Source organism: Mus caroli, unplaced genomic scaffold, assembly GCF_978045245.1.
Source record: "Mus caroli unplaced genomic scaffold, Mus_caroli_1 scaffold_20, whole genome shotgun sequence".
In the NCBI taxonomy this organism is placed as follows: domain Eukaryota; kingdom Metazoa; phylum Chordata; class Mammalia; order Rodentia; family Muridae; genus Mus; species Mus caroli.
In genome coordinates, this window is record NW_028227275.1 from 21576634 (window position 1) to 21696365 (window position 119732).

The 119732-nt window shown below is 38.5% G+C and overlaps 1 protein-coding gene across 3 annotated transcripts; it reads left to right on the plus strand.

Annotated features, from left to right (window-relative positions):
• Nucleotides 1–45487: 45487 nt before the first annotated feature.
• LOC147000134 (cytochrome P450 2C40-like) lies at nt 45488–98900 on the plus strand. Of its 3 annotated transcripts, none has more exons than XM_085834147.1 (9): nt 45488–45701; nt 50551–50665; nt 50893–51042; nt 54528–54688; nt 55804–55980; nt 81559–81700; nt 90352–90539; nt 92080–92221; nt 98482–98900. In XM_085834147.1, exons 1-9 carry the CDS (start codon nt 45534–45536, stop codon nt 98664–98666), a joined length of 1428 nt encoding a protein of 475 aa, XP_085690273.1. In that variant the 5' UTR covers nt 45488–45533; the 3' UTR covers nt 98667–98900. The 3 variants fall into 3 exon arrangements, with proteins under 3 accessions (XP_085690273.1, XP_085690276.1, XP_085690275.1); XM_085834150.1 differs by having other exon boundaries at nt 45571–45701; nt 50503–50665; XM_085834149.1 differs by lacking the exons at nt 45488–45701; nt 50893–51042 and having other exon boundaries at nt 50567–50665.
• Nucleotides 98901–119732: the final 20832 nt, after the last annotated feature.

Below are 119732 nucleotides of genomic sequence, written 5' to 3' on the forward strand. Positions count from 1 at the left end.
TTAGTTACTATAATTCCTTCCCATAACACTGTAAATTTTTAAATGAGAAGACATTGGCAAAGAGAAATTCATTAGTAATGGCAAGAGTCAGGAATTCAGCATAGTTCCAGCAAAGCTGCACTGATGACTAAAATCTATCTTGAACTTTTGGGTTTTGATCCCAATGATGCATTCTTGGGAACTTTCGGTATTATGATTTTTGTGTCCTTTTCTGCAAAAATTATGTATGAGGCTTTTAGAAAAAGTCCAAATTTAACTTTATCTGGCCTCTATTTTGACATCTTTCTTATGCCCCGGAGATCATTACATACAGAATTGCACACAGCTAAATTATGCAATTACTCAAGGAATCTTCTTTGAGTATTTCCCCCTGAACAAATTCAAACAGTATAATTGGTAACATATAAACAGAGGCAATTGACAAACTCTGACTGTCCAGAGTAGGTTACAGATTGATGGTTCTCTCTCTTCTCCTTCTCCTCCTCCCCTCCTCCTCTCCCTCCCCCTCTCTTTTAATGTGCCGAGCTCTCTTAAGAGATAATTTAAAGTTAAGGGTTCATACAGCAAAGGAAAAAAGGAAGGAATAAAACTCAGTAAATAATATAGATTGAGTAAAAGAAAACTTTTTTTTTTTACTCTTAGAGTATATGATGTATCATTGAGTTAGATATTAGTATTAGAAGTTAGATATTATTATTTTCTAATCATAAACATACTGATTTAGATATAATCTGTTTGTTTGGAGTACATTAAAACTATAAACACACTGGGCAGTGGTGGTGCATTCCTTTAATCCCAGCAGTTGGGAGGCAGAGGCAGGCAAATTTCTGAATCCAAGGCTAGCCTGGTCTACAAAGTTAGTTCCAGTACAGCCAGGGCTATAGAGAGAAACCCTGTCTCAGAAAAAAACAAAAACAAAAACAAAATAAATAAACAAACAAACAAATAAATAACAACAAAAACCAACCAACCAAAACAAAACTATAAACACTTCTACCCAAGGAGAGTAGATGGTAGGAAACAGTTAAACTCAGGGCCAAAATCAACCAAGTAGAAAAAAAGGGAATGAATGGAACAATGGATCAACAAACCCATAAGCTGATTCTTTGAGAATATCAACAAAGTAAACCCCTATCCAAACTAACTAAAGGACACAGAGGTAGTATCAAAGTCAACAATATTACTAAGGAAAAGGGAGGCATAGCAACAGAAACTGAGTAATTTAAAAAAAAAAAAAAAACTAAATCATCAGATCCTACTACAAAAACCTATGCTCAATAAAACTGGAAAATTTAGGTGAAATGAGTGATTTTCTAAACAGATACCATATACCAAAGTTAAATCAAGAGCAGGTAAACTATCTAAACAGTCCTATATCTCCAAGGAAATAGAAATAGTAATTAAAAACCTCACAGCCATAATAAGCCGAGAACCAAATGACTTTAGGGCAGAATTGTACCAGACCTTCACAGAAAAGCTCTTACCAATATTTCTAAACTATTCTACAAAATAGAAACAGAAGGAACACTACCTAATTTATTCTACAAAGCCACAGTAACTGTGTTATCTAATTCACACAAAGACCCAAACAAGAAAGAGGACTTCATTCCATTTTCACTGATAAATATCAGGGAAAAATACTCAATAAAATTCTCGCAAACTGATCTGATAACTCGTCAAACCCACTATTCTCCATGATCAAGGAGTCCTCCTTGTAGGGATGGAGGGATGTGTCAATATAAGAACATCCATCAATTTAAGATAGTATATGAACAAACACCAGAAAAAGTCACATGACCATCTCAGTAGATGCACAAACACTTTTGAGAAAATACAATATCCCCTCAGGGTCACATGTTCTTTAGAGCTTGCACGTGTGCTAGAGCAGAACCAGGGTTCTGGCTCCCCACCCATTTCTGCAACACCAATAGAAAACTTGATTTCCAGGAGCTCTGAAACAATAGGATCTCAGGAGCTTGGTCATACCAGGTTTTCAGGATCACAGAGGCAGCTTGACGACTACCAGGAACTTTGACACACCCAAGGTCTTGGATCCCAGGATTCCAGGATCCCAGAATCCCAGAATCATAGTGACAGCTGGACTACAATGAGTTCTGATACAGCCAGGATCACAGGCGGGACAGGCTGAATTCAGAGACAGAAAGGGCAGTTAGTATTAGACATAACCATGTAGTGAGAGGCAAGAACAAGAACATAAGCAACAGAAGTCACTATATTTTGTCATCATCAGAACCCAGTTCTTCCACCACAGCAAGCCCTACATACACCAACACACCTGAATAGTAAGATTCTAATCTAAAATCACAGCTCATGATGATGATAAAAGACTTCAAGAAGGACATAAATAACTCCTTTAAAGAAATACAATATAATACAGGGAAAGAGATAGAAGCCTTTAAGGAGGGAACACCAAAATCCTTTCAAAATTTACAGGAAAATACAACCAAGAACATGGAGGAATTTAAGAAAAACCATCCAGGATCTAAAAATGGAAATAAAATAATAAAGAAATCACAATGGGAGATAACCCTGGAGATAGAAAACCTAGGAAAGAGATCAGGAACCATAGATGCAAGACTCACCAACAGAATTCATAAGATAGGATAGAGAATCTCAGATATAGAAGATACCATAGAAAACATTGATACAACAATCAAACAAAATGCAAAATGAAAAATTTCCTAACCCAAAACATCCAGGAAATCCAGGATACAATGAGAAGACAAAACCTAAAGATAAGTGGCATATAAGAAAGTGAAGATTCCCAACTTATAGGGCCAGTGAGTATCCTCAGTAAGATTATAGAAGAAAACTTACCTAATGCAATTTATATAACGTTATGGCAATTGTCAGTTATCAATTGCCTGCAGTCAACCATGTAATGGCATAGGGTTCAGGCAGTTATGCAAAGATTACAGTAAATTTTTACATCAAAACATTCAGCAGGACACCAGTCACCAGAACTCCAGGTAGGCTATCACTTGGCTGCAGACTACCCTCTCTTCCTCAGTACCTATCAACTCAAACAGAAATCATGCCTCTCACACTTCTCACCTTCTCCAACCTACTAACTGGAACAGAAATGTCCTGCTCAACCAGAGGCCACCTTATTCTGCAGAAATCCAGACTACAACTTGGGTGGAAACCTTCAACTCAACTACAAGCCACTCAGATCACATGATGAACACAAAACAGAAGTCAAGGTACAAAATACATATACTACTAAATTTAATTTATAGAGTTAGTACTATATGTCAAACTTCTGATACCATATTTACAGAGAGGACATCATATGGGACCATAACGGACCAAGAGTAGTAAAAGAATTCTTAAGGAGTAAAAATACTGCTCATGGTACAACACTATAACACATGAAATTATACTATAGAACTATAGTGATATAATACTCGCAGAAAATAGACAAGTAGACCAATGAAGTAGAAAAATGATGCAGAAATAGAGCAATAAAGCTTGGCTCACTTGATGTTTAAAGTGTAAAGTTTTAATCCACCACAAATTTTTCTATTGATCATTCCAGATTTGGTTTACTGCTACTACAAACACAGAAGTGGGAGCTCCAGAAGCTGTACCACACATATGCAGTATTTTCTGGAAAAACGGTCCCTTATCTCACAGCATTTTGAACTCCAGACTTAGGCTTGCATGAATTAAAAATAGATATGAATATCACCAGTTATGCTGAAAGTTTGGATTCTTTTTTGTTGTTGTTTTTGCATTTCTTGTATTACTATATGTCCACTGGTGTTTAGTTAAATTAGGCATCAACTTATTTCTCTAGAGTCCAGCATCAAATAGATGACTTCAGTAACAATTTATGTCTAAAAGTGTACTGCTCAACCTACCAAGTTTCCTGGCATGGCCCACTGCTACACAGGGAAGTACTTTTAAGTTTTATCCTTTATGTACTTAAAAACTGCCACGTTGCCAGTCTTCCTGTGGAAATTTAGAAAGAATCTCTCCCACCACTTTTAGTAATGTAATCTATGGGATTCTGGGATTCAGTTATAGGGCAGGCTTTTGATAACAGGGAGAGTTATTGAAACTCTATTTTCTACTGCTGAAGCAATTTTTTTGCTTTTTGAGCAGATAAGATAAATTACCATATAAATGTTTATTATAATACGATTAAATCACAATTTCTCTCAGAAAATTAGTAATTTAGTTAAAATAGGAAGGCTTATTAAAAACTGCAACTTATCTTTCTGAAATATAAATATCATAGATATAATAAGCATTACATATATTACAACCAATCATTTTAGCCCAGGTTAATAAACTGATAGAAGTGTTAATCAATAAAAGAAAACATGCCCAATTCATATATTAATATAAAATATTTATTCAAGTTTTTACATCCCTTCTACTCTTCCATTTTCTCTTCATTCTTAGTATGTTGGATTCAAATTTCTCTCCGGGTTAAAGCAAGCTAGATACTGTCAATGCAACTTTGCTTTTAATACTAGTTGTCGGGATTCGCCATAATATTTCCTGAAAGATAGGGATATGTGAAGGCAGACAGACTGATTAGGACATAATTGTTTCCAGAAAAATTATGAACCTTGCAGGAATTCATCCAGCCATACACTGTTATGTGAATGGAAGGTGTCCTCTGGCTATGCTATAGATGTCTTACCTATGTAACTCATAGGAAGTGAGCAGAAGCCTCTCTGGTCCCCACTAGTAAGACACAAACCCATTTGGCAAATTCCATTCTTCTCAGAGTGTGGGAACTCACCACATGACATCTTGGGTAAGAAGTGCCATGTGCTTGGGTTACCTCACTCAGGATGATGCCCTCCAGGGCCATCCATTTGCCTAGGAATTTCATAAATTCATTCTTTTAATAGCTAAGTAGTACTTCGTTGTATACATGTACCAAATTTTCTGTATCAATTCCTCTGTTGAGGTACATCTGGATTCTTTACAGCTTCTGGCTATTATACATAATGCTACTATGAACATAGTGGAGCATGTGTCCTTCTAATCAGTTGGAACATCTTCTGGGTATATGCCCAGGAGAGAGGTATTGCAAGATCCTCCAGTAGTACTATGTCCAATTTTCTGAGGAACCGCCAGACTGATTTCCAGAGTGATTATATGTGGTGAGGGGGTGTGGCGGCAGTCCCAAAGGCGCCAGGGACTGCAGCTAAGTCGTATGACTTGCACCTGACTTCCTCATATAAACCACAAACATCTTGAGAGCTGCGCAGGTGTACCAGGATACCGGTAAATCCATTTTGATGGAGATATGCCCCTGCTGCCCTGATTAGCTGAAGTTGTGCGCCTGGTGAGGCGTCGTGACCTGCTGTGTGTGAATGAGAACTGAGAGTATTTAAGAGTGAGAGGCCCAGGGCTGGGGGTGGGGGGAGATATAAACAAGAAGAAACAGGACTGAATAAACTGCTGTTAGAAGGACTGGTGGCCATGTCATTCTTGCTGGTTGAGAGCAGATGCGACAGTTGTACAAGCTTGCAATCCGACCAACAATGGAGGAGTGTTCCTCTTTCTCCACATCCTTGCCAGCATCTCCTGTCACCTGAATTTTCGATCTTAGCCAATCTGACTGGTGTGAGGTAGAAATATCAGGGTTGTTTTGATTTCCATTTCTTTGATGATTAAGAATGCTGAAAATTTTTTTCAGGTCCTTCTCAGCCATTCAGTATTCCTCTGGTGAGAATTCTTTGTTTAGCTCTGAGCCCCATTCACATGATATGTACTCACTGATAAGTGTATATTAGCCCAGAAACTTAGAATACCCAAGATACAAGATCTAATTTGCAAAACACATGAAACTCAAGAAGATCAAAGAGCAAAGTGTGGACACTTTGCCCTTTCATAGAACTGGGAACAAAACACGCATGGAAGGAGTTACAGAGACAAATTTTGGAACTGAGACGAAAGAATGGACCATCTAGAGACTGCCATACCAGGGATTCTACTCATAATCAACCTCCAAGTGCTGACACCATTGCATACACCAGCAAGGACCCATTGCTGAAAGGACCCAGATATAGCTGTCTCTTGTGAGATTATGCAGGGGCCTGGCAAACACAAAAGCAGATGTTCACAGTCACCTATTGGATAGAACACAGGGCCCCCAATGGAAGAGCTAGAGAAAGTACCCAAGGAGATAAAGGGGTCTGGAACCCTATAGGTGGAACAACAATATGAACTAACCAGTACTCCCGGAGCTCTTGTCTCTAGCTGCATATGTATCCGAAGATGGCCTAGTTGGCCATCATTGGGAAGAAAGGTCCCTTGGTCTTGCAAACTTTATATGCCTCAGTACGGGGGAATGCCAGGGCCAATAAGTGGGAGTGGTTGTGTAGGGGAGTAGTGGGGAGGGTCTGAGGGACTTTTGCGATAACATTTGAAATGTAAATGGTAGTTAGGGAAGCAGAAAACTGGCCTGAGTACGGCCACAGGCCTCTTCTGGCCGGACCAGCACCTGAGTAGCTAGAGCGCAGGGTCAGCTGACACCCACCAGCTACCCACGACCCCCGCCACAGGACTTTGAGACTGCTGGTGAGTGGAACACAGCTTCTGCTCCAGTCCAATCACGTGGGACCTGAGACTGCTTTGGTTGGGGAGGCAGAAATCCGGCCTGAATAGGGCCACAAGCCTCTCCAGTTAGAAAAGCGCAGGGGTAGCTATGGCTCAGGGTCGGCTGACACTCGCCAGCTACCCACAACACCCGCCACAGGATTTTAAGACTTCTGGTGAGTGGAACACAGCTTCTGCTCTAATCCAATTGCGCGCGGGACCTGAGACTGCATTAGTTAGGGAAGCAGAAAACCGGCCTGAGTAGGACCACAGGCCTCTTCCAGCCGGACCAGCACCAGGGTAGCTAGAGCGCAGGGTCGGCTGACACCCGCCAGCTACCCACGACCCCTGCCACAGGATTTTGAGACTGCTGGTGAGTGGAACACAGCTTCTGCTCCAATCTTTAAACAGTGACAACGACAACAACTAACCCCAGAGATTACCAGATGGCGAAAGGTAAACGTAATAATCTTACTAACAGAAACCAAGACCACTCACCATCATCAGAACCCAGCACTCCCACTTCGCCCAGTCCAGGGCACCCCAACACACCGGAAAAGCTAGACACGGATCTAAAAGCATATCTCATGATGATGGTAGAGGACTTCAAGAAGGACTTTAATAACACACTTAAAGAAATACAAAGGAACACTGGTAAACAGGTAGAAGACAGTAAAGAGGAAGCACAAATATCCCTTAAAGAATTGCAGGAGAACACGGCTAAAGAGTTACAAATCCTTAAAGAAAAACAGGATAACATAATCAAACAGGTAGAAGTCCTGAAAGAAAAACAGGAAAACACATCCAAACAGATGATGGAAATGAACAAAACCATACTAGACCTAAAAAGGGAAGTAGACACAATAAGAAAACCCAAAATGAGGCAACACTGGAGATAGAAACCCTAGGAAAGAAATCTGGAACCATAGATACGAGCATCAGCAACAGAATACAAGAGATAGAAGAGAGAATCTCAGGTGCAGAAGATTCCATAGAGAACATCAGCACAACAATCAAGGAAAATGTAAAACACAAAAAGATCCTAACTCAAAACATCCAAGAAATACAGGACACAATGAGAAGACCAAACCTACGGATAATAGGAGTGGATGAGAATGAAGATTTTCAACTCAAAGGACCAGCAAACATCTTCAACAAAATTATAGAAGAAAACTTCCCAAATCTAAAGAAAGAGATGCCCATGAACATACAAGAAGCCTACAGAACTCCAAATAGACTGGACCAGAAAAGAAATACCCACGACACATAATAATCAGAACAACAAATGCTCTAAATAAAGATAGAATACTAAAAGCAGTAAGAGAAAAAGACCAAGTAACATATAAAGGCAAGCCTATCAGAATTACACCAGATTTCTTACCAGAGACTATGAAAGCCAGAAGATCCTGGACGGATGTTATACAGACACTAAAAGAACACAAACTCCAGCCCAGGCTACTATACCCAGCCAAACTCTCAATTAACATAGATGGAGAAACCAAAGTATTCCATGACAAAACCAAATTCACAAATTTCTCTCCACGAATCCAACCCTTCAAAGGATAATAACAGAAAAAAACCAATACAAGGACAGGAACCACGCCCTAGAAACAAGAAGAAGGTAATCGCTCAACAAACCTAAAAGAAGACAGCCACAAGAACAGAATGCCAAATTTAACAACAAAAATAACAGGAAACAACAATTACTTTTCCTTAATATCTCTTAATATCAATGGACTCAACTCCCCAATAAAAAGACATAGACTAACAAACTGGCTACACAAACAAGACCCAACATTTTGCTGCTTACAGGAAACTCATCTCAGAGAAAAAGATAGACACTACCTCAGAATGAAAGGCTGGAAAACAATTTTCCAAGCAAATGGTATGAAGAAACAAGCTGGAGTAGCCTTTCTAGTATCTGATAAGATTGACTTCCAACCCAAAGTCATTAAAAAAAGACAGGGAGGGACACTTCATACTCATCAAAGGTAAAATCCTCCAAGAGGAACTATCAATACTGAATATCTATGCTCCAAATACAAAGGCAGCTACATTCATTAAAGAAACTTTAGTAAATCTCAAAGCACACATTGCACCTCATACAATAATAGTGGGAGACTTCAACACACCACTTTCACCAATGGACAGATCATGGAAACAGAAACTAAATAGGGACACAGTGAAACTAACAGAAATTATGAATCAAATGGATCTGGCAGATATCTACAGAACATTCTATCCTAAAACAAAAGGATATACCTTCTTTTCAGACCTCATGGTACCTCTCCAAAATTGACCACATAATTGGTCACAAAACAGGCCTCAACAGATACAAAATATTGAAATTGTACCATGCATCCTATCAGATCAACATGGACTAAGGCTGATCTTCAATAACAAAATAAATAATAGAAAGCCAACCTTCACGTGGAAACTGAACAACACTCTTCTCAATGATACCTTGGTCAAGGAAGGAATAAAGAAAGAAATTAAGGACTTTTTATAGTTCAATGAAAATGAAGCCACAACATACCCAAACTTATGGGACGCAATGAAAGCATTTCTAAGAGGAAAACTCATAGCTCTGAGTGCCTCCAAAAGGAAACTAGAGAGAGCACACATTAGCAGCTTGACAACACACCTAAAAGCACTAGAACAAAAGGAAGCAAATTCACCCAAGAGGAGTAGACGGCAGGAAATAATCAAACTCAGGGGCGAAATGAACCAAGTGGAAACAAGAAAAACTATTCAAAGAATCAACCAATCAAGGAGCTGGTTCTTTGAGAAAATCAACAAGATAGATAAACCCTTAGCCAGACTCACTAGAGGGCACAGGGAAAGCATCCTAATTAACAAAATCATAAATGAAAAAAGAGACATAACAACAGATCCTGAAGACATCCAAAACACCATCAGATCCTTCTACGAAAGGCTATACTCAACAAAACTGGAGAACCTGGATGAAATAGAGAAGTTCCTAGACAGATACCAGGTACCAAAGTTGAATCAAGATCAGGTTAATGATCTAAACAGCCCTATATCCCCCAAAGAAATAGAAGCAGTCATTAATAGTCTCCCAACTAAAAAAAGCCCAGGACCAGATGGGTTTAGTGCAGAGTTCTATCAGACCTTCAAAGAAGATCTAATCCCAGTTCTTCACAAACTATTCCACAAAATAGAAACAGAAGGTACTCTACCCAACTCATTCTATGAAGCCACAATTACTCTGATACCTAAACCACAAAAAGACCCAACAAAGATAGAAAACTTCAGACCAATATCCCTTATGAATATTGATGCAAAAATCCTCAATAAAGTTCTTGCTAACCGAATCCAAGAACACATCAAAACAATCATCTATCCTGACCAAGTAGGTTTCATCCCAGGGATGCAGGGATGGTTCAATATACGGAAATCCATCAACGTAATCCAGTATATAAACAAACTCAAAGACAAAAACCACATGGTCATCTCGTTAGATGCGGAAAAAGCATTTGACAAGATCCAACACCCATTCATGATAAAAGTCTTGGAAAGATCAGGAATTCAAGGCCCATACCTAAACATGATAAAAGCAATCTACAGAAAACGAGTAGCCAACATCAAAGTAAATGGTGAGAAGCTTGAAGCAATCCCTCTAAAATCAGGGACTAGACAAGGCTGTCCACTTTCTCCATACCTATTCAACATTGTACTTGAAGTCCTAGCCAGAGCAATTCGACAACAAAAGGAGATCAAAGGGATACAAATTGGAAAAGATGAAGTCAAAATATCACTCTTTGCAGATGATATGATAGTATATATAAGTGACCCTAAAAATTCCACCAGAGAACTCCTAAGCCTGATAAACAGCTTCGGTGAAGTAGCTGGATATAAAATTAACTCAAACAAATCAATGGCCTTTCTCTAAACAAAGAATAAACAGGCTGAGAAAGAAATTAGGGAAACAACACCCTTCTCAATAGTCACAAATAATATAAAATATCTTGGCGTGACTCTAACTAAGGAAGTGAAAGATCTGTATAATAAAAACTTCAAGTCTCTGAAGAAAGAAATTCTAGAAGATCTCAGCAGATGGAAAGATCTCCCATGCTCATGGATTGGCAGGATCAACATTGTAAAAATGGCTATCTTGCCAAAAGCAATCTACAGATTCAATGCAATCCCCATCAAAATTCCAAATCAATTCTTCAACGAATTAGAAAGTGCAATCTGCAAATTCATCTGGAATAACAAAAAACCTAGGATAGCAAAAACTCTTCTCAAGGATAAAAGAACCTCTGGTGGAATCACCATGCAGGACCTAAAGCTCTCCTACAGAGCAATTGTGATAAAAACTGCATGGTACTGGTATAGTGACAGACAAATAGACCAATGGAATAGAATTGAAGACCCAGAAATGAACCCACACACCTACGGTCACTTGATGTTCGACAAGGGAGCTAAAACCATCCAGTGGAAGAAAGACAGCATTTTCAACAAATGGTGCTGGCACAACTGGTTGTTAACATGTAGAAGAATGCGAATTGATCCATTCCTATCTCCTTGTACTAAGGTCAAGTCTAAGTGGATCAAGGAACTTCACATAAAACCAGAGACACTGAAACTTATAGAGGAGAAAGTGGGGAAAAGCCTTGAAGATATGGGCACAGGGGAAAAATTCCTGAACAGAACAGTAATGGCTTGTGCTGTAAGATCGAGAATTGACAAGTGGGACCTCATGAAACTACAAAGCTTCTGCAAGGCTAAAGACACCATCAATAAGACAAAAAAACCACCAACAGATTGGGAAAGGATCTTCACCTATCCTAAATCAGATAAGGGACTAATATCCAATATATATAAAGAACTCAAGAAGGTGGACTCCAGAAAGTCAAATAATCCCATTAAAAAATGGGGCTCAGAACTGAACAAAGAATTCTCACCTGAGGAATACCCAATGGCAGAGAAGCACCTGAAAAAATGTTCAACATCCTTAATCATCAGGGAAATGCAAATCAAAACAACCCTGAGATTCCACCTCACACCAGTCAGAATGGCTAAGATCAAAAATTCAGGTGACAGCAGATGGTGGCGAGGATGTGGAGAAAGAGGAACACTCCTCCATTGTTGGTGGGATTGCAAGCTTGTACAACCACTCTGGAAATCAGTCTGGCGGTTCCTCAGAAAACTGGACATAGTACTACCGGAGGATCCAGCAATACCTCTCCTGGGCATATATCCAGAAGATGTCCCAACCGGTAAAAAGGACACATGCTCCACTATGTTCATAGCAGCCCTATTTATAATAGCCAGAAGCTGGAAAGAACCCAGATGTCCCTCAACAGAGGAATGGATACAGAAATTATGGTACATTTACACAATGGAGTACTACTCAGCTATTAAAAAGAATGAATTTATGAAATTCCTAGCCAAATGGATGGACCTGGAGGGCATCAGCTTTAGTGAAGTAACACAATCACAAAAGAACTCACACAATATGTATTCACTGATAAGTGGATATTAGCCCCAAACTTAGGATACCCAAGATATAAGATACAATTTGCTAAACGCATGAAACTCAAGAAGAATGAAGACCAAAGTGTGGACACTGTGCCCCTTCTTAGAATTGGGAACAAAACACCCAGGGAAGGAGTTACAGAGACAAAGTTCGTAGCTGTGATGAAAGGATGGACCATTTAGAGACTGCCGTATCCAGGGATCCATCCCATAAGCAGCTTCTAAACGCTGACACCATTGCATACACTAGCAAGGTTTTGCTGAAAGGACCCAATTATAGCTGTCTCTTGTGAGACGATGCCGGGACCTAGCAAACACAGGAGTGGATGTTCACAGTCAGCTATTGGATGGATCACAGGGCTCCCAATGGAGAAGCTAGAGAAAGTACCCAAGGAGCTAAAGGGATCTGCAACCCTATTGTTGGAACAACATGATGTACTAACCAGAACCCCGGAGCTCTTGTCTCTAGCTGCATATGTATCGAAAGATGGCCTAGTCGGCCATCACTGGAAAGAGAGACCCATTGGACTTGCAAACTTTGTATGCCCCAATATAGGGGAATGCGAGGGCCAAAAGAATGGGAATGGGTGGGTAGGGAAGTGGGGGGGCGCTATGGGGGACTTTTGGGATAGCATTGGAAATGTAACTGAGGAAAATATGTAATAAAAATATTAAAAATTAAAAAAAAAGGAAAAAAAAGAAATGTAAATGAAGAAAATACCTAAGTAAAAAAATAAATTAAAAAGGAAAAAAAAAAAGAAGTGCCATGTGCACATTGCAGGTGGCCCCTCCCTCTCTGATGAGTATTTTCAGCCGGCCTGAATTTATCTTGTGGGTTGAAAACCCCCCCTTTTTTTCTTATTTACTAATTCACTTTTATAATAATAATAGTTTTGATTTATGTATATATTTGTTTGTTTTTTAGACAAAGGAAATATGAAATTACAGTTTCAATGAAAAATACCCCATTAATGGGATGTGCACACAGAAATGAAACCATACCTCCATGAAACTTGTGCCCATATATTTACAGATAAATAGCTCAGAAAATTCTAAGGTAGAAATAACGGAAAGATATATGAATGCCGAATAATTCACTACGGCTTCCATGCTTGTAAACTGAAGTTTGTTGAATCAGAGAAAGACAGTAAACAAATGAAGATGAACCTTAAGGAATACACAAAGTTTTATGTAAATGCAAGAACACAGAAAGTAAAGCCACATATGCTATAATCTGGTTTAGATGTGGGTATGCTCTGTCACAGAGATATAGGGAAGTACATAAAAAGTAAAATCACAGTTACAGTTATTAATAATGCTGTGGAGTTTATGGCTTGTTGATGGCTGTGTTTTATAGAATGATGTAGCATTTTTAAATTAGAGAGCTGGTAGTTACAGTATTTGTGAGTGACCGAGATCCTACTGCAGTGTGCCCCAAATATGGTGACTGACATCATATATTAATTTTATCTCTGTTTATAAATGGCCCAGTCCCCTTAAATGATTGGCAGATTAAGGGCAATCTGTATGAATCCTCACTGGCCTCCTTACAGAAACTGACAACATATCTTAAAATTTATATGGAAGTTTAAAGAATGCAGATTGATCAAGCAGTCTTGAAAAACAAGAAGCATAGTCTAGGGACACACAGTGCTGGAGTTTTACATAGTGTTAAATAGTTTCATTAGTGGGAAACTCTTACACTGCACCACTAATAAAGGATATAAAAAAAGGCAAAGTAACAGAAGTGACTCCTCACAACCAACCTGAATGTCATCAATTATTTTATAAATTAGAATGTCAAAGAAATTGTGGGAAAACTGTCTTTTTCCTAAATTACACAATGCCAATAGTTAATCTTGCATATCAATAGACACCTATCTTTAACCCCACTAGGGCAAATTTATCAAAAATTATTCTCAGAACTTTCATCAACCTACTCTTTCCAATGGTACCACACAATCATCCATTAACAGAGAAGTGGATGCTCACAGTCAGCTATTGAATGGAACGCAGTGCCCCCAATGGAGTAGCTAGAGAAAGTACCCAAGGAGCTAAAGAGATCTGCAACCCTATAGGTGGAACAACAATATGAACTAACTAGTACCCCTGGAGCTCGTGTCTCTAGCTGCATATGTATCAGAAGATGGCTTATTTGGCCATCAGTGGAAAGAGAGGCCCATGGGTCTTGTAACATTATATGCCTCAGTACAGGAGAACGCCAGGGCCAAGAAGTGGGAGTGGGTGGGTAGGGAGTGGGTGGGGGGCTATGGCGGACTTTTCGGATAGCATTGGAAATGTAAATGAAGAAAATGCCTAATTAAAAAAAATACCAAAAACCTCTGTAGGGTCTATCATTGCAAATACACCCATAACTTTTATAATACATATGATATACAAGAGATCCACATACTGGCTAAGGATGATGAAAATGTTCATGTTAATACAGAACTATTTATGATTTATAGCCAAGTTTGAATTTGTCTCATTGTATCTGCCATTTGTCTTATCATTCTATTCTGCTTGACTATTTTAAGTTTTCTTTTTGTTTTTAATTCAAAGAATAGTGTAATATTCTGAAATTAAGAAATTCACCCTATTTTTCCCAGCTATACCCACACATGTAATAAAAAATGGATTGTTTTAGAATTGATACTAGCATGATTTTGTTTTATTTTATTTTATTTTTTTTAACAATTCTTTATTAGATATTTTCTTCATCTACATTTCAAATGCTATCCCAAAAGTCCCGTATACCCTTCTCCTCCCTGCTCCCCAACCCACCCATTCCCACTTCCTGGCATTCCCCTGTACTGGGGCATATAAAGTTTGCAAGACCAAGGGGCCTCTCTTTCCAATAATGGCTGACTAGGCCATCTTCTTCTACATAACTTGCACGATTTTAAACATCACATATAAAGTAGTAAGTATTAAATGAACTATAAAATACTAGACCAGTTAACCAATTATATAATTATTTATTAACCCTTTACCTGATGCCTCTGAATTAGGAAGTAATCAATGAATTCCTAAGGATTTGTAACATCAATCAATTCTTCATTTTCTTTTATTTTCTCTAAAAGGTAACTCAATACATGTATAATTTAAAAAAATATGTTATGACTTCATGGACAAACCTAAAATGAAATGCAAGAATTTACTAAATGAATAGAGTCCCATGATGTAATTAAAATATATTTATAAAATAATACATGATTATTTTCACTGACACATCAAGATATGAATGTCAATATATGGTGGAGCAAACACTATGTATGGCAAAACAAATGAACATTTTTCTTTTCACATGATCATCTTTCAAAAAATGAATTTTGCTATGTATTTAATACATATGTTATGGTAATATCCAATGTGAATGTATAATAAAACAAAAATTGGATAGTAACTAGGAATAATAGAAGAAAGTGGAGGAGGAAAAAGATTATAAGGGCAAGTGTAGTGGCTATTCCTAGCTGTCAACTTGACTATATTTGGAATGAACTACAATCCAGAATTGGAAGGCTCACCAGTGACCCTAATCTGGAGGCTGGGAGGTAGAAGTTTCTGATCTGGATGTTGGTATGGAGATTTTGAGCGTCGTGGCTATGGATTCCAGAAAATTAATACAGGGAGATCTCTGAGTTCAAGATTATCTGGGATTAAAGGTTTGGTGGCACACACCTTTAATCTGAGATACACCTTCTGATGGAGACCATATAAGGACATTGGAAGAAGGGAGTCTCACTCTAACTCTTTCGCATACTTGCCTTGTGGGACTGAGAAACTGCTAGATCCTTGGACTTCTATTCATAGTACTACTGAAACATTGTTGGGAATTGGACTGCGGACTGTAAGTCATCAATAAATTCCTTTACTATATAGATACTACAAATTCTATGACCCTAGAGAACCCTGACTAATACAGGCAAGTAAAGCCAAAATGCCTAATTTACTAGTACAAAAATATCTTCATGATCTTGACACAACATGTATTATATTGCAGACAATAACATTTACTAAAAATAAAGTAAATATTCATCATGGCTAAACTTCACATTTAATATATCTAAGCAAGGCCTAAAATTGTGAATATTTTCCATTAAGTAAGTATCAAGATATTATATTACAAATGTGTTTACAATGTTTACAATATATTGGTCATGAGGTATATTTTTACATGTGAGGAATATAAATAATCAGCTTTTGTGCTGGTTAGTTTTAGTCAAGTTGACACAAACTACCGTCAACCCATAAGCAGGAACCTCAGTTGAGTAACTGCTCCTGGGAACTAATCTGGGGTCATGTCTCTGTTCTTTTTCTTCATTGCTGATGTTGGGGACATGAGCTAAATGCACTATGGGCAATGTCAGTCTTGAGCACATGGTTGGGCAGTAGGAAAAAAAAAAATAGAAAGACAAGTGGAATAGGTCACTGAGCAGCTATCCTTCATGTTTTCTGTTGAAGTTAATACCTCCAGGTTCCTTCTTTGAGGTCCTGCCTTGATTGCCTCAATGGTGGGCTGTAACCTGTAAACCAACTGAACCCAACACCAATTTAGTGTGGTCAGTGTTTTAGGACAGGATCAAAAACAATAACAATCTATGAGAACATGATTGTTTATATTACTTTCAGTAGTAGAAATTACTGTGATCTAAGCCTCAGAATTATGATGTGTTGAAGGTGATCTTAAACTATGTAGACACAAACAAAGGTCATATGAGATAACAAAGTTGGGCGTTTAAACATGTGGAGTTCCTTGAGATTAGTAATGTTTTACCAGGATTTTAACACCTTTTAATGTAATAAGATCATGTTCATTTAAGCAAAGAAGATGAAGTGAAATACTGGGATTACTTGTTTAGTGTGCATGCCATTCACATGGAAAATCTGATGTCAGTCTTTTACTGTATTTAGAAGAATAAATGTTCGTAACTATTCATGTAGAAATAAAATAAAACAGTATGAATCTTTCTTTGAACACAGTAGGTGAATAGCATCCAGCCTGCCAACAAAGGAACAGTCATCAGTTTTCTAATACAAAACTTATAAAGGTGAATATGACTTCCACTTCTGAAGATGCATAGGAAAACACTAGTCAAAGAGTGCTTCTAGTGTAGTTAAATGAATCATTTTATTAGTTTCTGTGAGTGCATACATTTTGAATATTTGTGTTGGAGTTTGTTTTAGTAAAGTTTATAAAGCAAAATATGAAATGCTATGTAAAAAATAATGAAAATATTTGAATTAAGGCTAAAATAGCATATACAATAATTGATGAATAGAGAATGTACCAGAGACCAGGGAAGATGAGAGACTGTCAAGACTCAAAATAAGGGACCTTGAATAAAATGTACTGTAGATTTCACCTCCAGTAGAATGACAGGGAATCAAGTGGAAGGATGGATTTGTCACCCCACAGTTAAAAATTCTGACCCAGAATTGCTCCAGTTTAAAAAAAAAAAACTGAAGCAACAAAAATGGAGAAGAGACTGAGGAAAAGGAGGTTCAGAGACAGGCTCAAACTGGGATACAGTTAAGGCAAGGCTCCAAGGCCTGATACTATTACTGATGCTATGGTGTGCTTACAGACAGGAGCCTATCATGGCTGCTCTCTGAGAGGCCCAACAAGCAGCTGAAAGAGTCAGATGCAGAAATTTACCCCCAACCAATGTACAGAAGTCAAAGACTCCTGGGGTTGAATTAGGAAAAAACTGGGAGCAGCTGAGGAGGAGGGTTGCCCTATAGGAAGACCATCAGTCTCAACTAACCTGGACTCCAGAGATCTCTAAGACACTGAGCTACCAATCAGACAAATACACTAGCTGTTATGAGGCCCCCAACACATGTTAAAACTAGAGAGCCCTGTGATGAAATGTAGTAATCATAAATATTCAATTACCACAAATGTTTGACTACAATTCTCATCCTAGAAATTATACCATAGTATATAGCACCTTAGAAAAAGCCATATTCTCACCAATCAGCATTCTAGGATCAAGTCTTTATATGTTGGCTGTACATATGTGTTTAAGACTGACAATTTGAAATTGAATAATCAATTGTTAAGTTCATTAGTGCCAACCTATTTCTCTTTGTGTCAGCATTCCTTAGTAATCTGTATTTTTTGTAGAGGTTTCAGACATCCTGAACTTTCTCTGCCCATGCAAGCCTTTCAATTAATGTTGTCCATCTAGGCTATTTTGAAGCAAACACATGAGTGCATTTTATGGGTAGATATGCTGACATTCCTAGGAGATACAATGTTTGAGTTAAGTTTTAGATGAATGAAAATTCCTCAAAGTCTTCATTTGCAGGTTAGAGTCCAGGAAGGGATTAATGTTTTATAGATATTTGTGTGTCCCATTGTATATCCTCATTTAATAATGTTTCACTGTGTACACATCACACTAGAATCAAACTCAGAACTCTTCTTGTGCCTTCTCCAGTTACTAGAAATATATGCACACAAGAACATCTGCATGTTTAACTGTATATTTAAAATGGTTCATGCAAAATTAAACATTTAGGTTTATGTTCTTACTAAGGGAAGACTTACAGTTTGACAATTTATGCTTAGATCAACATTGCTAATCAAAAATATAGTAGTCATATAATTTTTAGTAAGAGAATATATTAAATTGTTACCTAGAGAAAGATTTCTGTCCTTTACCACTGTGAAACAAAATCCTGGGAGCTCCAGGCCATTCTTTTTCTTTCTTTCTTTCTTTTTTTTTTTTTTTTTAATTTCAATTGGAAGCAATATGACAGAATGACTGCAAGTGTCTCATAGCTCATACCGGGAACAACTTAGAATTGAATGTCATTACTTTGTAGGTGGAGGTACTCCATCATGTCAGGATTAACAAATCATCTGCAACCACTAGGAAATCTAATCATTTAGAAGTAAGCATGGCTCAGCATAACTGAGCACAAAGATTAGGTCAAAAAGCATTTAAGGAAGAGTGTCCCTTCAACATTAAGTTCTGGGGGCCTGTATTTGGCTCCAGATTGGAGGGCACAAATTTCCACATGGTCTTTATATTACAAATGAAGACTTTTGAGGAATTTTTATTCATCTAAAAGTTAACTCACATGATTGTGTCCCCTATTAATACTAGCAGGACTACCCATAAAATCTCACTAAAATATCTGCCCAAAAATATCCAAGAGAAATAACATTAACAGAAAGACTTGCAGGGAGTAGAGGAAGCTCCATAGACCCCAAGCCTATGAAAAGAAATACATACTTACAATCAACATTACATAGATTTAGAAGATTGCATTTACATCTTTATGATATATAAATGTAAACTATATATACTATATATAAGTATTATATGTTTTTATGCACACACAAACATATATATATATATGTATAAACACACACACAGACACACATCTCAAACAAATGTAAAAGACCAAAACCCATGGTTTAAAAAGAGAATAATTGAGTATTTTAGGTGTTGGATTTAAAAAAAAAAAAGGAAAGTGAAATGATTTTGGTAAATAAATCACAGAGCTCCTGAGGCAGGCCTGTTTCAGGCACCAGACCTCCTGAGAAACCTTGTCTCAAAAAACCAAACAGCAAAACAAACAAAAACCTAAAAAACAAAAACAGAAACAAAAAATAGATAGACTAACAGACTGGCTACACAAACAGGACCCAACATTTCCCTGCTTACAGGAAACCCATCACAGGGAAGAAGACAGACACTACCTGAGAATGAAAGGCTGGAAAACAATTTTCCAGGAAAGTGGTCTGAAGAAAAAAGCTAATAAAATATAATAATAATAATAATAATAATAATAATATCTAATAAAATCAACTTCCAACCCAAATTTATCAAAAAAGACAAGGAATTGCACTTCATACTCATCAAAGGTAAAATTTTCCAAGAGGAAATCTCAATTCTGAATATCTATGCTCCAAATTCAAGGGCAGCCACATTCATTAAAGAATATTAGAAAAGCTCAAAGCACACATTATGTCTCACCCAATAATAGTGGTAGACTTCAACACACCAATGGATCATCAATGGATAGATCGTGGAAACAGAAACAAATAGCAACACAGTGAAACTAACAGAAGTTATGAAACAAATGCATTTAACAGATATATACAGAACATTTTATCCTAAAACAAAAGGATATACTTTTTTCTCAGCACCTCATGGTACCTTCTCCAAAATTGACCATATAATTGATCACAAACAGGCCTCAGCAGATACAAACATATTGAAATTGTCCCATGCATCCTATCAGATCAACATGGACTAAGGCTGATCTTCAATAACAATATAAATAATAGAAAGCCAACATTCATGTGGAAACTGAACAACACTCTTCTCAATGATACCTTGGTCAAGGAAGGAATAAAGAAAGAAATTAAGGACTTTTTGGAGTTTAATGATAATGAAGCCACAACATACCCAAACTTATGGGACACAATGAAAGCATTTCCAAGAGGAAAACTCATAGCTCTGAGTGCCTACAAAAAGAAACTCGAGAGAGCTTACATTAGCTGTCTGGCAGCACACCTAGAAGCTCTAGAAAAAAAGGAAGCAAATTCACCCAAGAGGAGTAGAAGGCAGGAAATAATCAAACTCAGGGGTGAAATCAATCAAGTGGAAACAAGAAATATTCAAAGAATCAACCGAACAAGGAGATGGTTCCCTGAGACAAACAACAAGATAAACCCTTAGCCAGACTCACTAGAGGACACAGGGACAGCATCCTAATTAACAAAATCAGAAATGAAAGGGAGACATAACAACAGACCCTGAAGAAATCCAAAACACCATCAGATCTTCTACAAAAGGCTGTACTCAAGAAAACTGGAAAACCTGGATGAAATGGACATATTTCTAGACAGATACCAGGTACCAAAGTTAAGTCAGGATCAGGTTAATGATCTAAAGAGTCCTATATGCCCTAAAGAAATAGAAGTCGTCATTAATAGTCTCCCAACCAAGAAAAAAAAAATCCAGGACCAGATGGGTTTAGTGCAGAGTTTTACCAGACCTTCAAAGAAGATCTAATTCCAGTTCTTCACAAACTATTCCGTAAAATAGAAGTAGAAGGTACTCTACCAAAATCATTCTATGAAGCCACAATTACTCTGATACCTAAACTACAGAAAGGTCCAACAAAGGTAGAGAACTTCAGACCAATTTCCTTTATGAATATCAATGCAAAAATGTTCAATAAAATTCTCACTAACCGAATCCAAGAACACATTAAAACAATCATCCAACCTGACCAAGTAGGTTTTATTCCAGCGATGCAGGGATGGATTAATATATGGAAATCCATCAATGTATTGCACTATATAAACAAACTCAAAGACAAAAACCACATGATCATCTTATTAGATGCAGAGAAAGCATTTCACAAAATCCAACACCCATTTACAATAAAAGTCTTGGAAAGATCAGGAATTTGAGGCCCATACCTAAACATGAGAAAAGCAAAATACAGCTAACCAGTAGCCAACATCAAAGTAAATGGTGAGAAGCTGGAAGCAATTCCACTAAAATCAGTGACTAGATAAGGCTGCCCACTTTTTCCCTACCTATTCAACATTGTGCTTGAAGTCCTAGCCAGAGCAATTTGACAACAAAAGGAGATCAAGGGGATACAAATTGGAAAAGATGAGATCAAAATATCACTTTTTGCAGATGATATGATACTATATATAAGTGACCCTAAAAACTCCCCGGGAGAACTCCTTAACCTGATAAAAAGCTTTAATAAAGTAGCTGGATATAAAATTAACTTAAACAAGTAAATGGCCTTTCTCTACACAAAGAATAAACAGGCTGAGAAAAAAATTGGGGAAACAACACCCTTCTCAATAGTCACAAATAATATAAAATACCTTTGTGTGACTCTAACTAAGGAAGTGAAAGATCTGTATGATAAGGACTTAAATTCCCTGAAGAGAGAAGTTAAAGAAGATCGGAGAAGATGGAAAGATCTCCCATGCTCATGGATTGGCAGGATCAACATTGTAAAAATGGCTATCTTGCCAAAAGCAATCTACAGATTCAATGCAATCCCCATCAAAATTCCAACTCAATTCTTCAACAAATTAGAAAGAGCAATCTGCAAATTCATCTGGAATAAAAAAATAAACCTAGGATAGCAAAAACTGTTCTCAAGGATAAAAGAACCACTTGTGGAATCACCATGCCTGACCTAAAGCTGTACTACAGAGCAATTGTGATAAAAACTGCATGGTACTGGTATAGTGACAGACAAGTAGACCAATAGAATAGAATTGAACACCCAGTAATGAACCCACACACCTATGGTCAGTTGAACTTCGACAGGGGAACTAAAACCATCCAGTGGAAAAAAAAGACACAATTTTCAACAAATGGTGCTAGCACAACTGGTAGTTATCATGTGGAAGAATGTGAATTGATCCATTCCTATCTCCTTGTACTAAGGTGAAATCTAAGTGGATCAAGGAACTCCACAAAAAATCAGAGACACTGAAACTTATAGAGGAGAAAGTGGGGAAAAGCCTAGAAGATATTGGCACAGGGGAAAAATTCCTGAATAGAACAGCAATGGCTTTTGCTGTAAGATTGAGTATTGACAAATGGGACCTCATGAAACTGCAAAGATTCTGCAAGGCAAAAGACACCGTCAATAAGACAAAATGGCCACCAAAAGATTGGGAAAGGATCGTTACCCATACTAAATCAGATAGGGGACTACTATACAATATATATAAAGAACTCAAGAAGGTGGACTCCAGAAAATCAAATTACCCCATTAAAAAATGGGGCTCAGAGCTAAACATAAAATTCTCACCTGAGGAATACTGAATGGCAGAGAAGCACCTGAAAAAAATGTTCAAAATCCTTAATCATCAGGGAAATGCAAATCAAAACAACACTGAGATTCCATCTCACACCAGTCAGAATGGCTAAGATCAAAAATTCTGGGGACAGCAGATGCTGGTGAGGATGTGGAGAAAGCAGAACACTCCTCTATTGTTGTTGGGATTGCAAGCTTATACAACCACTCTAGAAATGAGTCTGGCGGTTCCTCAGAAAATTGGACATAGTACTACTGGAGGATCCTGCAATACCTCTCCTGGGCATATATCCAGAAGGTGTTCCAACTAGTAAGAAAGACACATGCTCCACTATGTTCATAGCAGCCTTACTTATAATAGTCAGAAGCTGGAATGAACCCAGATGCCCCTCAACAGAGGAATGGATACAAAAAATGTGGTACATTTACACAATGGAGTACTACACAGCTATTAAAAACAATGAATTTATGAAATTCCTAGGCGAATGGTTGGACCTGGAGGGCATCCTCCTGAGTGAGGTAACCCAATCACAAAAGAACTCAAATGATATGTACTCACTGATAAGTGGATATTAGCCTAGAAACATAGAATACCCAAGATACAAGATACAATTTGCAAAACACATGAAACTCAAGAAGAACGAAGACCAAAGTGTGGACAGTTTGCCCCTTCTTAGAATTGGGAACAAAACACCCATGGAAGGAGTTACACAGAGAAAGTTTGGAGTGGAGACAAAAGGATGGAACATCTTGAGACTGCCATATCCAGTGATCCATCCCATAATCAGCCTCCAACTCTGAAACCATTGCATACACTAGCAAGATTTTGCTGAAAGGTCCCTGATATAGCTGTTTCTTGTGAGACTATGCTGGGGCCTAGCAAACACAGAAGTGGATACTTACAGTCAGCTATTGGATAGATCACAGGTTAATGGAGGAGCTAGAGAAATTACCCAAGGAGCTAAAGGGATCTGCAACCCTATAGGTGGAACAGCATTATTAACTTACCAGTACCTCAGAACTCTTGACTCTAGGTGCATATGTATCAAAAGATCGCCTAGTCTGCCATCACTGGAAAGATAGTCCCATTGGACATGCAAACTTTATATGCCCCAGTACAGGGGAATGACAGGGCCAAAAAGTGGGAGTCGGTGGGTAGTGGAGTGGGGGGAGGGTATGGGGGACTTTTGGGATAGCATTGGAAATGTAAATAAGGAAAATACCTAATAAAAAAATAAAACAAAGAAAAAACCATATTCTCACCAATCAGCATTCTAGGATCAAGTCTTTATATGTTGGCTGTACATATGTTTTAAGACTGACAATTTGTAATTGAATAATCAATTGTTAAGTTCATTAGTGCCAAGCTATTTCTCTCTGTGTCACCATTCCTTAGTAGTCTGTATTTTTTGTAGAGGGTTCAGACATCCTGAACTTTCTCTACCCATGCAAGCCTTTCTATTAATGTTGTCCATCTAGGCTATTTTGAAGCAAACACATGAGTGCATTTTATGGGTAGATATGTTGCCATTCCTAGGAGATACAATGTTTGAGTTAAGTTTTAGATAAATGAAAATTCCTCAAAGTTTTCATTTGAGGGTTAGAGTCCAGGAAGAAATTAATGTTTTATAGATATTTGTGTGTCCCAAGGTATGTCCTTATCTCATAAAGTCTCACTGTGTACACATCAGAGTAGAATCAAACTCAGAGCTCTTCTTGTGCCTTCTCCAATTACTAGAAATATATGCACACAAGAACATCTGCATGTTTAACTGTATATTTAAAATGGTTCATGCAAAATTAAACATTTAGATTTATGTTCTTACTAGTGGAAGACTTACAGTTTGACAATTTATGCTTAGACCAACATTACTAATCAAAAATATAATTTCTAGTAAGAGAATATATTAAATTGTTACCTAGAGAAAGATGTCTGTCTTTTACCACTGTGAAACAAAATCCTGGGAGCTCCAGGCCATTCTTTTTCTTTTTTTTCTATTTCAATTGGAAGCAATATGACAGAATGACTGCAAGTGTCTCATAGCTCATACTGGGAACAACTTAGAATTGAATGTCATTACCTTGTAGGTGGAGGAACTCCATCATGTCATGATTAACAAATCATCTGCAACCACTAGGAATTCTAATCATTTTAGAAGTAAGCATGGCTCAAGAAGAACGAAGACCAAAGATGGACACTTTGCCCCTTCTTAGAATTTGGAACAAAACACCCATGGAAGGAGTTACAGACACAAAGTTTGGAGCTGAGACGAAAAGATGGACCATCTAGAAACTGCCATATCCAGGGATCCATCCTATAATCAGCTTCCAAACGCTGACACCATTGCATACAGTAGCAAGGTTTTGCCAAAAGGACCTAGATATGGCTGTCTATTGTGAGACTATGCCCAGGCCTGGCAAACACAGAAATGGATGCTCACAGTCAGCTATTGGATGGATCACAGGGTCCCCAATGGAGGAGCTAGGGAAAGTACTCAAGGAGCTGAAGGGATCTGCAATCCTATAGGTGGAACAACAATATGAACTAACCAATACCCCCACTGGAACTACTGTCTCTAGCTGCATATGAATCAGAAGATGGCCATCAGTGGAAAGAGCGACCCATTAGTCGTGCAAACTTTATATGGCTCAGTACAGGGGAACTCCAGGGCCAAGAAGTGGGAGTGGTTGGGTAGGGGAGTGGGTGGGGGAGCCTGATGGGGGACTTTTGGGATAACCTTGGAAATGTAATTGAAATAAATACCCAATTAAAAATATGGAAAAAAAAAAAAGAAGTAAGCATGGCTCAGCATAACTGAGCACAAAGATTGTCAAAAAGCATTTAAGGAAGAGTGACTTGTTGACTTTGCAGCACCCCTACAGTCACTTTTTCTACCTTATACTCTCTCATTGTTAAGAATTACTGATCACTGTTGGTGCATACACAATACTGAAGCTTTTTGCCTTGTGTATGCAGAGCATGAGTGCTCTGCAAGTAAACATTACTATAAAAGGATCAAAGTGCAGAACTAAATGGGTAGAGACATCCTTTACAGAGACTTGTATATCAGATGAAGTAATGGCTTCTTCAAGCAAAGACTCATTCTGTAAAGATGTTAGCATGCTTGTTCTGATACTCATAAACTTCCTCAATACGGGAAATTGTCTTGCATACATCACATTGTATTGGTCATCCCTAATTCTCACTCTCTCATTTCTTTTTTTTTTTTACATTTTTTTCTGTGTTGTTACTGAGGTAAAATTCATCTAACTTTGTGATGAAAAGGTCAACTTTGGATATTCAGGATCTTGACAATACCAGAGTTTGCAGATGGTATAGTGGGGTTTTAGGCCAATATATTTGAGCATCACATCTTTCCCTATCTTGAATTATACCAATCTATGTTATCTTTTCAGTAGTTATTTACCTTAAGGTAAAACATTGTCCTTAATCAGTGGCAAGTAAACAAAGAATATTTCAATAATATTACCATTGGTTATAGAACATGGATTTCAAAATTATTTGTTCTTCTTGGTAATCCATTGATCTTTAATGACCCAAATTCTAGGGAAACTAAACTCTACAGTACAAACACTTTCTAAAAAAAGTACAACCTCAACATTCATTTCTACTCTAATCTTCATTTCTGCAAATAGTCAGGTACCCTTAGACAGTATTTTTTTTTATTACGTATTTTCCTCAATTACATTTCCAATGCTATCCCAAAAGTCCCCCATAACCCCCCCACACTTCCCTACCCACCCATTCCCATTCTTTTGGCCCTGGCATTCCCCTGTATTGGGGCATATATAGTTTGCAAGTCCAATGGGCCTCTCTTTCCAGTGATGGCCGACTAGGCCATCTTTTGATACATATGCAGCTAGAGACAAGAGCTCCGGGGTACTGGTTAGTTCATCATGTTGTTCCCCCTATAGGGTTGCAGATCCCTTTAACTCCTTGGGTACTTTCTCTAGCTTCTCCATTGGGAGCCCTGTGATCCATCCAATAGCTGACTGTGAGCATCCATTTCTGTGTTTGCTAGGCCCTGGCATAGTCTCACAAGAGACAGCTATATCTGAGTCCTTTCAGCAAAACCTTGCTAGTGTATGCAATGGTGTCAGCGTTTGGAAGCTGATTATGGGATGGATCCCTGGATATAGACAGTATTTTGAACTACTTTTCACTACTATTCATTTTGTATTTGCTCCATGCTCATTACCACCTCAGCAGATCTTGAGTCCTATCCTGTCAGAATGATGTACATGTCCATTCCTGACAAGTCTGGGTCCTTTGATATTATTCCCAGAATAGGCTATTGTAGTTTCTGATTGAACTTAATCTGAGGATTTGTTTAAATTAACAGATGACTTAAAAGATCACCTTAATTTCAGACATAAACATTTTTATTTCTGTCATAGAGAAGCAATCCAATTTTCCCAAGGAAATATGGCTCAATCACCCCTCATAACACTCCTATTCATTTCTTTTTTTTAATTTTTAATATTTTTTATTACATATTTTCCTCAATTACATTTCCAATGCTATCCCAAAAGTCCCCCATAGTGCCCCCCACTTCCCTACCCACCCATTCCCATTCTTTTGGCCCTGGCATTCCCCTATATTGGGGCATATAAAGTTTGCAAGTCCAATGGGCCTCTCTTTCCAATGATGGCCGACTAGGACATCTTTTGATACATATGCAGCTAGAGACAAGAGCTCCGGGGTTGCAGATCCCTTTAGCTCCTTGGATACTTTCTCTAGCATCTCCATTGGGAGCCCTGTGATACATCCAATAGTTGACTGTGAGCATCCACTCTGTGTTTGCTAGGCCCTGGCATCGTCTCACAAGAGACAGCTATATTTGGGTCCTTTCAGCAAAATCTTGCTAGTGTATGCAATGGTGTCAGTGTTTAGAAGCTGATTATGGGATGGATCCCTGGATACAGCAGTCTCTAGGTGGTCCATCCTTTCATCACAGCTCCAAACTTTGTCTCTGTAACTCCTTCCATGGGTGTTTTGTTCCCAATTCTAAGAAGGGGCACAGTGTCCACACTTTGGTCTTCATTCTTCTTGAGTTTCATGCATTTAGCAAATTGTATCTTATATCTTGGGTATCCTAAGTTTTGGGCTAATATCCACTTATCAGTGAATATATATTGTGTGAGTTCCTTTGTGATTGTGTTACCTCACAATCAACATTACATAGATTTAGAAGACTGCATTTAAATCTTTACAAATATATAAATGGAAACTATATGTACTACATATAAGTATTATATGTTATTATGCACACACATATACAAATATATGTATATGTATAACACACACACACACACACACACACACACACACACACCTCAAACAAGTGTAAAAGAACAAAAACCATGGTTTAGAAAGAGAATAATTGAGTATTTTAGGTCTTGAATTAAAAAAAAGAGGAAAGTGAAATTATTTTAGTACAATCTCATAAATTTATTTTTTAAAAATTTAAACAATATTTAAACATCTATCATGTTTTGAATATTCATATTTAATAGTATTACATGTTACAGCTCAATAAATTTAAGCCAAAATCTCTAACAAGCACTCTATAAAAATGACATCATTAAAGAGCTTTTTAAATTTTATCATTGAGACAAGGTGAACTTATAAGAGAAATAGTGTCCATTTCATTGTACAAAGATGTCCTAACAAAAATGTTGATTCTGCTGATGAATTATAAAATGTGTGAAGTTTTCTGATCACTCCTGTGTCAGTAAGACCATGAATCCAATTGTGGTCTTAGTGCTTAGGCTGTCCTTTCTGATTCTTCTCTCACTGTAGAGACAGAGATCTGGAAGAGGGAAGCTTCCTCCAGGCCTCACTCCTTGCCCAATTAATGGAAATTTCCTCCAGATAGATATGAAGGACACCCACCAATCATTAACCAATGTAAGTATGCCTTATGCTCCTCAGGTATATTGCAATTGGAAATACAAGTCATGTTTCTTTTAATAAAATTGTACTTCTGGAGAAAATATTGTGAACATGAATATAAAGTAAAAAAAGAAGTGTAGACTTCTATGCTTTTTCTAACTTATTCCTCTAGTTCTGGTCAGGAAATTAGTAATGATCAAGGTTTCAGGTTGAAGAAATGATACACAGGTCAATATATATGTGTATATGCAGAGTGCTATAGCATATGTGGTGTTTTCCCAACACCAACACATTTTATTCCATACATACCTTGTGACTTGAGACTAGAATGGTGATTAATGAGAATGTGATTTTTCTCAGATCCTGCAAGCTATGGTGCACTTTTAAGATGCCTTCTATCTACATTTGCAACAATAGGTGAGAATGGAAATCAAACATTTGTTGAAATCTAAATCTAAATAAATCACAGAGCTCCTGAGGCAGGCCTGTTTCAGGCACCAGACATCTGACACCTTCCCTGCCAGAGGAGAGGTGTCCGCTCCGCCCCGGAGGGCTTTTCTGTGGAACCCTGGGGAGCCACCTTGGTTCCCGGATCCTGCTGAGACTAGTCTGTGCAGGTGAGAGTGTGGAGTACAGAAGCAAACAGCTTCTGGGACAGGCAGAAGCCACAGAGCTACTGAGGCAGACAGCATTTTGGGTTCCAGACATCCAGGCACTTTTGCTGCCAGAGGAGAGGTGTTTGCCCTGCACCGGGAGGGCTTTGCTGTAGCACCTGGGGGAGCCAACTTGGTTACCAGATCCTGTAGAGACTAGTCTGCATAGGTGAGAGTGCAGACTACTGAAGCTAACAGCTTCTGGGACAGGCCCTGTTTCAGGCCTTCATCTTCTGCCGGGAGGCAGGTCAGAACACCAGATATCTGTGTACCTTCTCTGCAAGAGGAGTGCTTGCCTGCAGAGAGTCTCTAACCACTGAAACTCAGGAGAGAGCTAGTCTCCCAGGTGGGCTGATAGAGGCTAACAGAATCAGGAGAGGAACAAACTCTAACCAGAGACAACTATAAAAACTAACTCCAGAGATTACCAGATGGCAAAAGGCAAACCAAGAATCTTACTAACAGAAAACAAGACCACTCACCATCATCAGAACCCTGCACTCCCACCTTAGCCTGTCCTGGGTACCCCGGCACACCTGAAAACTAGACCCGGATTTAAAAGTATATCTCATGATGATGGTAGAGAACATCAAGAAGGACTTTAATAACTTACTTAAAGAAATACAGGATAACACTGCTGAAGAGTTACAAGTCCTTAAAGAAAAAGAGGCAAACACAACCAAACAGGTAGAAGTCCTTAATGAAAAACAGAAAAATGCATCCAAACAGGTGATGGAAATGGACAAAACCATACAAGACCTAAAAATGGAAGTAGACACAATAAAGAAAACCCAAAGTGAGGCAACGCTGGAGATAGAAACACTAAGAAAGAAATATGAAACCATAGATGGGAGCATCAGCAACAGAATACAAGAGATGAAAGAGATAATCTGAGGTTCAGAAGGCTCCATAGAGAACATTGGCACAACAAAGAAAATGCAAAATGTAAAAAGATCTTAACTCAAAACATCCAGGAGAAAATGAGAAGACAAAACCTATGGATAATAGGAGTAGATGAGAATGAAGATTTTCAAATTAAAGGGCCAGCTAATATCTTCAACAAAATTATAGAAGAAAATTTCCCAAACCTAAAGAAAGGGATGCACATGAACATACAAGAAGCCTACAGAACTCCAAATAGACTGGACCAGAAAAGAAATTCCTCCTGACACATAATAATCAGAACAACAAATGCACTAAATAAAGATAGAATATTAAAAGCAGAAAGGGAAAAAGGTCAAGTAACATATAAAGGCAAAGCCAATCAGAATTACACCAGATTTTTCACCAGAGACTATGAAAGCCAGAAGATCCTGGAGAGATGTTATACAGACACTAAGAGAACACAAATGCTAGCCCAGGATACTATACCCAGCCAAATTTTCAATTAAGGTAGACGAAGAAACCAAAGTATTCCATGACAAAACCACATTGCCATGAATCCATACCTTCAAAGGATAATAACAGAAAAAAAAAAAAAAAACAATATGGAAATCACATCCTAGAAAAAGCAGGAAAGTAATCTTTCAACAAACCTAAAAGAAGAGAGCTACAAGAACAGAATGCCAACTCTAACAACAAAAATAATAGGAAGCAACAATTACTTTTCCTTAATATCTCTTAATATCAATGGATTCAATTCCCCAATAAAAAGACTTAGACTGCCAGGCATGGTGGCAGATGACTTTAATCCTAGCACTTGGGAGGTAGAAGCAGGCAGATTTCTGAGTTTGAAGCCAGCCTGGTGTACAAAGTGAGTTCCAGGACAGCCAGGGCTATACAGAGAAACCCTGTCCCGAAAAACCAAAAACCAAAACAAAGAAAAAACAAAAAACAAAAAAACAAAACAAAAACAAAAACAAAACATAGAGTAACAGACTGGCTACAGAAACAGGACCCAACATTTCCCTGCTTACAGGAAACCCATCACAGGGAAACAGACAGACACTACCTCAGAATGAAAACTGGAAAACAATTTTCCAGGAAAATGGTCTGAAGAAAGAAGCTGGAGTAACCATTCTAATATCTAATAAAATTGACTTCCAAGACAAAGTTATCAAAAAAGACAAGGATGGGCATTTCATACTCATCAAAGATAAAATTTTCCAAGAGGAAATCTCAATTCTGAATATCTATGCTTCAAATGCAAGGGCCGCCACATTCATTAAAGAAACTTTAGTTAAGCTCAAAGCACAAATTGCGTCTCACGCAATAATCGTGGGAGACTTCAATACATCACTTTTATCAATGGATAGATTGTGGAAACAAACTAAACAGGGAAACAGTGAAACTAACAAAAGTTATGAAACAAACGGGTTTAACAGATATCTACCTAACATTTTATCCTAAAAGAATAGGATATACCTTCTTCTCAAACTCAAAGACAAAAACCACATGATCATCTCATTAGATGCAGAGAAAGGATTTGACAAAATCCAACACCCATTCATCATAAAAGTCTTGGAAAGATCAGGAATTCTAGGTTCATACCTAAACATGATAAAAGCAATCTATAGCAAACCAGTAGCCAACATCAAAGTAAATGGTGAGAAGCTGGAAGCAATCCCACTAAAATCAGGGATTAGACAAGGCTGCACACTCTCTCCCTACCTCTTCAACAGAGTACTTGAAGTCCTAGCCAGAGCAATTAGACAACAAAAGGAGATCAAGTGGATACAAATTGGAAAAGATGTAGTCAAAATATCAGTTTCTGCAGATTATATGATAGTATATATAAGTGACCCTAAAAATTACACCAGAGAACTCCTAAACCTGATAAACAGCTTTGGTGAAGTAGCTGGATATAAAAATTAACTCAAACAAATTTTCTACACAAAGAATAAACAGGCTGAGAAAGAAATTAGGGAAACAACACCTTTCTCAATAGTCACAAATAATATAAAATATCTAGGCATGATTCTAAGGAAGTGAAAGATCTGTATAATAAGAACTTCATGACTCTGAAGAATGAAATTAAAGAAGATCTCAGAAGATGGAAAGACCTCACATGCTCATGGCAGGGTCAACATTGTAAAAATGGCTATCTTGCCAAAAGCAATCTACAGATTCAATGCAATCCCCATCAAAATTCCAACTCAATTCTTTAACAAATTAAAAAGAGCAATCTGCAAATTCATCTGGAATAACAAAAAGCCTAGGATAGCAAAAACTGTTCTCAAGGATAAAAGAACCTCTGGTGGTATCACCATGCCTGACCTAAAAGCTTTACTACAGAGCAGTTGCGATAAAAACTGCATGGTACTGGTATAGTGACAGACAAGTAGACAAATGGAATAGAATTGAAGACCCAGAAATGAACCCACACACCTATGGTCACTTGATCTTCAACAAGGGAGCTAAAACCATCCAGTGGAAGAAAGATAGCATTTTCAACAAATGGTGCTGGGACAACTGGTGGTTATCATGTAGAAGAATGCGAATTGATCCATTCCTATCTCCTTGTACTAAGGTCAAATCTAAGTGGATCAAGGAACTCCACATAAAACCAGAGATACTCAAACTTATAGAGGAGAAAGTGGGGAAAAGCCTTGAAGATATGGGCACAGGGGAAAAATTCCTGAACAGAACAGTAATGGCTTGTGCTGTAAGATTGAGAATTGACAAATGGGACCTCATGAAACTGCAAAGCTTCTGCAAGGTAAAAGACACTGTCAATAAGACAAAAAGGCCACCAATAGACTGGAAAAGGATCTTTACCTATCCTAAATCAGATAGGGGACTAATATCCAATATATATAAAGAACTCAAGAAGGTGGACTCCAGAAAATCAAATAACCTCATTAAAAAATGGGGCTGATAGCTAAACAAAGAATTCTCAACTGAGGAATACCAAATGGCTGAGAAGCACCTGAAAAAATGTTCAGCATCCTTAATCATCAGGGAAATGCAAACCAAAACAACCCTGAGATGCCACCTACACCAGTCAGAATAGCTAAGATCAAAAATTCAGTTAAAAGCAGATACTGGCAAGGATGTGGAGAAAGAGGATCACTCCTTCATTTTTGGAGGGATTGCAAGCTTGTACAACCACTGTGGAAATCATTCTGGCGGTTCTTCAGAAAACTGGACAGAGTACTACCTGAGGATCCCACAATATCTCTCCTGGGCATATATCCAGAAGATGTTCTAATCAGTAGGTAGGACACATGCTCTACTATGTTCATAGCAGCCTTATTTATAATAGACAGAAGCTGGAAAGAATCCAGATGCCCCTCAAGATAGGAATGGATACAGAAATTGTATCCAATGTACAGAAAATGTACACAATGGAGTACTACTCAGCTATTAAAAGGAATGAATTTATGAAAATCTTAGGCAAATGGATGGACCTGGAGGGCATCATCCTGAGTGAGTTAACCCAAATCCAAAAGAATTCACATGATATGTACTCACTGATAAGTGGATATTAGTCCAGAAACGTAGAATACCCAAGGTACAAGATAAAATTTGCAAAACACATGAAACTCAAGAAGAATAAAGACCAAATTGTGGAAAATTTTCCCCTTCTTAGAATTGGGACCAAACCACCCATGGAAGGAGTTACTTAGAGAAAGCTTGGAGGTGAGACAAAAGGATGGACAATCTAAAGATTGCCATACCCGAGGATCCATCCCATAATCAGCCTCCAAACGCTGACACCATTGCATACACTAGCAAGATTTTGTGAAAGGACCCTGATATAGCTGTGTCTTGTGAGGCTAAGCCGGGGCCTAGCAAACACAGAAGTGGATGCTCACAGTCAGCTATTGGATGGAACACAGGGCCCCCAATGGAAGACCTAGAGAAGATACCCAAAGAGCTAAAGGGATCTGCAACCCTATAGGTGGAACAACAATATGAACTAACCAGTACCCCATGGAATTTGTGTCTTTAGCTGCATATATATCAGAAATTGGTCCAGTAGGCCATCAGTGGAAAGAGAGGCCCATTGGTCTTGCAAGCTTTATATGCTCAGTACAGGGGAACGCCAGAGCCAAGAAGTGGGAGTGTGTGGGTTAGGGGTGTGGGGGGTTGGCTAAGGTGGACTTCTGGGATAGCATTGTGTTGTATGATGGCCTGTGGCTTACAAGGCCGAGTACACCAGGGAGGCAGGCTGGGGCTGAAAGAGACTTCGATGGCGAGAGGTTAATGGAGCCAAGACATGATTCTGTTCAAGGCCCTCTGTTTACTAAGAGAGTGTGCTTATAAAATGTGGGAAGGCCCATCCCTTGCCAGTCCATTCTTGGAGTCTGGAGCCAGCCTGTAGGTGATGTGCAGAATAGGATGTTCCTCTAGAGTGTATCAGGTGCTTCTCACCAGGTAGCAGTGTCTTGGAGGGAGCAGTGGCAGGTGGCAGAACAAAAGAGCCATCTAGGTCGGAAGGCTCCACCTTAGGCAATTTCCTTCACAGTGGCAGCAAAGTCTGGTTCAGCCTACTTCAGGGCTGAGGGAGGCTATAGCATTGGAAATGTAAATGAAGAAAATACCTAATTAAAAAAAATGAACCCACACACCTATGGACACTTGACATTTGATTATACAATCGACAAATGAAAGCATCTTAAAGAAATTGTTCTGGTCTATTTGAATAACTGCATGTAGAAGAATGTAAACAGACCCATAGCAATCACCCTGCACAAAACTTACATTGAAATGAAACAAAAGAAACCACACATGCACTAAATATCATGGAAGAGAAATTGGGGTAAATTACCTGAACTCATTGCTACAGGAGACAAATTCCTGAACAAAACACCAAGAGTTCAGGCACAAAGATTAATTATTAATAAAAGTCACCTCTTAAAACTGAAATGTCAGGAGTCAACAAATCAAAGCTGAAAAGTAGAAGGTGATCATCCTGAGATAAGTTTATGTTAGATCAAAAACTTACAACAGATTTGCCAAGCCTCATGAGAAATCCATTTTAGGAAATATTCCTGCTATTAATATACTGTTCTGTTATTAATAAAAATATATATCAATCACTAGGTATTATCTCATCCTTTTATTCAGATCTCTGTATGTATATATTGAAGATGTATGACTTAGAGTGATGCTATATATACAACCAGATAATGATTTTGTAGTATTCCTAATTTAATTCAAACAAGTTTGGGAAGAAAATTTTTAGAGATGGCCTTGGTTGCTAAAAGGGTGTAATAAATTTAGAAGCAAGACTAGAATATGCTTACTCATCAGAATAGTATGTAAAGACTGCATAATAAGAGGCACAATCAACTTTCATAATCACACCAAAAATGAGAAAGACTTGGGAGAATTTTGTGTTCATAGAAAAGCATTTAGGTCCAAGGATAAAGTCACAGAAAGGTACTATGATAAGGCAAGGCCCTGCAAAACTTGCTTTCAACTTTTAATGGGTATACTATAACAAAACACTGCTTTAAACTTAATATTAACATCCTTCAGTAAATTCCATTTTATGTAACACTTAAAGGCTGAGGTAATTTTCTAAAGCATTTTCTGTGTAAGAAAGTATACAAAGACTAGAAGCAAGAAATAAAGTTTTTAGTTGAGTGATTTAGCATGGAGCTTTGCCCCATCCATCCATCCATCCATCCATCCATCCATCCATCCATCCATCCATCCATTCTTCCATCCATCCAAATATGTATGTCTGTTTGTCTATATGTTTGTATGTAGGTATATGACTATATGGGTAAACATGCATGAATACTTGTGGAACTGATTGTGACAAATGATCCGGCCTGTCCAGTGTATCGGTGTATGAATATTTAAATGTATATGTGTCTGTGCATATTTACTTGTAAAGAACATCTTCATCCTTTTCCTGCCCTTCTTCTGTTTCACAAATAGTTGACCAGCTTAGCCAGAGAGGCTTCTAGGTGACTCACCAAAGAAGGAGCACTAGCAATAAATCCTTTCTCTTATCCCTTGCTCTTTTATGATGAGGTGCTAAACAGTTTTTTCCTTCAGAGGATCTCACAGAAGGCATGTCTGCTATTTAAGCATAGTGATTTAGACATAAGACAGGTAAATGTTTTATTGTTATATAGAAATCCTAAATATCTCCTAAGACCAAGTCTTACCCCACAACACTCTTTTCCCTCCACTGTCTTAGGAATAACAAACAAGAAAGAAGAACCACTAGGATTGAGACTGGGTACTGAAAAGCTTTTGCAAGGTTAAAGACACCATCAATGGGACAAAAGGACAGCCTACAATGGGAAAAATCTTCACCATACCTACATCCAACAGACAGCTAATATCCAAAATATATAAAGAACCCAAGAAGTTAATCACCAATAAACTACATAACCCAATTAAAAATGGATCACAGAGCTATACAGAAAATTCTCAACAGAAGAATCTCTAACAGCCAAGAAACACTTAAAGAAATGTTCAATTTTCTTAGTCATCAGGGAAATACAAATAAAAATGACTCTGAGATGCCATCTTACACCCATTGCAATAGGTAAGATTAAAAACAAAACAAAACAAACAAAACAAGGTAAGACAAGTTAAAACAAAACAAAACAAAACAGTGCAAAAGAAAACAAAACAGTACAAAAGAAAACCTTCAAGTGACAGCACATGTTGGAGAGATGTGAAAAAGGTGAAGACTGCTCCATTGCTCATAAAAGTGAAAGCTAGTTAAAAAAAAAAAAAACCTTCAGAAATGAATTTGGCAGTTTCTCAGAAAATTGGGAATAATTCTACCCCACAACCTTGGTAAATCACTCGGGGAAATATACCCAAATTATATCCTACTATAACACAAGGACACTTGCTCAGCTAGTCTAATAGTAGCTTTATTTGTTATATCTGAAACTGGAAACAACCAAGGTGTACCTCAACTGAAGAATCATAAAGAAAATTTGATATATGTAGATAATGGAATACTATTCAGCAATTAAAAACAAGGATATCGTGAAATTTTCAGACAAGTGTATGTAGGTAGAAAATATAATCTTGAGTAGAGTAACCTAGACGTAGAATAAAACACATTGTATATACTCACCTCTGATATAGACATTAGTTATAAAGTACAGGATAAACATGCCTCTGCCTCCCAAGTGCTGAGATTAAAGGTTTGTGCCACCATGCCTGGCTCTACCTTATAATTCTTAATTGGCACCACAGCAGCCTTATAATAGGATGTTAAAACTTTACTTGGACATGAAGAAAAATGATTTTACATTAATGTTTTCTTTGTCAAAGAATTGCTGTGCAGTCATAACAATAATTAGAATAAGTAGCTAATATTTGATTACCATTGATTATAATTGATAACAATTGATCACAGAAGTTTCCTCTACTTTCTGAAAAGCCTTCATGTTTCTCACCAGTGAATTTGAATCTCACTTGATAGCACCTAACAAAGGTTAAGTTCTCCTGTGGTGAGTTTAAGGTGAGGTCTTAGCCAATTAACATCTCCTAGAAGATTTCAAAAATAATTTGAAGTAAGCAAATAATTTCTTTCTTAAATTTTATGCACCACACTTTTTCTAGGATAACTAAGACCCTAAATATTTAAAAGATATTGCCTCTGAATCTTTTTTATGGAGCAATAGCTACTCCCCAGAACTTTAAAGTTCATTATGTGACAGCAAAGATTTGAAGTAAATGTTTCTTTAGAAGCATTTGCTAATAAATTACTTTTCATTTAAGAAACAATACACTGAAAGATTCAAGGTCTTAGCTTCTTCTATTGAAGCTGAGACAATAAATTTTTTTTTACATAATGTAAGTCTATTAGCCATACTGAGGGGCAAAACTTTTTAATGGTCATCAGTTCACTAGTAGGAAAGTCTTTACAATTAACAGGATGCAAAGGAAAAAAACAATCTTACAAATCTATAATAATTTCATATGAAGCAGACAAGCTAGCTTGTAATGCCTTTATAAGTTCTATAGCCTGATTGACCTTTTATAAATCTTAAATTTAAACTTTAAACTTTACTATGAACAACACCTGGGTAGATCTGAAACAAGGTCGTTTAGCTAAAAAGAAATTCCCCTGAAGGAAGGGAGAGGCTAGGTTTTAAGAACTTCCTTGGGCAAGAGTTGCAAAACAAAAGAAAATGCCACAGAAGCCTGGGCAAGGCTTCTCTGAGTTTTGCATTAACTCAAATGTAAATATTTCTTAATCTGAGCATACATGCCTCCTGCAGTAAGGACAGATTCCAGGGGAACAACTCAACTGTCTATCTATGCCTCTAATTTTGCACAGTCTTTCTTAAGATGACTTATACTTAAAACATTTTTTATAACCTTTTATGGTCCTGTAAGGTCACAACCATAACCAAACAGATTGTATGAGGGTCTAATTTCTGTACAAAGACGAATATATCTAGATAAGTCTGTCTTTGCTTTGTATGGCCTGATGGCCACAATGAGCTGCATTAGTGATCTCATAAGATGATTACTCTTGTAATAATCTTAATAATATATGGGTGAGTAAAAAATCTTAAATTTGTGATCAACCTCCAAATTGCAGTCAATAGAACACTGGCAATTTTAACCATAATTTTTAAGTTTCTTTTGAAACATTAGAATATTATCGACAACTTTTGGAAGCAAACCTAATTTTAAACAATTTATTCTCTTTAAAATCAATATTATAAACATCACTATTACATTACGAAGTTTGGCTTTCAATTCATGAGTGCATGACAGTGTAATTTTAAAATTTTATTAAGGAGACATTGTTTTGAATCTTATCTCTATAAATCTACTATCTAAGATAAAAATCACATTAAATATTGTCTCAATTAGAAGTATTCTTAAAGGCCTACGTTTTTGGCCTAGTTTATGCCACATGTTGTTTTAAAATGACTCCAACTCTGAGTTACCAATTTAAAGCTAACTGTCTTGTTACCAATGTTACACCTTTTTAATCATACCCAATAATTTATAAGCCAATATTCTATGACAAAGACATACAGAGCATATTTATACTTTTAAGACCAGCCAAAAGCCAAATGAAGCAGCTACACAAATCTTATAAATTTATTCCAATCAAAGAATTTTGCTTTTTCTAGCTGTAATTATACGATAAAAAGCACTTTGTCGATGGCTAAACACAATAATCACGATTGCAGAGAATTTTTTGGAAAAAACAACTATCAGCTTATCTACCTTAGAACTAAGAGGTTGCAGAGTCCTTTTTAAGAACAGCTTTTCAGCAGGAGCTCTCCTTGTGCTTGATTCTTGGCTAATGTGCATTCCACTCTCAGGGTCCACTGTGCATAATGAGACTGATTCAGCAGATAAAGTTTTAACCATTTTTTTTCTTTCCAACATTAAACATAGAACAGTCAGTCATTCAGAGAATGTAACAAAAACATACCTGAATTGACACATGGAAAGATTGGTGCACCAAACATAGACAATACAAAGAGGGTAGAGAACTTCTCTTGTAGGGGACAGAGAAAGTTAACAGGACATCTCCCAATTTTTCTGTCTCTAGGAGAATTCCAAAAATCCATTTTCCTCTATCTTTTCCCCTTCCCTTCCCTTCCCTTCCCTTCCCTTTCCCTTTCCCTTTCCCTTTCCCTTTCCCTTTCCCTTTCCCTTTCCCTTTCGCTTTCCCTTTCCCTTCCCTTTCCCTTCCCTTTCCCTTCCCTTCCCTTCCCTTCTTCCCCTTCTTTCTTCTTTCTTTCCCTTCTTTCTTCTTTCTTTCCCTTCTTTCTTTCCCTCTTTCCCTTCCCTTCCCTTCCCTTCCCTTCCCTTCCCTTCCCTTCCCTTCCCTTCCCTTCCCTTCCCTTCCCTTCCCTTCCCTTCCCTTCCCTTCCCTTCCCTTCCCTTCCCTTCCCTTCCCTTCCCTTCCCTTCCCTTCCCTTCCCTTCCCTTCCCTTCCCTTCCCTTCCCTTCCCTTCCCTTCCCTTCCCTTCCCTTCCCTTCCCTTCCCTTTTCTTTTCTTCCTTTCCTGCTTATAAGAGCCAGCTTGTCAAACCGGGATTAAAACCCCAAATTCTCTAACAGCTTCTGGTAAGCCTCTGAAACTTCCAATTTATTTAATCTGAGGGAAATTCACTGATAAACCACACAATCTTTATACACTAAATGTCTCAAATAGCCTAAAAGTTTACCATGCTGAATCTCTTTTGAAGAGACCACCAGCCCACACTTAGTCAAACATTTTACAGCCATCTGCAAAACCTGCTTTGCCCGGTCTCCACTTTTTGCCACCAACAAAAACACCACCCACAAATTGAATTATATATGTTTGAGAAAATTATTTCCTAACTACCAATAAATCCTTATCTACAAATTTTTGGCACAATGTAGGATTGGGAAGCTGTAAATAAGGTAACTGTAAGAATTGAGCTATATTTTGACATTTATGAAGTCTCTTTTTGTACTTTAGCCATAACTTTTAATTTTACCAAAGTATCAGAATCTGCAACTTGAAGTTTTTCTTATACCTGGGGCTGTGTCCTATAACAAGGTCCACAGTTCATGAATGGGGCTAAAAACGCTGCCTCTTATCTAGTTTTTTGTCTTACCTGCTTCTTTACTGAGCAGAGTCCTATCTTTATGGGACTTTGATTTACAACCATTATTTCAAGGTTCTCTCCACCACAGCATGGACAGAGACCTGAAGAAAGGCCTTTCTCATTTCCTGGGGGATTTTTATAGTACTTCCTCAGGTGTCCTGGTTGGTACAACTGAACATGGAGCTTTCATTCTCCTGAGAACACTTTTAATTCTTACAGGTATTCTTAAAATTGGCGCTGAGTTTCTCTCCTTTCATCACTACAGTGTAGGCCTTTACTACAGCTGGTGAGATATCTAAACATATTTTAATGTCAGACTGCCCCATGGTATAAAAAAAAAAAAAAAAACTTACTCATCCTAAAGCTGATTAGCCTTTATTAGTTGATATGCAGCACTGAAATGAGATCCTATCCTTGCTTGAGAAATAAAGAAGAAAAAGAGAAAGAAAAGAAAAGAAAAAGAGATAAAGACTTACCTGCCCCAAAGTCCCTGTAAGAAGGTGCCAACTGCCACACACTAACCTCTATTGGGCCTCCTATCTGTGGGGGAACGGGTTTCTGGTTGCTGGTGAACAAGGGTTGGAGAGAATTGACAGAGAGACACAAACTCAAGGGAGAGCTGAATTTGAATGTATTTTGTCCAAACGAACACGAGACATATAATACAGAAGAAAAACAAGAAATCAGGTGATCACATCTGTCAAGTTACATTGACACAAAACAAAAAAGAATGTATACATAAAAGATGGCAGGAGCCAGGTTGCATTTACCACTGAGAATAGAATTGTTCCTTTAATTAAAAAGGTCTGCTAAACACAGAAGCCAGGTGAATGCTCTGATGCAATGCTAGTCTATTGTTAAACCCACCACCAGGGGTTCTTTAGTAAATACCTGATCATGCTATTGTTCTGGGCCTAGTGAAAAAATCTGCACCAGGGGAATTGCCTTCCACTAACCTTGTCATGGACAACCCACCTATTTCCTAGGCCATTTGGTATTACTGTGTTTGCCTGTGACTTGGCTATTGTCCTAAGTAATTACTATGCAGACTTGCCCTGAGCTTTTCTAGCTCTGTTTCGTGTGCATTGTAATGCCTAATTAGTTTCACTGTCTCCACTAGAAGTGAATTTGAATGTTGCTGAATAGGTAACATTCTTAACTGAATTCTAAGCTCACCTTCTGCTTCAAGGATTTTCTAGGAATCATTGGAACACTGGTGGAGGCTTAGCTATATGTCAAAATCAATCCTTAAGGCAGTTATAATAAAACAATACTGAAAGAGAACACATGGATCCATACACCAGACTAATGCGGAAACAGGGTTTGGGTATACAGGCTATTGGAATGCCAAGGTTCCAGGAGGCTGTTTCCATGAAACTCTTTGCCTCCTGACTGCTTCCAGGCTTTTAGGCCTACCAAGCAGACTGAACTGGTCTGGAAGTAGCAACTAGTAATTAAAAGCTGCCAGAAATAGGAAACTGGGTATCGTTATACGTATGTCCCCTATAAGATGAAACACCATACAGCCAAGAGTACATACTAGACTTGATGGGTTAAGAAAGAGAAGACAAGGTTGGTGATATGAGAAGTAGGGAAGGAGGAAGTCATAATCTAATGTACAAAATTTAAATAATTAAGAAATATATTAACGATTTCCATGGTTAAATGGGTATGCTGTTTTCACTCTAGGAAATAAAAAGTTTGTACAAATTCTCATTGTAAGAAATGGATAAATGGAGAAGGAGCACCCATTCTTCTGGATGTAAAATAATTCTGCTTTTTAAAGAAATATACTGAGCATGTTTCTTCAATATAAATTGTTCATAAGTGGGGAATTTTAGAGCAAAATGTGTCAGTCACAAATTACTGCTTATTCTGTTATAGGTAATGGATATCTCCGAAATGTTGGGTCACTAATGTTGTATAAATTATAAAAAGCAAACTGTTATAAAATGCATGTTTTAAATCATGAGCATGTTATTGAGCAACTCTTTATTTATTTTGATTCTTAATGAATATAGTCATTATTGAAGTTTAGGACAAATTCAGCACTGTAGACTGATACAATTGAATGGAATATATTCATTCAGATAAAGGTATGGGACACATTGGTATGGCCTAGAGCCCCAATCTAATCACTGGAGTAACCAGTTTTGTCAAGGTTTTGAATCACTAAGGACCAGATTCTCATCTTCATATGTAAAAAAAAGTGCCACAGTAATGAAATTAGAACAGATATAAAGAAATAAGAGAATAACATGTGATAGAACCACGTCAATAACTCTTAATAGAATGTGATATAAGCAAGTATCAAGAAGAGAACTTCTTATACTGAGCACATTTTTGTGTACCTACTTAGTCTAATCTGAGCCAATATAATGATATCTTTATGGAAGGAGACTTTCCCTGAACAATGCCATTACTGCTCAAATTATAAATGTCATTCTTCTGGAATTTAAGTACTGGAAATGTATGCCTCTACTTGTTTAATTCTGCATACTTTGGTCATTTTATAGTACAATTTTGATATCCATAGAACATACATTTCCATTAATGCTTCACATTTAACAAATCTTCATTATATTGGACAAACTATTTATGATTATTATCAATGAAATAATTACGTGAACACAAGGAATGTCTCTGAAGTGTTTCAAATTCTAGAAGATAATCTTTCTCAAGAATTTTCATTTATTGTCATCTGCTCGGTTATGCTGAGATAGCCTCATTTCTTACATGATGATAAGTGGAGAATCCTAATAACTGTAAAGCCAGTGGGAATATCTGTAACTACAAGGTAATCACATTGAATTCTAAATTCTTCCAGCCATGTGTTGTGAAACATTTATAGTCCTTCTTTTACAGTGATGACAATATAAAGGATAAAAAAAGGAGGGAAAGAAGGAAGAAAGAATGAGAGAAAGAGAGAGAAAGAGAAAGCAAGCAAGGAAGTAAGAAAGAATGCAAGATGAAAGAAAGAAAGAAAGAAAGAAAGAAAGAAAGAAAGAAAGAAAGAAAGAAAGAAAGAAAGAAAGAAAGAAAGAAAGCATGGAAGGAAGGAAGAAAGCCAGCATGGAAGGAAGGAAGGAAGGAAAGAAGGAAGGAAGGAAGGAAAAGAAAGAAAGAAGGATAAGCCTAGGTCTTCCATTGAATTTCACAGTGGCAAAAGACATATAGCTTATCCTAGATATCAACTTAATATGTTTTCTTACTAAAATGTGTGTTACTAATGTAAGTCATTTTTGTCTTTTTTCTTAGCTGTGTTGCTCAAAGCATATATGAAAGTTTTATTGCATTTATAATTAAAGCATATGTCCATATGTTTATATTAGCAAGAACCAATTTAAATACACAGTTAAACATGCATGTACCAGAGACCTGGGAGGTGAGAGAATCTCAGAACTTAAATGTAGGGACAGTAGATGAAATTCCCGACAGTAAGGGGAGGGAACTTATAGAGCCCACCTCCAGCAGGAAGACAGGGCATCAAATGAGGGAGAGGGGGGCCATCCCACTGTTACAACTGTGACCCATAATTGTTCTTGTCTGAAAGAATTACAGGGATAGAAATGGAGAGAATCCTGAGGAAAGAAGGTCCAGCCACAGGCCCAAATTGGGATCCAGCTCAAGGGGAGGTCCCAAGGCCTGACACTATTACTGAGGCTATGGAACCCTCACAAAAAGGGACCTAGAATGGCCGCACTCCAGAAGACCCAACAGGCAGCTGAAAGAGTCAGATGCAGATATTTGTACCCAACCAATGGGCAGAAGCAGCTGACCCCTGATGTTGAATTAGGGAAGGCTGAAATAATCTGAGCAGAAGGGCAATCCAGGAGGACAAGCAGTTTCATTTAATCTGAATCCCCTAGATCTCTCCACCAAATAGACCACCGAACACTGGACCACCAAACAGCATACACAAAGTGATATGAGGGCTTCAGCCCACATATATTAGAGAACTGCTGTGTCTGTGTTCACTCAGAGATGATGCACCTAACCCTCAAGGGACTGGAGACCCCAGGGAGTTTAGAGGTCAGGTGGGGTGGAGGTGAGGATATCCACATGGAGACAGGGGTGGGGAGGAGGTATGGGATGTGGGTTATCAGAGGGTGGATGGGGGGGGGGGTAAAATATGGACTGTAAAAAATAAAATAATTAATTTAAAAAAGATGAATGAAAAAAACCCATGTGTTAGAAAGTGAATAAGGAAATTATATATGTTGTTTTTGATAAAGAAGAGAAGAAGAAATTGACATAATTTTAGTACAATCTCATAACTTTTACAAATTAACTCAAGTGTATTTCAAGTTTTGAATGATTATTATTTATCAGCCTTACTTGTCACAACTCAACAAAATTAAGCCCAAAAGCCTTACAGGCACTCTACAAAAATGACAATGTTAAAAGTGCTTGTTTTTTCTTATCATTGAGACAAAGTCCATTTGGAAGAGAGTTAAACAGTAACTAGTTGATTGCACAAAGATGCCCAAACACAAAATATTGATTTATTAATGCTGTATAAAGTGTCTGGAGTGTTTGATCATACCTGTGTCAGTAAGAAGGGTCTCCATGGATCCGTTTGTAGTCTTGGTGCTTTGTCTGTCCTTTCTGCTCCTCCTTTCATTGTGGAGACAGAGATCTGCAAGAGGGAACCTTCCTCCTGGCCCCACTCCTCTCCCAATTATTGGAAATTACCACCTGATAGATATGAAGGACATTGGGCAGTGCCTTGCCAATGTAAGTATGCTTATGTCCTTCAGGTACATTTCAAATTAAGATAGAACTCTTGTTACTTTCATAAAATTCTATTAGTGGAGGTAATATTGTGGAAATGAATATGATGTAAAATACTGGAAAGTTCAATATTTTTTTTCTGACATTTGCCTCTAGTTCTGATCAGGAAATTAGTAATGCTCTAAGTTTCAGATTGAAGACCCTGAAATGTAGGTAATTATATAAATTTTTTTTAAACAAATGCGGTAATTATATACTATTTTTACACACATTTTCTATTATTTTGTGTTGTTGGTCCTCCGAGCCGGCGGTGACAGGATCAACACAGACACCAAGTCGGGTTCACGTAACAAAGTCTTTACTTCAGGTTTTTCCCTTACAGCTCTCTTCTCCAGCAGCCTCTTCTTCTATTCCTTCTTTCTCTCTTGCAGCTTTACTTACAACTCTCTCTTACAACAGTCTCTCTTACTACCACTAACTTCTACTTAGGGCAAGGCATAAAACAACTCCTATAACAACAGCTTCTCTTACTACTACTTCTACTCATGGCAATGGCTAAAACTCCTATTACAACAGCTTCTCTTACTCTACTTCTACTCAAGGCAAGGGCTAAAACTATTCCTATTACAACAGCTTCTCTTCTACTACTTCTACTTAGGGAAGGGCTAAACCCTATCCTCTCACCGACTAACCTCATCTAGATCCACCCCACCTCATCCAATCAGAATTCACACATCCTCCAGGCATGAGCTCAGGTCGGTCACCCATAGGCTGACAGGTCCGGATCACGAGGAACAGTCCAGTCTGTCAGGCAGCCCATGCATGCTTTTTCACTGTGCATGCTTGGGCAAGGCAGTAAACAAGTGGGCTTCACAGGGCCTGTGGCCGCACACACTTCCTGCATCTCCCCCTTGTTGTTTTATTAGTAGCTCTGGGATCATCATCTGTCTTAGGTTTCCCCCATCTGTGCCACATCCTTACCCATCATGGGAGTGAGGAACTCACTTTCGCCATCCTGTCTTAAGTTGGAATACACACGTGAGGGTCTTACCCGTCATTGATTACTGATCCAGCATGTTCAGCCAACATTGGGGGGATGTTCCTGTTTCCAAGGCTGCCATAGCCTGCACCAAGGCTCGTTTATCAGCCCTGTGCCACCTTCACATACATGCCATTCACCAAAGCATTCCTCCACACACAACAGACAGCAGGAGCGCTGAAAAGCCCACCTCTCCTTAATTTTTAAAGAATCCCACAGTTCCCTGGATGATCTCCATCCATTGCTTTGCAGTTGCAATGTCCACACGAGTGTTGTTCACAGCAACAGTCGATGCTTGCAATTCCTTCATCTTTGTGTCGAGATCATGACTCCAATTTCTTAGCAGAATTGCACCAATTGCATGTGACAGCTCTGGAAAATTCTGATACTGACAGAGGTTGCACACATTCCTGACATATGAGTAATGCAGGAAGCAAATACTAACTGCTCCAAAATATTCATCTGTTCCGGCAACCAATCCACTCTTTGGTTAACCATAAGGATACCAGCTTTCAAATTTGTATTCCAGTGGAGCTGAAGCCCCAATTTCCTCTTTTCAGTCCCCTTGAAGGGAAGCTAGCATGATGACTAGGCAAAAGCAAAATTTGAGCAATTCTATCTCCAGGGGAAATAGCAGACACCCCTCTGGGGGAGGAAACCATGAACTTATTTTTGTGAACACCATATTACTTTCAAAACACAGAAGTACATAAAGAAAAACCTTTTATTCAAACTTGGCTATATTCTGTTCTATACCCCCATACCATACTGCCTTCTGATCCCTGCCTGTTCACTAAATGTCTTTTCCATATCTTTCAATGCTTACTAAAATACAGATTTTGTAGAAATAAATTTGTAACATATTTACATAGAACATTCATGTGCATACCTAAGAACTTTGAGTGTTTTTATCTTACACAAAACAATGTTCCCTTTCATATTGTTGTTTTCCTTCTAATACTATTGGCTAGTCCTCCCATCCACTATATAAGACCATCTTTTCTCTTTTTCTTTCATTTAAAGCATTTTCTTTTAATGGCTCAAGTTTACTCCTTCAATTTTTGTACAACCTTCCAATCCAGGGGTTCATGATACCGTTGCCCCTGTTGGTCCTAAAATACTGGGAAGTCCCCCGCAATGGCGGGCACAATTTTCCAGACTTTTGCATGAAGACTACTCTTTCCCCTTTTGTCTCCCTCATCTTTATAGGGTGGAGGGAAAGGCCACAGAGGGGCTGATGATTTGGGCGGCCTACCGTGCCTCAAACTCCAACGGAACATCCGACTACAGATGTCACTGTTGCTATCTGTCCCATCACTGTCACTAGTAGACCCTTCAGAGCTAGATTCCTTCTTCTCTTTCTTATATTTGGTTTGTTGTCTAAGCTGTTTAGGTTTTCGGCGGCTAGCCTGAGAAGCAATCTCCTTAGCCTCCTCAAGTGCTGTTGCTCCTTCCTCTATTTCAGCATTGTACTTTCCACAGTCATCCCCCAAGCATGCCCTGACCAAGATCCAGATGGCTAACATTTTTACTATCATTTTAGTCGCGGTTGAACCCATATGATTTAAATTCTCTCTGTCTCTGTATCTGAGATCCTTAGTGCTCCGTCCCCTTTTTTCCGGGAAACCTATCAGGCCTATGCTTTCTTTAGTTGCTGAAATTCCCTTCGTCTCTATTCCTGAGAACCTTAATGCTTTGTCCCTCTTTTCCCGGGAACCTTACCTTCATCTCTATACCTGAGATCCTTAATGTTTCGTCCCTTTTTTTCCCTGGAATCTTACAGGCCTGTGCTTTCTTTAAATACCATTGCTTACCAAAATTTCCTTACTGCTGTTTACTCAAATTTCCTACCATTGTTTACTAAGGTTTCCTTACCTCTCTTTACTAAAATTTCCTACCATTTTTTACTAAGGTTTCCTTACCTCGGTTTACCAAAATTTCCCTACTGCTGTTTACGAAGGTTTCCTTACTGCTGTGTACTAAAATTTCCTACTGCTGTTTACTAAGGTTTCCTTACCTCTGTTTACTAAAATTCCCTACTGCTGTTTACTAAGGTTTCCTTACCTCTGTTTACCAAAATATTTCCTACCACTGTTTACCAAAAGTTTTCCTACTACTGTTTACCAAAATTTTTCTACCACTGTTTACCAAAAATTTTCTTAGTGCTGTTTACCAAAATTTTTCCTATCGCTGTTTTTACCAAAATTTCCTTACCTCTACTTACTAAAATATTCTTACTTACCATTGCCGACTGACATGATGAGTTCCCCATATGGGCCACCACTTTTCATTGGTCCTCCAAGCCAGAGGTGGCGATAGGAACAAAACAGACACCAAGTCGGGTTCACGCAACAAAGTCTTTACTTCAGGTTTTTTCCCTTACAGCTCTCTTCCCCAGCAGCCTCTTCTTCTATTCCTTCCTTCTTTTTTGCAGCTTTACTTACAACTCTCTCTTACAACAGTTTCTCTTACTACCACTAGCTTCTACTTAGGGCAAGGCATAAAATAACTCCTATAACAACAGCTTCTCTTACTACTACTTCTACTCATGGCAATGGCTAAAACTTCTATTACAACAGCTTCTCTTACTCTACTTCTACTCAAGGCAAGGGCTAAAACTATTCCTATTACAACAGCTTCTCTTCTACTACTTCTACTTAGGGCAAGGGCTAAACCCTATCCTCCAGCCGACTGACCCCATCTAGCTCTAACCCACCTCATCCAATCAGAATTCACACATGATCCAGGCATGAGCTCAGGTGGGTCACAGACAGGCTGACAGGACTGGATCACAAGGAACAGTCCAGCCTGGCAGGCAACCCGCGCATGCTTTTTCACTGTGCATGCTCAGGCAAGGAAGTAAACAAGTGGGTTTCATGGGGCTTGTGGCCGCACCTGCTTCCAGCAATTTTGACTGAAGTGAAGAGTAGGGAATATTTCATAAAATGAATCTGAATTTTAGTGATGCATTTTTCTTGGATTTGACATTAATTTTGTACTCTGAAGAATTTATTGTTGTCTGAATTGAAGTAAATACAATGTGCATGAGCTCATACATGAAATAAAAAGCATAGTGGGAGTTTGCATCTGTCGTATTTTCCCAATAACCTTTTATTCCATTCATAGCCTGTGACTTGGACCTAGGATGCTGTTTAGCAAGAATGTGGTTTTTCTGTGATGCTTCATAATATGGTACACTTTGCATGATACCTACTCTACGTACATTTGTAGCAATAGATAAGAATGGAAATCAAAATTTGTGGTAATCTAAGGTTTTAGTTTTCTAGTGTTTATCACAGGGCTCTCTTAGGTTTCACAAGGAGTGTTCCCAGCTGGTTCTGCAGCATTCTTCTGACAATTGAAATCCATTTCAGTATGATGTTATCATGAGAGTGATGCTCAAGTATCCAATAATGAATAAGCAGGGTGTCAAATTCAAGTGTACTTATTTTCAATAGAATCCTGTAAATAAATGTGGATATTTTACTTCAGTATCTTGTGTACTATGAAGAACAGATCAGATCTTAGTGTGATAAATCTTTGGTTTTAGTGTGTCAACAGCCTGAAAGATTTTCTGGCATACTGTAAGCCATGAATACATGATAATCATTATAATGTACAGAATTATATAGACTTTCAACTGAGGTTTTCTGACTAAAAATATTATAATCCAATAAGATAATTAAACTGAATAGATTGACTCTATTGAAAATACAATGACTTTTTTGTTGTTTACTAATATTTATGTTTGCTATTTCTTTCCAGTTTTCTAAAACGTATGGCCCTGTGTTCACTCTGTATTTTGGTTCATAGCCTACTGTGATATTACATGGTTATGAGGCAATGAAAGAAGCCCTCATTGACCATGGAGAAGAGTTCTCTGGAAGAGGAAGGTTTCTGTTTTTTGACAAAGTTTCTAAAGGAAAGGGTAAGTGTGTGTGTATGTGTGTGTGTGTGTGTGTGTGTGTGTGTGTGTTTGTGTGTGTGTGTGTGTGTGTGTGCTTATGTGTATACTGGGCAATTTCCAGAGCAAGCTGAAAGGTGGAGAGTAGAGGTCATGCTTGCTTGTCAGGCATAGGTTTGGACTCTATAAAGCTGCCTCTTGTTAGCTCCTTTTGTGTCTGGGATTTCCAGTGTCTGTTCAAATTTCTTTAGGCATTAGTTTTAGCTGTGGAAATGTATGGAAAGCCACAAGGGTCTTCACAATCAATACCTTGAGGAACTTAGGCTTGGGAAAAAGGACAATTGAGAACAAAGTGCAAGAGGAAGCACAGTGGCTCATGAAGGAACTGAAGAAAACAAATGGTAAGTGCAGGTCAGATTCTCCTTTTATATCTTGGCCTATGCATGGCTGTGTATGAGTCATGTTGTTTCTAACTTTTTCTAAAAATATTTTTCTAATTAGATGTCATGAGTATAGGTACCATGATAATTTTAGTGCGTTATAAACCATAAGTTCCCCTAATCACAAATGTCATTTGTTCTTTGAATACCAGAATGAGAGGGTGGTTATCAGAGATAATGGTTACCATGTAAAATTAAGGAGCATAGACCATGTAGTACTGGTTTTCTTTCTTTCTCTTTCTCTCTCTCACTCCCCTTCCTTTCTTCTTTCCTTCTTTCCTTCCTCCCTCCCTCCCTTCTTTCCTTCCTTCCTTCCTCTCTCTTTCTCTTTGTCTCTCTCTCTCTCCCCCCTCTCTTTCTTTCTTTTTTCTTTCTTTGTTTATTTCTCTCTCACTCTCTCTTTGTCTGTCTCTATCTCTCTTTTCCTTTCTTTCTTTCTTTCTTTCTTTCTTTCTTTCTTTCTTTCTTTCTTCCTTTCTTCCTTCCTTCTTTCCTTCCTTTTTTCCTTCCTTCCTTCCTTCCTCCCTCCCTTTCTTTCTTTCTTTCTTTCTTTCTTTCTTTCTTTCTTTCTTTCTTTCTTTCTTTCTTTCTTTCTTTCTGGTAATGGATAACACTTCTTCACTGAAGTTTCTAATTGTCCTTATATAATCTTGTTTATAGTTCTCAGTAACGGTAGTGTGATGGATTATTTTAATTTCTCAACTGATTGCAATAGATTTTTATCAATTATTATATCTCTGATTTTAGCATGATTTCAACAAGTTATTATTATTTCTTTTTACATAGCATTTCATATTTTTATTTATAAACTTTTCTAAAACACACTTCAACACATATAGTCAAAATTTACGCACATATGAAAACTAGTAAAATAATTCCTTTAAAAAACTCAAAACTGTTTCATTGACTCTAGTATTTTCCTATTGGTTTTCAGTTGTTGGAGTCATATTCACCTTTACAGGTTTTTGGTATGAGAAAGTTGCTGGCTGTTACTTTGATAGCACACTTGATGCTACTCACCTAGTGCTTTTAAAGAAAGAATATTATATTTTATATTTAAATTTCTGTATGAAAAGTTTTAGCACTTTTACTTCTAAATACAGTAAATCACATACAATCAGATTTTCCATGTGAAAGGTATGCTCACAAGAAGTAATCTCAAAGTACTTCAGTTCACCCTCATTCCTTAAAAGAATGTGATATCTTAGTATATTGAAAGGTGTTAAAATCCTTATAGAGCATTAGTAATCTCAAGGAATTCCACATATTTAAGTGTTCATCTTTGTTAACTCATGTGACCTTTGTTTGAAGGTACACAATTTAAGATCACCTTCAGCACAACATCACAATTTTGATCCTTTGATCACAGAAATTTCACTACTGAAATCATTCTCTCATATATTATTGTTTTTGTTTCTGTCATAAAATAACTGGCTTACAAGTTATAGCCACCATTGAGGGAACCAATGCAGGACCTCAAAGAAGGAACCTGGGAGAATTAACTGCAACAGAAAACATGAAGGATAGCTTCTCAGTCACCTATTCCACTTGTCTTTCTCACTTTCATTTTCCTACTGCCTAGAATCACATGCCTAAGACTCACATTGCCTACAGTGGGTTTAGCTAATGTCCCTATCATCAGCAATGAAGGAAGAGAACAGAGAGACATGACCTCAGAATAGTTTCCAGGAGCAATTACTCAACTGAGGTTCCTTCTTTTGAGTTGACTGTAATTTGTGTCAGCTTGACTAAACTACTTGACAAACACTGATTATTTATTTTTCTGACATGTAAAATAAATCACATGACTAATAGGATGCACACATTATAAACATATTTGTAATATAATATATTGATACTTACTTGATATAAAATACCCACACATTTAGGTTTTGCTTAAATATATTAAATGGGATGTTTGGCCATGATGAATATTTACTTTCTTTTTTATTGGATATTTTATTTATTTATATTTCAAATGATATCCCCTTACCTGGTTTCCCCTCTGGAAACCCCCTATTCCATTGCCCCTCCCTTTGCTTCTGTGAAGATGCTCCCCAACCATAATATTGAATATTTACCTTCTTTTCAGTGAATGTTATTGTTGCAATTGTACTAGGTGCTGGGTCTAAATTATTCATATATTTTTGTAATTGTAGTATATGCATTTTGGTTTGCTTGCCATTACAGTATTTTCCTCGTCAATTTTTCCTATTATTCATAGTTACCACACAATTTTCCTTTATTATAATTGGTTCAAAATGGATATTACAATAGCATATGTATTTCATAGATAGTAAAATTCAGTGTTTGACAGATGAACATGCAAAAAGGAAAGGGTTCATTTGTCTTATAATAGTGTTTTTTTCACCTTATGTAGACATTAAAAATAAATTCCCTTATACCACTTATTCATATAAGTGGATGATGAAATATTTACATACCATAAATTCTGTACATTCTTTCAAAAATCAAAAGAAAAAGGGAAAGGTAACAAATGAGACTGTGACAGCAATACAAAAATAAAAATAAATAAATAAAAAGGGAAAGAGTTCTACGTATCTTGAAGGAGATATATCATGCAGATATATCATGCAGATTTTTGAGGGACACAAGTCTTCATCAGGTGATCAGAACATATCTCTAAGAAACATGCCATAAAAATCATATCAAAGAGATCTACGTTAAATTTGAATTTTCTATAAAATGTTTGGTATAAGAAAAGGAACAAGTTTATGGGAGTGAGAAATTGAGTGTGAAAATATGTAAGTGATATAATCTAAGGTTGTCATTGTGTATCAAAGGGAGAATGTATGGAATTTAACAACAAAATGAAGACAGTGATATTGATGCAATTTTTGAAAAGATAGATGCAACTTAGCTTTGAAGTGTAAAACTGAAAACTTTTCTCCATTCTCAGTTAGAAGTGCAACACTTATGTGCAAACACTGAAGTGTCTTAATATGCTACACCTAATACAAAAAAATCTATTAGTGTGAATGGTCCATGAATAAGCATAGAGACCTCCTGGAAATCCACACATACACTGGTGTTTGGATGTTTATTGCATGTTTCTTTCGGAACACTCATGTGGGACACACTTTGGTCACATTTATATGGTTATAAAAATAAAGATGTTATTGTGGTCATTCTTTAAACTTTGGTTCTGAATAATATATGCTGAAGTAATTGGTAATTTTTAGGATGTTATGCTACTTAAATTAAGATCCTTGAATGTGGCAGTAGATACATTAACTAGTGAGAATGAAAACTAAGTCAGATTTAATGTCAGGATGATCACCATTCTTCAGCAGGTAAGTACCTAGCGGTTAAGTATATTCATAATTAAATTACTTGTTACAATTTCAAAAGTACCTTATCATGTTAACAAGGGCAAATATATGTGTTTATTTTTAAAGAATTTTACAATTGTTTCAAATTTTCAGGTTCACCCTGTGATCCCCAATTCATCATAGGATGTGCTCCCTGCAATGTCATCTGCTCCATTGTTTTCCAGAATCGTTTTGATTATAAGGATAAGGATTTTCTTAGCTTGATAGGAAAAGTGAATGAATGCACTGAAAATTTGTGCTCTCCTGGGTGTCAGGTAAAGCCAAGGTCTTCTATTTGTGAAAAGACATGTAACATCTTTCTTTCTCACAGATTCAAATCAATAGAGACTTGTCAGACAAGTACTTCAATTCTGAGTATCATATGCAGAGAGTATCTGAAATGGAGTTTGTAAACCTCAGCTATATAAGCATTAAAACTAAGGGGCAAATGCCAAAACAGTTCAAGCCTGTTATCTGCTTATCCATAAATATTCTCAATGACTACTACAGAATTGTGTGTAAAATAATTCCATTCACTTCTACAAGTGTGGGTAGTCACATATACGCCATTCTCCTACTATGGAAATTCCTTTCCTACTTTAAAACAATTAAACACATTTTCATCATAGTACTAGGCAAGAATACCTCAGTATAGAAATAACATTCTGTCATATAATGAAGAGTATTAATGGAAATGAAAGCTTTCAGGAGAACTGAGTAGTTACAGTTGTTTGATGGGATTGCTGAGATAATTGTTGACAAGAGGAAAGGTCAAAATGAGAACATGAATGTTTTAATATTGTGTGGACCATGTACATACTCACAGAATTGTCCTAGCCTGAACTGTTGTCGACTGCACACTGCAAATAAAATGATTGTGTGATCATGCAGACATTATAAAGTGATACGGTATGCTCTTGATTTCAGGGCATCTTGAAGCCCCACATACATCTAAATAGGTTTTACACTTCAGAAACAGGTAGATAGGAATGAAGCTCAGGCATTATATTTCTTTTATAAATCAGGTCACCCCAAAATTTAACCTGCTATTATCACCTTAAAAGTGTGAGAGTTAATAATCTATATCAGATGGTTATTCAAACTTGTAGAACAGAGTTTATTTGAATCATTTTGTAACTAACATGAACATTGTTTACACTCAAATGATATGTGAGTGTGGAGAATTTTTTTATGATCTTTGTTCATTTTGCAGAAATTTGTTCATCAAATCTATTAGAATGGAGAATTATTATATATGTAAATGACCTAAGGTGAATTTCATTCATATCTTGATCTATCAATGGAAACAATCATGCATTGTTAGGAATATGTCTTAATTACTTCATTACAGCATATTTATTTAGTAAATTCTGTCTTTTTTTTTTTGTAGATTTTCAATGCAGTCCCTATTCTTATTGATTATTGTCCAGGAAGTCATAACAAATTTTTTAAAAATGAAACATGGATTAAGAACTATGTTTTGGAGAAAATAAATGAACATGAAGAATCATTGGATGTTGCAAATCCTCGGGACTTCATTGATTACTTCCTAATTCAAAGACGTCAGGTAAAGGGTTAATACATAATAGTAAAATTATGGACTTTGTCATGGACTGTAGAGTTCATTGAATACTTACTGAGTTACAAATGATGTTTAAAATCATGCAAGTATCATTTTAAAAACAATTTATTTTTTATTACATCTGTGGGAATGGCGGAGAGAAATAGAGTGATTTTGTGTGTTCTTTAAATTTTTTTCTTTTATTAATTAATTATGTTTTTCACACTCCATATTTTATTTCCTGCCCTGGCCATCTTCTAATTGTTCCTCATCCCCATTCCACTGTCTCCCGAGGATATCCACACCCCCCACCCCATCATATCTCTAAAGTCCTGAGGTCATCCAGAGGGTTGGGTGCATCTTCCCTGACTGAATTAAGACCCAGCTATCCTCTACTGTATATGTGTTAGGGTCCTCATATCAATGGGTGTATGCTCCCTCGTTGGTGGTCCAGTGTCTTAGAGATCTCAAGCATCCAGGCTAATTGAGACTTCTGGTCCTCCTACAGGTTCATGCTCCTCCTCTGCTTCTTCCAGCTTTTCCCTAATTCAACCACATGAGTCAGCAGCTAATGTCCATTGGTTGGGTGCAAATATCTGCATCTGATTGTTTTAGCTGCTCCTTGGATCATTCAGAGGATAGTCATAATAGGTCCCTTTTTGTGAACGCTCCATAGTCTCAGTAATAGTGTCTGTCCTTGGGACTTCCCCTTGAGCTGGATCCTACTTTGGGACTGTTACTGGACCTTGGTTTCCTCAGAGTCCTCTCAATTACATCCCTGAAGTTCTTCCAGACAGGGACAACTATGGGTCAGAGTTTTTGAATGTGGGATGGCAACCCCCTACCTCTCTTGATGCCCTATATTTCTGCTGGAGGTGGGCTCTACAAGTTCCTTCTCCCTACTGTAGGGCATTTCATCTAAGGTTTCTTCCTTTGAGTCCTGAGATTTGCTCACCTCCCAGGTCTCTGCTATAGAGGGCATTTGTTAATTTGAGCACATTGCCCTATTTTTTGAATTAAAAGAAAAAATAAACTTAGAATAGTCAAGCAGAAAAAATAATAAGACAAATGGCAGAAAAAATGAAATAAATTACAACTTGACTATACATCATAACTAATTCTGTATTAAAATAAACATTTTCAGCATCATTTTCTATTGTGTGGATCAATTTTATATTCTATGTATTTAAAAAGATATGGAGTCTTTACCAACAATAAACCCTATAGAGTTTTTTTTTTTTTTACTTTTTACTTATTTTTAATTTTTACACTCCATATTACATTACCTACCCCTCCATCCACCCTCCAAGTGCTCCACATCTCACACCTCCTCTGTACCCCACTGTCTCCATATGGATGCCCTCATGCCCTACCCCACCTGACCTCTAATTTCCCTGGTGTCTCCAGTCTCTTGAGGGTTGGGTGCATCATCTTTGAATGAACACAGACAATTGTCTACTCTATGTGTGTTTGCGGCCTAATATCAGGTGTTGTATATGGCCTTTTTGGTGGTCCAGTGTTTGAACAATCTCAGGGGTCCAAATTAATTGAGACTGCTGGTCCTTCTACAGGGTCACCCTTCTCCTCAGCTTCTTTCAGTCTTCCCTAATTCAACAACAGGGGTCTGCTGCTTTTGTTTATTGATTGGGTGCAAATATCTGCATCTTACTCTTTCAGCTGCTTGTTGGGTCTTTTGAAGGGTGGGCATGATAGATCCCTTTTTGTGAGCACTCCATAGCTTCAGTAATAGAGTGAGGTCTTGGGGCCTCCCCTTTAGCTGAACCCTATAGATGTTTTTAAATGGATGACTGTGTTGTACTATTGGAAAGAATTGATGAATGAAATTTCTGAGAATAATTTTTGATGAATTTGCCCTAGTGCGGTTAAAGATAGGTATCTATTGGCTTTGCTGTCAGGATTAACTACTGGCATTGTGTAATTTAGGAAAAAGACAGTTTTCCCACAATTTCTTTGACACTCTAATTTACAAAACAATTGATCACATTCAGGTTTGCTGTTAGCTGTAAATTCTGGTGCAGTGTTACAGTTCTCCATTAATGAAGCTATTTAAACACTATTTAAAAATCCAGCACTGTGTGTCCCTTGACTATGCTCCATGTTTTTCAAGACTTCTTGGCCAATATGCATCCTTTAAACTTCCATATAAATTTTAAGATAGGTTGTCAATTTCTGTAAGGAGGTCAGTGAGTATTCATTCATACAGAGATTGCCCTTTTATGTATGTTGATTTTCATTTAGTTTTTATTATTAATCTTTTTTCACTGTCCAGTCATTATCCCCATCTAGGTCTGCCCTCTGACTGTTCAAAATATACCTCTTCTCCTGTCTCTAATAGGATCTTCCTATCCTGAACTCACCACCCCACTGGAACTTCCCACTCCTTGGGGGCTCAGGTCTCTGGAGGCTTAGATGCATCTTCTCTCACTGAGGTCAGACCAGGCAATTCTCTGCTGTATATTTCTCAGGGGCCTCAGATCAGCTAGTGTATGCTGCATGGTTGGTGGCTCAGTGTCGAGAGATTAGGGACATCCCCTTATTGGGGATCCAGGTTAGTTCACAGTGCTGGACTTCCTATGGGATCGCCCTCATCCTCAGTCAGCTTCTTCCACCATTTCCCTAATTCAACTTCAATGGTCCCCAACTTCAGTCCATTGTTTGGATGCAAGTATGCACCTCTGTCTATGTCAGGTGCTTGTTGAGCTTCTCAATGGGCAGCCATGCAAGGCTCCTATCTGTAAGTACACCATAGTGGAAGTAATTGTGTCAGGCCTTGTAGTACAATGGATCCCAAAGTGGGCCTGTCACTGGACTTCCTTTCCCTCATGTTCTTCTCCATTTTTGTCTGTGCAGTTCTTTTAGAAATGAACAAACCTGGGTCCCTTATTGTGACTGTGGGAAGGCTATTCCATCACTCCACTTGATATTCTGTCTTTCTACTGGAGGTAGACGCTAAAAGATTCTTCTCACTGCAGGGCCTTCTGTTCAGGATTCTGCCCTTTGAGTACCGAGAGTCTCTCACCTCCCAAGTCTTTGGTACATATTTGAGGATACCATACCTCTTACATCCTGAGGTTTCTGGCTCTCAGGGCTCCTGTCTTACTCCCCATCTGAATACATGATCATGTTCCCGTTTTCCTGTTTCTGTGCCCTCTCCCAGATCCCTTCCTCCTTCTGCCCTCTCCCAAACCCTGTGATTGTTTTCTTCTCTCTACTATGTGATACTGAGTTATCCTCACTTGTTCCCTTTGGCTTGTCAATCTTCTTGAGTTCTGAGAATGTTATCCTGGATCTTCTGTACTTTTTTGGTTAATATCTTTCTGCCCTTTGGTAATTCAGGCTAAGGGTTTATATTTCTTGTTGATTTTCTCAAAAACCAGCTCCTGGTTTCATTGATTCTTTGTATACTTCTCTTGTTTCTACTTGGCTGATTTCAGTCCTGAGTTTGATTATTTTTTGCTGTCTACTACCTTGTGTGCATTTCCTTCTTTTTATTTTAGAGCTTTCAGATGGGCTCGTAAGTTGCTAGCTGATGATGCCCTCTCCAATTTTTTTAATGAAGGTCCTCAGAGCTGTCAATTTTCCTCTTAGCACTGATTACGTTGTATCCCATAATCTTGGGTATGCTGTGCCTTCATTTTCATTAAATTCTAAAAAGCCTTTAATTCTTTCTTTATTTCTTCCCTGACCAAGTTATCTTTCAATAGAGATTTATTCAGTTTCCACATGTGTGGATTTTCTGTTTGTTGTTATTGAAGACCAGTTTATTCCTTGGTGATTTGATAATGTGCATGGGATTATTTCAACCTTCTTGTATTGGTTGAGGCTCTTTTTATGTCCAATTATATGGCCAGTTTTGAAGAAGGTACCATGAGATGCTGAGAACTTATATTCTTTTGTTTTAGTGTGAAATGTTCTATATGTATCTGTTAAATAAAGTTAGCTCTTCACTTCTGTTAGTTTCACTGTGTCTTTTTTTTTAGTTTCTGTTTCCATGTTCTGTTTATTGGTGAGAGTGGAGAGTTGAAGTCTCCCATAATCATTGTGTGAGGTTCAGTGTTTGCCTTGAGCTTTAGTAATATTTCTTTTACAGTTATAGGGGTTCTTGTAATTGGGGCATAGAAGTTCAGACTTGAGAGTTCATCTTGGTAGATGTTTCCTTTGAGGTATGTGAAGTGTCCTTTCTTTTGCTTATAACTCTTGGTTGAAAGTCAATTTTATGTGATATTAGATGAGTACTATTTCATTGTGTAAATGTACTACAGTTTCTATATTCTTTACTCTGTTGAGGTACATCTAGGTTGTTTCAAGCTTATGAATATTATAAATAACACTGCTATGAACATAGTGGAGTATGTATACTTTCTATATGTTGGAGAATCTTTTTGGTATATGCCCAGGAGTGTTATAGCTGTGTCCTCAGTTAGAACTGTTTTCAATTTTCTGAGGAACCACCAGAATGATTTCAAGAGTGGTTGTACCAGCTTGTAATCCCACCAACAATAGAGAAGTGCTGCTCTTTCTCCACATCGTCACCAGCATCTGCTGTCATCTCAGTTTTTGATTTTAGACATTCTGACTGGTACAAGGTGTAATCTCAGGGTTGCTTTGATTTGCATTTCCATGATGACTACAGGTTTTGCATATTCCTTTAAGTGCTTCTAAGTTATTTGAGATTCCACAGTTGAAAATTCTTTGTTTATCTCTGTACCCAACTTTAATAGGGTTATTTGGTTCTCTGGAGTCTAACTTCTTGAGTTCTTTGTATATTTTGTATGTTAGCCCTCTAGTGGATGTAGTGTTGGTAAAGATTTTTCCCAATCTGTGGATTCTTGTTTTTTTCCTATTGAAAGTGTTCTTCACCTTACAAAAGCTTTTCAATTTTATGGGTTTCCATTTGTCAATTCTTGATCTTAGAACAAGCCATTGGTGTTCTGGTCAAGAAAATGTCCCCTGTACCAAAGTGTTCAAGGTTCTTTTCTACTTTCTCTTTTATTGGATTCAGCATATCTGGTTTTATGTGGAGGTCCTTGATCCACATGGACTTAGCTTTGTACATGGAGATAAGAACAGGTCTATTTGCATTCTTCTACATGCTGACCACCAGTTGAACCAGCACCATTTGTTAAAAATGCTGTCTCTTTCCACTGGATGGTTTTGGATCCTTTGTCAATGATCAAGCGACCATAGGTGTGTGGATTCATTTCTGGGTCTTCAATTCTATTTCATTCATCTAACTTTCTGTCTGTGTACCAATACCATTGTATTATTATCACTATTTTCTGTTGTTTAGCTTAAGGTCAAGAATGCTGATTCCTTCAGAAGTTCTTTTATTGTTGAGAATGGTTTTTCATATACTGGGATTTTTGTTGTTCCAGATAAATTTGTGAATTGCACTTTCTTCCTCTGTGAAGAATTGAGTTGGAGTTTTGATAGGGATGGCACTGAATATGTAGATGGCTTTTGATAAGATGGCCATTTTTACTATTTTAATTCTGCTGATCCATTAGCATGGGAGTTCTTTCCCTCATCTGAGGTCTTCTTCCATTTATTTCTTCAAAGACTTGAATTTTTGTCAACAGACAAAACATACAGTAACTGAAAACTTGTTTGGTTTGAGTCACACCAAGATATTTCATAGTATTTGTGACTATTGTAGAGGGGTCTTTTCTGTAATTTCTTTCTTATTCTGTTTATCCTTTGAGTAGTGGGAAGATACTCTTTTGTTTGAGTTAATTTTGTATCCAGCCTCTGTGCTGAAGTGATTTATCAGCTATAGGAGTTCTCTTGTGGCATTTTTGGGTCACTTAATATGCTATCATATTATCTTCAAATAGTGAAATCTTGCCTTCCTCCTTTCCAGTTTGTCACCCTTTGACCTCTTTCTGTTCTCTACGTGCTCTGGCTAGAACATCAAGTATTATATTGACTAGATAGAGGGAGAGTGGATGGCTTTGTCTTGCCCTTGATTTTAGTGGAATTGTTTTAAGTTTCTCTCATTTCAGTTTGATGTTATGCACGGCTTGCCCTATATTGCACTTATATTTAGGTATGTACATTGAATTCCTATTCTCTACAATACTTTTACCATGAAGGTGTTGTTTTTGTTGTTGTTTTTGTCAAAGACTTTTTCAGCATCTAATAAGAAGATAATGTGTTTTTTCCTTTGAGTTTGTTTATATAGTAGATTATGTTGATGGGTTTTCATATATCGAAACATCCCTGCATCCCTAGAATGATAACTACTTGATCATGGTGAATGATCATTTTGATGTGTTCTTTGATTCAGTTTACAAGAATTTTTTTTAATTAGGTAATTTCCTCAATTACATTTCCAATGCTATCCAAAAAGTCCCCAATACACTCCCCCCCCCAGTCCCCCACCCGCCCACCCCCACCCCTTGGCCCTGGCATTCCCTGTCCTGGGGCATATAAAGTTTGCAAGTCCAATGGGCCTCTCTTTCCAGTGATGGCCTACTAGGCCATCTTTTGATGCAAATGCAGCTAGAGACAAGAGCTCTGGGGTACTGGTTAGTTCATAATAATGATCCACCTATGGGGTTGCAGTTCCCTTTAGCTCCTTGGGTACTTTCTCTAGCTCCTCCATTGGGGGCCCTGTGATCCATCCAATAGCTGACTGTGAGCATCCACTTCTGTGTTTGCTAGGCCCCGGCATTGTCTCACAAGAGACAGCTATATCTAGGTCCTTTCAGCAAAATCTTGCTAGTGTATGCAATGGTGTCAGCGTTTGGAAGCTGATTATGGGATGGATCCCTGGATATGGCAGTCTTTAGATGGTCCATCCTTTCTTCACAGCTCCAAACTTTATCTCTGTAACTCTTTCCATGGGTGTTTTGTTCCCAATTCCAAGAAGGGGCACAGTGTCCACACTTTGGTCTTCGTTCTTCTTGAGTTTCATGCATTTAACAAATTGTATCTTATATCTTGGGTATCCTAAGTTTTGGGGCTAATATCCACTTATCAGTGAGTACATATTGTGTGAGTTCCTTTGTGAATATGTTACCTCACTCAGAATGATGCCCTCTAGATCCATCCATTTGCCTAGGAAGTTCATAAATTCGTTCCTTTTAATAGCTGAGTAGTACTCGATTGTGTAAATTTACCACATTTTCTGTATCCATTCCTCTGTTGAGGGGCATCTGGGTTCTTTCCAGCTTCTGGCTATTATAAATAAGGCTGCTATTAACATAGTGGAGCATGTGTCCTTCTTACCGGTTGGAACATCTTCTGGATATATGCCCAGGAGAGGTATTGCTGGATCCTCTGGTAGTATTATGTCCAATTTTCTGAGGAACCGCCAAACTGATTTCCAGAGTGGTTGTAACAGCTTGCAATCCCACCAACAATGAAGGAGTGTTCCTCTTTCTCCACATCCTCGCCAGCATCTGCTGTCACCTGAATTTTTGATCTTAGCCATTCTGACTGGTGTGAGGTGGAATCTCAGGGTTGTTTTGATTTGCATTTCCCTGATGATTAAGGATGTTGAACATTTTTTCAGGTGCTTCTCTGCCATTCGGTATTCCTCAGGTGAGAATTCTTTGTTCAGTTCTGAGCCCCATTTTTTAACGGGGTTATTTGATTTTCTGGAGTCCACCTTCTTGAGTTCCTTATATATATTGGATATTAGTCCCCTATCTGATTTGGGATAGGTAAAGATCCTTTCCCAATCTGTTGGTGGTCTTTTTGTTTTATTGACGGTGTCTTTTGCCTTGCAGAAGCTTTGCAACTTTATCAGGTCCCATTTATTGATTCTCAATCTTACAGCGCAAGCCTTTGCTGTTCTATTCAGGAATTTTTCCCTTGTACCCATATCTTCGAGGCCTTTCCCTACTTTCTCCTCTATAAGTTTCAGTGTCTCTGTTTTTATGTGGAGTTCCTTAATCCACTTAGATTTGACCTTGGTACAAGGAGATAGGAATGGATCAATTCGCATTCTTCTACATGATAACAACCAGTTGTGCCAGCACAATTTGATGAAAATGCTGTCTTTTTTCCACTGGATGGTTTTTATTCCCTTGTCAAAGATCAAGTGACCATAGGTATATGGGTTGATCTCAGGGTCTTCAATTCTGTTCCATTGGTCTACTTGTCTGTCGTTATACCAGTACCCATGCAGTTTTTATCACAATTGTTCTGTAGTACAGCTTTAGGTCAGGCATGGTGATTCCTCCAGAGGTTCTTTTATCCTTGAGAAGAGTTTTTGCTATCCTAGGTTTTTTATTGTTCCAGATGAATTTGCAGATTGCCCTTTCCAATTCGTTGAAGAATTGAGTTGGAATTTTGATGGGGATTGCATTGAATCTGTAGATTGCTTTTGGCAAGATAGCCATTTTTACAATGTTGATCCTGCCAATCCATGAGCATGGGAGGTTTTCCATCTTCTGAGATCTTCTTTAATTTCTTTCTTCAGGGACTTGAATTTCTTGTCATACAGATCTTTCACTTCCTTAGTTAGAGTCACGCCAAGGTATTTTATATTGTTTGTGACTATTGAGAAGGGTGTTGTTTCCCTAATTTCCTTCTCTGCTTGTTTATTCTTTGTGTACAGAAAGGCCATTGACGTGCTTGAGTTAATTTTATATCCAGCTACTTCACCGAAGCTATTTATCAGGCTTAGGAGTTCTCTGGTGGAATTTTTAGGGTCACTTATGTATACTACCATATCATCTGCAAAAAGCGATATTTTGACTTCTTCTTTTCCGATTTGTATCCCCTTGATCTCCTTTTGTTGTCTAATTACTCTGGGTAGGACTTCAATTACAATGTTGAATAGTGTGATGGTTTGTATATCCTTGGTCCAGGGAGTGGCACCATCTGAAGGTGTGGCCTTGTTGCAATAGGTGTGACCTAGTTGGAATAGGTGTGTCACTGTGGGTGTGGGTATAAGATCCTCACCCTAGTTGCCTGGAAGTCAGTCTTCCACTAGCAGCCTTTGGATGAAGACATAGAACTCTCGGCTCCTCCTGCGCCATGCCTGCCTGGATACTGCCATGCTCCCACCTTGCTGATAATGGACTGAATCTCTGAACCTGTAAGCCAGCCCCAATTAAATGTTGTTTTTTATAAGACTTACCTTGGTCATGGTGTCTGTTCACAGCAGTAAAACCCTAACTAAGACAGAAGTTAGTACCAGGAGTGGGGTATTGCTGTGATAGGCCTGACCATGCTTTTATTTGACAGAATGTGGATTTGGGGACTTTGTATTTGGAAAGCAATGGAATGCTTTAAATGGGGCTTAATGGGTCATCCTAGTAGGAATATGGAAGACTTAGTTGCTGGGAGTAATTTGAACTGTGTTGACCTTGCCCAAGTGATTTCAAAGGAGAAGAATTTCAGAATGGGGAAAAGACTGGTTTTTTGGTATTTTGGTGAAGAATGTGGCTACTTTTTGCCCTTGTCTGAAAAGTTTGCCTGAGACTAAGGTGAAGAGACTTGGATTAATTGCATTGACAAAAGAAGTTTCAAAAAAGCCCAGCAGAGACTTTGTTCTCTGGTTAAGTCTTATGAAGAGAAGTTTGAATAAGCATAGCAAGCTTAGAAAGGAAAAATATAAAATATATGGTTTGAGTATTAAAGGAGTACCAGGAAGTGAAATGGAGCAAAATCTTGTGTTCTAGGAGATAAAGATTAGGGAGTGGGACCTTGGGGCAAGATCCTACCCGGCTAAATTAGATCCAGGCATGGTGGTACACACCTTTAATCCCATGAGACAAGCATGCTGATCTCTACATTCAAGGTCAATCTACCCAGCAAGAATCAGGATAGCCAAGCTTAGGCAGTGAAGGGTTTAGAAAACATAAAGCTAGTGATAATGTAATAATACAAGGGGATCATGTTCTAGTTCCTGTAAGCAGCAGAACTCGGCAGCTTCAGCCATGTGGCTCTGGCTCTAGAGTTAAGAACGGAAGGAACTACTGGGAAAATTGATGCTGGTTAGCTGGAGCTAAGGAATTAGCAGTGATTAAGAAGAGACAAGCATCACTGAGGTGAAATCTTCTGGAAATTGTTTTCTGGGAGCACAAAGAAGCTGTGTTCCAGAGATAACCAAGGTTGCAACTCAGGCTACGGCTGGACTTGGTAATATGTAAGAGTCACTCAGGTGGTACTGTTTGTGAAGGAATGAAGGGATAATGGAGAGAAGCTGAGGCTTAGCACTGTGAGAGGCCAAGGAAGGCCATTGGAGAAGGTGAAGCCTCAGCTGTAGTTGATGGCCCAGGACTGAAGGGGTCATGCAAAGGATTTGAGGCTTGGCACCCTGAAGAGAGCCTATGAGAGGCTATTGGTGAAGCCTAGTTGGAGTGGAATATCCCAGTGTATTGGAGATGTCAGTATCATGGAGTGATCACCAAGAACTGCAGCCGTAGTGGAGTGGATCAACCTGAGCTTAAAGTGCTACAGAGGGCAGAGCTGGAAAAGTGATGCCAGCCCTTAGGAGGAGTCCAAAAGATCAAGTGGAATCCCAGACACTGAAACAAGAAGCTGTAACATTGAAATTGCCTTGGAGACTCAAAGATGTTAAAGATGCCAGAGCCATGGGACACATGCTGAGGAAAGCCACTAACAGGGAGTGGAACCAGCCCAGGAGAAAGCAGTTTGTTGCAGTCAACAAAGATGAAAAAGGAGTGGAGATCTGAAGACCGCTTTGACATCAGCCATGGAGGTGCAGAGTTTGGAGTTTGCCCAGCTGGTTTCCTGCCTTGCTTTGGAGATTACAGTTAATTAAGTTGGATGAATCTTAGAAGAGACCTTGAACTTTGGACTTTTAACATTGTTGTGACTGCTATAGACTATGAAAACTTTGAAAGTTGGACTAAATGCATTTTGCATTATGCTATGTTTAAGTGTGGCCCCCATAGACTCATGTTTTTGAACAAGTCTATGCGGACCAGGGAGTGGAATGTGATGGTTTGTATATCCTTGGACCAGGGAGTGGCACCATCTGAAGGTGTGGCCTTGTTGCAATAGGTGTGACCTGGTTGGAATGGGTGTGTCACTGTGGGTGTGGGTATAAGATCCTCACCCTAGTTGCCTGGAAGTCAGTCTTCCACTAGCAGCCTTTGGATGAAGACATAGAACTCTCGGCTCCTCCTGCGCCATGCCTGCCTGGATACTGCCATGCTCCCACCTTGCTGATAATGGACTGAATCTCTGAACCTGTAAGCCAGCCCCAATTAAATGTTGTTTTTTATAAGACTTACCTTGGTCATGGTGTCTGTTCACAGCAGTAAAACCCTAACTAAGACAAATAGGTAGGGAGAGAGTGGGCAGCCTTGTCTAGTCCCTGATTTTAGTGGGATTGCTTCCAGGTTCTCACCATTTACTTTGATGTTGGCTACTGGTTTGCTGTAGATTGCTTTAAACAACACTCTTCTCAATGATACCTTGGTCAAGGAAGGAATAAAGAAAGAAATTAAGAACTTTCTGGAGTTTAATGTAAGTGAAGCCACAACAAACCCAAACTTATGGGACGCACTGAAAGCATTTCTAAGAGGAAAACTCATAGCTCTGAGTGCCTCCAAAAAGAAACTAGAGAGAGCACACATTAGCAGCTTGACAACACACCTAAAAGCTCTAGAACGAAAGGAAGCAAATTCACCCAAGAGGAGTAGACGGCAAGAAATAATCAAACTCAGGGGTGAAATCAACCTAGTGGAAACAAGAAGAACAATTCAAAGAATCAACCAATCGAGGAACTGGTTCTTTGAGAAAATCAACAAGATAGATAAACCCTTAGCCAGACTCACTAGAGGGCATAGGGAAAGTACTCTAATTAACAAAATCAGAAATGAAAAGGGAGACATAACAACGGACCCTGAAGAAATCCAAAACACCATCAGATCATTCTACAAAAGGCTATACTCAACAAAACTGGAGATCCTGGATGAAATGGACAAGTTTCTAGACAGATACCAGGTAGCAAAGTTAAATCAAGATCAGGTTAATGATCTAAACAGTCCCATATCCCCTAAAGAAATAGAAGCAGTCATTAATAGTCTCCGAAACAAAAAAAGCCCAGGACCAGATGGGTTTAGTGCACAGTTCTATCAAACCTTCAAAGAAGAACTAATCCCAGTTCTTCACAAACTATTCCACAAAATAGAATCAGAAGGTACTCTACCCAACTCATTCTATGAAGCCACAATTACTCTGATACCTAAACCACATAAAGACCCAACAAAAATAGAGAACTTCAGACCAATTTCCCTTATGAATATTAATACAAAAATCCTCAATAAAGTTCTTGCTAACTGAATTCAAGAACACATCAAAACAATCATCCATCCTGACCAAGTAGGATTCATCCCAGGGATGCAAGGATGGTTCAATATACGAAAATCCATCAATGTAATCCATTATATAAACATACTCAAAGACAAAAACCACATGATCATCTCGTTAGATGCTGAAAAAGCATTTGACAAAATCCAACACCCATTCATGATAAAAGTCTTGGAAAGATCAGGAATTCAAGGCCCATACCTAACCATGATACAAGAATTTTATTGAGTACTTTTGCATCAATATTCATGAAGGAAATTGGTCTGAAGTTCTCTTTCTTGGTCGTGTCTTTGTGTGGTTTGCAAATCAGTGTAACTCTGGCTTCATAAAATGTATTGGGTAATGTTCCTTCTGTTTCAATTTTACAAAGTAGTTTGAGACGTGTTTGTATTAGGCCTTCTTTGAAGGTCAAATAAAATTCTGCACTAAAACTGTCTGGTATTTAGTCTGTTAGTTTATATCTTTTTATAGGGGAGTTGTATCCATTGATATTGAGAGAATTAAATTTAGATGATCGTTAATTCCTAGTATGTTTGTTATTGTAGATAGCTTTATATATAAGTGATTTTCTCATTTTGGTTTTCTTGTAAAAATTAATTGGGATGATTAATATCTTGTTTTTATCTTTGGTGTAGGTACCCTCCTTGCTTTGGATTTTTCCTTCAAGAATCCTTGTAGGGTGGATTTGTAGATAGATATTGTTTGAATTTTGTTTTGTCCTGTATTAGTTTGGTTTCTCTATTGATGTTGATCGAAAGTGTTTCTGGGTATAATATTCATGGCATTCATGTTCTCTTAGGATATGTGTAATTACTTTCCAGGCTTTCTTGGCTTTAATTTTCTCTGTTGTGAAGTCTGGTGTAATTCTCATAGGCCTGCCTTTATATGTTACTTGGCCATTTTCTTTTGAAGTTTTCAATATTCTTTCTTTGTCCTGTGCATTTAGTGTTTTGATTACTATATAATGAAAAGATTTTCTTTTCTTGTCCAATCCATTTGGTGTTCTGTAGGCTTTTTGTACATATATGGCTATCTCTTACTTTAGGGTGGGAAAGTGTTCTTCTATGATCTTGTTAAATGAGTGTGTGGGTCCTTTGAGCTGGGAATCTTTGCTGTCCTCTATTCCTACTATACTTAGGTTTGGTCCTTTCATTGTGTCCTAGATTTCCTGGATCTTTTTTGGTTCATGAGTATTTTATGATTTGTATTTCCATTGACTGTTGTGGCAATATCTTCTAAGGTATCTTCTATGAGTGAGATTCTCTCTTCTATCTCTTGTATTCTGTCGGTGATGCTTATATGTGTAGTTCCTAAAATCTTTCTTAGGTTTTTTACTTCCAGGGCTGCATCCATTTTGTTTTCTTAATTGTTTTTAGTTTCAGTTTTAGGGCTTTGGCCACTTTGTTCAATTCTTTCACCTGTTTGATTTTGTTTCCCTCTTTTTCTTTAAGGGATTTATTTGTTTCCTCTTTAAGTGTTTCTACCTGTTTACACGTTTTCATGTATTGTGAATTATTTACATCCTCCTTAAAGGACTATATTATCTTCATGATATAGGATTTTAGGTCAACTTCCTGATAATCAGGTGTTTGGGTGTATCCAGGGCTTGCCATGGTAGGAGAAGTGGGTTCAGATTGTTCTCAAGTATACTGGCTTCTGCTGCTTATGGTCTCGTGCTTAACTCTCACAATCTTGTTATTCCTGGTGTTAGGTGGTCTGGATGTGTCTGTCTGGAGGCTGCCTCCTGTGTCCTTTGGTTGCTGCAGGTCTCCTGGCAGACTTATGGCTCTGGCTGTAGCAGACCTCCTGTGAGGCTTTTGGACTGTGGGGTCTTCAAAGGGGAATGTATGCCATCAACCTGTTGCCCTGGCTACAATGGCTCTTCAGGGAGGTCTTCAGAATGTGGTGTCTTCAAGAGGCATTCAAGCTGCTGATTTGTTTTCCTGGTGGCTGCAGATGTCCTGGGATGCCTTCAGACTGATGGGTCATTAAAAGGGCAGTTCAGCTGTTGTGCCCTGTTCTCTTGGGAGACCTTCAGTCTATGTGGTCTGTTGCCATGCATGCAGTGGAACTCTTATCTGGCCTTCATCCTATGTTGTCTATTGTCCTGCTAGCAGTGGAATTCCTGGGAAGCCTTGAGACTCTGATTTCTTCAGAGGAGCAGGCAAGCTGAGAGTATGCTCCTGCAGAAGGTTCAGGCTAGAAGGGGAGTGGAATTTGGAGAACCAGGGGTGTGAGGAGTGATGAGTCCCAAGTCCACTGTACCTCATAAAGATTCTCATCTGCTGCAGCTGTTTGGGACTGTCCCCTGTTGGCTGCCCTGTGTGCAGTAGAACTCCTGGGAGGCCTTCAGACTAAGGTGTATTCAGAGGAGCAGACAAGCTTGTAATCTTTAGAGATTATCCTTCATCTGCCAACTTCTTTCTGTACTATCTTTTTCTGATACAACAAACTTCATTTTACAAGCATGGAAACTACAATGCACTTATATATCATTCATATATCTTTGAATTATTTCTACCTTAGAGCTCTCTTAGTTATTTACCTATGAATATCTGTGCAGATATTACTTGATGGTATGTTTTTCTTTTCTGTGTACACATCTCCAATAATGAGCTTTCTCCTTCAAACTGTAATTTCATATTTGCTATTGTGAAAAAAATTAAAGTTTACAAAAGATAGTGTATATTTTAATAGCAATAAGATCCTTTACATTTTATTTCTAAATTCTTATACCATGTGTACGGCAGTTTTCATTACATATAAGTCTGCATAATTTGGAGATCAAAGCTATTTATATCTTGCTAGAAGTGTTACATCGCTGTAATGAAGCTGACTTGAACATTGTGCATGATTATATTACAGTGACCTTCTATATAGTTTTCAAGTATTCTACACACAATTATTTTATAAACATTATTAATCATTTTGAACAGTTGAGTAACACTATATTTTATAAATTGCCAGGAGCCATTTTGGAGAAGTTAAAAGTTAGCATGTAATCTTCCTAAGATTGTTCTACCATGAACTGTAATCCTATGGGGGTTTTGGTTCTTTGGGCTAGGGTAAGAAGATTTTTTTTTAATTTTTAATATTTTTATTACATATTTTCCTCAATTACATTTCCAATGCTATCCCAAAAGTCCCCATAGCGCCCCCCACTTCCCTACCCACCCATTCCCATTCTTTTGGCCCTGGCATTCCCCTATATTGGGGCATATAAAGTTTGCAAGTCCAATGGGCCTCTCTTTCCAGTGATGGCCGACTAGGCCATCTTTCGATACATATGCAGCTAGAGTCAAGAGCTCCGGGGTACTGGTTAGTTCATCATGTTGTTCCAACTATAGGGTTGCAGATCCCTTTAGCTCCTTGGGTACTTTCTCTAGCTTCTCCATTGGGAGCCCTGTGATCCATCCAATAGCTGACTGTGAGCATCCACTCCTGTGTTTGTTAGGCCCCGGCATCACAAGAGACAGCTATATTTGGGTCCTTTCAGCAAAATCTTGCTAGTGTATGCAATGGTGTCAGCGTTTAGAAGCTGATTATAGGATGGAACCCTGGATACGGCATTCTCTAGATGGTCCATCCTTTCATCACAGCTCCAAACTTTGTCTCTGTAATTCCTTCCATGGGTGTTTTGTTCCTAATTCTAAGAAGAGGCACAGTTTCCACACTTTGGTCTTCATTCTTCTTGAGTTTCATGCATTTAGCACATTGTATCTTATATCTTGGGTATCCTAAGTTTTGGGCTAATATCCACTTATCAGTGAATACATATTGTGTGAGATCCTTTGTGATTGTGTTACCTCACTCAAGATGATGCCCTCCAGGTCCATCCATTTGGCTAGGAATTTCATAAATTCATTCTTTTTCATAGCTGAGTAATACTCCATTGTGTAAATATACCATAATTTCTGTATCCATTCCTCTGTTGAGGGACATCTGGGTTCTTTCCAGCTTCTGGCTATTATAATTAGTGGAGCATGTGTCCTTCTTACCGGTTGGGACATCTTCTGGATATATGCCCAGTAGAGGTATTGCTGGATCCTCCGGTAGTACTATGTCCAATTTTCTGAGGAACCGCCAGACTGATTTCCAGAGTGGTTGTACAAGCTTGCAATCCCACCAACAATGGAGGAGTGTTCCTCTTCCTCTACATCCTCGCCAGCATCTGCTGTCACCTGAATTTTTGATCTTAGTCATTCTGACTGGTGTGAGGTGGAATCTCAGGGTTGTTTTGATTTGCATTTCTCTGATGATTAAGGATGTTGAACATTTTTTCATGTGCTTCTCTGCCATTCGGTATTCCTCAGGTGAGAATTCTTTGTTCAGTTCTGAGCCCCATTTTTAACGGGGTTATTTGACTTTCTGGAGTCCACCTTCTTGAGTTCCTTATATATATTGGATATTAGTCCCTTATCTGATTTAGGAAAGGTAAAGATCCTTTCCCAATCTGTTGGTGGTTTTTTTGTCTTATTGATGGTGTCTTTTGCCTTGCAGAAGCTTTGCAGTTTCATGAGGTCCCACTTGTCAATTCTCGATCTTACAGCACAAGCCATTACTGTTCTATTCAAGAATTTTTCCCCTGTGCCCATATCTTCAAGGCTTTTCCCCACTTTCTCCTCTATAAGTTTCAGTGTCTCTGGTTTTATGTGAAGTTCCTTGATCCACTTAGACTTGACCTTAGTACAAGGAGATAGGAATGGATCAATTCGCATTCTTCTACATGTTAACAACCAGTTGTACCAGCACCATTTGTTGAAAATGCTGTCTTTCTTCCACTGGATGTTTTTAGCTCCCTTGTCGAAGATCAAGTGACCGTAGGTGTGTGGGTTCATTTCTGGGTCTTCAATTCTATTCCATTGGTCTATTTGTCTGTCACTATTCCAGTACCATGCAGTTTTTATCACAATTGCTCTGTAGTAAAGCTTTAGGTCCGGCATGGTGCTTCCACCAGAGGTTCTTTTATCCTTGAGAAGAGTTTTTGCTATCCTAGGTTTTTTGTTATTCCAGATGAATTTGCAGATTGCACTTTCTAATTCGTTGAAGAATTGAGTTGGAATTTTGATGGGGATTGCATTGAATCTGTAGATGGCTTTTGGCAAGATAGCCATTTTTACAATGTTGATCCTGCCATTCCATGAGCATGGGAGATCTTTCCATCTTCTGAGATCTTCTATAATTTCTTTCTTCAGAGACTTGAAGTTTTTATTATACAGATCTTTCACTTCCTTAGTTAGAGTTATGCCAAGATATTTTATATTATTTATGACTATTGAGAAGGGTGTTTTTTCCCTAATTTCTTTCTCAGCCTGTTTATTCTTTGTGTAGAGAAAGGCCATTGATTTGTTTGAGTTAATTTTATATCCAGCTACTTCACCGAAGCTGTTTATCTGGTTTAGGAGTTCTCTGGTGGAATTTTTAGGGTCACTTATGTATACTATCATATCATCTGCAAAAAGTGATATTTTGACTTCATCTTTTCCAATTTGTATCCCTTTGATCTCCTTTTGTTGTCGAATTGCTCTGGCTAGGACTTCAAGTACAATGTTGAATAGGTATGGAGAAAGTGGACAGCCTTGTCTAGTCCCTGATTTTAGAGGGATTGTTTCAAGCTTCTCACCATATACTTTGATGTTGGCTACTGGTTTGCTGTAGATTGCTTTTATCATGTTTAGGTATGGGCCTTGAATTCCTGATCTTTCCAAGACTTTTATCATGAATGGGTGTTGGATCTTGTCAAATGCTTTTTCCGCATCTAACGAGATGACCATGTGGTTTTTGTTTTTGACTTTGTTTATATACTGGATTACGTTGATGAATTTCTGTATATTGAACGATCCCTACATCCCTGGGATGAAACCTACTTGGTCAGGATGGATGATTGTTTTGATGTGTTCCTGGATTCGGTTAGCAAGAACTTTATTGAGGAATTTTGCATCAATATTCATAAGGGATATTGGTCTGAAGTTTTCTATCTTTGTTGGGTCTTTTTGTGGTTTAGGTATCAGAGTAATTGTGGCTTCATAGAATGAGTTGGGTAGAGTACCTTCTGTTTCTATTTTGTGGAATAGTTTGTGAAGAACTGGGATTAGATCTTCTTTGAAGGTCTGATAGAACTCTGCACTAAACCCATCTGGTCCTGGGCTTTTTTTGTTTCGGAGACTATTAATGACTGCTTCTATTTCTTTGGGAGATATAGAGCTGTTTAGATCTTTAACCTGATCTTGATTCAACTTTGGTACCTGGTATCTGTCTAGGAACTTCTCCATTTCGTACAGGTTCTCCAGTTTTGTTGAGTACAGCCTTTGGTAGAAGGATCTGATGGTGTTTTGGATGTCTTCAGGATCTGTTGTTATGTCTCCTTTTTCATTTCTGATTTTGTTAATTAGGATGCTTTCCCTGTGCCCTCTAGTGAGTCTGGCTAAGGGTTTATCTATCTTGTTGATTTTCTCAAAGAACCAGCTCCTTGATTGGTTGATTCTTTGCATAGTTCTTCTTGTTTCCACTTGGTTGATTTCGCCCCTGAGTTTGATTATTTCCTGCCGTCTACTCCTCTTGGGTGAATTTACTTCCTTTTGTTCTAGTGCTTTTAGGTGTGTTGTCAAGCTGCTAATGTGTGCTCTCTCTAGTTTCTTTTTGGAGGCAGTCAGAGCTATGAGTTTTCCTCTTAGAAATGCTTTCATTGCGTCCCATAAGTTTGGGTATGTTGTGGCTTCATTTTCATTGAACTCTAAAAAGTCCTTAATTTCTTTCTTTATTCCTTCCTTGACCAAGGTATCATTGAGAAGAGTGTTGTTCAGTTTCCACGTGAATGTTGGCTTTCTATTATTTATTTTGTTATTGAAGATCAGCCATAGTCCATGGTGATCTGATAGGATGCATGGGACAATTTCAATGTTTTTGTATCTGTTGAGGCCTGTTTTGTGACCAATTATGTGGTCAATTTTGGAGAAGGTACCATGAGGTGCTGAGAAGAAGGTATATCCTTTTGTTTTAGGATAGAATGTTCTGTAGATATCTGCCAGATCCATTTGATTCATAACTTCTGTTAGTTTCACTGTGTCCCTGTTTAGTTTCTGTTTCCATGATCTGTCCATTGGTGAAAGTGGTGTGTTGAAGTCTCCCACTATTATTGTATGAGGTGCAATGTGTGCTTTGAGATTTACTAAAGTTTCTTTAATGAATGTGGCTGCCTTTGTATTTGGAGCATAGATATTCAGGATTGATAGTTCCTCTTGGAGGATTTTACCTTTGATGAGTATGAAGTGCCCCTCCCTGTCCTTTTTGATGACTTTGGGTTGGAAGTCAATCTTATCAGATATTAGAATGGCTACTCCAGCTTGTTTCTTCATACCATTTGCTTGGAAAATTGTTTTCCAGCCTTTCATTCTGAGGTAGTGTCTATCTTTTTCTCTGAGATGAGTTTCCTGTAAGCAGCAAAATGTTGGGTCTTGTTTGTGTAGCCAGTTTGTTAGTCTATGTCTTTTTATCGGGGAGTTGAGTCCATTGATATTAAGAGATATTAAGGAAAAGTAATTGTTGTTTCCTGTTATTTTTGTTGTTAAAGTTGGCATTCTGTTCTTGTGGCTGTCTTCTTTTAGGTTTGTTGAGGGATTACCTTCTTGTTGTTTCTAGGGCGTGGTTCCTGTCCTTGTATTGGTTTTTTCCTGTTATTATCCTTTGAAGGGCTGGATTCGTGGAGAGATAATGTGTGAATTTGGTTTTGTCGTGGAATACTTTGGTTTCTCCATCTATGTTAATTGAGGGTTTGGCTGGGTATAGTAGCCTGGGCTGGAATTTGTGTTCTTTTAGTGTCTGTATAACATCTGTCCAGGATCTTCTGGCTTTCATAGTCTCTGGTGAAAAATCTGGTGTAATTCTGATAGGCTTGCCTTTATATGTTACTTGGCCTTTTTCTCTTACTGCTTTTAGTATTCTATCTTTATTTATTGCATTTGTTGTTCTGATTATTATGTGTCGGGAGGTATTTCTTTTCTGGTCCAGTCTATTTGGAGTTCTGTAGGCTTCTTGTATGTTCATGGGCATCTCTTTCTTTAGGTTTGGGAAGTTTTCTTCTATAATTTTGTTGAAGATGTTTGCTGGTCCTTTGAGTTGAAAATCTTCATTCTCATCCACTCCTATTATCCATAGGTTTGGTCTTCTCATTGTGTCCTGAATTTCTTGGATGTTTTGAGTTAGGATCTTTTTGCGTTTTACATTTTCCTTGATTGTTGTGCCGATGTTCTCTATGGAATCTTCTGCACCTGAGATTCTCTCTTCCATCTCTTGTATTCTGTTGCTGATGCTCGTATCTATGGTTCCAGATTTCTTTCCTAGGGTTTCTATGTCCAGTGTTGCCTCATTTTGGGTTTTCTTTATTGTGTCTACTTCCCTTTTTAGGTCTAGTATGGTTTTGTTCATTTCCATCATCTGTTTGGATGTGTTTTGCTGTTTTTCTTTAAGGACTTCTACCTGTTTGATTGTGTTATCCTGTTTTTCTTTAAGGACTTCTACCTGTTTGATTGTGTTATCCTGTTTTTCTTTAAGGACTTGTAACTCTTTAGCCATGTTCTCCTGTAATTCTTTAAGTGAGTTATTAAAGTCCTTCTTGATGTCCTCTACCATCATCATGAGATATGCTTTTAGATCCGTGTCTAGCTTTTCCGGTGTGTTGGGGTGCCCTGGACTGGGCGAAGTGGGAGTGCTGGGTTCTGATGATGGTGAGTGGTCTTGGTTTCTGTTAGTAAGATTATTACGTTTACCTTTCGCCATCTGGTAATCTCTGGGTTTAGTTGTTATCGTTGTCACTGTTTAAAGATTGGAGCAGACTCTGTGTTCCACTCACCCGAAGTCTCAAAATTCTGTGGCAGGTGTCGTGGGTAGCTGGCGGGTGTCAGCCGACCCTGCGCTCTAGGTACTCCGGTGCTAGTCCGGCCAGAAGAGGCCTGTGGCCCTACTCAGGCCAGTTTTCTGCTTCCCTAACTAATGCAACCTCAGGTCCTGCGTGCAATTGGATTGGAGCAGAAGCTGTGTTCCACTCACCAGAAATCTTAAGATCCTGTGGCGGGTGTTGTGGGTAGCTGGCGACTGTCATCCGACCCTGCGCCCTAGCTACCCAGGTGCTGGTCAGGCCGGAAGAGCAGAAGATTTCATTTGAGGAAAATTTTTTGATATTAATTTGCTTTTCATATATATAACTAAGTATTAATCCACCCCTCTGTAGAACAACAAAGTTGTACTCTTTTATAGAGGTACTAGATACAAAAGGATAATTTCTTAATACTTAATGAAGATTCTATAAGAATTTCTAAAATGATATTAGGAAATAAAGGAAAGCAAGGATTTATATTAAGTGCAAGGACAGAAGATACAAAATTGGCTGGATTTATCTATACAAAACTTTAATAATACCATAGTCACAAAATGTATGGATTTTAACTTTCAATGAACCTATTCATCTTGTGAAAGATAATAAATGTTTATTAGATAACTACTTTTAATAGATATGCTTTTAAAAATTCACTTTTGTAAACTTATTCAATTCATGATATGAATTTATGTTTGAATATCTAGTGAACTTTTGTAAAAAATAATTAGAGTACTTGGAATAACCATGTGATCTACTCTCCTAGAAATGTTACAAAAGACTGGGAAGATTAAATTGCAAAGGCCTGGGGAGTTAAAGCATTCATAGTAAAGCAAATTGGAAGTAAGAGCATTGGGAGCAATGGGAGAGAGCAAAAGCAGGAGGAGAGCAGGAGAAGAGCACAAGTTTAGGACATAGAGAAAGCAGGGAAAACTTTTTATTATTATTATTATTATTATTATCATTTTATTGGATGTTTTACTTATTTACATTTCAAATGTTAGATCCTTTTCTAGTTTCTACTCCAGAAAAACCCCTATCCCATCTCACGTAGCACTGCTTCTATGAGGGTGCTTCCCCACCTCTGCACCCACACCTGCTTCCCTGTCCTGTCAATCCCCTACACTAAGGCATCAAGACTTCATAGGGGGAAGGGCCTCTCCTCCCACTGATGCCTGAAACAAGGCCATTCTCTGCTACACATGCAGCTGGAGTCATAGGTTGTTCCATGTGTACTCTTTTTTTTTTTTTTAATTTTCATTAAGGCAGTTTCTTATTAGATATTTTCTTCATTTACATTTAAAATGGTATACCCAAAGCCTCCTATATCCTCTGCCTACCCTGCTCCCCAACTCACCCACTCCCGCTTCCTGTCCCTGGCATTCCCCTGTAATGGGGCATATGATCTTCTCAGTACTGAGTGCCTCTCCTCCCATTGATGGCCGACTAGGCCATCATCTGCTACATACTTTATTGGTGATTTAGTCTTGGGACTTCTGGCAGGGATGGGGGGTGTCTGGTTGTTTGATGTTGTTATTCTTCCTATGAGGTTGCAAACCCCTTCAGCCCCTTCAGTCCTTTCTCTAACTCCTACATCTGCCTATTTGTCAGGCTGTGACAGAGCCTCTCAGGAGACAGCTATATCAGGCTCCTTTGAGTACTTTTTGGCATCTACAATGTTATCTGGGTTTGGCTTCTGTATATGTGATGGATACCAAGGTGGGGCAGTCTCTGGAGGGCTACCTACTCTCTCCCTACCTCTTCAATATAGTACTGGACTTCCTAACCAGAGCAATTGGACAACCAAAGGAGGTCAAAGGGATACAAAGTGGAAAAAAAGAAGTCAAACTATCACTATTTGCAGATGATATGATAGTATACTTAAGTGACCATAAAATTCCACCACAGAACTCCTAAACCTGATAAGTAACTTCAACAAATTGACTGAATATAAAATTACTTCAACCAAATCAGTAGCCTTCCTCTACTAAAAATAATGTGCTTACAGACTGGAACCTTGTATTCCTGTCCTCTGAGAGGCTCTGCCAGCACCTGACTAAGACCAATGCAGTTGCTCACAGCCAACAATTGGACTGTGCCTGGGGACCATAATGGAAGGGTCAGGGCAAAAGCTTTAGGAGATGAACGGGATTGCAAACCCATTGGAAGAACAACAGTATCAATTCTCAGGACCCCTTAGAAATCTCAGGGACTAAATCATCAACCAAAGAGTATATATGAGCTGTTCCTAGGGTCCCACTACATTTGTACCCGAAGACTGCCTCATCTCACATCAGTGGGAGAGAAGGGTCTTTGTCTTGTGGAAACTTGATTCCCCAGAGAAGAGGGACTCCAAAGGTGTGAGGTGTGAGTCAGGGGATAGATGGGTACACCGTAGTTGGGACAAAATAGAGGGGAATAGAATGGAAAATTGGCAGATGGGAAACTGGAAAGGGGGATAAAATTTAAAATGTAAACAAATAAAATGATTAATAAAAAGTGATTCAGTCCCAGGGAGTTCTGGGGGGTATTGATTAGATCCATATTGTTGTTCCTCCTATGGGGCTACAAAACCCTTCAGCTCCTTGGGTACTTTCTCTAGCTCCTTCATTGTGAACCCATTGCTCTGTCCAATGAATGGCTGTGCATATCCACTTCTGTATTTGCCAGGCACTGGTAGAGCCTTTCAAGAGACCACTGTATCAGGCTTTTGTCAGCCAACTCAATCAAAGAAATCACATGGTGGGACTCATGTCTCTAGCTGCATATGTAGCAAAGGGTGGCCTAGTCAGCCATCAATAGGAATAGAGGCCCTTGGTCTTATGAAGGTTCTATGCCCAAGTATAGGGGAATGCCAGGGCCAGGAGGCGGAAATGGGTGAGCCAGGGAACAGGGGGAGGGGGAGGGGAAGGGGATAGGGAACTTTGGGAGAGGAAACTAGGAAAGGGAATAACATTTGAAATGTAAATAAAGAAAATATCTAATTAATAAAATACATCAATAGAAAAAGAACCAAAAAAATATTCAATGTATCTGGTTTTATGTTGAAGACCTTGATCCATTTGGACTTGAGCTTTGTGCAAAGTGATAAATATCGATCTATACTCATTCTCCTACATACAGACCCCACTTTCACCAGCACCGTTTATTGAAGATGTTTTCAAGCCATAAATGCCACATTTATAGTTAGAATAATCTGTGGAGCTACATTACAAAGGGAGATGAGTATCTTTGTCATGTTGGTATGAATACAGAGAATGCTAGTGCTTTTACTCATGTTGGTTATAAAATATTATATGCCCTGAAGGCCATCTAGGGATCATGATATCGAGATGACGGTTAGAAAATAATTATGTTCTATTTCTGCTCCTGCCTTAACATTTAAAGCTATAACCTTGTTGACAATCTTGTAGCATATCATCTTTGCAGCTTTGTCACCTGCATTCCTCTCCTTCTCTGCTTTATCTTTTGCATATCACAAATGTGTCATGTTCTGTCTTTGTGATTTAGAATTTTTTTAACATATAAGTTATCAACCCTTACATTTTATAAAGATCATATTGATAATTGCCTTTCATATAGAGTGTAGCCTAGTTGTACTGCCTGTGAACATAAATAATTTTGCTAGGAGGGATTCATCACATTGTTTATAAACTTTGAACTTTGTGCAGAGCCTGCAGCTATTGTTTGTCCATAAAAAACTTTGAGAACAAATTAAAGGAAAAATTTCATACAGACTTGAAGCAGCTAAGATAATGGCTCCAACTTTCCTATTTTTACTAAATCAAATTGTGCTTCCTAACCAATAAGGGAAAGTTTAGCTATGGATGCCTTAAAAATATAAAGGATCTCTAGAAGTCAGGTACAAAGAAACTCATTGTTAACCCAATATTGATATAGTGAAGGAGATATAAAGCTTTAGAGTCAAGTGCCTTTCAATATTCTTACAATGTTTACTGTGTAGGCTTTCTTTGAATAAATGTGTCTCTTTATGTTCAGGTGAGATGAAACATAAATCTTTCTTACATGCAGTAAGACTAGAATACAGGTTGTAGGACTAGAAAACAAACAAAATTAGCTTTTTTCATATATTCTGTAGACTGGTTATCCATTGTACACACACACACACACACACACACACACACACACACAAACACACAAAACTTAAGAACATAATCTTCAGAATGCAATTTTGACAAACTGGGAAAATAAGTGTGGAAAATGAAGTTTAGACCATCTACACCACAGTCTCTGAAATGGTATAAATGTTTTGCCACTGATGAACATTTTAGATTCTGTGTTATCAACAATATGTATTTGTCAAAAATTGTCTATTCAATTATAATTGATTGTGCAAAGACAATATTTATCAGATAATGGTATTAAACTGTTCTTAGAAAAAAGGCATTGAGCACATGGACTATACCATTGAACACCTGGCAACATTAGTGACTGATCTGGTTTTTGGTGGGACAGAGTCCATAAGCACAACGATGAGATATACTCTCCTCCTCTTGATGAAGCACACACATGTCACAGGTAAGAATACAGGTAATGAAGCACAACATTCCTAAAAGTTGCTAGGATAATGCAGATTGTGTCCTGCACATTGTTATTCAAAATGTCAGTATTCAACTTTCTGTCCCATTGGCTTTAATGAAAATGTTGACTAAGTAAATGAAGATACCTTAGCAGTTGAAAAGCCATCAAGGCCAGTACTTTGAGTTTTCTGGCAGGTGGTCTGTTCTAAGCATCTAGAGCATATATTGGGCCATGGTTGCATTATGCTTCTTCCTCCAATTCAAGACTTCATAGCAGATGAATTCTTGCAGTTACTTTCTTCATTGTGATAAATCTAATTCTGGGGTACATAAAAGAAAACTCAGCTCACTAAAGCATAAAATAAGGTCCAATATTTAAAGCAATTTCCTTGGCTTTTTTTTTTATTCTGTGAAGCATTTTACATTTTTTGTTTCATTATAATTGGATTTCCCTTGATGTCAAGGTTATGGTGTCAAATTTAGAGAATAGAGAGTTTTCTCATGTTCTATAAAATGTCTGATGAGCCCATGCCATCTTGGGTGTGATCTCAGTAGAGACCCCCAAGGTCCCCACAGGGCTCTGCACACTGCAGGCACCCTAGCACACCCTGGATCTTGAGATCACTGGTGAGTGGAATGCAACATCAGTTCCAAAAAACCCAGAGGGTTTTGTTAACAGTAACAAAGAACAATTGCCTGACCAGTGGCTGGCATTTGTTTCGGTCCGTGCCACCCCTGTGCCATCTTGGGTGCAATCTCAGCAGAGGGCCCCAAGGTTCCCAGAGGAGTCTCCACACTGCAGGCACTCTAGCACACCTGGGATCTTGAGATCACTGGTGAGTGGAACACAGCATCAGTTCAAAAAACCCAGAGGTTCTTGTGCTAGCAGCAATGGGGTCAAAGGACAAAGGCAGGCCCTAGGACACCCAGAACCTTATGATCACTGAGACCATTCTACTCAGGAAAGCTCATGGGCAGCAGAAGCAACAAAGCTTCTTGGACAGGGTCCATTTGGGCCTTCATTCTCAGTCAGAAGACAGAGCTGAGACCCAGACCATTGGACACATTCCCTGACAAAGGAGAGTCGGCCTCCAGGGAGCTCTCTGACCTTAGGAATCAGGAGGTGGATCTGAGCTCCAGAATTCTGTGTACCTTTCCTGAAAGAGAAGAGTTTGCTTGCAGAGAGTGTTCTGCGACTGGGACACAGGAGGAGTTGTTCTCACAGGAGTGCTGACAGAAGCTAGAGAATCACAGGAGGAACAACTTCCAGCCAGAGGCAGCTAGAATATCCAACATACCAGAGATTACCAGATGGTGAAAGGCAAATGAAAAAAATTTTACTAACAGAAACCAAGACCACTGGGCATCATCGGAAACCTTTACACACACCACAGCGAGCCCTGGATACCCCAACACACGGGAAAAGCAAGATTTGGATCTAAAATTATATCTCATGATGCTGGTAGAGGATTTTAAGAAGGACATGCATAAATCACTTAAAGAAATATAAGAGATCACTAATAACAGGTAGAAGACTTTAAAGAGGAAGCACAAAAATCTCTGAAGAAGTTACAGGAAAACACTGTGAAGCAGGTAGAAGACTTTAAAGAGGAAACACAAAAATCCCTTAAATAATTACAGGAAAACACAACCAAACAGGTGATGGAATTGAACAAAACCATCCAAGATCTAAAAATGGAAGTAGAAACGATGAAAATCCAAAGGGAGACAACTCTGGAGATAGAAACCCTAGGAAAGAAATCAGGAAGCATAGATGTGAGCCTCAGCAACAAAATACAAGAGATGGATGAGAGAATTTCAGATGAAGAAGATTCCATAAAGAACATAGACACAACAATCAAAGAAAATGCAAAATGTAAAAAGATCCTAAGGCAAAAACTTCCAGGAAATCCAGGACATAATGAGAAGACCAAACCTACCAATAATTGGAGTACATGAAAATGAAGATTTTCAACTTAAAGGGCCAGCAAATATCTTCATCAAAATTATAGAAGAAAACTTCCCTAACCTAAAGAAAGAGATGTCCATGAGCATACAATAAGTCTACAGAACTCCAAATAGACTGGATGAGAAAAGGAATTCCTCCTGACACATAATTATCAGAACAACAAATGCCCTAAATAAAGATAGAATAATAAAAGCAGTAAGGGGGAAAAGTCAAGTAACATATAAAGGCAGACATATTAGAATTACACCAGACTTCTCACCAGAGACTATGAAAGTCAAAAGATCCTGGACAGATGTTATACAGACCCTAAGAGAACACAAATGCCAGTCCAGGCTACTATACCCAGCAAAACTCTCAATTACCATAGATGGAGAAACCAATGTATTCCATGACAAAACCAAATTCACACATTATCTTTCCATGAATCCAGCCCTTCAGAGAATAATAATGGAAAGCACAAACAGGATGATGGAAACTATACCCCAGAAAATGCAAGAAAGTAATCCTTCAACAAATCTAAAGGAAGACATCCGCAAGAACAGAATCCAAACTTTAACAACGAAAATAACAGAAAGCAACAATTACTTTTCCTTAATATCTCTTAATATCAATGGGATCAATTCCCAAATAAAAAGACATAGACTAACAGACTGTTACATAAACAGGACCCAACCTTTTGCTGCTTACAAAAAGCCCACGTAAGGGAAAAAGACAGACACTACCTCAGGGTAAAAGGCTGGAAAACAATTTTCCAAGCAAATGGTCTGAAGAAACAAGCTGGAGTAGCCATTCTAATATCGAATAAAATTGACTTCCAACCCAAAGTTATTAAAAAAGACAAGGAGGGGCTCTTCATACTCATCAAAGGTCAAATCTTCTAAGATGATCTCTCAATTCTGAATATCTATGTTCCAAATGCAAGGGCAGCCATATTTATTAAAGAAACTATAGTAAAGCTCAAAGCACATATTGCACCTCACAAATAATAGTGGGAGTCATTAACACACCACTCTCATCAATGGACAGATCCTGGATATAGAAACTAAACAGAGACTCATTGAAACAAACAGAAGTTATGAAATAAATATATTTAACAGATATTGACAGAACATTTTATCCTAAAACAAAAGGATATATCTTCTTCTCAGCACCTCATGGATCCTTCTCAAAAATCTACCATATAATTGGTCTCAAAACAGGCCTCAACAGATACAAAAATGTTCCCATTATCCTGAGCATTCTATCAGATCACCATGGACTAAGGCTTATCGTTAATTAGAACATAAATAATGGAAAGTCAATATTCACGTGGAAGCTGAAGAACACTCTACTCAATGATACCTTGGTGAAGGAAGAAATGAAGAAAGAAATTAAAGACTTTTTAGAGTTTAATGAAAATGAAGCCACAACATACCCAAACTTATGGTACACACTGAAAGGAAAACTCATAGGTCTGAGTGGCTCCAAAAAGAAGCTAAAGAGAACATATTCTAACAGTTTGACTGCACACCTAAAAGTTCTACAACAAAAGGAAGCAAAGTCACCCAAGAGAAGTAGAAGACAGGAAATAATCAAACTCGCAGCTGAAATCAACCAAGTGGAAACAAAAAGAACCATTTAAAGACTCAACCAAACCAGGAGCTGGTTCTTTGAGAAAATCAGCAAGATAGATAAACCCTTAGCTAGACTCACTAGAGGGCACAGGGACAGTATGCTAATTAACAAAATCAGAAATGAAAAGAGAGACATAACAACAGAACTTGAGGAAATCCAAAACACCATCAGTTCCTATTATAAAAAGGTATATTCAACAAAACTGGAAAACCTGGATGAAATGGACAAAAATCTAGACAGATACCAGGTACCAAAGTTATCTAGATCATATTAATGACCAAAAGAGTCTGAATTCCCTTAAAGAAATAGAAGCAATCAATAATAGTCTCCCAACCAAAAACAAGCCCAGGACCAGATGTTTTTAGTGCAGAATTCTATGAGACCTTCAAAGAATACATAATTCCAGTTCTCCCCAAACTTTTCCACAAAATAGAAACAGATGGTACTCTACCAAATTCATTGTTTGAAGCCACAATTACTCTGATACCTAAACCACATAGATACCCCACAAAAAGAGAGAACTTCAGACCAATTTTCCTTATGAATATTGATACAAAATTACTCAATACAATTCTCACTAACTGAATGCAAGAACATATCAAAATGATCATCCATCATGATCAAGTAAGGTTCATTCCAGGGATGCAGGATCTAGTCTACATGGATCAATGAACTCCACATAAAAGTTGAGTCACTGAAAATTATAGAGGTGAAAGTGGAGAAAAGCCTTGAAGATATGGGCACAGGGGGAAAATTCCTGAACAGAACAGCAATGGCTTGTACTGTAAGATCGAGATTTGGGACCTCATAAAATTGCAAAGCTCTTGTAAGGCAAAAGACACTGTCAATAAGATAAGAAGGCCACCGACAGATTGGGAAAGTCTCTTTACCAATCTGAAATATGAAAAGGGACTAATATCCAATGTATATAAAGAACTCCAGAAGATGGACTCCAGATAATCAAATAACCCTATTTAAAATGGGGTACAGAGCTAAACAAAGAATTCTCACCCGAGGAATACCGAATGGTTGAGAAGCACCTGGAAAAATGTTCAGCATCCTTAATCATCAGGGAATTGCAAATCAAAACACCCCTGAGATTCCACCTCACACCAGTCAGAATGGCTAAGTTCAAAAATTCAGTTGATAACAGATGCTGGTGAGGATGTAGAGAAAGAGAGACACTTCTCCATTGTTGGTGGGATTGCAAGCTGGTACAACCACTCTGGAAATCAGTCTGGCGGTTCCTCAGAAAACTGGACATATTACTACTGGCAGATCCGGGCAATAATTCTTCTGGGCATCTACGCAGAAGAAGTTCCAACTGGTAATAAGGACACATGCTCCACTATGTTCATAGCAGCCTTATTTATAATATGCAAAAGGTGGAAGGTACCCAGATTTCCCTTTACAGAGGAATGGATACAGAAAATATTGTACATTTACAAAATGGAATACTACTCAGCTATGAAAAAGAATGAACTTATGAAATTCCTAGGCAAATGGATGGACCTGGAGGGCATCATCCTGACTGAGGCAACCCAACCACTAAAGAACTCACATGATATGTAGTCACTGATAAGTGGATATTAGCCCAGAAAGTTAGAATACCCAAGATACAAGATGCAATTTGCAAAACACATGAAACTCAAGAAGAAGGAAGACCAAAGTGTGGACACTTTGCCCCTACTTAGAATTGGGAACAAAACACCAATGGAAGGAGTTACAGATACAAAGCTTGGAGTTGAGACAAAAGGATGGACCAGCTAGAGACTTCCATATCCAGGGATCCATCCCACAATCAGCCTCCATACACTGACACCATTGCATACACCAGCAAGGTTTTGCTGAAAGGACACTGATACAGCTGTCTCTTGTGAGGCTATGCCAGGGCCTGGCGAACCCAGAAGTGGAAGCTCACAGTCAGCTACTGGATGGAACACAGGCCCCCAATGGAGGAGCTAGAGAAAGTACCCAAGGAGATAAAGGGGTCTGCAACCCTATAGGTGGAACAACAATATGAACTAACCAGTACCCCTGGAATTCATGTCTCTAGCTGAATATGTATCTGAAGATGGCCTAGTCGGCCATCATTGGGAAGAGAGGCCCCATGGTCTTGCAAACGTTATATGCCTTAGCATAGGGGAATGCCAGGGCCAAGAAATGGGAGTGGGTGGGTAGGGGAGTTCGTGGGGGGTATGGGGGACTTTTGGGATAACATTTGAAATGTAAATGAAGAAAATACCCAATTAAGAAATAGAATGAAGAAAAATAAACTTTCTTTGTGTAAATTTCAAAACAAAACAAAACAAAACAAAACAAAACAAAACAATGAATTCATGAAATTGTTAGGCAGATGGATGCATCTGGAGGATATCATTCCGAGTGAGGTAACCCAGTCACAAAAAACACACATGTTATGTACTCACTGATAAGCGGATATTGCGCAGAAACTTAGGATATCCAAGATACAATTTGGAAAAACACATGAACCTGAAGAAGAAGAAAGACCAAAATCTGGATACTTCATTCCTTCTTTGAATGAGGAACAAAATACCCATGGAGGAGTTACAGAGACAAAGTTTGAAACTAACATGGAAGGAAAGACCAACCAGGGACTGCCCCACCCGGGGATCCATCCCATATACAACCACCAAACCCAGACACTATTGTATATGCAAGAACGTTTTTGCTAACAGGACCATGACATAGCTCTCTGTTGTGAGTATATGCCAATGCCTGGCGAAGAGAAGTGGATGCTTAGTCTTCTATAGTCTTCTATTGGATGGAACACAGTGGAAGGAGGTAAAGAAAGTACCCAAGGATCTAAAGGGGTCTCTAATCCTATAGGTGGAACAATGATATGAACTAATCAGTAACCTCCCATAGCTATGTCTCTAGTTGCATATGTAGCAGAGGATGGCCTAGTCGGCCATCAATGGGAGGAGAGGCCCTTGGTATTGCAAAGATCATATATCCCAATACAGGGGAATGGCAGAGTCAGGAAGTGGGAGTGTGTGTGTTGAGGAACAGGGTGGCAGTGACAGTATAGGGGGCTTTGGTGATAGCATTTGAAATGTAAATGAAGAAATTGTCTAATAAAAAAGTCTGATGAACAATATTTTTGCAAATATACCAAAATTTCATGTTACAAATAACATTATTGTAAAATTTTATTTTTAAATAGAACCAGGTGTTTCACATTTATGAAATATGCCTTCCATCCTTTGCCAATATCCGCTGAAATGACAATAGCAGAATTATAAGACAGAATTTGTTTATTTAGACTAGCAAATAAAGACAACAGTAAACAACAGAATCCTTCATAATACAAGAATAATACAATCGTCACAGGGCAGGGGCGAGATTCTGTAAGATGATTAGGGCTTATATGCTTGAAGAATTGCTATACAATAGCAAATACATATTGTGCCTCTCCTGTGTCCCTAAGGGTACCTCTTTGTATCTAATAATTTTAAATAGAAAATCAGGTTGGGAAACAGAGGCTGCTCTGCCCACTATTCTCTTAATTACTTCCCCCTTCTGGTAAGAGTTTCCAACACATAAATCTTAGAATTTTTTTAAACTAAAAGAAATCCATATGTAAAGAACATTGAATGGTTGACATAGGAAGAATAATGAAGAGGATGAAAGTAGAAAACTGGCAATGTTGAATAGTCTCAAAGCTCTGTCTTTCCACCCTTTCATGAGTATCAACAACTGAATCTACCACCCAGATTGTATTGTACTATAAACATCTCTGTGTTTTGCAAAGACATATTTTCCAAATATCCATCAGAAATAACAATATAAAACCCAGGAAGTAAGGAATGGAATGAAAGCACAAAGATTTTCAGGTTTATTCCCAAAACACATTAAAATAGTGCCACTACACCAGCTTTCTCAAGAGTAGCTGGTGATTGTCTAACGCGCAGAAAAGCAAAAATGTAAAGATAGATCTTCAATAGTAAATTTTGCTCCCTTTTCTGCTTTCTGTATGTAACCCTGTAAGAGGTTTTCCATTCAATTGTCTAAAGTAACTTTCCACGAAGCAATTTACTCCAGATATCTTTACAGCCTATGAGCCAAGTCTACACTTTCACAGAGTGTTCTTGGTACTAGAATTAGAAAGCCTAAGATTTGGTATTGACGTGGGAGATGCTTCAGGAATGAACAGAGCATGAGGGAACACACAGATGTACTGTGTCTTCTCATGTCTTCATTCAGTGCACATTTATTGTAGGAGCTGAAACATCCACTGAAATACATGGAAGTATAAATCATGAAAGAGACAATTAAAAACTAAAGTGAACAGTATGCATTAATCAAAAAGTATATCAATAATTTAGAAAACTCTTACATTGGAGATAGGGAATCATATTTATATATCTCCTTCCACAATTTGTCTATATTACCAAGTATGGTAATCTATGAATGATGTGTGTGGGCATTCACGTGTATATGGTATGTATGTGTGTTCATTATCTACTTATATTTGTAAATAGGATATAGAAATAACTGATATGTTCTTTTTTGCTACCAATATCTCAATAAATATCGTATATGATTGAGTACATAAAACAGTTATTGTTTAAAATACAAATACATTTCTAAGTAGTTGTTGGTGATGAACCTGACCACTGATAGTTAAGATAGGGAGAATAACATTGCAAAAAGACCTTCAGATACATAATTTTACAATCAGTACTACATATATTCACCATTATAATAACTTACTTCTGATATCTTTTATTAATGTCAATATTGACAAATTAATTGTACTCTGTTTTATTGTTATCAATATTTATTTTATCTCATATTATTTGATACTCTGGATAAAAACAATTAGCATATAATAATGAATCATATTATGATTAGCTATGTTGTAGGATGATGGTATTAAACTATATTAGAATAATCCTATGTATCTAAGTTTATTCCTCAGCATAAAATATATGTTCAAAATGTTTCTGGGCCACTTTCTTCATGGCCTAGGTAGCTGTGCATTTATGGGAGATACAGGCTACATTTTTCCCATTCCAATATTTGTCATTACTTGTATCCAGCTAAAGTCCAGGAAGAGATTGACAATGTGATTGGGAGACACCGCAGCCCCTGTATGCAGGATAGGAACCATATGCCTTACACAAATGCCATGGTGCATGAGGTCCAGCGATACCTTGACCTTGGCCCAAATGGTGTGGTGCATGAAGTAACCTGTCACACCAAGTTCAGAAACTACTTCATCCCCAAGGTAAGCTTGTTTCTCCCTGTTACACTTCTGTGATCTTGATGTTCTCCATTTCAGTGTGATTCCAGTCCTTTCCATTACACTTACTTTCCATTGCTTATGCTGGTTCACAACTGAGAAAGAAGCTATAAAGAGGCAGGGACATGGTAGTGGCAATCTGACATTTGCTTTGTCTTCCACAGATCATTTGAATAAAGATTAGTTGTTTATATTCTCATATATATTTTTCAATTTAAGTTGAATTCAACCAATACGTTTTGGAATTTTTATTATTGAGAGGAAAATCTACAAATAACTAGAAGTAGTTTATATGCTTAATTCTTCAACTTATGAAAAGGCCATATTACACTTTGACTTGTTTGGTTTATTTTAGTCATATTAATTTTCTTTCAATGATACAGCTTGTATCTAGCTTTAGAGGTTTACTGAGCAATGAATATTCTTTTATTATTATTTTTTAAATATGGTGTATAGAAATGAATTATTATGTGATTTTTATTTTACCTATCCTTATATATTTTACTGGTTATGATGCTTTCTTTGAAAAGCCTATGCAGAATTCAAGTTGGCTTCTGGTTAACATTTTATTTATACTTTTGTTTTCATATAATTGTATTTCATTACCATTTAAGTTATTATTGATCCATTAAAATATTATTGATGAATTTCAGAAACCATTAATTTGAACAGCTATTAATTTCTAAATTCGTTAAAATAAAATTTTTATAGAAATAATTCAGGACATTTGGAATATGTGTGCAATCAAAAAATAGAAAAGACTGCAGAAACTTAAAATGTAAATTATACTACTACTAATTCATGGATTCTCTAGAGAAATAATGAGTTTGACATAAATCTTATGAGGTAAAGAAGACTGAATGAATAGAAACAACTGATATGTAAGCATATTCATGTCACTTATGGTTAATATAACTGTAACATTTCTCTGTCAATTTCCAAGACTTCAGATGATTTGGAAAATGATTTTATTAGATTAAGTTGTAGTCAAAGGATAAAAACAATTAGCGTATAATAACGAATATTAGCTATGTTATAGGATGATGGTATAAATCTATATTAGAATAATTCTATGTATCTAAGTTTTTAGAAAAATAAGCACCTAGGTATATAATCACACTACACCTGAAAGATAGCACCTAAATATATAATCATTCCAAATCCATGTGCCTAGATGCCAGGATAAGAACAAAATCAATAGCCAAAGCATTATTTCACTATTAGACCAGAACTAGGCTACTGCAGAAAGCTTGGAATACTCTAGTGCAGTTAAAGCACAAGAAAAAGACCTCAGTATCAACACTATGAGGAAGGCAGAAGATCTTAAATAAGTGAGTAAATTCCTTAAAGAAATTGAGGAAAAGACAAACAAAAAGTTGGAGGAAATCAATAACCTGTGACAACGGACAAGAATAACAACTCCCAAGTACCATTCTTTGTACTTCCTCTATGGAGGAGAAGGTGAGCAATGTTTGGCACCCTGAGACATTTATACATTGCTTTCTTTGTTGTATGTTGTTTGCAGGGAACACAGGTAATAACATCACTGACATCAGTGCTGCATGACAGTAAGGAGTTCCCCAACCCAGAGGTGTTTGACCCTGGCCACTTTCTAGATGACAATGGAAACTTTAAGAAAAGTGACTACTTCATGCCTTTCTCAGCAGGTAATAGAAAGTCATTTCCAAGGCTCCAGTGACATGAGGATCTGTGGGACTTATCCAGTGGCTCCCAATTGCTGGTAGACTTGCAATTTGTGCATGATCTGCAGCTTTAATCCCAGTGCCCATGCACTGTCCTTGGTAATGATGACACATTTTCTTGCCAGAATCAAATATTAAGGATTCACTGTGTTCATGCCTTCGTAGCAATCCTACTGCTTATACACTTGAAATTTTCTTTTATGTATATCTTGGGGATCCAAAAGACATTACCCTAGAGAATAAATGGTAGTTAGCCTTTGATTAATCACCATTGAGATAAAGTTAAACCATAATTTGAACGTTTGTCTTTGTTATATCACTCTCCTCCAGGCTCAGCTATACATTAAATATTAAAAAATTAAAAGTTAAAGTGTAAAATAAAAACACCAGAAATTCTCCAACAGGCATAAAGTCCATATAGAAGTAAATGAGCTAAGATGCTAATATAACTGGACTTGTGTTTAGATAGATATGCATACCACTGAACAAGTGTGCTGCTGGATAGAACTCTCCAGTGTTTGCTCTCCAATATCTCAAATTTAAAATGCAAAAGTGAATCAACATTGTAATTGAGACATTCCTACCTGACACAAAGAACATAAGTGGTAGGAGAAAAAGAGAATAATATTCTTAGATCTCATTTTTATTGTTTTAGTTTCATACGTGTATATAAGTCCTTTGATCAAAACTAACCTGATATTTCAAAATAACCATCACATGTGCATAACATATTTTCAGCACATTTTTTCTACGCTTGTACAACTTTTTAAAAGCTACTGTGTGAACTATGTCCTGTAATACATTTATTTGTTTAGTGACAACCTCTGGAGTATATGTAACCCATATATGGTTTAATTGATAAATAAAATTGGCTTTCCATCTCTTAGTAGGCTGCAGCTGTCCATAGCTCTGAGTTAGGATTGAGGCTTTGTGAGCACATTCCCAGTCACTGCTGGAACCTTGGCTGGTGTTTGATATTCTTCCAAAAGCAATAAAGGGCTTGATAGATGGTTCAGCAGATAAGAGAACATGTAGCTCTTGCCATATACCTGCGTTGAATGCCTAGCACCTATCTTGGGTGTTAAAACCAACTGTATTTCTTCTTCCAGGAGACCTTGAGGATCTTCTGAACTCGAAAACCAGCTAACTTTGATATTCACTCACCCACAGATGCAACTGTAATACACATTCATTTATATAAAAGTTGAAACACAGATAGACAATATTTTTAGTGCCAGATGTAAGAGACTTTGTAGTCCCCATGAGACTGTGGAAAACCTGTGATTGTGGCAGAAGTCTATGCTGTGATCATGGACCTCACTGTTGCTCTACCAGTGAGGATACTTTTTAACAATATCACATCTCCTTATCTAAAGTGTTGAAATGGCTTCATGTTCATTTGTCAAGTGAATTTGAGAACAAATCATAACGTGACACCTTCTGCCTGTTTGATTTTTTGTCAATACCACCCTGAGTTTATTATTATAATACAATTTGAGTTCAGTGATAGTTTTATCTCCCCCCCCCCCGTCCATTTTTCTATCATTCAGGATTGTTTCAGCTATCAAGGCTTCTTGTGTTTCTTTTATATAAAGCTGAAAAATCTTTCTTTGTGATGGAATTTTAATCTGTAGATTGCTTTTGGTAGGATAACAATTTTTCACTCTATTAATCCTGCTGATCTGTGAACATTGGGATCTTTCCATCTTCTAATTTTTTCTTTAATTCATTTCTTCAATATCTTAAATTTTTGTCTTTATGTCTTTCACTTACTTGTTCAGCTACCCTAAGATGTTTTTTCTTGTTAATATTGCAAACGATACTGTTGCTCTAACTTTTCTCTCAGTACAGTTGTCATTTGTATATAGAAAGCCTCTTGATTTTTGCATGCTAATCTTGAATAGTGGTACTTTTCTTAAAGTGATATCAGATGTTGAAGTTATCTAGTAGAGATTTTTGGGGTTTATGGATATAATCTTATCATCTGAAAAGAGGATATTTTTAAATATTCCCTTCCTATTTGTGTTGGTTTGATCTCCTTCAATTGTCTCATTGATCCTGCATAAAATCAAATACTATATTTAATAAATATGAAGATAGTGGACATTGTTTTCATGTTCCTGATTTTAGTAAAAATATTTTAAGACTTTCTGTTTAGTTTGATTTGGCCTGTGGGTTTGATCTAAAATAACATTTATTATGTTGAGTAACGTTCCTTCTATTTCTAGTCTCCCCAGGACTTTCCTCATGAAGGAATGCTGTGTTTCAGTAAAAGGTTCTTCTAATGAGATGATCATGGTGATCATATCTTTTTGTATATTTATATTGTGGATTACATTGATTTATGTGTGTCAAACCATCTGTTCATCTTTGGGATGAAACCTACTTGACAGACTTTTTGAGTGTTCTAGTATTTTCTTAGCAAGTATGTGTACTGAGAATTGTCAAATCTATGATTGTAAGACAATTTAGTTTGTAATTCTTTTTCATATTTGGGTTTAGGTGGTTTAGGGGTGTGGATAATTGTGACCTCATAACAGAAATAGGCAAGTTCTTTTGTTTCTATTTTGAGGAATAATATTGGGATTACTGGCTTTAATTTTCATTCAAACTGGTAGAATTCTTTTCACCTGTGTTGGTCAGACTGGTAGAGCCTCTCAGGAGACAGCTATATCAGATTCATGCCAACATGCACTTTTGTCATCAGCAATACTGTCTGAGTTTGGTGTCTACATATGGGATGAATTCCCAGGTAGGGTAGTCTCTGCATGGCCTTTCTTTCGATCTCTGCTCCATTCTTTGTCCCCGAATTTCCTTTCGTCAGGAGCAATTCTGAGTTAAAAATTTTGAGATGGTAGGTGGTCCCATTCATTAAAAGAGGGTAGTACCTAATCTATGGGTATGGTCTTTACAGGTTCTCTCTCCCCTTTTTTGGGTATTTTAGCCAATGTCACCTCAGTTAGGTCCTGGGAATCTCTTGTTTTCCTGGCATCTGGGTCTCTCTGGTAGCTAACCCCAGTTTCCCATCCCCCACTGGTATACACCTCTGTTCAATTCCTTACCCTCTGTATATCTAGCCCAATTCCTCCTATACCTCATCCTGCCCCCTTTTCCCCTTTACTGACTCTCTTCCTCCCAAGTCCCTCCCTCTGTCTATCTCTCATGATTATTTTGTTCCCTCTTCTAAGTAGGACTTAAGTATCCACACTTATGTTTTCCTTCTTGAGCTTGATATGGTCTGTGAGTTGTATGGTGTGTAATCTGAGCTTTATGTATAGTATCTCCTTATCATTGAGCACATACCAGGTGTGTTATTTTTTGACTGAGTTTCCTCACTCAGAATGATATTTTCTAGTTGCATCCATTTGCAAAAGAATTTCGTGAAGTAAATTTTTTAATAGCTGAGTAGTACTTCATTGTGTAAAACTACCACACTATCTCTGTGCCCTCTGGTTAGTCTGGATGAGGGTTTATCTATCTTGTTTATTTTCTCAAAGAAACAGAATTTTGTTGATATTTTCTGTAGTTCTCTTTTCTGCTTTGCTGATTTCAGCCCTGAATTTGAATATTTCCTCCTGTCTATTCCTCTTGGGTGAATATGCTTCTTTTTGTTCTAGAGATTTCAGATGTGCTGTTAAGCTGCTAGTATTTGCTCTCTCCATTTTCTTTACTGAGGTACTCAGAGCTATGATTTTCCCTCTTAGTATTGCTTTCATGGTGTCCCATAAATTTGGGTATGCTGTCCCTTTATTTTCGTTAAATTCTAAAATATCTTTAATTTCTTTATTTATTATCTTCCCTGACTAAGTTATCATTGAGTAGAGAGTTGTTCAGCTTCCATATGCATTTGGGTTTTCTGTTGTTTTTGTTATTGAAGACCACCCTTAGTCTGTGGGGATCTAATAGAATGCATGGGGTTACTTCAAACTTCTTGTATCTTGAGTTCTATTTTGTAACGGATTATATGATCCATTTTGGAGAAGGTACCATGAATTACTGAGAAGAAGGTATATTCTTTTGTTTTAGGGTGAAATGTTCTACAGATATCTGTTAAATTGTTTTGGTTCAGAGCTTCTGTTAGTTTTATTGTGTCTCTCTTTGTTTTCTGATTCCATGATCTGTCCATTATTATTTTGCAAGGTTCATTGTTTTGCTTTGAGCTTTAGTAATTTTTCTTTTACAAATGTAGATATCCTTGCATTTGGGGCATTGACATTCAGAATTGAGTGTTCATCTTGACTGATTTTTCCTTTGAGGAGTATGAAGTATCCTTCCTCATCTTTTATGATAACTTCATTGCAAGTAGATTTTATATGATATTTGAATGGATACTCCAGCTTCTTTCTTGTGAACATATTCTTGAAAAATTTGTTTCTAGCCCTTTAATCTGAGGAGTGTCTGTCTTTGTCCCTGAGGTATTTTTTCCTGTGTGCTTCAAAATGCTGGGTCCTGTTTATGTATATGTTCTGTTAGTCTAAGTCTTTTTATTGGGGAATTGAGTCCATTGTTATTTAGAGTTATTAGGGACCAGTGATTCCTCTTTCCTATTATTTTTGTTGTTAGATGTAGAATTATGTTTTTGTGGCTATCTTCTTTTGGGTTTGTTGCAAGTAGATTAATTTTTTGTTTTTTCTTGGGTGTAGTATACTTCGTTGTGATAGTGTTTTTCAACTATTATTTATTATAGGTTTGGATTTGTAGAACAATAATGTTTAAATTTGGTTTTTTTTTCATGAAATATCTTGCTTTCTTCATCTATGGTAATTGAGAATTCTGCTGGGTATATTAGCCAAGGCTTTTTTTTTTTTTTAATTCTCTTAGCATCTGTATGACATTTTCACAGGATCTTCTAGCTTTTTGTTTAGTATATTAGTTGTTTTGATTATTATGTAATGGGAGGAATTTCTTTTCTGGTCCATTTTATATGGTGTTTTGTAGGCTTCCTTTATGTTCATAGTCATCTCTGTATTTACACCAGGGAAGTTTCTTCTATAACTTTGTTGAAGGTATTTATGGACCCTTTAATTTGGGAATCTTCATTCTCTTCTGTATCTATTATTTTTAGGTTTGGTCTTCTCATGATGTCCTGGATTTCCTGTATGTTTAGGGTTAGGAGCTTTGTAAATTTTGCATTTTCTTTGAGTGTTGTGTCAATGTTTTCTTTGGTATTTTCTACACCTTAGATTCTCCTATCTCCTGTATTCTGTTGGTGATGCTTGCATTTGTAACTCCTGATATCTTTCCTAGGTTTCCCATCTCCAGGGTTGTCTCCTTTTTGGTTTCTTTATTGTTTCTATTTCCATTTTTAGATCATGGATTTTTTTTTCAATTCCTTTTCCTGTTTGCTTTTGTTTTCCTATATTTCATTAAGAGATTCATGAGTTTCCTCTTTAAGGGCTTCTATCTTTTTACCTGTGTACTCCTTTATTTCCTTAAGGGAGCTATTTATGTCTTTCTTAAAGTCTTCTATCATCATCATGAGATTTGATTTTAGATCAGAATCTTAGTGTTAAGGTGTGTTGGAATATCCAGGATTTGATGTGTTGGATAAACTGGGTTCTAAGGCTGCTAAGTAGTCTTGGTTTCTGTGCTTATTGCTTATGTTCTTGCACTTGCTTCTCACTATTTGGTCATCTCTAGTGTTAACAGATCTTGCTGCAGACTGGAGCTTCCTTGTGTGAGCCTGTGATTTTGTGAGCTTAGGTGTGTCAACCCTCATGTGGGCATGTTATCATGAGGTGGGATTAGGTGTGGTGTGGTGTTTCACAAGGGTAGGTCCTGGGGACAGATAGAATCAGGATAATGTCCCTGTCTGTTCCTCTGTTCCTGGCTTTGTTGGGCCCTGGGCAGGTGCCACTTGGATCAGGTATTGAGACAGTAGTGGTGGTCTCACCTGTGAGGTTAGGTGTGTCAGCACTCTTGGAGGACAAGTTATCACTGGTCAGGATTGAGTTGGGAAGAGCTATGGCTTAGGGTCAGCTTCCAGACATCGGTGGAAACCTGAAGCCACAATATATTTCTTAACATCATATGTTAGCAGGGAAAATATGTCTCATCTTTGTGTCTTTGTTTAACTAGATATCCATTCAACCATCAATACATCTAAACACTCATCCAATAACTCATTCAATTTTATTCTCTCATGCTATTTACAAACACAGCGCCACTCAAACTCACTTATGTACAAGGCATAGTTACCTTCTTCCAATCTTTATTTCCCATAGGAAAACGGATTTGTGTGGGAGAGACCCTTGCCCGCATGGAGCTGTTTCTATTCCTGACCACCATTTTACAGAATTTCAAACTGAAACCTCTGGTTGACCCAAAGGACATCGATATGACCCCCAAATGTTCTGGATTTTCTAAAATTCCTCCCAAGTTCCAGATGTGCTTCATCCCTATGGAATGAAGATGATAAAACAGAAGTGAAGATGAGGAAAGCTTCTGCTGTGCTGTTTTTCTCAATTACCCACGGAAGCCCTCATTTAACCCAGTCCCAGAAATGTCACTGTATATTCCTTCTTATCACAGCTTCTGTTCTCTAATTGCCCAAGGATAACAGTTCTCCATTATGTAGTTTCTGAAGTCAATGTAAATGATCATTAGCGAAAAAGTCATTGCAAATTAAATGGTTCAACTCTGATATCATGTTTCTAAACCTATTTTGGGAGTTCCTAAGGAACAAAACCAAAAATTGATCTCTGACCTCCACATAAGCCTTACACCTTTATACACACACACACACACACACACACACACACACACACACACACACACACATACACACACACACACACACACACACACAGAGAGAGAGAGAGAGAGAGAGAGAGCACTTGGTGAGGATGATATGAGAAATCTCAGCCGGGCGTGGTGGCGCACGCCTTTAATCCCAGCACTCGGGAGGCAGAGGCAGGCGGATTTCTGAGTTCGAGGCCAGCCTGGTCTACAAAGTGAGTTCCAGGACAGCCAGGGCTACACAGAGAAACCCTGTCTCGAAAAACCAAAAAAAAAAAAAAGGAAAAAAAAAAAAAGAGAAATCTCTTTAGATAGGCATCACCTGAAGTTACTGGAAGGACTGACATTTGAATCAAATAATCTGTGTCAAGGAGTAGCTTCACACTCTACAGAAACAAGTGTGGAATACACTGGCAGGGTAAAGCCACTACTGCTTTGTTTTTACCTAGATCAAAATCAAAACATTTTAAAGCTGTTTAACATGCAAAAGCATTTTATAGTTGTCTTTCATCTTAAACCTTAGTAAATTCTTTGCTTTCATGTTTTTTATCTTGTCTCTAAGCTTCTCTATTCTTTCTAGCAAGAATAACAGTCACAGGAAGCATATTTTATTATTTTTAGTTACTATAATTCCTTCCCATATCATTGAAAATTTTTAAATGAGAAGACATTGGCAAAGACAAATTCATTAGTAATGGCAAGAGTCAGGAATTCAGCATAGTTCCAGCAAAGCTGCACTGATCGCTAAAATCTATCTTGAACTTTTGGGTTTTGATCCCAATGTTGCATTCTTGGGAACTTTCCGTATTATGATTTTTGTGTCTTTTTCTGCAAAAATTATGTATGAGGCTTTTAGGAAAAGTCCAAATTTAACTTTGTCTGGCCTCTATTTGGAAATCTTTCTTATGCCCCGGAGATCATTACATACAGAATTGCACACAGCTAAATGATGCAATTACTCAAGGAATCTTCTTTGAGTATTTCCACATGAGCAAATTCAAACAGTATAATTGGTGACATAAACAGAGGCAATTGACAAACTCTGACTGTCCAGAGTAGGTTACAGATTGATCGTTCTCTCTCTTCTCCTTCTCCCCGTTCCCTCCTCCTCTCCCTCCCCCTCTCTTTTAATGTGCCGAGCTCTCTTAAAAGATAATTTAAAGTTAAGGGTTCATACAGCAAAGGAAAAAAGGAAGGAATAAAACTCAGTAAATAATTGAGTAAAAGAAAACTTTTTTTTTTACTCTTAGAGTATATGATGTATCATTGAGTTAGATATTAGTATTAGAAGTTAGATATTAGTATTTTTTAATCATAAACATACTGATTTAGATATAATCTGTTTGTTTGGAGTACATTAAAACTATAAACACACTGGGCAGTGGTGGTGCATTCCTTTAATCCCAGCAGTTGGGAGGCAGAGGCAGGCAAATTTCTGAATCCAAGGCCAGCCTGGTCTACAAAGTTAGTTCCAGTACAGCCAGGGCTATAGAGAGAAACCCTGTCTCAGATAAAAAACAAAACAAAACAAACAAACAAACAAACAAACAAATAAATAACAAAAATAAAAACCAACTAACCAAAACAAAACTATAAACACTTCTACCCAAGGAGAGTAGATGGTAGGAAACAGTCAAATTCAGGGCCAAAATCAACCAAGTAGAAAAAAAGGGAATGAATGGAACAATGGATCAACAAAACCATAAGCTGATTCTTTGAGAATATCAACAAAATAAACCCCTATCCAAACTAACTAAAAGACACAGAGATAGTATCAAAGTCAACAAAATTACTAAGGAAAAGGGAGACATAGCAACAGAAACTGAGTAATTAAAAAAAAAAAAACTAAATCATCAGATTCTACTACAAAAACCTATGCTCAATAAAACTGGAAAATTTAGGTGAAATGAGTGATTTTCTAAACAGATACCATATACCAAAGTTAAATCAAGAGCAGGTAAACTATCTAAACAGTCCTATATCTCCAAGGAAATAGAAATAGTAATTAAAAAACTCAGAGCCAAAATAAGCCCAGAACCAAATGACTTTAGGGCAGAATTGTACCAGACCTTCACAGAAAAGCTCTTACCAATATTTCTAAACTATTCTACAAAATAGAAACAGAAGGAACACTACCTAATTTATTCTACAATGCCACAGTAACTGTGTTATCTAATTCACACAAAGACCCAAACAAGCAAGAGGACTTCATTCCATTTTCACTGATAAATATCAGGGAAAAATACTCAATAAAATTCTCGCAAACTGATCTGATAACTTGTCAAACCCACTATTCTCCATGATCAAGGAGTCCTCCTTGTAGGGATGGAGGGATGTGTCAATATATGAACATCCATCAATTTAAGATAGTATATGAACAAACTCCAGAAAAAGTCACATGACCATCTCAGTAGATGCACAAACACTTTTGAGAAAATACAATATCCCCTCAGGGTCACATGTTCTTTAGAGCTTGCACGTGTGCTAGAGCAGAACCAGGGTTCTGGCTCCCCACCCATTCCTGCAACACCAATAGAAAACTTGATTTCCAGGAGCTCTGAAACAATAGGATCTCAGGAGCTTGGTCATACCAGGTTTTCAGGATCACAGAGGCAGCTTGACGACTACCAGGAACTTTGACACACCCAAGGTTTTGGATCCCAGGATTCCAGGATCCCAGAATCCCAGAATCATAGAGACAGCTGGACTACAATTAGTTCTGATACAGCCAGGATCACAGGCGGGACAGGTTGAATTCAGAGACAGAAAGGGCAGTTAGTATTAGACATAACCATGTAGTGAGAGGCAAGAACAAGAACAAAAGCAACAGAAGTCACTATATTTTGTCATCATCAGAACCCAGTTCTTCCACCACAGCAAGCCCTACATACACCAACACACCTGAATAGTAAGATTCTAATCTAAAATCACAGATCATGATGATGATAAAAGACTTCAAGAAGGACATAAATAACTCCTTTAAAGAAATACAATATAATACAGGGAAAGAGATAGAAGCCTTTAAGGAGGGAACACCAAAATCCTTTCAAAATTTACAGGAAAATACAACCAAGAACATGGAGGAATTTAAGAAAAACCATCCAGGATCTAAAAATGGAAATAGAATAATAAAGAAATCACAATGGGAGATAACCCTGGAGATAGAAAACCTAGGAAAGAGATCAGGAACCATAGATGCAAGACTCACCAACAGAATTCATAAGATAGGATAGGGAATCTTAGATATAGAAGATACCATAGAAAACATTGATACAACAATCAAACAAAATGCAAAATGAACAAAGTTCCTAACCCAAAACATCCAGGAAATCCAGGATACAATGAGAAGACAAAATCTAAAGATAAGTGGCATATAAGAAAGTGAAGATTCCCAACTTATAGGGCCAGTGAGTATCTTCAGTAAGATTATAGAAGAAAACTTACCTAATGCAATTTATATAATGTTATGGCAATTGTCAGTTATCAATTGCCTGCAATCAACCATGTAATGGCATAGGGTTCAGGCAGTTATGCAAAGATTACAGTAAATTTTTACATCAAAACATTCAGCAGGACACCAGTCACCAGAACTCCAGGTAGGCTATCACTTGGCTGCAGACTGCCCTCTCTTCCTCAGTACCTATCAACTCAAACTGAAATCATGCCTCTCACCCTTCTCACCTTCTCCAACCTACTAACTGGAACAGAAATGTCCTGCTCAACCATAGGCCACTCTTGCGCGCGTACGACTCGACCAGCAAGAACGACACTGCAACAGGATCCTTCTGCACACGTTTATTGGGAGAGCTTGATTGTAGAGGGGAATAGATCCTGATCCCAGCCCTGGTGCTGCTTTATATAGGCCTAGGAGAGGCGTGTCTCACACCCGGATTGTGTTGTGCTTGGTTTTTGCTTACTACCTCATTTGCATTCCTACATCTGATTGGTTACTTTCTCTCTCATCTGATTGATTAACTTCTCTCTCTTCTGATTGGTCAATTTCTCTCTCTTCTGATTGGTCAATTTTGGTCAATTCTCAAAACCTCATCTTGGCAAAAAACTTTCCTGCCTATGTATGCGTGGTGGCCAGCAGAAGCCTGTGCCACTCTGCATCGGCACATGTGGCTTCCCACTTCTCCCCCTTTTTGTTTAATAAAATGAGGCTGGACTAGGCCTGTGCAATTATGTCCATCTGCTGTGGCTCCTGTTTTAGGTCGTTCCTCCAATGTCACAGTCTTTTCCCGTCGTAGGGTAACCCTATCGCCACTGGGCCCCGTGTCTTAGGTTGGCCTGTGCATGAGGAAAGTTGCCCGTCTCTGGATACCCCAGTGCTGTGTGACAGTAACTGCTAAATGACCTAGGGCAAACTCTGCAAAAGAGGCCAGTCAAAAAATGAATTAGTGGGGAAATCATGATCACCCTGTCGTATGCATCAATGTGCAAGGGCTGATCAATGATTGTTGAGTCTCTCTCATGCACAAGAGCAGAGAACTCAGAGGCCGACTAATTCTTGAGCATAGATAACCAAACTTTAGGGGAGGCGCCCTTTTCAATAGCCAATAGTGCCTGAGTTATAATCACCTTGTCATGTTTTTGTTGTGTTCTAAATTTGTATACCAACCAGAGCATGAACGCCAGTCCACAGCATATGGCAGCACCAAACAAAATCACTCCCACCCATTCCTTAAGTTAAGAGAAAGCAGAGGAAAGCCAAGAGGTAAAGTCTCCAAGGGTCACAGGTTCCACTCTGGTTCCATTAAGGTTCAGGATCTGTATCTGCAGCCTCTTCTGCAGCCTGTCCAGCTCCTGCAACCAGTTTCCCTTCAGATAATTCGATAGGTCTGTACTTTTAATAAAAGAATTATTAATATACCTATTGGGAGTAATGCATACATGCGGAGTGGATGCCACACAACTCATTTGAATGACATCCATCATCTGTTCCATGTTATGCTGTAAAATATCCACTCTCTGATTCACTAACATTAATCCTGAGGTGATATGCGAATCCACCCTTTGCAGAGTGAGCAATGCCTCAGACGTTTTTTCTGCTATCTGACTTATGGTATCAGCACTATTAACTTGATTGGCCATAGCAATTCCTGCGGTAACCGCTGATGCTGCAGACACTACAATGGCAGTGACAATGGCAGCTGTGATTCCAAAATCTCTCTTCTGTCTAACTAGATTCATTATTGGGAACTTCTCTGGATCTGCCTCAACAGGTACAGGGACCAAGATTGGTAGCTGTACCACTAAGGCTAAGAATTTGGTTCCATTCCAGCATTGCGTCAAAAAACAAGTGATATTTGTATAATCTAATCATTCTGTATCATTTTGAAATTCAGCCAATATAAAGAAAAATGGAGGACTAACACAAACTTCTACTGGATAGGTAGTCATATTTCTGAAAACTCTATTAGTTGTCACATTATCTAAATGAGCAGAGGTATTGGAAAGTGTGGCAGAAACATTCAATATCTCATGAAAGGTTCCAGTCAGCAGTGCAAAGGCTGACAGACTGGTACTAGCACCTGCCTCATTACTTAAAATCCATTGGTAATATGGCCAAATATTTTCTTTTCCTGTAGCATCTTCTTTATCATTCATTACAGTAAAATCTAATGGAGGTGACAAAACAAAACCCTTTGCTATTTCTTTTCGAGGGAAAATTTTTGATTGACAAGGTGAAAAAACTATAGGAAATGTGAGGTCCGGATGACACCAGGGCACGCTGCGTTTAGCAGTAGCATTGCCAACAGGCCATCGTGATCTTTTGGGAATAGTCACCTTTCCCTTTATCATAATAGTGGTGATGTTTATAGGTGAAGTTACATTATTTCCAACATCACCTGAGCCTAATTGCGCTCCTTGGACGACTTGCGTTAAAGCATTAAGTAACACTCCAGAGCTCACTTTATTTTGGATAATGGGGTCTGCCCAATTAGAGATAATCTTTTTCTTTAAAAATATACAGGGTGTAAAAGGTCTATCCACATCATGCACAAAGCATAGTGTATAATTTAAATGAAAACTCGTACTATTATACACCCGTGGCTCTTGAGTTTGTCGTGCACAAGGCGCATCCAGAAAACATTCTGTTGCATAAAACAAAGGCAAGGTAGAAGAATTGGAATGTACCGGTAAAGGTACTGGCCATGATCTTACTATGCCCACAAAGGTATACTCATCCCGGTCTCAATCAACAGGAGCAGGAATAGCAGGATCATCTTGGGATTCATCTTGCTCTTTCACGGTCCTTGTCAGTCGCGTCGGAACCCAAAGTGGATTTTCTTCACCCTATGGAAAAACACAAATAGCTCCCTGGGATCTGATTAAGATAGGATCCGGGCCATACCATTTATTATCAAGGACATTTTTCCATTTGACCATTTCATTGGGCGATTGAGGCCATTGTCCGTGCCTTTCAGCTGGTGATCTTCCAGCATCATCCAATTAAAAAAAATTAAGAGTAAATATTGTAAGGGATAGAGCCATCTTTGGCGTCATAGCCTCTATTCCCCCTTTCTGTTTTTGCAAATATTGTTTCAAAGTACGATGGTCTCTTTCAATTATGCATTGGCCCTGTGGATTATAGGGCAGTCCAGTAATATGTTTCACTTGCATTTGTTTGCAAAATTGGCTAAATTTAGAAGAAGTATATGCAGGACCATTATCTGTCCTTAGCACTAGGGGCTTACCCCATGCAGCCCAAGCCTCTAAGCAGTGAGATATGACATGAACTGCTTTTTCCCCTGACAAGGGAGAGGCATGTAGGACACCAGAACTGGTATCGATGGACACATGTACATATTGTAATTTCCCAAAAGCTGGGATATGCGTGACGTCCATTTGCCAAACATCTAGGGGTCGCACTCCGCAAGGATTAACGCCCACGGAAGGTGCATTAATAAATTCTACACACCTACCACACTGTAGGACAATATCTCGAGCTTCTGTTCATGTGAGCTTAAATTTTGTCATAATGTAGAAGCAGGGACATGATAAAGTTGATGAAAATTTTTTGCACTTTCTATAGAATTTTGTGATAGGAAAACCATATCTCTGGTGGCTGAATCAGCAATTGCATTACCCTTAACCATAGGTCCAGGTAATGATGTATGTGCTCTAATATGTTGAATATAAAAGGGATGCTCACGCATCAAAATACAATTTTGTATTTTCATTAAAGTTTCAGTTACTGGACTAGACTGCTTAAAATTTCCAACAGTCTCTAACGTTAGTACAGCATTAACCACATAAACAGAATCAGAGATAATATTTATGGGCATAAGAAATCTTTTAAAGACTTCTAAAACCACCAAACATTCTACCAATTGAGGGGCTCCTGGTGTAAATTGCAACCTTACAGCCTTTTCATTAATCACATAACTTCCAATTCCTGTTTTGGATCAATCTTTATAAATATCAATGGCTCCCTTTATAGGAGTGTTAGCCGTTACCTTTGGAAATATCACTGGATGTAATAACAGAAAATGTAATAAAGGATGTTTAGGGTAATGATTATCAATTAAACCAGAATAACTGCATCTAAGAATAGCCTATTCATCTATAGTCGCACACAATGTTTGCATTTGTGCAGCACTATAGGGAACAATTATGCTATCCGGCATTTTTCCGAAGTGAGTAATTGAACTTTTTATGCCTTTATGGGCCATATTTGCCACCATGGTGGGATAATGCTCTATAGTCTTATTAGGGGATATGTGTGGATGTATCCATACTAGAGGACCATCTTGCCATAATACAGCAGTTGGCAAATTTATGGTTCATAATATGCATAGGCAAAAAGGTTTTTGCTCATTTATACGATTTAGCTGTGCTGTTTGGATCGCTTCTTCTACCTTCCTAAGAACATCAGAAGCCTCAGGTGTTAATTGTCTCAATGAGGTAATATGTGATTCTCCTTCTAAAATTTGAAATAAAGTTTTTAATTTCGAAGTAGGGCTCCTTAAATAAGGTCGAATCCAATTTATATCTCCTAATAATTTTTGAAAATCATTTAATGTCTTTAGATGATCTTTTCTCATACTAATCTTTTGTGGGGTAACACACCGTAAAGTAATAGTGGCTCCTAAAAATTGACTAACATTAGACTGCTGTACCTTTTCTGGTGCAATAATCAAGCCATTATTTTTTAAAGTTTCATTAAGAAAGCCATAAGCTCGCTGTATACTTTCTTCTTCGGGTCCACAAATCACAATGTCGTCCATATAATGACAAATTTTTAAGGAGGGGAAACCATCTCTAACTGGTTGTAAAGCTTTTCCTACATATAATTGACATATGGTAGGGCTATTTGCCATTCCTTGGGGTAACACTCGCCATTGATACCTTTTATCAGGCTCCATATGATTAACAGAAGGTAGGGTAAATGCAAATCTAGGTTTATCTTTCTCGTTTAACGGAATGGAAAAGAAACAATCCTTAATATCTACTACTATAATTTTCCAATCCTTAGGTAGAGCTGAAAGTAGGGGGAGTCCCCTTTGTACAGGACCCATAACTTGCATTTGTGCATTAATGGCTCTGAGGTCATGTAACAATCTCCATTTACCTGACTTTTTCTTTACAACAAAAATAGGGGTGTTCCAGGGTCATTGTGTGGGTTATCCCATTCCTTTCATCATTTCCTTGCTTTTCTGAGAATAATCATTAGTCAGTATAAAGTTCATGGCTGACAACACATCTCTTCCCCATAAGTTTACAGGTAAAGGGAGTACATAAGGTTGAAAAAGCCCTGTCCTTCCTTCTTTATCTTTCCATTGTAAGGATTTTGCACTTATAGTTGGGGTAGCCTCATATCCTAATCCTTGTAAGCTATGTGACGATTGATTAACAGGCCAAGAAGTAGGCCACCAATTACTAGATATAATGTTTTTATCTGCTCCTGTATCCATTATACCTTGAAAGGTTTTTCCTTCTATTTGTAAAGATGTGTACTTTATTTTCAAACCTACTCTTTCTACCCTTTGTACACTGCTTTTGCATATGACCTTTTTTTTTTATGTTGTTTACAATAACTCCAACCTTGAGTTTCCAATTTTAAGCTAACTTTCTGTTACAAGCAAAAGGCTGCCTGCCCCTTTAAAAGCTCCATTTGCAATCGGCCCTCAACAGGGCTTTTTCAGCTGTACTTGATTCCCAGCCACCGTGCAGCTAACTTGTCAATTTTTGCTGTGCAGACTGAGACTGCTTTTTATATTTTTCAACATGAAACACAGAACAACAATCATTCAATCATCCAAGCAAAAACAAACATGAGTTGACAATGTTTATAGACAATGTTTATAGACAATTTGGTGCACCAAAAACAGACAATAGACAGCTCAAAGGGACACAGATATCCTAACCAGAGCTAAGAATATCTCCATAGGAGTCAGAGAGGAAGCAGGACGTCTCCTGTTTTCCTTCTGTCCCTAGGAGGGCTCTGAAATAGCTTATTTTCATTTTTTTCTCTTTCTTCTGGGAATTCTGCACAGTGGCTGCTTCTAATAGTTACTCCTCTTTCCCTGAGAGCTATCATTAAGCCTTTGATGAAGGCTGCCTCTTTAGTCAAAGTCCTCGAGAGGAGGGTAAATTGACTTAATTTTTTGTTCTTCATTTTTTATATTATCCTTTATATCTTTATATTATCCTTTGTATCTTTATATTATCCTTTGTATCTTTATATTATCCTTTGTATCTTTATATTTTATATTATCCTTTGTATCTTTATTTTTAGCTTCCTTTCTTTTTCTCTTTTTTTATATTTCTTAAGTTACTTATTTTTCTGCACGCATCTTCTTTTTCCTTTCTCTCTGTTTCTGATATGCCTTCCTGGTACTCCTACAAAATTGCTGCCCTTCCTTAACAGCTGGTCCCACACAAACTCAGCAACAACTACCAGACCTATTGTGTAAGAAAGCATACCTCTCAGAGACTTACCTTAATTTCTTTATACTTACCGGTACCACCGTTCCTCAGCTGAAGAGTTCTGAATCCACGCAGTTGAATCCTTCTCAGCAGTCTGTTTTGCAGGAACACTTTATTAACACCGCTCCCCAGCTGAAGAGTTCTGAATCCACGCCGGATCCTTCTCAGCAGCCTGTTTTACGGGAACCTTTATTAACCGCTCCTTCCCCGCGATGCAGTTCTGAATCCTCCCTGTAGCAGGGGGTCTTTGCTCATGCCTGAAGATGTCTCTTCCCGGGTTTTCGGCACCAGTTCTTGCTGACTCGACCAGCAAGAACGACGCTGCAACAGGATCCTTCTGCACACGTTTATTGGGAGAGCTTGATTGTAGAGGCGAATAGACCCTGAGCCCAGCCCTGGTGCTGCTTTATATAGGCCTAGGAGAGGCGTGTCTCACACCCGGATTGTGTTGTGCTTGGTTTTTGCTTACTACCTCATTTGCATTCCTACATCTGATTGGTTACTTTCTCTCTCATCTGATTGATTAACTTCTCTCTCTTCTGATTGGTCAATTTCTCTCTCATCTGATTGGTCAATTTCTCTCTCTTCTGATTGGTCAATTTTGGTCAATTCTCAAAACCTCATCTTGGCAAAAAACTTTCCTGCCTATGTATGCGTGGTGGCCAGCAGAAGCCTGTGCCACTCTGCATCAGCACATGTGGCTTCCCACAGGCCACCTTATTCTATAGAAATCCAGACTACAACTTGGGTGGAAACCTTCAACTCAACTACAAGCCACTCAGATCACATGATGAACACAAAACAGAAGTCAAGGTACAAAATACATATACTACTAAATTTAATTTATAGAGTTAGTACTATATGTCAAACTTATGATACCATATTTACAGAGAGGACATCATATGGGACCATAACAGACCAAGAGTAGTAAAAGAATTCTTAAGGAGTAAAAATACTGCTCATGGTACAACACTATAACACATGAAATTATACTATAGAACTATAGTGATATAATACTCGCAGAAAATAGACAAGTAGACCAATGAAGTAGAAAAATGATGCAGAAATAGAGCAATAAAGCTTGGCTCACTTGATGTTTAAAGTGTAAAGTTTAATCCACCACAAATTATTCTATTGATCATTCCAGATTTGGTTTACTGCTACTACAAACACAGAAGTGGGAGCTCCAGAAGCTGTACCACAAATACGCAGTATTTTCTGGAAAAACGGTCCCTTATCTCACAGCATTTTGAACTCCAGACTTAGGCTTGCATGAATTAAAAATAGATATGAATATCACCAGTTATGCTGAAAGTTTGGATTCTTTTTTGTTGTTGTTGTTGCATTTCTTGTATTACTATATGTCCACTGGTGTTTAGTTAAATTAGGCATCAACTTATTTCTCTAGAGTCCAGCATCAAATAGATGACTTCAGTAACAATTTATGTCTAAAAGTGTACTGCTCAACCTACCAAGTTTCCTGGCATGGCCCACTGCTACACAGGGCAGTACTTTTAAATTTTATCCTTTATGTATTTAAAAACTGCCACGTTGCCAGTCTTCCTGTGGAAATTTAGAAAGAATCTCTCCCACCACCTTTAATAATGTAATCTATGGGATTCTGGGATTCAGTTATAGGGCAGGCTTTTGATAACAGGGAGATTTATTGAAACTCTATTTTCTACTGCTGAAGCATTTTTTTTTTTTGCTTTTTGAGCAGATAAGATAAATTACCAAATAAATATTTATTATAATACGATCAAATCACAATTTTTCTCAGAAAATTAGTAATTTAGTTAAAATAGGAAGGCTTATTAAAAACTGCAACTTATCTTTCTGAAATATAAATATCATAGATATAATAAGCATTACATATATTACAACCAATCATTTTAGCCCAGGTTAATAAACTGATAGAAGTGTTAATCAATAAAAGAAAACATGCCCAATTCATATATTAATATAAAATATTTATTCAAGTTTTTGCATCCCTTCTACTCTTCCATTTTCTCTTCATTCTTAGTATGTTGGATTCAAATTTCTCTCCGGGTTAAAGCAAGCTAGATACTGTCAATGCAACTTTGTTTTTAATACTAGTTGTCAGGATTCGCCATAATATTTCCCTGAAAGATAGGGATATGTGAGGGCAGACAGACTGATTAGGACATAATTGTTTCCAGAAAAAATTATGAACCTTGCAGGAATTCATCCAGCGACACACTGTTATGTGAATGGAAGGTGTCCTCTGGCTATGCTATAGATGTCTTACCTATGTAACTCAGAGGAAGTGAGCAGAAGCCTCTCTGGTCCCCACTAGTAAGACACAAACCCATTTGGCAAACTCCATTCTTCTAAGAGTGTGGGAACTCACCACATAACATCTTGGGTAAGAAGTGCCATGTGCTTGGGTTACCTCACTCAGGATGATGCCCTCCAGGGCCATCCATTTGCCTAGGAATTTCATAAATTCATTCTTTTAATAGCTAAGTAGTACTTCGTTGTGTACATGTACCAAATTTTCTGTATCAATTCCTCTGTTGAGGGACATCTGGATTCTTTACAGCTTCTGGCTATTATACATAATGCTACTATGAATATAGTGGAGCATGTGTCCTTTTTACCAGTTGGAACATCTTCTGGATATATGCCCAGGAGAGAGGTATTGCGAGATCCTCCGGTAGTACTATGTCCAATTTTCTGAGGAACCGCCAGACTGATTTCCAGAGTGGTTGTATGTGGGGAGGGGGTGTGGTGGCAGTCCCAAAGGTGCCAGGGACTGCAGCTAAGTCGGATGACTTGCACCTGACTTCCTCATATAAACCACAAACATATTGAGAGCTGCGCAGGTGTACCAGGATACCGGTAAATCCATTTTGATGGAGATATGCCCCTGCTGCCCTGATTAGCTGAAGCTGTGTGCCTGGTGAGGTGGTGTGGCCTGCTGTGTGTGAATGAGAACTGAGAGTATTTAAGAGTGAGAGGCCCAGGGCTGGGGGTGGGGGGAGATATAAACAAGAAGAAACAGGACTGAATAAACTGCTGTTAGAAGGACTGGTGGTTGTGTAGTTCTTGCTGGTCGAGATCGGACGCGACAATTGGTGGCCCGTATGGGGAACCAACTCCCCCACCGAGTTCAGAACTTTCAGCAGTCAGTGGTTGCTGGCAGGGTAAGTTCATGGTAAGTGAAACTTATGACCCCAGGAGTTTGGGAAGGACCTCGGATAAAATAGAGGCGAATATAAAGTTGCCACGAAGCAGGCACAAAGTAACGATAAGGTTCCCGGTTTTGGGACAAGTTAAGGTTCCCGGTTTTGGGACAAGTTAAGGTTCATGGTTTTGGGACAAGTTAAGGAACTATGATAACAATAGATCCTCACTGTGTAGTTATGCTTTTGTCTTCCATTGACCCTTTGTGGGTAGGTCTGATAGTTTTGGTCTTGTTTGTTCTGATATATGGACTCTGTTACTGTTTGAATCGAGAGGCAGTCAAACCATGTCAGAAAATCCTTATAGAGCAACAAGAGAGTATGTCGGAAGAGGAGAAGGGCTTAAAAAGAAAAAAGAAAAAGAAAGAAGACACAGTAAAATCAGGTGAACAGAAAGGACAAGACAACAGAGTTGAGGCAGAGGAGGAAGGTGAATTAGCTTCTGCTCCCCCTCCCTATGCCTCCTCGTCAGCCGGTTATGGGCGGACCTTCTGTCCGGAGGTCTGGAAAGAAGTTAGGCTCTCCTTGCTGGGATGTCCTGTTTTCACTGACCAAACAGGGCAGAGATATCATGAGCCTCTGGATTTCAAGGTAATTAAGAATTTGGCTGAGTCCGTGCGGACATACGGCCTGAGTGCTTCCTATACTGTGGCTCAGGTGGAGGCCTTGAATAGACACTGCATGACGCTGTCCGATTGGGCAGGCTTGGTGAAGGCATGCCTTTCACCTGGGCAGTATTTAAATCAGAAAGCCTTTCTTATTGAATTTGCAAACGAACAGGCAGCTGCTAACGCTGTTGCAGGAAATCCAGCATGGGATAGGGATATGCTGCTGGGTCAAGGTTGATTTGTACTACAACAAACAGGATATCCATTGCAGGTGTTTGAGCAGGTGAATCTGATTGCCATAAGGGCATGGAAATCATTGCCCAACAGAGGGGAAGTTAGTGGAAACTTAACTAAGATCATCCAAGGTCCCACTGAGGCGTTCTCAGACTTTGTAACTAGGATGGTTGAGGTAGCAGGAAGAATCTTTGGTGACCCTGATACTGCAATGCCCCTGATAAGGCAGTTGGTTTATGAACAATGTACCTGAGAGTGTAAGACTGCCATTATGCCCTTTAAAAGCAAGGGTATTGAGGCATGGATGAGGTGTGCCGAGAGCTTGGTGGGCCATTGACCAATGCTGGTCTTGCTGCAGCTGTCATGCAGTTGCAAAAGAGAAAGAGGGATGTGCCTCTTGGAGCTTGATTTAGGTGCGGCAAGCAGGGACACTTGAGGAAGAATTGTCCTGAAAAAGGAAGTGGCTCCAGGGGAAGCGGGACTCGCCCCCCTGGAGTCCCTTTGTGTCCAAAGTGTAGGAAAGGGAACCACTGGGTTAGTGAATGCAGATCACTCAGAAACATCCATGGCCAGCCTCTTACTCCTGGAAATGAAAGTGTGTGGTCAAAAAACGGGCAGTGGGGCCCTCGCTTCCAGGGCCCGCAAATATATGGGGCAGTGGACAATTTCCAGGGGGAAGAGGAGACCTGGCCAACATTGAGACATCCCCACAACCGCGGAGAGCCACTGAAGGTTCAGCAGGATTGGACCTCCATTCTACCACCAGACTCGTATTAACTCCCCAGATGGGCACACAGGTGATTGAGACAGATTTTTAAAGGTCCTCTACAAAAAGACACTGTAGGATTGTTATTTGGCCGCTCCTCGTCTGCTTTATGCGGGCTCATTGTCCATCCAGGAGTTATTGACCCTGATTATCAAGGGGTAGTTAAGGTTATGGTCTCATCACCATGAGGTATTGTGTCCATCTCCCCTGGGGATCGAGTAGCTCAAATTGTACTTTTACCTAGCCTTCATGGGCTCTTCCCCTCCGCTGGTAAACAAAGAGGAAAAGGAGGGTTTTGTGCCTCGGGCGTAGACCTGACATGTCTCTCTCTCCAGATGGACCAGTGTCCAGTTCTGGAGTTGAAGGTGGATGGCAAAGCCATCCTAGGGCTCCTAGATACTGGAGCTGATTGCAGCATCATAGCACAGAAGGATTGGCCCCAGGGATGGCCAGTGCAAAATTCTAATCAGATGCTGTGAGGCCTAGGGTATGCAAAAGCTCCAGATATGAGTGCACGGAGTCTTAAATGGAAAGATGCTGAGGGCCATTCAGGGGAAATTCAGCCTTACGTGCTGGAGCTCCCCATTTCTTTATGGGGAAGAGATCTATTAAAAGATTTAGGCTTGAGACTTACCAATGAATCTTCACCTACTTCTCGACATCTGATGCAGGATATGGGGTGGCACCCTTCCTATGGGTTAGGGAAATATTTACAAGGAAGAAAGTCCCCCATGATACAAAGGAAGAAAATGAATACTGAAGACCTGGGTTTTTCCTAGGGGCCACTGAGGAGGGCATTCCCATAACCTGGAATAAGGGGGACCCAGTGTGGGTACCTCAGTGGCCCTTGTCTAAGGAAAAATTACAGGCAGCTAAAAGTTTGGTTGAGGAGCAACTTCAATTAGGCCATATTCGTCCCTCTGTTTCACCATGGGAAACACCTATTTTTGTGATAAAAAAGAAGTCAGGCAAATGGAGATTGTTGCATGATCTTCGAGTCATCAATGCACAGATGCAGGTTATGGGATCCATACAAAGCGGCTTGCCATTGTTGTCTGCTTTGCCTCAGGATTGGCCCATTATAGTAATAGATATTAAAGATTGTTTGTTTTCTATTCCACTTTGTGCCCAGGATAGTGAACGTTTTGCCTTTACTCTTCCATCATGTAACCATGAGGAGCCCGATGGAAGATATGAGTGGATTGTGTTGCCCCAAGGCATGGCTAATAGTTCCACCATGTGCCAGTTATATGTTAGTCAAGCCATAGAGCCAATTAGAAAAGCCTTTCCCAAATTGCGTTGCACACATTATATGGATGATGTCCTCTTGACAGCAAAGACAGAAAAATATCTTTATTCAGCCTATATTGCCTTGGTGAAAGAGTTACAAAGGTGGAAGCTGTATATAGCACCTGAAAAGGTTCAACAAGATCAAGTAGTTTCCTATTTAGGTGCCAGGATTTCTCTTACTGAGGTGCAGCCACAAAAGGTTCAGTTAAGATTAGATTCTTTACATACTCTTAATGATTTTCAGAGACTATTGGGAGATATTAATTGGATTAGGCCATATTTAAAGATACCTAATGTTGTATTAAAGCCCTTGTTTAAGATATTAGAAGGAGATCCAGATTTAAATTCAGTGAGGAGTCTGACCCCTGAGACTAGACAAGCCTTATCTATTGTAGAAAAGGAGCTGAGTAAAGCGCAATTAATGAGATGTAAGGAGGGAATGCCCATCAACCATTTGATACTGCAAACAGAAATGCAGCCCACTGGTTTAGTTTGGCAGGAAGGACCTTTGCTCCGGATTCATCCAAGAATATCCATGGGTAAGACCGTGGAACATTATCCAACTGCAGTAGCAAATTTGGCGTTGGTAGGACTTCAACAATGTTTGCAGCATTTTGGATGTCAACCGAGTATGCTGGTTACTCCCTATGATAGTCATCAGCAAAAGGTTTTGGTAGCCACAGTGGATGAATGGGCCATTCTGTTTTGTAGCTTTAATGGCATAATAGATAATCATTATCCAAAACATCCATTGGTTACCTTTTATAAAGCTCATGCTGTTGTGTTTCCTAAGATAGTGCAGGAAAGGCCCATTTCAGGAGCCGTGAATATGTTTACAGATGGGTCCAAAACTGGATGTAGAGCCTATCTTATTGAATCTCAACAACCAGTTCTTAGGCAATATCAACCCAGAGCACCCCAATTGGTGGAGTTACAAATTGTATTAGACGTATTTAAAAATTGTTCTTTTTCCTTCAATTTAATTTCTGATTCTCAGTATGTGATTAATATGGTTAAAGGATTAGAAGTTGCAGGACAAATTCGATCACATAGTCCTATATTTGAATTGGCCGCTACATTGCAGCAGCTCATTTGGCAGCACTCCACTCCAGTGTATATTAATCATATTCGCGCCCATACAGGGCTCCCAGGACCTTTGAGCAGAGGGAATGATGTTGTGGATGCCTGCACGCGAATGCAATTTGTGTTTCTATCCACCACCTTAGAATTGGCCAAAGCCTTTCATGATAACTTTCATGTTAATTCTAGTACCTTGCAGAAAAGGGTTCATATCTCTAGGGCTGAAGCACGAGACATAGTTGTCTCCTGTGGGCATTGCGCAGTGTTCCAACATCCTCCTTCTTTTGGAGTGAATCCTCGAGGCCTATTGCCCCTTCAGGTGTGGCAAATGGACCTTACTCATGTTCCTGAGTTTGGAAAGCTTAAATATGTTCATGTCTCAGTGGATACCTGTTCAGGTATTGTACATGCCACACCTATGCCAGGGGAAAAAGCAATTTATGCTATCCAGCATTGTCTCGATGCCTGGGCTGCCTGGGGTAAACCCCAACAGCTTAAAACAGATAATGGACCTGCTTATACTGCAAAGACCTTTATGTCCTTTTGTCAACAAATGGAAGTGCAGGTGAAGCATAGCTTGCCCCATAATCCTCAAGGGCAGGGGATTATTGAAAGAACCCATAGAACCATCAAAGAGATGTTATACAAACAAAAGGAGGGAATAGGCTATAGCCGCATCCCTAAGATGAGACTTTCTTTAGTTTTTTATACTTTAAATTTTTAAAATTTGAATAAAGATGGCCACGCAGCAGCAGATAGACATGTTCAAAGAGTGCCTGGCCTACAAGGATATGCCAGGTAGAAAGATGTGCTTACAGGCACATGGAAAGGACCAGATCCGGTGTTGACGTGGGCGAGAGGGTCTGTTTGTGTGTTTCCACAGGACCAGACGGAACCTCTTTGGGTGCCGGAGAGATTGGTGAGACGCTGCAAGAATGAGGCTCCTGATCCAGTTGCCCCTGTGGATGTGGTGGATGGTCCCACAAGCACGGACGATGGAGTTGAGATGGGAGATCCTTTCGGTGTTCCAGAAGCCGATAACAGCTCGGCATGACGTTCAAATTTTTCCACACCTTTTTGATCCCTGAATTCCCCTTAAAGAGATAGCCCCTCTGGCTATCTATCCCTTGCTTCAGGGAAGATGAGCCAGGATGAGAGCCCTGGGATGTATGCTTGTTATAGTGTGTGTGTGTTGTGTGTTTGACACGTGTCAGGTGCAGTGTGTGCAGGCCTGCACTTTCGCCATGGTAGCATAGGCTTTTGCTGCAGTGGAGGCAGGACAATCTCCTCAGATTCGGTTTGCCGTTCTAAAAGAAATTATGCTGCGTTATGCCGTGGGGTGCAAGGCTAAGCACTGCACAGAGGATAGCTTGCTGTTGGCATCCTCTGGAAGGCACATCTGATTGCATGAAGGTTCAGTGTCCTAGTTCCCTTCCCCCAGGAAAAACTACACGGGAGCTGGCCAAGACCTCTTTGGGTGATGAGCCCAAGGGATGGTTTTGTGTAAGGCCCCTATGCTTGTACACTGGGGATCAGTCCTCTACCTTCACCCATGAGGCTTGCTTGCAGCAATTAAGATCTGGCCATAGATTAATCAACATCCTGGCCTTTTGATGCACCTGCTGCAAGCAAAACACAATCTCCCCAGGTGTGGCTTGGCATGATAGAGAGGTAGTCAGTGATAAGCCTCCCTGGGCATGTCACCAGCCTAAGACAGGGATCAAACCAATGCTGTTTGTCTCCCAAGGACGGGTAAGGGGCATGGCTGTGGGAGGCTATCTACAGACATTCTCTCTGCCAAAAAAGAAAAAAGGGGGAGATGTGGGGAGCGGGTGTGGCAGCAGCCCCAAAGGCGCCAGGGACTGCAGCTAAATCAGATGACTTGCACCTGACTTCCTCATATAAACCACAAACATATTGAGAGCTGCGCAGGTGTACCAGGATACTGGTAAATCCATTTTGATGGAGATATGCCCCTGCTGCCCTGATTAGCTGAAGCTGTGTGCCTGGTGAGGTGGCATGGCCTGCTGTGTGTGAATGAGAACTGAGAGTATTTAAGAGTGAGAGGCCCAGGGCTGGGGGGGGGGGGGCGGCGGAGATATAAACAAGAAGAAACAGGACTGAATAAACTGCTGTTAGAAGGACTGGTGGTCGTGTCGTTCTTGCTGGTTGAGAGCAGACGCGACAGTTGTACAAGCTTGCAATCCGACCAACAATGGAGGAGTGTTCCTCTTTCTCCACATCCTTGCCAGCATCTCCTGTCACCTGAATTTTTGATCTTAGCCAATCTGACTGGTGTGAGGTAGAATGTCAGGGTTGTTTTGATTTCCATTTCTTTGATGGTTAAGGATGCTGAAAATTTTTTTCAGGTGCTTCTCAGCCATTTAGTATTCCTCTGGTGAGAATTCTTTGTTTAGCTCTGAGCCCCATTCACATGATGTGTACTCACTGATAAGTGTATATTAGCCCAGAAACTTAGAATACCCAAGATACAAGATCCTGAAAGACCCACAACATGAGGACTCCCCCACGTTCTGACTCAGGAGAGGCGACACCCCAAATCACACAAGAAACGGTCTTCCTGCAACTGCAAGAGGATTTTTATTTGAGAGCGCTCTAGGGCCCATGGTCATACACCACGTAGGGGTAGAGGACCATGGCGCCCCGAGTAGCTGAGTAAGGGGGTATTTAAAGGAAGAACCCACAACTCAAGGAGGTGGGGAGGGCGTTGTTGGAAAATACCAAAAATACCAGTTAAGAGTCACAAGGAAGTATAAAGTCACAAGTGTCAGGTTATCTCTCAAGACAGTTTCTAAGAGCCCCTAACAATCTAAGAGCCCCTAAAGATAGCACATTTGCATTGTAGGTTCCAGTAATGGTCAGGGTGCCATTCTTTGAATTGAACCCAGGAAGCGGGTAGGTGGAGGAAGGAATGTAGCTATCTGTTTTATGACCAGCACCTGGAGCACTAAGCCACAAAGGCTACACTCCCAAGCCTGGGCCCAAAAGCCTCGAATTTTGTTTTTACTTTGCTATACTTTTTAAATACTTCTTCATTCCCCACTTCTTCTTGTTAATAGTTCTAATCTTAGAACTAGACACTATCTTCTCCCTGACATACTTGCTCCTTTAGGGCATGGTACTGTTGTCTCAAAACTAAAAGCCACACTGCACTAATTCTTGTTCTAGTAAAGGTGACTTGCCTATTTAACACACATGGACCTATAATTAAAAGCAGAAGCAAAACCAAAAGGGGTCCCATAAAGGTAGAAAGTAGGGTGGTCAAGAGTACAAGATAAGGGCCTTTCCACCGAGTCTCAAGGTTTTCTTCGTGGAGACGTCTAGCAGGTCTTCTGGAGCAGGCCTTCTGGAGCTGCTTTTTCGCTCGCTGTCTCACTCACTGGAGTACCTTGAGCCTAGAGAACAAAGGCTGGGAAAGCAGCATGTCAGCACTATGTACAGAGGCTATTTTTATCAGTGGAGGGGGCCCCCTGTAGAGTAATTTATAGGGGGTCAGTCTAAACTGCCCAGGGGTGTTTCTATCCCTGAAGAGCACAAAGGGTAGGAGAGCTATCTAATCATTAGCGCCAGTCTCCGCTGTTAATTTGGTAAGGGTC

Excerpts from the sequence above, each read along its gene's own strand:
- LOC147000134 (XM_085834147.1), top strand. The coding sequence starts at position 45,534 with ATGGATCCGTTTGTAGTCTTGGTGCTTTGTCTGTCCTTTCTGCTCCTC. Across the intron at positions 45,702-50,550 it reads TTGGGCAGTGCCTTGCCAAT|CCTACTGTGATATTACATGG; the intron begins GTAAGTATGCTT and ends TTTGGTTCATAG. Across the intron at positions 92,222-98,481 it reads CTTCATGCCTTTCTCAGCAG|GAAAACGGATTTGTGTGGGA; the intron begins GTAATAGAAAGT and ends TATTTCCCATAG.